Source organism: Saccopteryx leptura, chromosome 2, assembly GCF_036850995.1.
Source record: "Saccopteryx leptura isolate mSacLep1 chromosome 2, mSacLep1_pri_phased_curated, whole genome shotgun sequence".
NCBI lineage: Eukaryota > Metazoa > Chordata > Mammalia > Chiroptera > Emballonuridae > Saccopteryx > Saccopteryx leptura.
This window is the reverse complement of record NC_089504.1, coordinates 182,603,835-182,738,189: the sequence shown is the minus strand read 5'-3', so window position 1 is coordinate 182,738,189 and position 134,355 is coordinate 182,603,835. Positions and strand designations below refer to the sequence as shown.

The window sequence follows — 134,355 nt, the reverse complement described above, 5'->3', positions numbered from 1 at the left end:
GAAGGTGAAGTGATTGTGGAATGTTAGGTGCCTAGGTCAGTTAGGCATTTTTTATTCTTTATGTCATTCTCATAAGGAAAATATTAGTAAATATGAGATGTTTGGGAAGTAACTTGCCCAAAGTCACAAAGCTAATGAGTTGTAGTTCCAGATTTCAACCCTGAAGATTCCCACAAAAAGTCTTCCTTTAATTCTTTAGTGAATAGAATAATTCCTTGTGTAACCATTTATAAAAATGGGCTTGCCTGACCAGGTGGTGGCACAGGGGATAGAGCGTTGGACTGGGAAGCGGAGGACCCAGGTTCAAAACCCTGAGGGTGCCAGCTTGAGCTCTGGCTCATCCATCTTGAGCACAGGGTTGCTGTCTGGAATCATAGACAGTAACCCCATGTCTGGGATCAGCAACCCCATGGTTGCTAGCTTGAGCCTTAAAGGTTGCTGGCTTGAACAAGGGGTCACTCACTCTGCTGTAGTCCCCCCGGTTAAGGCACATATGAGAAAGCAATCAATGAACAACTGAAGAGCCTCAACAAAGAATTGATGCTTCTCATCTCTCTCCCTTCCTGTCTGTCCCTATCTGTCCCTGTCTCTCTCTCTCTCTCTCTTTCTCTCTCTCTCTCTCTCTCTCCCACACACACACACACACACAGAAAATGGGCTTAATACAAAAAAATTTTTTTCTGCCTCCCATCCCCACCTTTCCTTCTGGCTCTTTCCTCCCAACTCAGGGAGGCCCTTCCCCATGACCTCCCGGAAGGCATCTGAGCCTTTGTTGTTTTATTATAGCTTCTTTACTGTTATCTTGTAGTTCCTGAAAAACACTCCTGCCTAAACTTCCAGGACAGTTCACATGGCATCATTCTCTTGTATACCTTTATTATAAAACATCACATTACATTATAATTAACAGCATCTCTCCCCAGATCAAAGCTTCTCAAAATATTGTATAATGTTGGACAGTCTTTATCAGTATCATGTGGGCTGCTTTTTTAAAAGGTGAATCCCTAGACCCCATCTCATCCTCTCTGTGTTGGGACTTCAGAGTATGTTTGTTTGTTTTTGAGAGAGAGAGAGAGAGAGAGAGAGAGAGAGAGAGAGAAAGGCAGGGGGAGAGAGACACAGGAACATGGAGCTGCTCATAAATTTGCCCTGACTGGGGAATTGAACCCTGCAACCTCCACTGACCAGACCTATGCTCAACCAACCAAGAGCTATCTGGCCAAGACTTAATTTTTATTGATTCTTAGAGAGATAGAGAGAAAGGGAGAGGTGGGTGTAAAGCCAGAAGTCATGGCCACTATCACAGCAGCCTGGCCTATGCAGGTTCGCATTGGATTCGGACAGTCGGTAAAGAAACAACGGAGCCAAGAACTGGTGGGCCATTAGCTTTAATTCTAGCTTGCACCCAGCGGGCAAGTAAAAACACACACTGGGCTCCAAAACCCACTCACATTCAGTGCTCACAAAGCTACTGACTTATCCGAGTTTTCTAGAATCAAAGGTTTCTAGCTCACCAGACTTATTCACCTCTGTTCCCCATCTCCTTCCTTCTGTCTGCACAAACTTTGCACTAACTGGCTTCTCACTCAACACTCCGCCATCTTGGCTGCTTCTCCTGGCGTCTTCCATGTGGTCTTTCTCTGCTCTCTGCTCTCTAATACTAATCTCAGGAACCAAGAGCGCAAGCTCCTGTTCTGCCCCTATTTTATGAAATCCAAACCTTTAATCCAATATACAAAATAGGGAAGATTTAATACAAAATCACTTATCAGAGACATGATGGGATTGTACCACCCCACATCAAAAAGGGTGGGAAAGGCTTAATCCCAAAACCAAGCCCCAGGCTACAAGGATTCTGCCCGCCCACAGCCCACAGAGACACAAATTAATATCACCTGAGCAACGGCCTCCACGTGAGCAGCGCCATCTTTAACAAAGTGAGCATAATACATTTTATCCGCCCAACAGTGGGGGTGTAAGGCCAGTGGCAGTCGTTATGGCCAGGCTTATGCAGGTTCCCATTGGATTCGGGCAGACAGCAAAGGAATAATGGAGGCAAAGGATGGTGGGCCATTCCATTTATTAAAATCTCAACAGCGGCCTGGCCAGGTGGTGGTGCAGTGGATAGAGCGTCGGACTGGGATGCGGAGGACCTAGGTTCGAGACCCCATTGTCACCAGCTTGAGCGCAGGCTCATCTGGTTTGAGCAAAGCTCACCAGCTTGGACCCAAGGTTGCTGGCTCGAGCAAGGGGTTACTCAGTCTGCTGAAGGCCCGCGGTCAAGGTACATATGAGAAAGCAACCAATGAACAGCTAAGGTGTCGCAACGAAAAACTGATGATTGATGCTTCTCATCTCTCTCTGTTCCTGTCTGTCTATCCCTATCTATCCCTCTCTCTGACTCTCTCTGTCTCTTTAAAAACAAACAAACAACAAAAGAAAACACCTCAATGGCGGGTAAGAAAACAGGCAGGGCTCTCAAGCCCCTCAGCATTCTGGACACACCCGGACTCATAGACCCCCACCATCCTCAGCAGCGCTCCCAAGACCTTCCGTGTTGTTTTTTTTTTTTTGCATTTTTCTGAAGCTGGAAACGGGGAGACAGTCAGACAGACTCCTGCATGCGCCCGACCGGGATCCACCCGGCACGCCCACCAGGGGGCAATGCTCTGCCCATTTGGGGCGTTTTCTGTCGCGACCAGAGCCACTCTAGCGCCTGGGGCAGAGGCCAAGGAGCCATCCCCAGCGCCGGGGCCATCTTTGCTCCAATGGAGTCTCAGCTGTGGGAGGGGAAGAGAGAGACAGAGAGGAAGGAGAGGGGGAGGGGTGGAGAAGCAGATGGGCGCCTCCCCTGTGTGCCCTGGCCGGGAATCGAACCCGGGGCTTCCGCACGCCAGGCTGACGCTCTACCACTGAGCCAACCAGCCAGGGCCCCGTGCTTTTTTTTTTTCTCTTTTTTTCTGCACTCTCCAGGATAACAGGCTGGGGGAAAAAACCTTGTCCGCAAACATAGCAAACAATCACCCCTCCACTCTGCAGCAGGCAGCCTGCAAGTTGCAATCTGCCACCCTGAGGGCAAGCACCCACAGCCTTTCATAGACTACACACACATGGTGCTGCCCCAATACGAGTGAGCAAACCTAAGAAAAACCATTTGTTTAGCCAACAGGGGAGAAGGGAAGGAAGCTTTTGTTGTTCCACTCAGTTATGCATTTTTTGGTTGCTTCTTATGTGTGCCATTACCGGGGATTCAACCCACAACCTTGTTGTTTCAGGAGGATGCTCTTAACTGACTGAGCTAACTGGCCAGGGCCGAGAGTATGCATTTTTAAGTAGCTCTTTCAAAGTGATTAGTCCCTAAACCACTTTTTTTTTTCCAGAAAGTAGTACAGATTTTTATTGTCAAAACAAGATACGAGCATAACAAAAGACACAAATAAATTAATTGTTCTCATCATTTGAGACTCCAGGGCCCCTCTAGATGGAAAGGTCAGCCAGCCAGCTCACTGCATAGATGGGATACTTCCAAAGCAAGAACAGCAGGAGTCTGAGGGATCAGGACAATGGCTGCACAGTGCCCAGCGGGGAGGTGAGCAGGTGCTCTCAGGTTCCTTTCCTTGTGAGCTGTTTACATAGGTAGGAGGCTCATCTGGGGGAAATGTGTGCATACAAAGCATTTTCTCACCCTTACAACTCAGAAAAGTTTCAGGCCCTGGTGACATTTGTTTCACATGGATGTCCAGACCATAATCTACACACAGTTACCATCACCTCTACTTTAAAGAGCTTAGTTTGGCCCTGGCCGGTTGGCTCAGCGGTAGAGCGTCGGCCTGGCGTGCGGGGGACCCGGGTTCGATTCCCGGCCAGGGCACATAGGAGAAGCGCCCATTTGCTTCTCCACCCCCCCCCCCTTCCTCTCTGTCTCTCTCTTCCCCTCCTGCAGCCAAGGCTCCATTGGAGCAAAGATGGCCCGGGCGCTGGGGATGGCTCCTTGGCCTCTGCCCCAGGTGCTAGAGTGGCTCTGGTCGTGGCAGAGTGACGCCCCGGAGGGGCAGAGCATCACCCCCTGGTGGGCAGAGCTTCGCCCCTGGTGGGCGTGCTGGGTGGATCCCGGTCGGGCGCATGCAGGAGTCTGACTGTCTATCCCCGTTTCCAGCTTCAGAAAAAAAAAAAAAAAGAGCTTAGTTTAACATCCAAAGCAGTAGGGTGAACTTTGTCCCTTAGAAAGTTCTCCGCCAGACTGGAGTTGACTTAATCTCACTGTGAAGTGCAACAAGGATGTGCAGGACTGTTCGCCTACAGGCAGCAGGGATGCCTGGCCCAGCACTGCCTGGGGCCCAAGTGCGAGAGCTCCAGTCTCCACGTGGGAAGAGGGTCCCTGCCCAGATCTCAGACAGATGGTACGTCCCCTCACTGACATGGCTGGGGCACATACTTCTGTACTAAATACCAGAGGGCCAGAGACTAGCCAGTGAGTACCTGGACGGTAGCCACGACTTGTCCCTGCTCACACTGACCGGGGAAAGGAACCCAGAAGCCTGGATTGGGAACAACACAAGCGTTGTCTACCTAGTAAGCAATGATTGAGTTCTCGCCTGGGCTAAAGTAGGAGAAAATGGGCGATGAGGCCCCCACACCTCACCGCTGAGATCATGTAGTCTAAATCAAAGCAGTACACAATGGCTTCTTCCACACAAGGTCCAGCTGTGCACTAATGTTTCTCAAAAACCAATTATGTATGTCTCCAGTTTAACTTCAGTTTAAAAGGTTAAAAAAAAAGGACACCAAACTTGTCCTGTGTCAGAGCCAGGGTCACAGGGATGTGGCTGCAGGACACCTGCTATCCAGTCACTGGGAGGGAGAGCCCTAGAAGCCGGTGGGGGTGAGCACGTTCAAGTCCCGAGGTTTGAGATTATGGGTCCATGGTGGTGGTTTCTTCCCTTCCATCACTGGGATGTCCATCTTGGGCGGCTTGAAGGTGGCTGGGTCGTCAGCCATCCGGGTGGCCTGCACACGGATCAGCTCCATTGGAGAAGGCTTCTGGGCTCCTCTGTGGGGCTGGGTGGCGAAACCGCCCAAATCGGACTTCTGGAGAGATCTTGGTCCAAAGAAGCTCCACCTATCTGCCGAGCTCCTGTCTTTATCCCCACTTCCAGAATCCATGGTACTAAGATGAGGTCCAGGTAAGGATGTGGAAGAGCCAGAGGAGAACCAGCCTCTGGGCTTCTACTTGGAGGAGGAGTGGGGGGTGCTGCTGGGGGTGGACTGGGCCAAGGCCGCCTGCTTCTCTTCTCTCGCCACCTCTGCACTCTGGAGTTTGAGTTTATGGAGGGCTTCTGCCACGCGCAGGTACTTGGTCTCCTCGGTGGTCAGGCCCTTGTGGGGTGTGTAGCCAGCATCCCTCAGCCCTGCCTGTTGCCCAAAATGCTGAATGCTCTCCTCGGTCTGTTTTGTGATTAGAGAATTCATGATGACACGGGTGGCATTAGCCTTCACCACGGGGACCTTGTCCATACTGTCACTGGCTGATGACAGGGTCATGGCAGGGGAGGAAACACTGGCCTCTCCTTCCTCCACCTTGGCGAGGTGCTGATACTTGCGCTCTGGAATCACTGGCTTCCAGGGGACGCTGCCCATGTCTGATGGAGGAGCGGTCATGGGTGCAAGGTCCTCCAGGGCATCATCATAGCTGAATGCCCGGCGGCACATTCCGATGGGCAGGGACATCTTGCCTAGAGGCCCACTAGGCTCAAGAGCAGAATGAAATGATGTGATGATTACGCTGACAGATAGATATTAATGAGGAACATTGTCCAGCTGCTGCAAATTAGCCAAGTTGCTTGGGAAGAGACCATTCATTCCAGAAGGTCTAGTTCGCTGCCGCGGAGCTGGCTGCAGCCCGAGCTCCCACACTAAACAGGCTCCGAGGACCCACGTCTCTACAAGTTGTGGCGTAGTTGGTACCCAATCCATGGTGTGACCCTAAACCACTTTTAAGAAACACTAGGCCCTGGTCGGTTGGCTCAGTGGTAGAGCATTGGCCAGGGGTGCGGATATCCTGGGTTCAATTCCCAATTCAGGGGACACAGGAGAAGCACTCATCTGCTTCTCCATTCCTCCCCCCTCACTTCTCTCACTCTCTTTTCCTCCCCTTCTGCAGCCCTGGTTTGGTTGGAGCAAGTTGGCCCCAGGCGCTGAGGATGGCTCCATGGCCTCTGCCTCGGACTCTACACAATGGCTCCAGTTGCAACAGAACAAGGGCCCCAGATGGGCAGAGCGTCGCCCCCTAGTAGGCTTGCTGAGAGGATCTGGTTCCAGTGCATGCAGTAGTCCGGTGGTAGTCAACCTGGTCCCTACAGCCCACTAGTGGACGTTCCAGCTTTCATGGTGGGCGGTAGTGGAGCAACCAAAGTATAAATAAAAAGATAGATTTAACTATAGTAAGTTGTTTTATAAAGATTTATTCTGCCAAATTTAGCAAAAATCTGACATAAAGTACTTATTAAGTAATTATTATTATATGCTTTAACTTGCTGTAACTCTGCTTTATAAATTTTATAAAGTAAAGTTACTTCCCTACTTTATAAATCACCATTACTGTGGAACCGGTGGGCAGTTAGAAAATTTTACTACTAACAAATACAGAAGTGTGTGGTAGGTATAAAAAGGTTGACTAACCCTGCAGTAGTCTGTCTCTGCCTCCCTTCCTCTCACTAAATGAAAAAGAAAGAAAAAGAAAGAAAGAAACACTAAGGCACTAAGGGGCCTGACCTGTGGTGGCACAGTGGATAAAGCATGGACCTGCAATGCTGAGGTCACTGGTTTGAAACCTTGGGTCAAGGCACATACAAGAAGCAAAGCAACTACGAGTTCATGCTTTCTCTCTCTCTCTCTCTCTCTCTCTCTCTCTCTCTCTTCTCTAAAATCAATAAACAAAATCTTAAAAGAAAGGAAAAAAAAGGAAGAAACTGGAGAGAAGAAACTTCCAGGATGGAAAAAACTGCATTACTCATCTTTGTAAACCAAGCTCTGGAGATTCTAACAGCTATTTAGTGCAATCAGCAAATGACCACACCTAAACTTGGAGGGAAGAGGGCTAACATTGTGGAGCAGTGCTCTGAACATTTCACATACATTGTTTAAATCCTTTCAACCAAGTTAAGAAACTCCAATTCTTTTACAAATTAGGAAACTGAGGCCCACATCCTTCAATTAAATTATAACTATTCTATTTAGTTCCAAAGCTTGTGTTTTTATTCATTGTTCTAAGGTAGTCCATGTCTGAAATAGGAACTTAGGTTTGATTTTATCCCAGATACTAAGGAAAAAGCTTAGATTTTGACTCAGAAACTCAAGAGTCATCATCCTTTTCACAATACTCTCTCTTTGCTTTTCCAGGCAAGACCAAATTCAGAACCTGACCAGTGAAAGATGTCCTGAACATATGCTTATTGCTGGTCCTTAAAAGCAAATGAACATAATCCATCTCATCAAATTCACCTGTGAAAACCTGAACAAATGTGCTTTAGATGAATCACAAAAAAAAAAAACCCAAAAATAAATAAACTTATTTCCAGGCCTCTCAAATCACAAGTAACTCCTAATGACGGTTTAAAAAGCAATATGGACCTGACTGGGTGGTGGTGCAATGGACAGACAGAGCATCGACCTGGGATGTTGAGGTTCAGATTCGAAACCCCAAGGTCAATGGCTTGAACACAGGTTCACCACTTTGAGCGCACAATCACTGGCTTGAGTGTGGGATTATCAATATTATCCAAAGGTCACTGGCTTTACAAGGGGTCACTGGCTCAGCTGGACCTCCCCCATCCCCTTAAGGCACATATGAGAAATAATCAATGAACAGCTAAGGTGACCCAACTATGAGTTGATGCTTCTCACCTTTCTTTTTGGCTCTCTCCTGCCCCTCTCAAAAAAACAAAGAAACAGGAACATGGGCCCTGGTTTCATAGCTCAGATGGTTAGAGCATCCTCCAAATAAGCCAAGGTTGCATGTTCCATCCCTAGTCAGGGCACATACAAGAATCAACCAATAGCCTGACCAGGTGGTGGTGCAGTGGTGGGAGTCTCGACCTGGAATGCTAAAGACCCAGGTTCGAAACCTCAAGCTCACTGGCTTGAGCGCAGGCTCATCAGGCTTGAGTGCAAGGTCACTGAATTGAGTATGGGGTCATAGCCATGACCCCATGGTCACTGACTTGAGCACAAAGGTCACTGGCTTGAGCCCAAGGTTGCTAGCTTGAGCAAGGGGTCACTGGCTCGGCTGGAGTCCCCTGGTCAAGGCACATATGAGAGAGCAATCAATGAACAACTAAAGTGACGCAACTACATGTTGATGCTTCTCACCTCTCTCCCTTCCTGTCTCTTTCTGTCTCTGTTTCTCTCTCTCCCTCTCCCTTAAAAAAAAAATCAACCAATGAATGCATAAATAAGTGGAACAACAAATTGATGTTTTTCACTTTCTCTCTCAAAACAAAAAAAGGCAATGTGAACCATTTGAGAATTGTTTTACTATAAAACCACTCTTTAAAAAAACAAACAGGTCCTGGCCGGTTGGTTCAGTGGTAGAGCCTCGGCCTGGTGTGTGGGAGTCCTGGGTTCAATTCCCGGCCAGGGCACACAGGAGAAGCGCTCATCTGCTTCTCCACCCCTCCCCCTCTCCTTCCTCTCTGTCTCTCTCTTCCCCTCCCACAGCCAAGGCTCCATTGGAGCAAAGTTGGCCCGGGTAATGAGGATGGCTCTGTGGCCTCTGCCTCAGGCGCTAGAATGGCTCTGGTTGAAACAGAGCAACGCCCCAGATGGGCAGAGCATCGCCCCCTGGTGGGCGTGCCGGGTGGATCCCGGTCAGGCGCATGAGGGAGTCTGTCTGACGGCCTCCCCATTTCCAACTTCAGAAAAATACAAAAACAAAAAAATCAAACAAACAAAAAAAACAAACAAGCCTGACCAGGCGGTGGCACAGGGGATAGGGCGTCGGACTGGGATGTGGAGGACCCAGGTTCGAGACCCCGAGGTCACCAGCTTGAGTGCGGCTCATCTGGTTTGAGTAAGGCTCACCAGCTTGGACCCAAGATCGCTGGCTCGAGCAAGGGGTTACTCAGTCTGCTGAAGGCCCACGGTCAAGGCACATAAGAGTAAGCAATCAATGAACAACTAAGGTGTCACAACAAAAAACTGATGATTGATGCTTCTCTCTCCGTTCCCATCTGTCTGTCCCTATCTATCCCTCTCTCTGATTCTTTCTCTGTCTCTGTAAAAAACAAACAAAAAAACAAACACAAATTGCCTGACCTGTGGTGGCACAGTGGATAAAACGTCGACCTAGAATACTGAGGTCGCTGATTTGAAAACCTGGGCTTGCCTGGTCAAGGCACATGTGGGAGTTGATGCTGAGGAGCCACTGCGCCACCTCACCCACATGTGTTGTAGAGTACCAAAAGCTACAGAATTAATATTAATATTTTGGGAGGCTTGAAGAACATTTTATTAATTTGGGTTAAGGTGTGCAGAGAAATTGTGAGAATAGTCTCTGTACTGTGTGATTGGCATGACCAGGATGGCCCTTGGCATTGTATTGTAAATGCAAAGGGGAGGAAAACATGGGTTCCCAGACATTCCACCACGCCTGTGGGGAAAGGGGTGAATGGCTAGCCAGGTGCAGGAAGAGAAAAGCCAAAATAAACCTTTTCTTATAGCAATGAGCCATTTGCGGGCATTTGTCCCCACAGAAACTACCTCTCCTATGTAAATGTGTGTGGTTAACACGTGTGACTCTGGACAGAGAGATGGCAGATAAACACTAGACAATATAGGAATGCCTTTTAATATGTAAAAAGACATCTTTCTATCATTGTGTTGACTTGTACATTTTGTTTTCTCCAAAATGATGTATGGCTTGCAAATTGAACATGGTCCTAACATGCTAAAGGACATATGACTATAACCAATAGTGGTAAGGGGCTCCTAATTACAATTTTTGCTTCTGTACTTCCCACTTACAAAACTATAAAAACTAGGTAGAACAAAGGGCCGGGGCGCTCTCCCTCAGACTTCTGTTGGAGTTGCTGCCGCTTGGCCAAGCTAGACAATAAAGCTTTGATGTGTAATCGACGGACTTTGTTCGTGTCTTCAATGTTTCGGGTCCCTCTGGATTAGGCTTAACAGATGCTTCCTGCTCCTCCCCCTTTCTTTCTCTCTCTCTCTCTCTCTAAAATGAATAAAAAAATATAACGCAAATTATGCCTGGCTAGTATAGTATGTAAGCTTCACATGTAGTAAGTGGTAATGTTCCACCATGGAAGTCAAGGCTCTTAGTGGTCTGATCTACTCTTATTCTGGGTCATCTTCCATTCTGTTCACTGCATTATCTTACCCTTCACTTTATTTGTTGTAGTTTTCCCAAAAGCATGCTTTCTTGGGTCTCCAAAGTTCTGAATCACAGTTCATTCATCTTGTACTCCTTCCAGGCTCCCAAAATCTTACTTTAATTTTTGGTAAGAACAACTTCTATGAAGTCTTCCCTACCTCCCCCAGGTACTGAATACTCTATATACTGTTTATATATATATAATCTCCATTAGAGGTGTCTAAATAGCTGATCTCCAACTAGACAAAGCAACCTGAGGGCCCAGATGATGATTTTCCACTTTATAGCTTCAGGGCCTGGCATATAGTTGACATTCAGTAAATAGTTGTTAAGTGGAAGAGGAAGATATAGTTTCTTAACATCCTAAATAGGTTTCCAGATATTACAATGCTAAGGAATGATTCTCAGCCTTCAGGTGGTTGCCTTTTACAAGTTAAATCATCCTTTCTGAGGTTCTCGGATTTTAGTCAAAAGCCTGAGTCAGTTCCCATGTCCCAGTCCTCACCGTACTTCTACCATCGTGCAGATATTCCTGGTGGACACAAACGTGCCTCGTGCCTAGATGCCTGACAGGCTTCTTCCCGAGCACACCCAACAGCCAATGCAGGTAACCAGCAAGCCAGCCTAGTACATCGCAGTGCATGTGATTCTGGACCAGCTTATGGTCTACCTCAACTCAAGTGAAACCTGTGCACTCTGCAGCCTGCAGAGCATCGACAAAATTGGTAACACTCAGAACGATTCCTACAACACACTGCTGTGCAGCCTGCTGGCCTCAAGCCTGCATGTCAGCCTGGATGGGATCTATATCAACTACTGAGACAAGAATGGGGCAAACGTTAGCTGAAACAGCTCCGCCTTCACCTGAGGGCCATGCTGCCCTGACCCACCTGCACCAGGTCCCACAGCTGGCAGTAATTGCATGCCCATTCCCAGGGATCTCCACCACCTACTCCAGGAAAATAAACAGTTTAGAGACAAAAAAAAAATTAAAAAATATATATGAATTAATTCTTTCTGATGTGTGTGTGTGTGTGAGAGAGAGAGAGAGACAGAGACAGAGACAGAGACAGAGAGAGAGTGAGAGGGATAGATAGGGACAGAGAGACAGGAAGGGAGAGAAATGAAAAGCATCAATTCTTCATTGAGGCTCCTTAGTCTCCTTAGTTGTTCACTCTTAAGTTAAATCTGTATGTAAGTTGGAACAGGTACACTTACCTATTAAATGCGACTTAGATGTTTGTCTTAACATAGTATTTATTTTTACTTTTCTGTTCATAGAAATACTTAATTGTTTTCTCATATGTGCCTTGATGGGGGGGGGGGGGGCTACAGCAGAGTGAGTGACTCCTTGCTCACGCCAGCGACCTTGGGCTCAAGCCAGCGACCTTGGGCTTCAAGCCAGTGACCTTTGGACTCAAGCCAATGACTATGGGGTCATGTCTACAATCCCATGCTCAACCCAGCAACCTTGGGCTCAAGCCCTATGAGTCCACACTCAAGCCAGCAACCTTGGGGTTTCAGATCTGGGTCCTCCACATCCCAGTACGACGCTCTATTTACTGAGCCACTACCTGGTCAGGCTAATTCTTCCTGATTTTGAAAACACTCTCTAGTTTTCATCAATTTCCCACATAACAACTTGGTAACTGGGAAAATCATAATCATATATATTAATGTTTTGGGGTTTTTTTAATTTATAGATTTTTAGAAAGAGAGAAAGACAGAAAGAGAGAAACAGCAATTTGTTGTTCCATTTATTCATGCATTCATTGGTTGACTCTTGCATGTGTCCTGACTCGGGTTGGAACCTGCAACCCAGATATATATATAAAGATGCTCTAACCAACTGAGCTACCAGGCCAGGGTCACATTTTACAATTAAAACAGATAATTTAAAACTTTTTTTTTACACCATCTTTGTAACATTTCCTCTCAGTAAGCTTTCAACCACAGGCAGTCCTGAGGTTACGAACAAGATAGGTTCTAGATTTGTTCTTAAGTTAAATCTGTATGTAAGTTGGAACAGGTACACTTACCTATTAAATGCGACTTAGATGTTTGTCTTTTTTTTTTTTTTTAATTTTTTTATTTATTCATTTTTAGAGAGGAGAGAGAGAGGGAGAGATAGGAGAGAGAGACAGAGAGAAGGGGGGCGGAGCTGGAAGCATCAACTCCCATATGTGCCTTGACCAGGCAAGCCCAGGGTTTCGAACCGGCGACCTCAGCGTTTCCAGGTCGACGCTTTATCCACTGCGCCACCACAGGTCAGGCAGATGTTTGTCTTAACATAGTATTTATTTTTACTTTTCTGTTCATAGAAATACTTAAACATTTTCAAAGCAACAGAACCTATTTCCTTCATAACCTGGGGACTGCCTGTATAACTAAGTACAGGGGGTCCTCAGGTTATGACAATCTCGACATACGTCTCCAGTTTATGATGCTCACTCCCATAAAAACTTACAAAAGTTAAGACATGAGTGTTTTGGCTTATGCTGTTAGTGTTGTACTTACAGATTACGTGGGTGAACTAGTTTGGTTGCACACGGCTGTATACAAGCCAACCACAGGAGTAAAGGTAAGAAATTATTTTTTTTTTTTGACAGAATCAGAGAGGGATAGATAAGGACAGACAGACAGGAAGGGAGAGAGATGAAAAGCATCAACCCCTCATTGCGGCACCCTAGTTGTTCATTGATAGCTTTCTCATACATGCCTTGATGGTGGCTACAGCAGACCGAGTAACCCTTTGCTCGAGCCAGTGACCTAGGGCCCAAGCTGGTGAGCTTTACTCAAACCAGACAAAACTGCGTTCAAGCCAGCGACATCAGGGTCTTGAACCTGGGTCCTCTGCGTCCTAGTCTGACACTCCATCCACTGCGCCACTGCCTGGCCAGGCAAGAATATTTTTTACACTCATTTTTTCTCTTACTACAGTATAGTGTATGTTAGATTTAGGGAGATGTGCTGTGGCTGGCTGCCAGAGTGTAACTATTGAAGGAGCAGGAACAGGGAGTGCTAGCAGGAACAGGGAGTGCTGATAGGGCCCCTGTGAGGCTGAGAACAAAGAAGGTCAGAGACCCTTATCAGAAGTTTATGTTTGAAATTCGCCACTAAGCTGAACCCGGCCCCTGTTGCTATGCTACGTGTGACCTCCCTAGTGAATAGCTAACTGCCACATCTGCTTCTGTATTATGCTTGCTCACTTAGGATATATAAGGACTTAGCTGTAAGCGCCAGGCGCGACTCCCATTTGCAGCTCCTTGTGAGTATGGTGTCTCCGAACATCTTGGGAGTTCGCCCCTGCACAGGTTAAACTGGCCAATAAAGTAACATCTAAACTCCTGAAAGTCTCCGACGTTTGTTCTCGTACCCGGTGGATGCAACATTTTGGGGGCTCGCCCGGGATTCTCCCTTGGCGGAGTTTTGGGTCGGAGACCGGAAGGACAGCTCAAGATGGGTAAGTATTCACTGAGGATCCTCATTTGGTTTGGCTTTTGGGCTCCAGAGCACACAATCCTGAGGTAGTAGGTGGGATGCTGCCGGTAACCTACCCAGGGCTTTCAGAAGCGGGATGCCGCTCTCTGAAATTTGGATATTTGGATTTGTTAACTTTAGGAGTGACCAGTCACATTAGGAATCCTTTTTGCGCCGCGCTGCGCTGCGTTTTGTCTGAGCTTGAATGACTGAGTTGAATGTGAGAGAGATAAGTGTGTTCCTTGTGTTAATAGTGTGTGTTGCCTGTATTCTACCCTTTCTCATTATTCCTGAGTCATCTAGGATGGGACAACAGGAGTCTGTGCCGGGATCCCTGCTCGAGTGCCTGTTGAAGAATTTTTCTGATTTCGAGAAGAGGGCTCATGGGTATGGAAGTCCACAGCCGAGTCCAGGTTTCCTCCGGACCTTGAGCCAGCTGGAATGGCCTGCATTTAATGTAGGACGGCCCACAGAGGGCACTTTTGACCTTCCAACTTTGTTTGCTGTCAGAGCCACAGTCTATAGGGCTCCCCACCCAGACCAATACCTGTATATGGATGTGTGGGTAGATACAGCCATTTTGCCTCCTTCTCTGGGAGGCACAGCCATTTTGCCTCCTCCTCTGGGAGGTGCAGCCATTTTGCCTCCTCCTCCAGGAGGCACCGCCGGCACCAGATGCTGGCCCACGGGCACCTCCTCGCCTCATCTATGTGCCTTTTTCCACTAGTGATTTATATAATTGGAAACATCAGAATCCCCCATTTTCCAAGAAACCTCAGGGACTAATATCTCTCCTTGAGACCATTTTTAGGACCCATCAGCCCACATGGGACGATTGTCAGCAGATTTTACAAACCCTCTTCACTTCTGAAGAAAGGGACAGAATAATGAGGGAAGCTGCTAAGGCCGTATTAGGAGAAGAAAGGGAAACTTGGGAGGGAAGAAGGGAAATAGAAGATGTTCTCCCATCTCAACCTCCTACCTGGGACCCTAATACCACTGGGGGAAGGGACGCGCTCCTCCAGTATCGCCGGGCTCTGTTGAGGGGGCTCAAGGCAGCAGCTAGAAAGCCAACCAACTTTAGCAAGGTAAGTGAGGTCATCCAGGGAAGGGAGGAATCCCTGGCAGCCTTTCTAGAAAGACTCATGGAGGCTTATAGAGTATATACCCCTCTAGACCCAGAAGCGGAAGAAAACAAGAGGCTAATAAATATAGCCTTTGTGACTCAGGCCACTTCAGATATTAGGAAAAAGCTTCAGAAGATAGAGGTATTTAAAGGAGAAAATAGAAGCAAGCTATTAGAGATAGCCCAGAAGGTGTATGTCAATAGGGATGATCCGGAGGTTGGCAGGGCGAAGGAAGTTGCCAAAATTCTGATTGCTGCCCAGAAACCTCCCCCCAAAGGAAAGGGGAGCAGCAAAAGGGCCAGGGATGGCGAATAGCCAAAGATCAATGTGCCTATTGTAAGGAGAAAGGGCACTGGAAGAGAGAGTGTCCAAGGTTGAAGGCCGACAGCCAAGGGCCAAGACAGGGCCCAGAGGTCTTGCTCCAAACCTAGACTGACGGGGCCAGGGCTCCATTCCCATCGGCTCCCAGGAGCCCATGGTCACCTTAACAGTCGAAAGAAAACCAATAGACTTCCTAGTCGACACGGGAGCCACCTACTCAGTCCTAAAGAAACCACAGGGCCAGATGCAGAAGGCAACTACTAAGATAATAGGGGCAACGTGCAAAGCAGAAGCCTACTCATGGGCCACCGCAAGAATTACTGACTTAGGTCGAGGCACCATCACCCACTCTTTCCTAGTCATTCCAGACTGCCCTTACCTACTGTTTGGAAGGGACTTATTGCAGAAACTTCAGGCCACCATAACCTTCCGACGGGAGGAAAGCCCTATGGGGAACAAAGAGGCAGAGGTCAGCATGGAAGTAACTGTCCCACTGTCTGAAGAACACTTACTTGCCACCATCCTAGAAGATAAGGAGGCCGAGGAAGGGGTTCCAGACTCCCTGTGTGCCTGTGTGCCTGAGGTTTGAGCGGAAACCAACCCCCCAGGTTTGGCCGCTCACCAACCGCCTGTCCTGGTGCAACTGCTTAGCACTGCTAGACTGGTTAGGATCAGGCAGTACCCAGTCCCAGACCGAGCTAGACAGGGAATCGCCCGGCACTTGCAACGCCTATTGGAGGCAGGCATCCTCCGAAGGTGCCAATCAGCCTGGAACACCCCGCTGCTTCCTGTCCAGAAACCGGGGAGCCAAGACTATCGTCTGGTCCAGGACTTGTGGGAAGTGAATGCGCAGGTAGATACTATTCATCCCATGGTGCCCAACCTGTATACCTTACTGAGCTCATTGCCCCCAACCCATACCTATTATTCTGTCCTGGATTTGAAGGATGCCTTCTTTTGTATTCCCCTGGTGCCTCAGAGCCAAGAGATCTTTGCCTTTGAATAGAATGACCCAGATAATAGACTGGTGGGGCAGTTCACTTGGACCAGACTACCACAAGGGTTTAAGAATTCCCCCACGATTTTTTTTAACTTATTTTTTTTAATTTTTTTATTTATTTATTCATTTTTAGAGAGGAGAGAGAGGAGAGAGAGGGAGAGAGAGAGAGAGAGAAGGGAGGAGGAGCTGGAAGCATCAACTCCCATATGTGCCTTGACCAGGCAAGCCCAGGGTTTTGAACCGGCAACCTCAGTGTTTCCAGGTTGACGCCTTATCCACTGAGCCACCACAGGTCAGGCTCCCCCACGATTTTTAATGAAGCCCTCAGCAAAGATCTGCAGGCTTTCCGCTCCTCCCATCCGTCGATCGTACTGCTCCAGTATGTGGATGACATCCTCATAGCTGCCAAGGACGAAGGAGAGTATGAGGAAGCTACCTCGGATCTGCTACAAGATCTCAGGCGAATGGGGTATCGAGTCTCCGCCAAGAAGGTCCAGATTGTGACGAAAACTGTATGTTATTTGGGGTATAACTTACAGGGAGGGCAAAGGACATTGTCCAGCCAGCGAATTCAGACGGTCTTGCAGATCCCCGAGCCTACTAACAAGAGATAGGTACGAGAATTCCTGGGTGCAGTAGGATACTGCTGACTGTGGATATTAGGCTTTGCAGAACTAGCTAAACCCCTGCACAAACTAATCAGGGGTAAGGAAGAGCAGTTCACATGGACAGATAAGGAGAAGCAAGCGTTCCAAGCGCTTAAAGAGGCCCTGGTGGCTGCCCCAGCTTTGGCCCTGCCAGATCTGGCCAAACCCTTTCAGCTATTTATAGCAGAAAAGGGAGGAATAGCTCTAGGGGAACTGAGCCAGGAACTTGGGCCGTGGAAGAGGCCTGTCACCTATCTGTCCAAGAAACTTGATCCTGTAACCTCGGGATGGCCAACACGTCTGAGGGCACTTGCTGCCACCTCCATACTAGTCAAGGAGGCTAGTAAATTGACTTTAGGGCAGGACATCAAAGTCATTAGGGAACACTATGTAGAGCAAGTGCTGCGAGCACCTCCTGACAGGTGGCTACCTAATGCATGGCTAACACAGTATCAGGCTCAGCTGCTGAACCTTCCATCTGTTCAGTTCCTCAAAACTGCTGCCCTGAACCCAGCGACCCTGTTGCCAATACCAGACTCCACTTTGGTCCACAGTTGCAAACAAATCCTTGACACAGTGACTGGCTCCCACCCGGACTTAAGGGATCAAGCATACGAGAAGGCAGACCTGACCCTCTTTACAGACAGGAGCAGTTTTATTAAGGATGGACAGCGACATGCAGGGGTAGCGGTGACCACGGAAAATAAGGTCCTGTGGCAGAAAGCACTGCCCGCAGGAACATCTGCACAAAGGGCGGAGCTAATAGAACTAACCCGAGCCTTACAGATAGCAGAGGGAAAAGTTGCCAACATCTACACTGACAGCCGATATGCATTCGCCACTGCCCATGTCCACGGAGCCATATACAAGGAGAGAGGCTTACTGACAACAGGGGGAAAAGACATTAAAAATCGCAATGAAATTCTTGCCCTCCTAAACGCATTTGGCTACCTACCAAAGTTGCCATCATTCACTGCAAAGGACACCAAAGAGGGGACTCACCTATTGTAAAGGGTAACAACCTAGCAGACTCAGCTGCAGGAGAGGCAGCCACTGGGCCACAAGAAAGCCTTCTGCCATTGCTGCCTAAGCCAACACTACCTCCGGATCCTAGATATCCCCCAGAAGAAGAGCAGGAAGGGATGCAGTTGAAAGGGAAGAAAAATCAGCAGGGATAGTTAGAGCTTCCTGACTCCTGGCTCTATTTACCCCAGGGAATAGTAAGAGAAATAGTAGGAGATATTCATACTAGTACAAAACAAGCTAGAACAACTTATCAGGAAGTATTATGTAGGGCCCAACATCAGGGATATTGTCCACTCCATTATCTCGAGGTGCAGCATCTGTGCCAGAGTAAATACGCAGAATAAGAAGCTACCCCCCTTTGTGAGGTATCAGGGGAAAGCTCCGGGAGAACTGTAGGAAATAGATTTCACAGAGATGACCCCTGGGAAGTCAGGTTATAAGTATCTATTAATTAGTATTAGTAGACACCTTCTCAGGATAGGTGGAAGCATTCCCCATGCAAGGAGAGACTGCTTCCACAAGTCTACAAAGTCTTATTAAGGGAAATCATACCTAGATATGGCATTCCCCTAGCCCTAGGATCAGACAATGGACCTGCATTCATATTCAGGATATCTCAAGAATTAGCCACTAAGTTAGGTATTAATTAGAAATTGCATTGCATTTATAGGCCCCAAAGTTCAGGACAGGTAGAAAGAATGAACAGGACTCTGAAGGAAACTATAATTAAGCTGAGAGGGGAGACCGGCGAAAACTAGGTTGAGCTCCTCTCTTTTGCCCTTTTTAGAACCAGATGTACCCCCTATCTCAACAAATAGACCCCTTATGAAATCTTATTTGGGCAACCTGTGCCCCTTGTACCTCGATTGACCAGAGGGGAACTAGAGATTTCTAATCATAATTTCCTCAAGTCCTTGCAGGCCCTGCAACACATCAGAAGCGAGGTGCAGGCCCGCCAGAGATCAGCCCAATCAAATGTGAAACACAGTTCCCGACTACCGGAGCTACCGGAGCCTGGACAGTGGGTATAGATTCTCAACCACAGATGGGGCAACCTTGAGCCGCGGTAGAATAGACCATTCCAGGTGATCCTGAGTACACCCACAGCTATTAAGGTAGCTGAAAAGCCCTACTAGATCCACCTCTCCCACATGAAGCCGGCCCAACCTGACGAAGGATCTCGGAGATGGCAAGTCTAAAATTTAGACCCCTGGAGAGCCTCTAAAGCTCACCTTCTCCTCCACTTAGGACTGATGACTTTTTATTGTTTGCCCAGTAAGGGACTAGAGTTGCAGGAATAGGTTTTAATCAGGACAGCAGATGGCACAGGTATAGCACAGAATAACACCTGGGATAATAACAACCCCATAACTCTCCAACCTGACTTATCAAAGTTCTTTGAAGACAAGTTCTGTGATTCACCAGCAGCTTGGAGACATTCTGATTCAGCCAGGAGCCCTCTCACTGATGATTTGCCTAGCTCATACACCTTAGGTAATGGGTGTGACCCCAATGTGAAAAATAGGTAGATGTAGTAAAGTTAATAGTTCTGTCTCAACCTTATACCATTCTCGCCACTGATGAAGAATCAAGGGTTTGATTTATGCCCAAAAGAGATGGAGAAATGTTAGATTCAGGGAGATGTGCTGTGGCTGGCTGCCAGAGTGTAACTATTGAAGGAGCAGGAACAGGGAGTGCTAGCAGGAACAGGGAGTGCTGATAGGGCCCCTGTGAGGCTGAGAACAAAGAAGGTCAGAGACCCTTATCAGAAGTTTATGTTTGAAATTCGCCACTAAGCTGAACCCGGCCCCTGTTGCTATGCTGCGTGTGACCTCCCTAGCGAATAGCTAACTGCCACATCTGCTTCTGTATTATGCTTGCTCACTTAGGATATATAAGGACCTAGCTGTAAGCGCCAGGCACGACTCCCGTTTGCAGCTCCTGTGAGTACGGTGTCTCCGAACATCTTGGGAGTTCGCCCCTGCGCAGCTTAGACTGGCCAATAAAGTAACACCTAAACTTCTGAAAGTCTCCGACGTTTGTTCTCGTACCCGGTGGATGCAACAGTGTACAGTACAGTATATTTATATCCTTTTCCTTTTTCAGTGGCTAAGTTGTGTTTTTATGTTCTAGATTATGATTTTTAAACTGTGGTAGGATAGGTAAGTGACTGAGGCTAGGGTGTGTTTTGACTTACACCAAAATTCGGGTTATATCACTGTCATAGGAATGGAACTGTGCTGTAACCTGGGTACAGAACAGACTAACATTTCTTTTACCTGTCCTACCTACTCTACGATAAAGGAGCTTAGAAAAGAAAAAGTAAGAGTTCTTGACAAGTCTCAACAGTCTCAACAGATAATGTTCTATACTTTTATTCTGGCTGTGAACGAGAAAATAATCCTAGATTTATAAAGAAAGAAAACAAGCCTATGTTTTTCATGTCTTGCAATCTAAGGTCATTTCCCTGTGCAATGGTGACTGTAGAAAGTGGATGGAGCATCACACACATCCCTAAGTCTTTTTAGAGCCCTGGAAGACAAGAAACTAAAAAAAAAAAAAAAAAAAAAAAAAAAAAAAAAAAAAAAAAAAGGAAAGATAAGAAAAGAATTGTAACAAATCAGGTTTCTTCCAGTTTGGGAAGCTCAGAACCTGTTGAGAAATCCAGGACTGGCTGCAGATATCCTTTATTCTTAATTGAAATGACTCGTCCTGTACCTTTGCTATGCCTTTGTTTCCTTCTCTGAGAAGCACTGTGGCTCATCATTGCCTAGACTGTACCTTGTACTAAGAAGGAAACCAGTTGTGGCTCTGGTGGTCTTTTTTCTCCCCTCTCCCCCTTTCTGGTGGTCTTAAAGGCCCTGGAGGAGGAGGAAAGGCTGAGTAGGGGGAAATGAATTTTTTCTAAGAGTTGGGAGGCATGATCAAGAACACAATTTAGTTACTGTTGCAGCTGAACTCTGGCCTAACCTTCTCAAATATTCTCTTTTCTGAAGAGGGCTGCAAGAAGACAGACCTTACTATGTACCCAGCTGATGGTTTCTGGAGCTTGAAAATCCTTTGGCAAATAAAAGCAGAGGTGATTTGTGGCATGGAGGGTAAGAGGAAGAGAAATTGCTGAGGGACTCTGACTCCCACAGCCCTTCTGCTCAGCATCCCACCCAGCACCCCATCTAGGAGCTGAGAGAGGAACCTGGACCCTAAACTGAGCAACTAGAGCTTTTCTGAACATTTAAATCTGACCCTAGGGACTCCAGCTGGAAACAAAGACATAATCAAAACATTTTATTCACTGCAAATATCCAAACCCCTCAGGCTCCTCGGGGATCCAAAGCTCACCAGACCTGGCAGGAAGGTGGTGTTTAATGCCAATTTACCATTACCAGTCACCCGACCCAACTCAGACCTCTGCACCCCAAGGATATCTGAGATGCAGTAAAAGCTTTTTTTAAAGTTTGTCTTTTCTTTTTTTTTCTTTTCTTTTCTTTTATTTTTTTTACAGAGACAGAGTGAGTCAGAGAGAGGGAGAGACAGGGACAGACAGACAGGAACGGAGAGAGATGAGAAGCATTAATCATCAGTTTTTCATTGCGCGTTGCAACACCTTAGTTGTTCATTGATTGCTTTCTCATATGTGCCTTGTCTGCAAGCCTTCAGCAGACTGAGTAACCCCTTGCTGGAGCCAGTGACCTTGGGTTCAAGCTGGTGGGATTTTGCTCAAACCAGATGAGCCTGCGCTCAAGCTGGCAACCTTGGAGTCTCGAACCTGGGTCCTCTGCATCGCAGTCCGACACTCTATCCATTGCACCGCCGCCTGCTCAGGCTAAGTTAGTCTTTTAATGAAGCGGTTTCTTTTTCTCTTTCCTCTTCTGAGACAAGTTTCCCTGAGTCCCCTCCAGAGTACAGAGTGAGGAGAGTTACACCACCCCGCTTCCCATTTCCAGAAAAGAGAATGACCCCCAACAGGCTCAACAGTTTTGGAAAAAGGATCTGCCGGTCCCCACAGTCCACAGCAGATTGTGGAGAAGGGTAAGAAAGTGAAGGGAGCCAGACAGGGGCTGGCCAGGTTTTCCCCTCTCTGAGAACCCAGGCTATCCTGGAGGCCGGAGGAAGGCTGGGCCGTGGGAGGAGGAAGGTTGGATTCATAAACAAACCCGCCTGGGCCACAAGGTGCCCAGAAAGAAATGGGGTGGGGGTTTGCTGGCCACTCAGACCCAGCCCGAACTGGATAATTGTTGTGGGTAGGGCGGGGCCTCTCCACCCCCAATTTCCGGCTAAGGGTGGACAGTCTGGCCCTCCTCAACCACAAACCCCTCCTTCCTGCTTTGCCCTCCCTTGGAGAAGCCAGCTGAGGAGTATTTGGGGCCAGACACCTGACTTCTCTTCCAGGACTTTTCGCTGTCCCCAGGGTGAATGGGTGGTTCCTGTGAGGGAAAGGCCCTAGAACACCATGTTAATTCCTTAGGGTGACCAAGAAAAGGTGGGAGAGGACAGGAGCTTCACAGGCAGTAGCTCCCAAGAGGGGTTTTCCCACAGCTTCCCTAACGCTGACACCCAACTTAGGGGTAGCCTTTGCCAAGGCCTTCCTTCTTGCTGCTCTCCCCTCCCCCACCGCTGCCGGCGAGCCGAGGAGCCTGCACAAAGATGCCTGAAAGTCTTCCAGGAAGAGCTTGCCTTAGTCTCTCACTAGACTAGTAACTAACACCTGTAGATATTACAGCATCTCTTTCTTACTGATTTAGGAGATAAATTAAGCACTGGAGAAGTGTGCCTCATCAAGGTCTCAAGGCAGAGTTCATGGGACTCCCTGACACCAGATCTACTCCAGCATTTCCCAAAGTGTGAGGCACTTACTGAGGAGCCCTGAGGAGCCACTGCGCCCCCTCACCCGCAGGTGTTGTAGAGTACCAAAAGCTACAGAATTAATATTAATATTTTGGGAGGCTTGAAGAACATTTTATTAATTTGGGTTAAGGTGTGCAGAGAAATTTTGAGAATAGTCTCTGTACTGTATGATTGGCATGACCAGGATGGCCCTTGGCATTGTATTGTAAATGCAAGGGGAGGAAAACATGGATTCCCTGACATTCCACCACACCTGTGGGGAAAGGGGTGAATGGCTAGCCAGGTGCAGGAAGAGAAAAGCCAAAATAAACCTTTTCTTTTTTTTTTTTTTTTTACAGAGACAGAGAGTGAGTCAGAAAGAGGGATAGACAGGGATGGAGAGAGATGAGAAGCATCAATCATTAGTTTTTCATTGCCCGTTGCAACTGTTAGTTGTTCATTGATTGCTTTCTCATATGTGCCTCGACCGCGGGCCTTCAGCAGACCAAGTAACCTCTTGCTGGAGCCAGCGACCTTGGGTTCAAGCTGGTGGGATTTTGCTCAAACCAGATGAACCCGCGCTCAAGCTGGTGACCTCAGGGTCTCGAACCTGGGACCTCTGCATCCCAGTCCGACGCTCTATCCACTGCGCCACCGCCTGGTCAGGCAATATAAACCTTTTCTTATAGTAATGAGCCATTTGCGGGCATTTGTCCCCACGGAAACTACCTCTCCTATGTAAATGCATATAGTTAATGTGTGTGACTCTGGACAAAGAGATGGCGGATAAACATTAGAAAATATAGGAATGTCTCTTTTTTTTTTTTAATTTTTCTGAAGTTGGAAACGGGGAGGCAGTCAGACAAACTCCCGCATGCGCCCGACCGGGATCCACCTGGCATGCCCACCAGGGGGCGATGCTCTGCCTATCCGGGGTGTTGCTCTGTTGCAACCAGAGCCATTCTAGTGCCTGAGGCAGAGGCCATAGAGCCATCCCCAGCGCCCGGGCCAACTTTGCTCCAATGGAGCCTTGACTGCAAGAGGGGAAGAGAGAGACAGAGAGGAAGGAGAGGGGGAGGGGTGGAGAAGCAGATGGGGACTTCTCCTGTGTGCCCTGGCCGGGAATCGAACCCAGGACTCCTGCATGCCAGGCCGATGCTCTACCACTGAGCCAACCAGCCAGGGCCAGGAATGTCTCTTAATATGTAAAGAGACATCTTTCTATCATTGTGTTGACTTGTACATTTTGTTTTCTCCAAATGATGTATGGCTTGCAAATTGAACATGGTCCTATCATGTTAAAGGACATATGACTATAACCAATAGTGGTAAAGGGCACCTAATTGCAATTTTTGCTTCTATACTTCCCGCTTGCAAAACTATAAAAACTAAGTAGAACAAAGGGTCGGCGCGCTCTCCCTCAGATTTCTGTTGGAGTTGCCGCCGCTTGGCCAAGCTAGACAATAAAGCTTTGGTGTGTAATCGATGGATTTTGTTCGTGTCTTCAATGTTTCGAGTCCCTCCGGATTAGGTTTAACATTACCACTAGTGAAATTTGAACATTTCTGTAGGTATTCTTTAAATAAATTTTAGGGGGAAATTGAACTACATGTCAATCCTATCATTTCACAGATATTATTAGGATGAAAAAAAAATTAATACTAAGGAACAAGGAAAACCTGATAATAGTAAAAATTATAAAGGTGGAGTGTGAGTGACGAGTCTGGGAAATACACTGTATCATCCTGGTTTCACCATCCTACATGCAGCTATTTCTAAGGAAGGATGAGGGAGAATGGCAATTCTTCAATGAAGAGGCTAGGGCCCATGATCCACAAGGTTCCTTCTAGTACTGACATTCTAAAGTTTAAGAGCAATCAATGACTATTTTAAGGAATTAACTGGAAGCCAGGGAACAAAAAAACCTGAGCTAGTAGAGTCAGAATTCTGAACCATCCCATCCCAGGCTCAGAGCTGAAGAGGAGGCCTTCCTGCTTTCCGCAGCAGAAACTACAGGACAGGGTGAAGAGGTCCTAGAGTGGTTCCACACCAAGCCCTGAGGAATTTTGCTTGGTTAGCCTTCTCATTCCTGCAATGTACACACAGCAGGGTTGAAGGGAGCCACCAGTGCTTGTGTGGTATCTTTGTCCCAATACCCTCTGCTCAATCCTGCCCAAGGTCTGATCCTTCTCTGAGTGCCTCCTCTCTTACCTCAGTCCACTCTGTGCCTGTACAGGTCAGCAGCCATGAAGGCTGGGGCCCTCAGAACTCAGCTTCTAGCCTGGCCTGTGGTGGTGCAGTGGAAAGAGTGTTGACCTGGAATGCTGAGGTCACTGGTTCGAAGCCCTGGGCTTGCCTGGTCAAGACACATACAACAAGCAAGCAGCGAACAACTGGAGTGAAACAACTTATGAGTTGATACTTCTTGCTACCTACCCCCTCTTCTCATTCTGTAAAATCAATAAATAAAATCTTTTTTTAAAAAAGAAAGAAAAGAACTCAGCTTCCAGTTCCAGAGGCAGGTGGCTGCTAAGGTCCCCTCAGGCTTAGCCTCCTCCAACACCCTCAAAATTACTGAATCAGACCACCAGACATGTGCTTTTATATGGCCCTGATGTAATGCAATATGAAGAACACCTAACAGTCTTTCCAAATGTTAAACCTGAGGCCCTGGCTGGGTGGCTCAGTGAATCAACTGTCTGCCCAGCACAGCAAGGTTCAATCCCTGGTCAGGACACATAACAAGAATCAATTAATGGCCTGACCTGTGGTGATGCAGTGATTAAAGTGTTGACCTGGAACACTGAGGTCACCGGTTTGAAACCCTGGGCTTGCCTGGTAAAGGCACATATGGGAGTTGATGCTTCCTGCTCCTCCCCCCTTCTCTCTTTCTAAAATGAATTTAAAAAAAAATCAACTAATAAAGGCATAAATAAGTGGAACAACAAATCGATATTTCTCTCTCTTCCTTCTGTCTCTCTCTAAAATCAGTAAGTTTAAAAAAAAAAGATATTTTAGGGCCTGACCAGGCGGTGGCGCAGTGGATAGAGCATCGGATTGGGATGCGGAGGACTCAGGTTCGAGACCCCGAGGTCGCCAGCTTGAGCACGGGCTCATCTGGTTTGAGCAAAAAAGCTCACCAGCTTGGATCCAAGGTCGCTGGCTGGAGCAAGGGGTTACTCAGTCTGGTGAAGGCCCATGGTCAAGGCACATATGAGAAAGCAGTCAATGAACAATTAAGGTGTCGCAACGAAAAACTAATGATTGATGCTTCTCATCTCTCTCCGTTCCTGTCTGTCTGTCCCTATCTATCCCTCTCTCTGACTCTCTCTCTGTCACTACAAAAAAATAAAATAAAATAAATTAAATTAAATTAAATGTTTAAAAAAAAAGATATTGTAGGGACACAGGAAATTTTGAATATACAGTGGCTATTAAAGTGTTATCAAGGAATGATTGTTAATTTGGAGGGAATGATAATACTGTGGGATTATATTAAGAACAATTTAAATTTTTATTTTTCAATTACAGTTGACATACAGTATTATATTAGTTTCAGGTATACAGCATAGTAATTAGACATTTATATACCTTATGAAGCGACCAACCCGATAAGTCTAATACCCATTTGACACCATATTTAGTATAGACAAAAAAGGGGCTTCTACCAAAAGTAATCTCCAGGGTGATCTGATCATAAATTCCTACTGCGCAAGTTATGGTGGGTAGTCAGGCCCTAAGCATATAACTTTTTTTGACAGTGACAGAGAGAAAAAGAGAGGGACAGATAGGGACAAACAGGAAGGGAGAGAGATGAGGAGCATCAATTCTTCATTGCAGCACCTTAGTTGTTCATTGATTGCTTTCTCATATGTGCCTTGATGGGGGGTGGGTTTACAGCAGAGTGAGTGACCCCTTGCTCAAGCCAGTGACCTTGGATTCAAGCCGGTGAGCTGTGCTCAAATCAGATGAGCCCTCACTCAAGCCAGTGACCTCAGGGCCTTGAACCTGGGTCCTCTGCATTCCAGTCTGACTCTCTATCTACTGCACCACCGCCTGGTCAGGCTAAGCTTATAATTTTTTAGTAAAAGGCTCATCTTTTTGCCTTAAGCAAGCCCTATTCATTGTTTTTGTACATGTAGGTTAACACATTTTTGTTTTTGTTTGTTTTAAATTTATTTTATTAATTTTTTTCATTCTTTAGAGAATACTTTATTAGTTTCAATACTTTATTAGTAATCAAATGCATATAGATTAAGACCTTACATATTTAATACAGTGTGTTACCCCTGTACAAATGGAAAAAAATTATGTTGAATGTTTCTATACTAATATGGCTGTTAATTTCTGTTCAATGCCAACCCAACATGATACAACTGGGATAGTTTTTCCAAAGTTGATAGCACAGCTAAAGTGTATTATATATATATTTATATAAAAAGACCAATAGCAGTATGTTATGCATCAATAGCAGCAGCAGCTTTTCCAGGTTCTGCGGTCATCTGAACAAAATTACAGGACACATTCAGGTTATTAAATTTTTTTTAACTTTTTTTTTTTTTTTTTTTACAGAGACAGAGAGAGATAGACAGGAACGGAGAGATGAGAAGCATCAATCATTAGTTTTTCGTTGTGTGTTGCAACACCTTAAGTTGTTCATTGATTGCTCTCTCACATGTGCCTTGACTGCAGGCCTTCAGCAGACCAAGTAACCCCTTGAGCCAGCGACCTTGGGTCAAAGCTGGTGAGCTTTGGTCAAACCAGATGAGTCCACGCTCAAGCTGGTGACCTCGGGGTCTCAAACCTGGGTCCTCCGCATCCCAGTCCTACGCTCCATTCACTGCGCCACCGCCTGGTCAGGCTTTTAACATTTTTTTTAAGAGAGAAAGGAAGGGAGAAAGAGAGACAGGAACACTGATCTATTCTTGCATGTGCCCTGACCAGGGACCAAACCAGTAACCTCTGTGCTTTGGGACAATGTCCTAACTCATTGAGCTACCAGGCCAGGGCAAAATTTTAATTTATTGATTGTTTTGTTTCCTTTGGATATATTCCCAGAAGTGGAATTACTGGATCATATGATAGTTCTATTTTTTATTTTTGAGGTATTGTCCATAATGACTGCACCAATTTACATTCCCACCAACAGAGTAAAAGGGTTCCCTTTTCTCCCCATCCTCTCCACATTTGTTATCTCTTGTCTTTTTTATGATATTTGAAGGATTTTTTTTTTTTTTTGTATTTTTCCGAAGCTGGAAATGGGGAGGCAGTCAGACAGACTCCCTCATGTGCCCGACCGGGATCCACCTGGCACGCCCACCAGTGGGCGATGCTCTGCCCATCTTAGGGCATCGCTCTGTTGCGACCAGAGCCACTCTAGTGCCTGAGGTAGAGGCCACAGAGTCATCCTCAGCGCCCGGGGAAACTTTGCTCCAATGGAGCCTCGGCTGCGGGAGGGGAAGAGAGAGACAGAGAAGAAGGAGAGGGGGAGGAGTGGAGAAGCAGATGGGCACTTCTCCTGTGTGCCCTGGCCGGGAATTGAACCCGGGACTCCCGCACACCAGGCCAACGCTCTACTACTAAGCCAAACAGGCAGGGCCTTGAAGGATTTTTAAGTGGGAAAAGGAATCTGGTACATGGAATTTAATTTTTCCCCATCTAGGTGCAAAAAGTCAATAAATTAATTATATCCTTTGGTCCATAGTACACACAATCATTATTTGAAATCATACAAGGCCTTTCTCTAGTTTTTGATTCCCCCCCCTCTTTTTTTTTAGTTAGAGGAGGAGAGGCAGAGAGAGAGAGAGAGAGAGACAGATTTCCGCATGCACCCTGACTGGGATCCAACTGGTAAGCCCACTAGGGGTTGATGCTTTGCCCATCTGGGGCCATTGCTCCACTGCCCAGTAATTGAGCCTTTTTTTCTTTTTTAGCACCTGAGGCCAACTTGCCTGAACCAACCAAGCCATGGTTATGGGAGAGGGAGAGAAAGAGAAAGAGAAAGAGAGAGAGAGAAAGTTGTGGGGTGGAGAAGCAGATGGTTGCTTCTCCTGATCAGGAATTGAACCTGGGTCATTCACATACTCGGCCAATGCTCTACCTCTGAGCCAACCAGCCAGGGCTGGATCTTTCCCCTCTCAATTCCTAAGCCTTTTCCCTCCTCTCTATAAGCACCATCTAATGTATTTATTTGTCCTTGAATATATATGTATCCTTATTTTGTGGGTATGTTTAAATCATGTTATAAGTCTAATTGCTTTACTTTTCCACATAACACTCTTTAAAAATTAAAAAAATTTTTTGCCTGAGCAGGTGCTGGCACAGTGGATAGAGTGTTGGACTGGGATACTAGAACCCAGGTTCAAAACTTTGAGGTTGGTTTTGGCATGGGCACATCCAGCTTGAGCTCAGGTTCACCAGCTTGAGCGCGAGGTCGCTGGCTTGAGCATAGGATCGTGGACATGACCCCATGGTTGCTGGCTTGAAGCCCAAGGTCGCTGGCTTGAACCCAAGGTCGCTGGCTTGAGCAAGGGATCACTTGCTCTGCTATAGCGCCCCCCCCCACTCCGGTCAAGGCACATATGAGAAAGTAATCAATGAACAACTAAGGTGCCACAATGAAGAATTGATGCTTCTCATCTCTCTCCTTTCCTGTCTGTCTGTCCCTATCTGTTTTTCTCTCTGTCTCTGTCACAAAAATAAATAAATAAATACATACATTTTAAAATTTTAAATTTTCCTCTGAGTACAGCTTTCACTATATTTTTGTTTTGTTTTGTTTTTTTGGTTTTTTTGAGAAAGAGAGAGAGAGAGAGAGAGATGAGAAGCTTTAACTCAGGGGTCTCAAACTCGCGGCCTGCAGGCCGCATGCGGCCCGCCGAACAATTTTGTGCGGCCCGCAGACTAATCCACGAAGTTCAAAATATTTTGGATAGCCCTGGCCGGTTGGCTCAGCGGTAGAGCGTCGGCCTAGCGTGCGGAGGACCCGGGTTCGATTCCCGGCCAGGGCACATAGGAGAAGCGCCCATTTGCTTCTCCACCACTCCGCCGTGCTTTCCTCTCTGTCTCTCTCTTCCCCTCCCGCAGCCAAGGCTCCATTGGATCAAAGATGGCCCGGGCGCTGGGGATGGCTCTGTGGCCTCTGCCTCAGGCGCTAGAGTGGCTCTGGTCGCAATATGGCGACGCCCAGGATGGGCAGAGCATCGCCCCCTGGTGGGCGTGCCGGGTGGATCCCGGTCGGGCGCATGCGGGAGTCTATCTGACTGTCTCTCCCCGTTTCCAGCTTCAGAAAAATGAAAAAAAAAAAAAAGAAAAAGAAAAAAAAATATTTTGGATAAAATTAAGTAAGCCTAGGGGCCTACTTGTATTTTTCATTTCTCTAGCATCCTAGCTAGATTTTAGCTTAGTTAACAGCAGTTGTGATGTGAACTACAGTTTCTGGTCGTTTTGTGACACTGAGTAAACTGCATGTACAATTGTGCTTGTTGTACTGATTTTTTTTTTGTTTTCAACTGCAGTGAGAAAAGTGTTGCGTAACAGTTGCCTTTTGTAGACCTAGTGCGGCCCGCCAAACGGCTGTGATCTTGCTCTGCGGCCCACATGCTGAGTTGAGTTTGAGACCCCTGCTTTAACTCATAGTTGAGTCACTTTAGTTGTTCACTGATGGTTTCTCATACATGCCTTAACGAGGGGAGGGGGGCAGATGGGAGGCTTCAGCTGAGCCAGTGACCCCTTGGTCAAGCCAGCAACTTTGGGCTTCAAGCCAGTGATCTTTGGGCTCCAGCGACTATGGGATCATTTCAATGATCCCACACCTAAGTCAGATGAGCCCATCCTCAAGCCTGTGACCTTGGGGTTTCAAACCTGGGATCTTGGCGTCCCAGGTTAATGCTCTATCCACTGTGCCACCAATTTTTTTTTTTTACAGGGACAGAGAGACAGAGTCAGAGAGAGGGATAGACAGGGACAGACAAATAGGAATGGAGAGAGACGAGAAGCACCAATCATCAGTTTTTCATTGTGAGACCTTAGTTGTTCATTGATTGCTTTCTCATATGTGCCTTGACCGCGGGCCTTCAGCAGACTGAATAACCCCTTGCTCGAGCCAGCGACCTTGGGTCCAAGCTGGTGAGCTTTTTGCTCAAGCCAGATGAGCCTGCGCTCAAGCTGGCAACCTCGGGGTCTCAAACCTGGCTCCTCCGCATCCCAGTCCGACGCTCTATCCACTGTGCCACCGCCTGGTCAGGCAATGTGCCACCATTTTTTTTTTAAAAAAGAATGTATTTATTGATTTTAGAGAGAGAGAGAAAGGAAGGTAGGTGGAGCAGGAAGCATCAACTCATAGTAGTTACTTTTCATATAGCAAGCCCAGGGTTTTGAACCGGCAACGTTAGCATTGCACTTCAATGATTTATCCACTGCACCTCCACAGATGAGGCCCACGGTAACACTCTTTTTAAGATTTCTTGGCCCTGGCCGGTTGGCTCAGTGGTAGAGCATCGGCCTGGCGTGCAGGGGTCCCGGGTTCGATTCCCGGCCAGGGCACACAGGAGAGGTGCCCATCTGCTTCTCCACTCCTCCCCCTCTCCTTCCTCTCTGTTTCTCTCTTCCTCTCCCGCAGTCGAGGCTCCATTGGAGCAAGGATGGCCCGGGCATTGGGGATGGCTCCTTGGCCTCTGCCCCAGGCGCTACAGTGGCTCTGGTCGCAACAGAGCGATGCCCTGGAGGGGCAGAGCATCGCCCCCTGGTGGGCTGAGCGTTGCCCCTGGTGGGCGTGCCTAGTGGATCCCGGTCGGGCGCATGCAGGATTCTGTCTGACTGTCTCTCCCCGTTTCCAGCTTCGGAAAAATACAAAAAAAAAAAAGATTTCTTCATGTTGCTATAGATATATCTAGTTCATCACTTCCTTTGAATAGTATTCCCTTGGAGGAGAGTTAGCTTCCTGATAACACAAAGCTATCATAAATATCCTCATACATGTCCCCCTATGGTTCTGTGCAATATTTCCTTGTGGTGATTATTTTATTTTATTTATTTGGTGTGTGAGAGAGAGAGGCAGAAGACAGGGACAGACAGGGACAGGAAGACAGAAAGGGAGAGAAATGAGAAGCATCAATTCTTTGTTACAGCACCTTAGTTGTTCACTGATTGCTTTCTCATATGTGCCTTGACCAGGGGGCTCCAGCCGAGCCAGTGACCTTAGGCTCATGCCAGTGACCCTGGGCTTCAAGCCAGTGACCTTTGGGCTCAAGCCAGTGACCGGTGACCGTGGGGTCATGTTAGTAAGCCCACATGCAAACTGGTAACCTTGGGGTTTCAAACCTGGATCCTCTGTGTTCCAGGCTGACACTCTATCCACTGCACCACCACTGGTTCAGGGTTTGTGGTGATTATTTTAAAATAAAGATCTGCCTATCTCACTGTCCTGGTCCACATTCTTCGATGACTCCCATTTCCTTTTCTTTTCTTCTTTTCTTTTTTTTTCCTTTTCTATATTAACTGAGAGGAGGGGAGACATTAAGACAGACTCCCTCCCGCATGGGCCCTGACTGGATTCACCTGGCAACCCCAGACCCCACCTATGCTTGAATCAGTGAGCTAAATTTAGCAACTGAGGCTGATGTGCTTAGACCAACTGAGCCATCCTCAATGCCCAGGGCTGACACTTTAACTAATTGAGCCACTTGCTGCAGGAAGGGAAGAGGGAAAGAAGCAGGACAGTAGGGGGGTGAGAATCAGGAGAAGGAGGGGTAGAGAAGCAGATGGTGGCTTCTCTTGTGTGCCCTGACTGGGAATTGAACCCTGGACAACCATACACCAGGCTGGGCCCACACTTTCTATACTGAACCAACAGGTCAGGGCTGATTCCCTTTCCTTAGGGTAAAGCACAACTTTTTTAGGATGACAAAGGAGTCAAGTATATAGTTTTAAGTTTCTAAACATCTCTTTCTTTCCTAACAAGACCTAACAATACTTGCGTAGTTGATAAGGCACTTTTAAAGATTGAATGAGTTTCTGCAGTGTTATTGTAGCCAGTATAAAAATGATGTTATTGGCCCTGGCCAGTTGGCTCAGTGGTAGAGCGTCAGCCTGGCATGCAGGAGTCCTGGGTTCGATTCCCGGCCAGGGCACACAGGAGAAGTGCCCATCTGCTTCTCCACCCCTCCCCCTCTCCTTCCTGTCTGTCTCTCTCTTCCCCTCCCACAGCCAAGGCTCCATTGGAGCAAAGTTGGCCTGGGCGCTGAGGATGGCTCTATGGCCTCTGCCTCAGGCGCTAGAATGGCTCTGGATGCAACAGAGTACCGCCCCAGATGGGCAGAGCATTGCCCCCTGGTGGGCATGCTGGGTGGATCCCGGTCGGGCACATGCGGGAGTCTGTCTGACTGCCTCCCCGTTTCCAACTTCAGAAAAATACAAAAAAAAAAAAAGGGGGATATACAGGCCCTGGCCGGTTTGCTCAGTGGTAGAGCGTCGGCCTGGCGTGCAGAAGTCCCGGGTTCAATTCCCGGCCAGGGCACACAGGAGAAGCACCCATCTGCTTCTCCACCACTCCCCCTCTCCTTCCTCTCTGTCTCTCTCTTCCCCTCCCGCAGCCGAGGCTCCATTGGAGCAAAGATGGCCCGGGCGCTGGGGATGAGTGGCTCTGGTCGCAACAGAGCGATGTCCCTGGTGGGCATGCCGGGTGGATCCCGGTCGGGCACATGCGGGAATCTGTCTGACTGTCTCTCCCCGTTTCCAGCTTCAGAAAAATACAAAAAAGAAAAAAAAAAAAGAAAAAAAATGGGATATACAAATTGCCCTCACGCTGGCAAGAAATCATTAATAATAATGGCAATTATATTATTTAATAAAATGTATTGACGGTAAGAAAATTTTGTATTTTGTTTTATTCCAAAAACGGACAGAACTTTCCAGTAGACCATATATAATATGGTCTATTATATATATATAATTTTGCTGGTTTTCTATAGGGGTCATTTGCCTTTGCCTCCATTTTACAAAGAGACTGAGGCTCACAGAGTTCACACAACTAGCAAATGGTGGAGCTTGAGTTCACATCTAGTCTGTCTGACTTCCAAGACAGTGCACTTAAATAACCACTGCTCGAACAGCCTCCCAGTATCATAGCAGCATACATGTTTACCAGGTTCTCTTACACTGCATTTCACACTTCTTATTAAATGCTGTGTTGCACACTTCCAGCACATACCTGGTGCAATGTAGCTTCTCAGGAAATGTCTGTGGAAGAAAGGCAGGTGGGTGGGTCAAGAAATAGACCTTTGCTTGCTAAATTCTGGCCTGGGAGTGAGGATGCTTTTGGATCTTTGACAAATGTCTTGCCCTTTCTGAGCCAAGGCTGGAGCACGGGTTACAATCTGAGACTTTTTCCCACCCCGCCCTAGCCTCAGCGCTGACAGCTCTGCCATTGTCCCCGGCAAAAAACGTGGTGGCGCGCTGCCCCAAGACCCTAGTCGCTGAGCAGTTCACTACTGCCACCTAGTGGTGCTGAGCAGCTTCACTCAACCTTCTTTCTCCAGAGCCGCGGATCTAGGGAAGGTTTTGTCTCAGAGTTTAGCAGCAATTTGCACACTGCTCTTCTCTCCAAAGGTTTGTCTTTCTCTGGAATCCTTCTCCATACGCAGCACACATTGACACATCAGCTGTTCCAATATACCGACCTGAGCTGGCTGGAGTTAAGACTCTTAAAGATTCTTTTATTATTTTTATTATTTATTTATTTATTCATTCATTCATTTTAGAGAAGAGAGACGGAGAGATAGAGAGAGAAAGGGGGGGAGGAGCATGAAGCATCAACTCCCGTATGTGCCTTGACCAGGTAAGCCCAGGGTTTTGAACTGGCGATCTCAGCGTTCCAGGTCGATGCTTGATCCACTCACCACAGGTCAGGCCAACTCTTAAAGATTCTAAACTCTGAAAAGTTTATGGTGCACACCTCCACCATAAGGGCTTCCAGAGGAAAAACTAAAAGTAATATAAGCACAAGTAAAAATGTGTCACAAAAGTCTGATTTCTCTTACAATGACTACTGTAATGCTTTTTTTTTTAAAGATTTTATTTATTTATTTATTTATTATTTTTTCTGAAGCTGGAAACGGGGAGGCAGTCAGACAGACTCCCGCATGCGCCCGACCGGGATCCACCCGGCACGCCCACCATCCAGGCATCGCTCTGTCGCGACCAGAGCCACTCTAGCGCCTGGGGCAGAGGCCATGAAGCCATCCCCAGCGCCCAGGCAAACTTTGCTCCAATGGAGCCTTGGCTGCAGGAGGGGAAGAGAGAGACAGAGAGGAAGGAGAGAGGGAGGGGTGGAGAAGCAGATGGGCGCTTCTCCTGTGTGCCCTGGCCGGGAGTCAAACCCAGGACTTCCGCACGCTAGGCCGACACTCTACCACTGAGCCAATCGGCCAGGGCTGTAAATAAAATATTAAAAAAAAAAAAAACCCATTCTAGAATTCTGAGGTAAATTAAAAAGGGACCTTAGACCTCATGGAAGTCAGTTGTTTTCAATTAGAGGTAACCATATTTGTTGATTTTCAGATGAGGAAACCTATATAATAAGAGGTAAAGTGGGGGTCATCGATGCTTTCAAATATGAACCCTAGTTTTTTTTGTTTGTTTGTTTGTTGTTTTGTTTTTTTTCAGAGACAGAGAGAGAGTCAGAGAGAGGGATAGATAGGGACAGACAGATAGGAATGGAGAGAGATGAGAAGCATCAATCACCAGTTTTTTGTTGTGACGCCTTAGTTGTTCATTGATTGCTTTCTCATATGTACCTTGACCATGGGCCCTCAGCAGACTGAGTAACCCCTTGCTCGAGACAGCAACCTTGGGTTCAAGCTGGTGAGCTTTGCTCAAACCAGATGAGCCCACACTCAAGCTGGCAACCTCGGGTTCTCGAACCTGGGTCCTCCGCATCCCAGACCAACGCTGTATCCACTGTGCCACCACCTGGACAGGCCCTAGTTTTTTAATGTATCTTTTTTCCTTAACTGGGCTGTTAAGATCCCAAAGAGCAAGCACTGAGGGCCTTATGTAACATTTTTTCTATAATATTTTGCCCACAGGGCACTTAATAAATGCCATCGACTACTAGATTGATTAACAGGCTTTTTTTTTTTTTTAGGGAGACAGACAGACAGGGACAGACAGGAAGGGAGAGAGATGAGAAGCATCAACTCATAGTTGTTCATTGATTGCTTTCTCATATGTGCCTTGATGGGGGGGGGGGGGCTCCAGCAGAGTGAGTGACCCCTTGCTCAAGCCTGCGACCTTGGGGTCATGTCTATGATTGCACGCACAAACAGGCATCCCCACACTCAAGCTGGTGGCCGAGTTAAAAGGTGATGCAGCCTGACCTGTGATGGCGCAGTGGATAAAGCGTCAACCTGGAAATGCTGAGGTCGCTGGTTTGAAACCCTGGGCTTGCCTGGTCAAGGCACATATGGGAGTTGATGCTTCCAGCTCCTCCCCCCTTCTCTCTCTGTCTCTCTCTCTCCTCTCTGTCTCTTTCTCTCCCTTTCTCTCTCCTCTCTAAAATGAATAAATAAAATTTAAAAAAAAAATTTTTTTTAAATAAATAAAAGGTGATGCACTCTACCTACTGCGCCACCCCCTGGTCAGGAAATTAATAGGCTTTTATACTGGAGCTAGAGCAAGAAGTTGCAGGCTAAGCAGAAAGATGAAAGATGAAAGACTATGGAGGCAAACCATTAAATAAATGAGAAAAAATGGCCTGAAGCAACTATTTTCCAATGAGCTTGAGAAAGGAAAGGATACAGCCTGGCACGTGGTGGCGCAGTGGATAAAGTGTCGACCTGGAATGCTGAGGTCACTGGTTTGGAACCTCACACTTGCCTGGTCAAGGCACATATGGGAGTTGATGCTTCCTGCTCCCCCCTCTTTAAAATGAGTTTAAAAAAAGAAGAAGAAGATGAGAATATACCTTCTAACTAGGCCACAAGATCCAGGAAAGAACACAATGACTTTGGCCACACAGATTAGCCTTGGTTCTTATGATTATCATATTCCCTTTCCCTTTTATCTCAGATTTTCTAGAACTTTCCAATTTTCAACTTTCCCCTTAAACCTTGAAATGTTCCAGAAAAGAGTGGACTATGTATCTCCATCCTCAGCTTTTCAAAAGCTCTGTATTGTATCCATACCCAAATTTTCACCCTTCCCAGCAAAAGACAAACGTGGGATGTAAGAATTAAGCCCCTGTCCTGAAAAGAACGTGGCCAGAAGAGGCTAAGGCTTAAGAATGGGACTGAGCTGAGAACACAATCCCCATGCTCTTTTTTTCATCCACCCTGGCTGAGATAGAAGGGAACAGGGGGAACAGTGGTGAGGGGTGGAGAGCTGGTTCTGTCACTAATGAGGCCACAGGTCCCCAGGTTCCCAAGCATATTCCTTTCTTTTTCCTTAGTGAGAGAGACAGAGAGAGGGACAGATAGGGACAGACACACAGGAAGGGAGAGAGATGAGAAGCATGAATTCTTCGTTGCAGCACCTTAGTTGTTCATTGATTACTTTCTCATATGTGCCTTGACCAGTGGCTCCAGCAGAGTGAGTGACCCCTTGCTCTAGCCAGTAACTTTGGGCTCAAGCCAGCAATCTTGGGCTTCAAGCCAGTGATCATGGGGACATGTTAATGATTCCATGCTCAAGCCAGCGACCCCACATTCAAGCTGGATGAACCCACACTCAAGCCAGCGACCTTGGGGTTTCGAATCTGGGTCCTCTGCGTCCCAGTCCGACGCTCTATCCATTGTACCACCACCTGGTTACATATTCTTTTTAAATTTATTTTTATTTTTAGCGCGCGCACATGCGCGCGCACACAAGAGAGAGAGAGAGAGAGAGAGAGAGAGAGAGAGAGAAACAGATAGACAGACAGAGATGGAGAGAAATGAGAGGCATCAACTCACAGCTGTGGCACTTTAGTCACTCATATTGTGCCTTGACTGGGGGGTTCCAGCTGGGCCAGTGACCCCTTGCTCAAGTCAGCAACCCTGTGCTCAAGCTGCTGGACCTGTACTGAAGCTGGAGACCTTGGGGTTTCAAACCTGGTTCCTCAGTTTTCCAGCTAGATGCTCTATCCACTGTGCCACCACTGGTCAGGGTAAAGCTGCATATTCTTGCTGGCTTTTTGTCCCATGGCTGTCATGAGTTAGCCCACTGGACACTCTCTAGTGTGTAGCTCAAGTTCCAATCTCTAGGAACTTGGAAGTGACTAGAAAATACTCTGAGGGCCTGACCAGGTGGTGGCGCAGTGGATAGAGCGTCGGACTGGGATGCAGAGGACCCAGGTTTGAGACCCTGAGGTCGCCAGCTTGAGTGCAGGCTCATCTGGTTTGAGCAAAGAGCTCACTAGCTTGGACCCAGGGTCGCTGGCTCGAGCAAGGGGTTACTCGGTCTGCTGAAGGCCCGTGGTCAAGGCACATACGAGAAAGCAATCAATGAACTAAGGTGTTGCCATACGCAACAAACAACTAATGATTGATGCTTCTTTATCCTGGTTGGTTTCTACGATCCTAGAGAGCCATCCAGAGGTGGGATGGGGTGGAAGATGTCGGGCAGGTGCCATTGGCACCTTTAGCTGTCTCTGTCTGTTCCCTCACTCCCTGTTAGCTAAGGTCTCCCTACTGTCCTAGCCCCTGTATTTTTGAATTTCTAAGATTTTCTTAGCTGGTAAGGAAAGCCCAGGACTCAAGGAAACTTTAGAGGGGTAAGGACTGGGTAGAGAGAGAATGTGCATAATCATCAATGTGTTTGTTGAATGTATTTATGTGACTTTTTATGTCTTCTCCTAAGACCTGGCTTCTGTGATTCATGAGTGTCACTATGAATGCCCATTGGTATGTGACTGTGGCATGTAGTGTGTGTTTGTATGTGTCAGGGTAGGGGCTCCCTATAGAAGGCATGTGTTGGGAGGGTCGATTGTGAGAGTCTGGCTCCCTCTCTTCCTCCCCCATCCCTGCTCCCATCTGGCCTTGATCAACCAGTCCCTGGAGAGGGAGCCGCGGTTTCGGATACAGGAAAATGTTCCAGGAAGCGCCACTGTGCTGGGCCCTGCTCCTGCTCCCCCAGCGGAAATTGTTCCAGAAGGGAGGAGGGAAGGGAGTGTCGAGATAGGAAGGAGGGGATGGCTCTTGGCTCCTTTCTCTCCCAGATAAGGCAAGATAAATTGATGGGAAGCTCAGGTCGTCCAGGAACCTGGATTCTGCTACGTAAATCATGTAATGCAAGAAAATTTAGAGCCAAAAAAAGAGGTTTCCATTTCTTATCTGGTTTGCTCTCTATTGAAGTTTAAGGATTGGGATCTGGGTGGCCCTTAGGGGTCCCTTACCTGGCCCTGCTAGCAAATACGCAAGCTGAAGAGCAGAACACCTGGGCCTTGTCTGAAAGTGGTGTGGCTTGGTAGGGGGGGGGGGGCATAAGATTCATTCTCCTCTTCTCCCCACTGAAGGGGCTTTGAAGCTTGGATCCAGAACTGGGAGGACTGCCTAATTGGGATAATGGAGGTTAATGGGGCGCCTGGAGGGGGTGGCCACGCTCCTAGATCAAAGAAGCCAGCTCTTCCCAACCATCACAGCTGGAGGTCACAGCTGGAGTGGGAGGGGCAGGGGCTTCAGGCCAGCCAGCAGGGGGTGCTCTGGGCCCTGAATACCTGTCTTCTCAAGTCTCAGACCCCTTCTTTGGTAGGAAGTACTTTTGCCTAGAGACTGCTTATGGGGTGCGGGGTGGGGGAATGGGAGAGCCCTGAGAGTCAGACTCCTCTCTTTGTGGGAAGAGAGATGAGGAAAAGAAAAGGCACGTGAGGCTGGCAGCCTGGGTTCCACGGGACGTTAGCGCCTCCGGCACTGCAGGGTCCATAGGAGGACGCCTGGGATCCGGGTCTGGAGAAAACCAGGGCTGGGGACGCAGGACACCTATCGTAGGTTCACCTATCGCCCTGTTTGTAAACGACTGGGCGGGGCATCTGGGGGCGCTGGCTAGGCGGAGGGGAAAGGGGCACACTGAGTTCCCCCGCCGCCGCCTACTCCCCCTTCCCCCGGTTGGCGCTCCCTCTCGGGCTCTAATCGGCGCGGCGGCCGCAGCGGGCAGAGTCAGCGCCGCCAGTCTCCGGGACGCGACTCCCAGCAATTGTGGTCGGGACCGCAGATATGCAGCTGCCTCCTGCCCGGGCGCCCGGCCCGGCAGGCCCCGCCCGCGCCCCGCCCCTCTGCCTCCCCGCCGCGTGGGGACACTGAGGCAGGGAAGGGAGGAGAGACCCCCGGCCTCCCTGAACTCAGCCTAGGCTGCAAGAGACGGCCGGAGAGGCCCTTGGCCTCTCACCTCATCCCCAGACCTTGCTTTAAACCTCCACGCTGAAAAAGTTAAGCAGTGCTCGGAGATCCAGAGGGAGAATCCGATTGAGGGTGTGGGGGGGGGGGGGGGGGTAGGGCGGGAGTTGAGTCCCGAAGACTCTCAATAACCATAAGTGGAAAAAGGAAGGATGGTAGCCTAGGCAGACTCTGAACTTAGAAACTTCCTTCCTAGGAGAAGAGGATGAAAGGGGCGGAGAGAGGCAAGGGTAGGTAAAAAGGGGAAAAGGAAATAGTTATGGAGGGATTAGAACAGTGTATGTGTGTGGGGGGGAGGGGCGGTGAGGAGCAAGGGTCCTCCTGGGAGGTTGGAGAGCAAGTACTCATATACACAGCATGGCACTTCACTCGACCAGACCTAGCTGTCAAGGGCCATTCTCAGAACTGAATAGATACCTCTAAAAATAAGGTGATCATTCATCCTCCTTTTTTTTTTTTTTTTTTTTTTTTTTTGATTTTTCTGAAGCTGGAAACAGGGAGAGACAGTCACACAGACTCCCGCATGCGCCCGACCGGGATCCACCCGGCACGCCCAACAGGGGCGAAGCTCTGCCCACCAGGGGGCGATGCTCTGCCCCTCTGGGGCCTCGCTCTGTTGCGACCAGAGCCACTATAGCGCCTGGGGCAGAGGCCAAGGAGCCATCCCCAGCACCCGGGCCATCTTTGCTCCAATGGAGCCTTGGCTGCCGGAGGGGAAGAGAGAGACAGAGAGGAAGGGGGGGGGATGGAGAAGCAAATGGGCGCTTCTCCTGTGTGCCCTGGCCGGGAATCAAACCCGGGTCCCCCGCATGCCAGGCCGACGCTCTACCGCTGAGCCAACCGGCCAGGGCCGAGGATAGTCCTTCTTTTGTAAGTTCCATCCTCCCTCGAAAAGTGTCCTCCTACATGTCCCCCTTTTAAAATTTTTTTTTTAATTAATTTATTTTTTACAGAGACAGAGACTGAGTCAGAGAGAGGGATAGACAGGGACAGGCAGACAGTAACGGAGAGAGATAGAAGCATCAATCATTAGTTTTTCATTGCGCATTGCAACACCTTAGTTGTTCATTGATTGCTTTCTCATATGTGCCTTAACCGCAGGCCTTCACCAGACTGAGTAACCCCTTGCTGGAGCCAGCAACCTTGAGTTCAAGCTGGTGGGCTTTTGCTCAAACCAGATGAGCCCGCGCTCAAGCTGGCGACCTCTGGGTCTCGAACCTGGGTCCTCTGCATCCCAGTCTGACGCTCTATCCACTGCGCCACCACCTCATCAGGTCCCCTTTTTTATATTGGAAGACTAATCTATAAATGTCCATATTCGATCGATGGCAGAGTCGATCCATTGCGTGTGATGTGACGTACTTGTATCTAAATGAGTATTTTTTTCTTAAAATTATTATTAAAAATTAAGCATATAGCCTGACCTGTGGTGGCGCAGTGGATAAAGCGTCGACCTGGAATGCTGAGGTTGCCGGTTCAAAACCCTGGGCTTGCACAGTCAAGGCACATATGGGAGTTGAAGCTTCCTGCTCCCCCTCTTCTGTCTCTCTCTCTCTCTCCTCTAAAATGAATAAATAAATAAAAATAATTTAAAATTTTAAGCATGTAACTATAATTACAATATAAAATATTACAAATGTTTTACTATGCATTTATCATATTATAGTGTATTATTGTTGCAATGAATAAAAGGTTTCTTTTATTTACGATATTGTTTTCTTTAATTTATTTTTGTCCTCCTTTTCATTGTAAAAAAGTTGGTCACCTTACTAAAATGCCTGCATGTCCTGTGTGCCCATGTACACACAAACACACATATGTCAAGGGAAGTCATTCTTTTTTTTTTTAAGATTTTATTTATTCATTTTAGAGAGGAGACAGAGAGAGAGACAGACAGAGAGAGAGGGAGGGAGGATCAGAAAGCATCAACTCCCATATGTGCCTTGACCAGGGAAGCCCAGGATTTCGAACCAGTTCCAGGTCGACGCTTTTACCTACTGCGCCACCACAGGTCAGGCAAGGGAAGTCATTCTTGACTACTCTCTCTCCCCTAACTTCACATCCAATCAGGCCCCAAGTCCTGTCTACACCACCTCTTAAATATCACCCTTCCATTGACTTCTCATACCCTCTGCTGCTACAGGCCACATCTTCTCACTTCTTGCCTGGACTGATGCAACAAACTGGTCTCCTTGCCTTTAATTTTGCCTTCCTCCAAACTGACAATACTAATAGGAACCACTGATGGAATAACTACTAAGTGCCAGACACTGTGGTAAGAGTTCCATATGTATTATTCCTAATCCTTGTAACAACCCTGGGAGGTTGCTGTATTATGTTTCTCCATTCTAAAAAAGAAGAATCTAAAGCATCAAAGGTTAAATAACCCAAACTTGCAGCATAGTAAATGGCTGATTTTCCCAGAACTGCTGGCTCTAAGCCCCAATTTCATTCTCCTCTCTGTAGCCAGGGTCATCTTTCTAAAATACAAATATTCCCATATGTTGCCCTTAGGATCAAGTTTAGATCCCTTGCACAACTGATTAGACGTTTTTCATCAAACTTCACTCTCTGTGCTCCAGTCACACTCAACTTTCAGCATCTTAAAAGCGCCCTTACTCCCTCATACCTCTGGGCCTTTGCAAATTGGGGGAGGCAGGACTTAACATACTCTTACTCTCTTTACCTGGCTAATTCCTTTTCAACCTTCCATTTCTTTACTTAGTCATCCCTTTTTCCAGGAAGCCTTCCTTGATTACCCCAATACAAGTTTAGATTCACTCTTTTGTCTCCAATAACATCCAGTACTTACTATCTCAATACTTCCACTCTTTGTTAGTTTCTGGTTTGTGAGGCAAAGAACTGGCTGTGTCTTGTTCATGGTTGCATGCCTAAACCTAGCCCTGTGTGCATAGCACATAATAGGTGCTTGCTGGGCATTTGATGAATAAAAGAATGTTTTTCAGATCCAGCCTATATAAAAAAACTGTGCTCCCAAGAAGAATCTGAGCAGGTCAGAGAAAATAGGTGTGTGCATGGGCTCATCTGGTTTGAGCAAAGCTCACCAGCTAGGACCCAAGGTCGCTGGCTCGAGCAAGGGGTTACTCGGTCTGCTGAAGGCCTGCGGTCAAGGCACATATGAGAAAGCAATCAATGAACAACTAAGGTGTTGCAATGCGCAATGAAAAACTGATGATTGATGCTTCTCATCTCTCTCCATTCCTGTCTGTCTGTCCCTCTATCCCTCTCTCTGACTCTCTCTCTCTGTCTCTGTAAACAAACAAACAAACAAACAAAACCCCCCATAATTTAAAAAAGAGAAAATAGGTGTGAAGTGGTGGTGGCTAAGATTTTGAAGGACTATTGCCTTTGGTTGTTCAGCCTCATTGGTAAGGATAGGAGCCATGATCACCCATCATCTCAACTTCTCTTTGTTTAAAGACATTAATGTGTTTTATCTTTCAGGTTCAATGCTATCTTTTCGGGCAGGGGCTTTATCAGAGGACTTGGGCCCCCCATGAGTGGCACTGGGGAATGGGTCTTCTGTCATGGAATCTTTTTTTATAAAGAGGCACTTCCTTGAGATGAACAGAGATTTTTTTTGTTTTTGTTTTTGTTTTTTAAATTGATTTTAGGAAGGGGGGAGGAGAAAGAAACATTAAGCTGTTTCTATATGTGCCCTGACCAGGGATTGAACCTGGAACCTTTGCATCTCAGGATGATGCTCTAACCAACTAAGCTATCAGGTCACGGTAGACAACCATATGAAACACCTACCCAGGGCATGTTCCCTCCTTTCAGAATCAAGCCTCCTGCTATCCTTGCTCCTTCTTCCCTCTCCCATAGCACTTCTCTTTATGTTCTCTATGTGTTCTGAGTTCTGATCTACCTCCTATAGAATTGCTCTATTGTCTCAGGGCTCAAATGTCAACTAAGGAAGTGTAGCTCAGAGCAAAGGGGAGTTACCACCAGAGTTATCACCCTGTTCCCCTGGCCATTAAGAGGGAACAGGGAGATCTAGCAGAGAGGGAGAGGGTTGAGGTATGCATGTATGTGTAAATGAGCATAGCATGTGATGAAGTGGGGAGCACCTTTAACAATCTGTCCTATACAGAGGTTACTGGCCTCTTAAAAGCTCCCATTCTTGGCCCTGGCCGGTTGGCTCAGTGGTAGAGCGTCGGCCTGGCGTGCGGGGGACCCGGGTTCGCTTCCCAGCCAGGGCACATAGGAGAAGCGCCCATTTGCTTCTCCACCCCGCCCCCCCCTTCCTCTCTGTCTTTCTCTTCCCCTCCCGCAGCCAAGGCTCCATTGGAGCAAAAGATGGCCCGGGCGCTGGGGATGGCTCCTTGGCCTCTGCCCCAGGCGCTAGAGTGGATCTGGTCGCGGCAGAGTGATGCCCTGGAGGGGCAGAGCATCGACCCTGGTGGGCGTGCCGGGTGGATCCCGGTCGGGCGCATGTGGGAGTCTGTCTGACTGTCTCTCCCCGTTTCCAGCTTCAGAAAAATACAAAAATAAATAAATAAATAAACCCAAAAAAATAAAATAAAATAAAAGCTCCCATTCTTTTCTGTTTTCTCAGATTTGCCTCCCCAAATTGGATGTTTTTCTCCAAGTTCCCTGAGCTTAGGCTGAGAATGGTAGTTCAAGGCATTGGGCAGTGTCCATATTCTGAAGTCATGAGTGGATCTTCCGCCACTCAGGGAGTGAATTTCCTTGGTCCCCAATCTCATGGCTTTTGGAGAATCCTACCAGATTCCCGCCATCTGTAATCCCGCTATCTCTGTTTCCTCCTAGGTCTCTCTCTTCCTTTGCTTTCGGTTTCCCAGTCTCTGGGAACTTTCTTTCTGTCCCTTCTGTGTTCTCTGTCACCAGTGTCTCTACTAGAGACAAGAGCTAGGCCTGGGTGCACAGAAGGGGGGGGGGAAATAATGGCCAGACCAGGGGCCCGGGACATGAACACAACTTTCCAAGCTTCTCTTCCAGGCCCCTGTGGTTGGGGAGCTCCACAGAGGGAAAGATGAGTCAGCGGGCCGCAGAACGGGGGGGGGGGGGGGGGTCTGGCTGGGTGGGGGCAGGAATGCTAGGGTTCCCCAGGGCCAGGGAGTTCGCTGGGACCATCTGGGTCTCTGAACTCTGGTGGATATAAGGGGTAAAATATCCATGAGCCCCTGAAGGTACACTGGAGGTTCCTACACTAGTAGGAGTTGCAGGCAGTAATGGTAGGGCGAGTAGTACCCTCCACATCACCCTTACCCCAAATTTTGTAGGAAGAGGAGTTCCTAAATTCCTTCTAGGAGAGTTCAGGTATCTCTAGAGCTCTAAAATTGTGATGACAGACCTATGTTTATATATGGGACATTTGCTATATTGTAACTGTTGTCTGATGTGGGTCTGTATGAGTCCCTGTTGGGGGTATTCTAGGTGTCTGTTAGTGTCTGCATGTATGTACACTGGTGTGTGCATTCATGTGATTTGGCATTAAAGTAAGTATCTTGGTGTAATCATCATCTGTATAATATGTGTGTGTGTGTGTGTGTGTGTGTGTGTGTGTGTGTGTGTGTGTGTGTGTATGCATCAGTGTGTGTCAACGTGGGCCCCTGTGGAGCATATATATATGTTCATCACTCTGCATGTGCGCAAGTATGTGTCTGAAAGTGTGTCACTCATTAAGTCTGTATTACAGTATGTGTCAATCTTTATTTCATGGGTTCTGTTCACTGTTCATTGGGGATTCACTCTAGGGGAGCCAAACCTTCTATAATAATAACAAAGGAAGGGCTAGGAGTTCCTTTGGACTAGGAATCTCAGAAAAGTACAGCCTAGGAGATGGGCAGAGGGCAGTGGTGTGGAAGGAGGCAGCTTCTTTGAGAAGTAGAGGCTAGAAGTCTCCCACTCTCCTCAGCTTTAACACTCTCTCCATCCCCACTAATCATTCCAAAAAGGTCTAAAGAGAACTGAGGCAGGTTCCAGATTCAACCTCCTCTAAACTAGAAATCCCACCCTGAGGGAGGGTGGGAAAGGAGTGGTCCCTGCGGTTCAGCCCAGTCCTGGGGTTGAAAGATCAGAAAGGCACCATCCCACCCCTTCCTTCAGGGGCGTCCATCTCTGGCAGCTCAGCATCTGGGTGGCCATGGGCGGAGGCTGAAGGGCCCCCAGGGTGGTGGTAGGGGGTGGATAGAAACCAGATGCCTAGGGGGTTTATACTGGAAGGACCAGAGCCGCAGCCTCTACCCGCCCCTGCCACATGGCGCCTCTGCCTAGGCTGCCCCACCCCCCTGGGAGGCTGGGCTGAGGGAGGCCTGGGAGGGTGGAAGCAGGTCGGTGGTCAGGGCTCCCAGTTACTGCTCCCATTCCTCGGGGGCACTGGGAGGGATTTTGGGATCTGGACCCAAGAATACTAGGGCTTCAGCTGGGCTGCAGGACTATCTTTTAAAAGGGTGTGGAAATCAGAATCCAGGGTCCTGAGGGAGGCAGCTTGGGGGCTTCAGGCAACCCCTCTGCCTGCCTTTGGCACAAACCTTTGGGAGTGGACTACAGAGCCCAGGGACTGTTCTATTGGTATAAACACATCAGGGGCCCTGGCTCATGTCTTCCTGGGGACCCTGTTTCTTCTTTCCTTTTCTTTCTCTGGCACTGCTGCCCCTTCCCAGATAGGATTAGGGCTAATGTTCCCAAAATGAAAGTGGAAAAGTTTGGCCCTCGTGGCCCCCATCTTTTCTCTCCAACCCTGCACTTTCTTTCAGCCTTTCCTTATTCCTCTTTTGTCCTTCAGTCTCTTCCTTTCCTCCCCAATCTAGTTTGAACCCCAGAGCCTCTCCCACCTGCCATTTCTTTTCTGGAGTGTAGACTTTTCTTCTCTGTAAAACAATCTGCCTCAGTTTTTTACCTGACCTAACTGGCCTTGGATTTTTCTGCTGCTGGCACAGTAATTTCTCCAAATCTTCCTCATCATCCCAACTTCTGAGTGTGCATGTGTGTGCGGGATGGGGTAGGGGGCAGAAATCCATCTGGCACCTCAGGCTCAGGCGCACCCCCCACCAGGGAGAGACTGCAAGGTCATGGGACACCCCACCACGGGCACTTCCTCTTGGGCAGACGGGTGGGGTGGCCCGTGTAATCATCGGACACAATTATGCTCTATTTTTACTCCATCCCCGCCCCCCCACCTGCCTGGCTGCTTTAACCCTCTGCTCCTCCATGCCTGACCAGGCCTCTGTCCTGTCCTTTCTTGAAGTCACTGTTTTCCTATCTGTGTTCCTCTGGGATAGTTTCTTTTCCTTTTTAGATTTTTCTGCTTTCCTTTTTTTTTTTTTTTTTTTTTTTTTGTATTTTTCTTAAGTTGGAAACGGGGAGGCAGTCAGACAGACTCCCACATATGCCCGACCGTGATCCACCCAGCATGCCCACCAGGGGGTGATGCTCTGCCCATCTGGGGCATTGCTCTGTTGCGACCAGAGCCATTCTAGCGCCTGAGGCCACAGAGCCATCCCCAGCGCGGGGGGGGGGGGGGGGGGTCATCTTTGCTCCAATGGAGCCTCGGCTGCAGGAGGGGAAGAGAGAGACAGAGAGGAAGGAGAGGGGGAGGGGTGGAGAAGCAGATGGGCACTTCTCCTGTGTGCCCTGGCCGGGAATCAAACCCAGGACTCCTGCACGCCAGGCCGATGCTCTACCACTGAGCCAACCGGCCAGGGCTCTGCTCTCTTTTTTTAATCCACATACCTGGTCTTCTTTCTTTTTGTCTCTCTTATATCCTATAGCATCTCTTTGATTCTCTCTGATTGTTTTATTTGCTCTGGTGTCTCAGTCTTTCTGGTTTTTCTGTGTTTTTTTCCTTTGATATTTTCTCCTTTGTCTGCCAGCCATCCTGGTTCCCTACACCTCTCCCCAAAAGTTGGGCCCACAGAGTACCTTGAGGGAAATCAAATCATTGGGCTGGAATCCAGAACTCCTGGGTCCTAGCCTGAACTTTGATACTGCTTGCTGGTTAAGTTTCATTAACCCTCCCTGGACTTCCATCAGCTTCCTCTTCCTCTTCACCTTTTCCTTGGAGAGCTGGAGGAAGAAAAAGTGAGGGGTCTGTGCTGAAGAGGTTGGGGAGTGGGAATCAGGGCTCCATTCCTCTGATGGGCAGGCCTGGGAGGAGGGAAAGGGCCATGTTGGAGAATAACTTGTAAAACAATCCCAACTGTCTAGGCCCCTCCATGAGAGAGATGCTGGTATTATCACTTGACTCCCAGATCTCTCTTCCACAAACTTACCTCAGGACCCAGGTTGCAATTAATAGACTTTATTGGTTTCCCTCTCCCACTTTGTTGACCTTCCTTCTCTTCTTCCTCATTTTGTTGAGAAGTCCTGCCTAAACTCTAACTTCATTTCTTCCTGCTGCAGAGGGAATTGATACATGGTAATAAGAAAGAGAACTAGGAGCTCCCTCCCAGGAAAACATGATCACTCATGAGAACTGTGTATCAAAAGATGCAGATTTGATGTATGGCCAAGAGGGGCCTGGGAACGACAATTAGCAAGGAATAATGGAGGCTGGAGCATATCCTTTTGGAGGTTTAATCTAAAGGGCTAGGCTTGCTCTGACTGGTTGGCTCAGTGGAAGAACATTGGCCCGGCATGTGGAAGTCCTGGGTTTGATTCCCGGTCAGGGCACACAGGAAAAGTTGACCATCTGGCTTGTTCACCCCTCCCCCATCTTATCTCTCTCTCTTTTCCCCTCCTGCAGCCATGGCTTGAATGATTCAAGTAAAGTTGACCCTGGGCACTGAGGATGGTTCCATGGCCTTGCCTCAAGCACTGAAATAGCTCGGTTGCCAAACAATGGAGCAGAGCCCCAGACCCAGATGGGCAGAGCATCGCTTGGTAGGGGGCTTGCCAGGTGGATCCCGGTTGGGGGGGTATGTGGCAGTCTGTATCTGCCCCCACTGTCTCTCTCACTTAAATAAATAAATAAATAAATAAATAAAGGTGATACATGACCCTATGGTCTCTGGCTTGAGCCCAAAGGTCGCTGGCTTGAAGCCCAAGGTTACTGGCTGGAGCTCAAGATTGCTGGCTTGAGCAAGGAGTCCCCTGGTTAAGGCACATATGAGAAAGCAATCAATGAACAACTAAGGAGCCACAGCCATGAGTTGATGCTTATCATCCCTTTCCCTTCCTGTCTGTTCCTGTCTCTCTCTCTCTCTCTTGCTAAAAAAAAAAAATTTCCCAGAATCAGAAGATCCAGGTTCTGCCCCACAGAATGAAGTAGGCCCAGGTGCCACTTCCTAGGAGGCACTGGAAGGAAGAGTGGGGAAGCCCCAAGCCTGTGCCAGGCCCTCCCCTACTCTCCATCCCTTCCTCTAGACCAGGGGTCCCCAAAGTTTTTACACAGGGGGCCAGTTCACTGCCCCTCAGACCGTTGGAGGGCCGGACTATAAAAAAAACTATGAACAAATCCCTATGCACACTGCACATATCTTATTTTAAAGTAAAAAAACAAAACAGGAACAAATACAATATTTAAAATAAAGAACAAGTAAATTTAAATCAACAAACTGACCAGTATTTCAATGGGAACTATGCTCCTCTCACTGACCACCAATGAAAGAGGTGCCCCTTCCAGAAGTGCGGCAGGGGCTGGATAAATGGCCTCAGGGAGTTGCATGTGGCCTGCGGGCCGTAGTTTGGGGACCCCTGCTCTAGACCTTGCTCTGGAACCTACCTCAGTGACTCTAAAAGCCTGGGCAGCAGGAGCCTTCACCCCAGAACATGTTCTTCCTCCTGTCGTTCATAACACACATGTACACACACACATGCACACATGAACATACACACTGCTCTCCTGATCTAGAGGTTGGTGACTGGGGAAAAAGCATCTCTGTGATCAACTCGGGTGTGTATATGGTGAGTGTGCCTCCAGCCATGTCACTGAGCTCATTTGTGTGAGAGATTGTCTGTGTTCATTCATGACAGTGGCTTTGTCTGTGTGGATAGCACTGTGTGTACGTGTGTATGTGTTATTCTGTGTTTGCCCATGAGTGTATATGGCTGTGTGTTCCAGTCTCTCTGTGTGAGTGTCGTCCCCAATCCCCCATCCCCCCCCCTGGATCTCTAATTAGTGGTTTGGGGTTTGTTCCTTTTCCCTCCTGTTCCTTCCCTCAGCGGCAGCAGCGGCAGCCTCAGCAGCAGCCTCAGCAGAAGCAGAAGCAGCAGCCGAGCAGCAGCCAGGACTCTGGAGTCAGTAGGACTGTAGGATCGGAGCCCAAGTGGGAACAGGAGTGGACCTGGCCTGGGAGAGGAGCTGAGCCAGCCCTCCCAGGACCTTCAGGCCACCTCCTGCCTGCACTCCCACTGCCAGACCTCCAGAGAGGAGAGACCCAGGACTCCCAGCCCCAGATCCCCCAGGTATCTGACACTGGGGAGCATTGGGAGGGGTTCCCACAGATACCCATGGGATTGCTGGGGGTGTGGTATGGGACACTTGGGTCCACTGACCTTTCAACCCTCCCCCTCAGCATCCCCCAAGATGCCCTGATAACTTGCCCATATCCTTACCCCCCTCTGCTTCCACCCCTTCCCTGGGAGCCCTGTTTCTCCTCTCCCGCCCAGATCCCTTCTTTGGGAAGCTCAGCAAATGGAGCAGGAAATTTGGACCCTCTGCCTCCCTCTCTCACCCTGCTCATTGGATCCGAAGCCTTCTCCTCTGGGAAAGCTGTAATTAGAGGGTGGATCCCTACAGACAGAGAGCATCCCCCCCCCCCCACCCCCCTAGTCCCTTCTAACTTTAGATCTCTTCTCTCCCATTCTCCCATTCTCCCTCCCTCTCCCTCTTCCTCTTTCTCCGGCTTGGCTTTCTTCATTGCCTGGCTCCTTGGGACCTGTTCCCCAGCCTCAGGATGGCATCCTCTCTGCTTGAGGTAACTGCTCCCTTTCCCCCCCAGGGCACCAGCCACAATCTTAATGGTCCTAATCCCTGGCTGCTCCCACCTCCCAACTCACACAGATAGTTGCTGTGGTGCTTGGCCCTTTCAGGGGGTCCCTCTGATGAGAAAAGAGGAGTAGAGTCAGCGGAGAGAGGAGAAAGGGGCAGGAGAAAAGGAAGGAGCGAACAGGGCCAGGAGTCAGAGAGCAGTTCAGAGAGCAGTCTAAGGAGGTAGAAAGGAGATTAAGTAAGAAGGCAGAACCCCTGAGGTCAACCAAGCACATCAACTCTGAGTACAAAGGGGATGGAGAAAGGAGCTATAGGAAGGGGCAGGGTGGGAAAAGAAGGGTGGGAGATAGATAAACTGGTAACATATAAGGAGAGAGAGAGAAGGTGACAGGACTGGTTGAGTGGGTCTATGCCCACTAGCTACTCTATGGTAGCTACTGGGTACAGTTCTTTGGGGGTCCTGTCTCCTGGAACTCAGCTTGAGAGCAGTGCCTTGTCTGGTTTGTCAGTGGGGAGGGGGCTGGGCCTGGGGTCTGGTGTATAGGAGAGGAGGTGGGCTATAAGTCAAGGGAGAAGGGCAGTCCTGTGCCTGTGGGGGGGCTGACCAGAGGAACTGGGCCCAAGCCTGAGAGGTGAACGAAGGAGGAGGGCCAGGGTCTGAGGCCGCCTGCCCGGCTCACAAATATTTAGCTTTCAACCAAAGACAAACTCAGCTCTATTTTGGGAGTGGGAGGCTCCAGGGCAGACTGGGCCACTTCCCCTGCAGGCTGGGTCCCCAGCATCCCTTGCCTCTGACACTGGAGACAGAAGGAACTAAAGTGCCATGGGGGTCAGGGTTTGGGGTCTTGAGAAATCACTGATTCTAATAAGGCTTCCGAGGAAATCATGGCACAGAGTTAGTTGGAAGGGGGACTCAGCTATTCAGTCCCCCTTCTCCCTGTTTGAATGTCCTGAGTTCTCCCTGCTTCTGGGTCTCTGACTGTTTCTCTGTTACCATCTGTGACCTGCCTTCTGGGTCCTTCCATAGGAATTTGTGGCCAGACAGCCCTCCCTTAAAGTCAACCTCCTTCAGTAGCCTTGAATCTTTCATATTCTAGGGCCCTTCAGAAACCCCCATCTTTGTCCCAGTGCCCTAGCTCAGGTCCCAGGGGTGATGGGCCAAACAGGAAGCCAACTCATTCAGTCTGTAGGAGAGGCGTGCGTGAGACAGAGTGGGAGTTGTACACCTGTGTTCATTGGCCTAAGTGTTAGAATGTAAAGCAGCAACATGTGTGGCTGGCTTGCTGAGAGCACAGGTGTGTGTGTGTGTGTGTGTGTGTGTGTGTGTGTGTGTGTGTGTGTGTGTAAGCCAGGCCATATATGTTGGTCCAAGTGGGAACTGATGTGTGTATAAGGCTGGGAGACTGTTTGTGACTGAGTTTGAGGGAATGGCATGCAAGCCAACGGGGTGCACACCATGTCCCTTTACTGGTCTGTACTCAGTCAGGGGTCCCGGGTGCTCCAATGAGGGCAGACTGCTGTCCCTGTCATCTTTCCACTAGACTCTCTATTGAGCCATTACTGAAACCCTGGTTGGTCTTGAGAGGCTGGAGAACTAAGGTACATGGAAATCCTGGGACCGACCAAGGCAGGGGCAGTGTCAGTGGGCGTAGATGTCACGCCAGAGATGCCAGCGTGGCACTGGTGCTGGGGTAAGTGCTGGCCCAAAAGTCTCCTGGAAAGACATTGGACTGGGATAGTACTTGGAAAGAGGAATGTGTTATGAGAACTGGGCTTCCATGTTCTTCACTCCCCCTGAGCTGGAGATACCCCAACATAAAGACATTCCAGTCCCTTTGTCTCTTTCATCAATTTTTGGACACTTGGGTCCTCAATACTCCTTCCCATCCCCTGCCACCACCACCAGGAAGCCCTCTGTCTGATATGGGTAGGATCTTTGGGAGTGGGAAGAACTTGGGGGTTCAGAGAGGGAAGTAGCTGCTGCTTGATGGGAAACTCACCTGGGCTGAGTGAGATGCAGGAGAACAGGGAGGAAGGCTAAGGGGGCCAGGGCTAGGTGGAGATGGAGAATTGGAAATTGGGAGAACTAAACAAGTTGAGAGGAGGCTGAAAAAGTGGAGAACTGGAAACTGGGACTCTAGGTGCTCAGACCTATGGCCAGTCAGCCCTCAGATGTGATGAGTGACCTCCAGAGGGAGGTCAGTAGGTTACTATGAACACCTGAAAAGAGGGGCTCCCTTCCCCAGCTGCACGTCTGGGCGAGAGAGCTGGGACAGCTCCTCATGTTGTTGCTTCCTCAGAGGCTCCCCCTTCTGTACTTTAAGTCCGCTTTTTGTTGTTTTTAAGGGCTAATGGGTGGAGGTAGGAGTAAAAACAGTTGGGATGTGGGACTCCTGAGTTCTAGAAAGGTAATGCATCTCCAGGTATGAGGGCTCATATTTAGAACCCGTCACCAGGACCTTCTCCTCAGTTCTCAGGAGAGTGCAAGCAACAAGGGAAGGAAACTGAGGCTGTGGTGAAATTTTGCTAGGGGCCCAGCTCGTGGCTTCCAGAAGAGTCTGAATGGGCTTTGTGTCTGGTCGGGTTTCCCCTGCCTTTAGAGGCCCCGGGGGCCTTCGCTCCCCAGGGCTGGGGTCTCCTGTTAGCCTGGGGCTGCTTGCCTTCTTTCACCCCTCCTTCCTCCCCACAGCTGGGTGGGGTCCCTGGGCTTGGCTGAGGCCCCTGTGGCCACAGTGTGAGGGCCGGGCGGGGGACGGCGTCGGCGTTGGCGTTTTTAAAAATAAACCGACCGCAGGGAAACCAACGGAGCCGGGCCGGGCTCCGCAGAGGGGGAGGGGGTGGTCATGGGGAGAAGGCGGGAGAAGCGGCCTGGTCTGAGGGTTTTCTGGGGCTCAGCCTGTAGTGCTTTTCTTAGGTAGGAAATCGGCCTTCTTCCTCCTCCTCCTCCCACTTTTCTCTTCCTCCTTTCTTTTCTATTTTGTTTTCCTTTGCCTTCCTAGCCGTGTCTCTTTCCCATCATCTCTCTTTGTTTATACTGGTTCCCTCTTGCTTCCTCCTTGTTGTCTTTTCACCTTTCTGCTCTTTTGGGTCGCTCTCGGGTTCTGTCTCCTAATGCCGATTTCCCCTTCTGTTGCCCTTCCCCCACCTTTGGGGGCTCTGATATCAGTTCCTCACCCTGTGCTGGGTGCTTTGCTCCAGTGTTTTCTGAGTCTCTCTTTCTGCCCTTCATTCTCCATGTTTCTTTCTCTCCCTTTCTGCTGGGATTTGGCTTCTACCCCAGCAGCTAACCAGCCTCAGCCCACCCTCTGCTTTGGGGATCAGAGGCTCCAGGGGAACCCTGGCTGGGAAGGACCTGGGCTTTGGCCATGTTTGAGGAAGCTTTTGGTGCTTCAGGTTTGGGAGTCTATGTCCATGTGGTCAACAAGACCTCAGAGAAAGGTCATCAAGGGAGCATCAGGTTTGCACTTGGGGAGCAGTGCAGGAGTGGTCACTGCACATGCCCTTCACTGCAACCTTAAGAACCCAGACCTACCTCAAGGGTTGATGTCACACACACACAGGTCTGGGAACCCTGGGTTCTTGGGTTCTTTTTCAGCTTTACCTGGAAGGCATCAGGTACCTTGGCTTTTGAGGATCCCAGTCAGGGAACTGTCTAGGGTTAGCTTCAGAGGACATCTTCTTTGGTGGGAATCTCAGCAATGGACACCGGTCTATGCCCCCAGGGATTCTGGAGGGCAACTCCTCCTAGGATGTCCTGAGGCTGACCCTGAGAGGGGTACCAGAGGTCCTGAGGGAGCTGTGGCCTGGTAGCAGCAGCAGCAGGATGGGCATTAAGGGCAAATAACCCCCATGCCCTGCATCTACCTTTACTTATTGTGCTGGAAGGGTGAAGAGAGACCAGATATGTGGGCTATATTTTAGGGGACACTGAGACACAGAGACGTGTGGCTGTGAGCCAGTATCATAGCCACCCCAATTCTCTGGTGAGGCATAAGGACTTCAGGCTCTTCCAGCTCTCCAAAAGGGGTACCAGCTGGCTCCACAAAGCAGGAGGTGCTCACTGCGTGCTTGAAAAACATTCTTGCCTCAGCCACAGTCTTTTGGCGGCAGCCCTGTTCTCTCTCACTGTCCCAGTGTCTCAGCCATCACTTCCTCTTGCTCCCCAGGCCCAGAGTCCTTGCCAAGAGATTCCTTACCAGGGACATGAGGACAAGGCCTTGGGGAGACTGGGCCACTGCCTTAGGAGATAAAGCAAAGACAGGAAGTAAAATATGGGGTAACACTGGGAAAATCTGGGATGAGGGTAACTACAGTCCCCTTATATTTTTCCTCCTTCCCATGATGCTCTTTTTTTTTTTTTTCTAACCCTAACCCTAACCCCATGATGCTCTTTGAGCCTCATTTTTCTTCTCCAAGTCCTTGACCATGGTCTCTGCTCTGAACCACTCCCAGGGGTCAGTATCCCTAATTCTTACCTCACACAGGTGCTGCCTCTATCCCCAGCTCTTCTGGGTGCTATTTAAGAGGCACCTCCTGTTTCTCTGAAGTCCTTGCACATCCCCAGCTCCATCACAGTGAACTTTGCTTCTTGCCTCCTCTGTTGGATGTTAGGCTGCAGTCTTGAGCCTATGCTCTTCTTCCAAATGCCATCTGAGTTCTGTCCTGGGACTCAGTCCTCACTGGCCCCTCCTCTTACCTCCAATTCCCCATCATCTTCAATTCTTCCCTCGCCCCTCCGTTCTCTTCTCCATGTGTCTAGGTCGAAGTCCTAGAGTTTACCCTTCTATCTGCATTTTCCTCTTCCCTTCTAAGTCGTGCTTCCATCTCTCCCCAGGAGGAAACTCACTATGGCTCCAGTCCCCTGGCCATGCTGACAGCGGCGTGCAGCAAATTTGGTGGCTCCAGCCCTCTGCGGGACTCAACAACACTGGGCAAAGCAGGCACAAAGAAGCCATACTCTGTGGGCAGTGAACTTCCAGCCCCAAAAACCATGGGGGATGCCTACCCAGCCCCCTTTTCAAGCACCAATGGGCTCCTCTCACCTGCAGGCAGTCCTCCAGCACCCACCTCAGGCTATGCCAATGACTACCCTCCCTTTTCTCACTCATTCCCTGGGCCCACAGGCACCCAAGATCCTGGGCTACTAGTGCCCAAGGGGCACACTTCTTCTGACTGCTTGCCCAGTGTCTACACCTCTCTGGACATGGCACACCCCTATGGCTCCTGGTACAAGGCAGGCATTCATGCAGGCATCTCACCAGGTCCAGGCAATGCTCCTACACCTTGGTGGGACATGCACCCTGGGGGCAACTGGCTAGGTGGTGGGCAGGGCCAGGGTGATGGGCTGCAAGGGACACTACCCACAGGCCCTGCTCAGCCTCCACTGAACCCCCAGCTACCTGCCTACCCAGCCGACTTTGCTCCCCTTAACCCAGCCCCCTACCCCGCTCCTCACCTCCTGCAACCAGGGCCTCAGCACGTCTTACCCCAAGATGTCTATAAATCCAAGGCAGTGGGCAACAGTGGGCAGCTGGAGGCGAGTGGTGGAGTCAAACCCCCTCGTGGTGCAGGCACAGGGGGCAGTGGTGGATATGGGGGCAGTGGAGCAGGTCGCTCCTCCTGTGACTGCCCTAACTGCCAGGAGATAGAGCGCCTGGGAGCAGCAGCAGCTGGGCTGCGGAAGAAGCCTATCCACAGCTGCCACATCCCCGGCTGCGGCAAGGTGTATGGCAAGGCCTCACACCTGAAGGCCCACTTGCGCTGGCACACGGGTGAGAGGCCCTTCGTCTGCAACTGGCTCTTCTGTGGCAAGAGGTTCACCCGTTCGGATGAGCTGGAGCGCCACGTGCGCACTCACACCCGGGAGAAGAAGTTCACTTGCCTGCTCTGCTCCAAGCGCTTTACCCGGAGTGATCACCTGAGCAAACACCAACGCACCCATGGGGAGCCAGGCCCAGGCCCCCCACCCAGTGGCCCCAAGGAGTTGGGGGAGGGCCGCAGTGCCGGGGAAGAGGAAGCCAGTCAGACACCCCGACCTTCAGCCTCTCCGGCACCCCCAGAAAAAGCCCCTGAAGGCAGCCCTGAGCAGAGCAACCTGCTGGAGATCTGAGTTGGGTGGAAGATCTCCAGTCCCAGGCTGCTTGCCAGCCTCTCCTGGCTCAGTGGACCACTGCTTGGCCCTCACTCCCTTTGACCCATGCACGCTGCCCTTTGGGGTGCTTTCCATCTCTCCCCTGGCCATTCTGGGCCTGGGTATCTCCCTGCATGCCCTCTCAGCTCACCTCTTCCTCTTGCTATGAGCCTGTTTCATAAACTTTCACCTTAGGTCCTCACCTCATGCCTGGTTTCTGTACTCTGGCTTCCTAAACTCTTCCCTTGCCCCTGCTCAGAGCTTCTCTCTCCTCTGCTTTTACCACACCAACTCACTTTCCTTCCATTAGGGCTCTCAACACTTTATTTCTCTATCTTATGAACTCCTTGACAGCCATCCTTTCTGCTTCCCCACACTTATTTACCACTATCCCTTAGCTTCCAGGTTCCAGTCTTCCCAAGTTCTTATTCCACTGCTATCCATGCTCCAGAGTAGTCTTCCTTTTTGCAAACACAATGATGATGATGATGATAATTTATTGCCCCCTGGTGGCCTCTTCATTAGGGACCAGAATTGGGGTGATTGGGGTTAGTGACCTGGCAGGGAGAAGAGTGCCGAGATGGGGGGCAGACCAGTGGGGATCTGATCCCCAAGACGGGGTGGCCCCCAGGGTCAGGGAGGCTGCCCTCAGGCCTATATATTTAACCCCTATGTTCCAAGGGAAATGATTAGTAATAATAAGTCTATTTATCTAAGTTATGATGACAGGTCAGGTAGAGTGAGCTGGGGAAGGGGAGGAGGTCCATTTCTGCTATGGAAATTCTAGCCAAATGCATCTCTCTATAGAAGTGTTAGTGGAGACCTTGTTAATAGAATTTATATCATCAGGGTCTCAGTTAATGGGGTTTCTCTTTTAATGGAATCTCTATTAGGGTTGGTTAGCTAGATCTCTGTTAAAGAGTTGATGGGGTATTTCTCAATTAGGGGATCCCTAATATTCCCACTCCCATCCAGAAGCTGTGAAATCTCAAGTCCTACGGAGGGGGGACTGGAATGTACCCCAGCTCTCTCAAACCTAGAACAGGTTCTTCCACTGCCCTCCCCTGATACCATGACCCCATCAGGCTAATCCCTTGTTGCCATGGTTATAGAAAATTTGCAGCTGCCATTTTAGGCAGGCTCTTTGGGGAAGCCCACCTAGCAGGAGGAGGACATTGGTTTGAAGGTGCCTCTCCTGAAGAATAGGTGGGGGAAGGCTTTCTCTTGGGTCAGATTCAAATAAATCTAGTATTTATAGAGTGCCTACTCTGTGCAATGCACTGTGAGCAAGGCTGGTGCCTAGAAGCCACGAGAAAGAAGAATTTGTAGAGCTAGGAGGACATAGATCCCTAAGGTGATTTGGGTGTGTACATAGGCCCCCAACCTGGGACTTCCGGTGTCCCCATCTCCACCTCCAGTGACTTTTAAAGCCGCTTCGTGCCTTTGAATGCCTTTCCTGTGACTTTGGATCCTCCCTTTCTATCTCCTGCTCCCTCAAGGCCCTGAGGTAAAGGGCTAAAGTCGCTGGAGCTTGGGGAGAGGGTAATATAATGGGAGAGAAGGGATCATGCCCTCATGGAGTCTAATTTTTTTTTTTAATTTAATAAATAAAAGTCTGATTTTAAACTTTGTCCTGGTGAGAAAAGGGGAAGAGGAAGGGTGAAGAGTGAGCCATACGATTTTTCTTTGGTAAATTGGGGAGCCCCCATGGCCGTTCTATGGTGCTGGTTTGCATATTATGCCCGCGGTAGAAGACTGTCTGCCAGACCTTCTGGGCAGTTCAGTTTTTGACCGCGTAGAGCACTTTGCAGAGTTGGAAAGACTGAGAGGTTTCTTCCCCTGCTCTTTCTCGGACTCTATACCAACGGATCCTGGCAGGCCAGGGCAGAGACCAGGAGCTAACGCCGGTCCCACGGGCTCTGCGCGGACTTCTGTGCAGCCCCGGACCAGCCGCAGGGCAGCTCCCCGCGGTCCCTCCGGGCCTGGCATGTAACCCTCCCCTTGTCCCGGCCGCAATCAGTCGTGCCCGCCACGGAGTTAGCGGAGGAACAAAAGCCACTCTGTGGTAGCCATCCCCCAGCCACAATAGGGCTTTGTGCAGCCTTCATTCCCTACGTCTCCCACGCTGGGCTAAAGGGGGCGCCCCGGCAGCATCCCCCGGCCTGGGCCCGACTACAGGCGGCGGCTCAGATTAGGGTCGCTCCCGCGGGCTCAGGAACCGTGTCGCCGCGCCAGAGGTGGGGGGCAGGGGGCGGCGGGGCCGAGGCAGAGAGCCAGGTGATCTCAGGGTGCTAGCCCCCTCCCCAGTCGGCCGCCCTCACGCCCTCTGCCAGGTGCGAAATCTCCTGCCCTCCGGCGGGGCCCGACTTCAAAGGCACTTTGAAGAAATCTGCATTCCGAGGACTTCTTCAGTGGGCTGGGGGCAGTGGTTGGAGGCAGACTGGGGGGAGGGGGTTGGGGCATCTGAGGGCGGGGGGAAGGCTGGAAGCTGGTTTGCGAGACCCGGAATGGACCCCGTATTCCCACCCCTGCCCCTCTCAGCGGGCTCCTCCGGACCCCCCAGGGCCTGGCCCTCTTGCCTCCGGGTCTTCATCTGTCCGGTGCCAGCTCCCGCCGGCCGCAGCCCCGCGGTCCTCCCCTCCCTAGCCCCTCGGCCCCTTTGATCTTCCCTAGACTCCGCTTGGGGTTTTGCTGGTTTCTGGGAGATAAAAACCGCCTCAAATAGCGGCGGCGCGCCGCCAGGACAAACAGGGTCGGGCGGGACATGTGCGCCTGGTTACCAGCCCTGGCCCGGGCGCCCGGGAAGGGGCGGGCCGAGCTCCAGGCACCCAGGCTCCAGCGATGCCTTTCAAAGTGGGGGGGCCATATTAGAAGTCTCGGGCAGTAGCCCCGATACTGCCTCGGTTTCCCGCCCAGATGGTTGGGGATGGTGGAGACCTCCTGCTATGCGCTCCCAACCCCCAGGACGGTGGGTCACAGTCGCTGTGTCGTCGGGGCCGCCGCACCCCCTGGTGAAGTTAGCGGGGAGTGCGCTAGACCTTAATTTACACAGCCTCCCCAGAATTTGCAAGTTGTGAAAACCATCCAAGGAACGTTAAATAAGCAGTATGGGGAAGGCGATGGGTGGAATGTTAATACACATAGCATAGCCCTCCTCTCCAGTTCTCACTACGGGTTAAGAGGCAGACACCTACCTGATAATTATAACACAACCTGTTGGTGAAAATCTGGCTTCATCAAAGGGAGGTGGAAGTTGCAGGCCCATGCTATAGTGATTTCTTGGAGGTATCTTTGGGTTGGACCGTATGACGACTGAGACAAAACAACAAAAAAAATCTTGGTGGCCTGAGCTGTGGTGGCGCAGTGGATAAAGTGTTAACCTGGAATGCTGAGGTCACCAGTTTGAAAGCCTGGGCTTGCCGGATCAAGACACATACAAGAAGCGGCTGCTAGGTGATGATGCTTCCTGCCCTGCATCTCTCATTTCTCTAAAATCAATAAATAAAATATATATTTTTAAAAACTGTGTGGCTCTGGCTGGTTGTTTCAGTGGATAGAATGTTCAGCCGGGCAATGGACAGAATGTCAGCCCAGCGTGTGGATGTCCTGGGTTCAATTCCTGGTCTGGGCACACATGAAAAGTGATCAGCTGCTTCTCTTTCCCTCTCTCTCCCCCTTCTCTCTCTTTTTTCCCTTCTCACAGCCAGCAGCTCGACTGGTTTGAGCGCTGGCCTTAGGCACTGAGGATAGTTTTCTTGATCCGAGCATTGGTCCAAGACGGGTTGCCAGGTGAATCCCAGTAGAGGCACATGCAGGGGTCTGTCTACCAGTATCTCCCCTCCTCTCATTAAAAAATAAAAATAAAAAAGATTGTGGCCCTAGCCAGATAGTTCGGTTGGTTGGAACTTCTTCCAGAAACACAGAGGTAGCCGGTGTGATCCCTGGTCAGGGCACATACAGAAACAGATGTTCCTGTCTCTCTCCTTTCCGCTCTCTAAAATTAATAAAATAAACCTTATTTTAAAAATTGTGGTGGGTTCTCAGCACTCACCCCTGATTTGTCAGCATTACAGATTCCCTCTACCTTCAAACCTGTCCTGCTTCCCCTTCTGAAGGACAGCTTTTCTAGGCAGTTTCCCCAAAAGGTCCCATTATACTCTTTAAGCCTTCTGTGACTGGCCAGGTGACAATAAACAAATCTAGCAAATTAAAGTTGTGGGCTATTGAAAGTGTGGTCTGTGAAGTATCATTTGGGAGCTTTTTGGAAATTCGGATTCAGAGGTTCATCCAAAATCTGCACTTTAGTAAGATCCTCAGATGAGTCCTATAGCCCTTAACATTCTACAGTCCTTGTTTTCTAACCAGGGAATAACTCTTTTGGAGAGTAACTTTTCAGGTAGGAAAGAGCGCAGACACAGAATCTAAAAATGATAAACTAGAATGCTTCTTAGGTTCTTCCACAAGACTGGCAGCTCTTGGGAGTGGGGACTATGCCTTAAACATTTCTCTGTCTCCAGAGCGGGGTCCTTGGAATTTGCTCATTAACATTTGCTAAATGAAGAACCAATGCCCAAGGTCACCTAGTTCATGACAGTTATGGCTAATGATCTCTGATATCTATTTGGCACTTTATAACTTGTTTTATTATTATTATTATTATTATTATTATTATTATTTTGTATTTTTCTGAAGCTGGAAAAGGGGAGGCAGTCAGACAGACTCCCGCATGCGCCCGACCGGGATCCACCCGGCACGCCCACCAGGGGGCGACGTTCTGCCCATCTGGGGCGTCGCTCTGTTGCGACCAGAGCCACTCTAGCGCCTGAGGCAGAGGCCACGGAGCCATCCCCAGCGCCCGGGCCATCTTTGCTCCAATGGAGCCTTGGCTGCGGGAGGGGAAGAGAGAGACAGAGAGGAAGGAGAGGGGGAGGGGTGGAGAAGCAGATGGGCGCTTCTCCTGTGTGCCCTGGCCAGGAATCAAACCCGGGACTTCTGCACACCAGGCCGACGCTCTACCACTGAGCAAACCGGCCAGGGCCTTGTTTTATTATTTTTAAGGATTTCATTTATTGATTTTAGAGAGAGGAGAGAAAGGGTGGCGAAGAATTAGGAAGCATCAACTTGTAGTTGCTTCTCATATGTGCCCTGACTGGGCAAGCCCAGGGTTTAGAACCAGCGGTCTCAGCATTCCAGGCGGACACTTTATCCACTGCACCACCACAAGTCAGGTATAATTTGTTAAATGGCTTCATTTCCATTATTCTGAATGAGAAACCACGTGAAATAATTTGAATACTCTGCAAGTGAAGAAGCTGAGGTTCAAACAATTCAAGGATTTTCCTAAAGCCACACAGCCCTAAGCAGAGGAGCCCCCATTCTGCATTAGACTCCAGTTCTAGTTCCATCTTATGGAGTTAAGATAGAGAAGATAGAGTAAGATCAGTTTCACTTTTATTCTTTTTTTTTTTTTTTTTTTTTAAATAAATTTTTATTAATGGTAATGGGATGACATTAATAAATCAGGGTACATATATTCAAAGAAAACATGTCTAGGTTACCTTGTCATTAAATTATGTTGCATACCCCTCGCCCAAAGTCAGATTGTCCTTCGCCACCCTCTATCTAGTTCTCTGTGCCCCTCCCCCTCCCCCTAACTCTCCCCCTGTCCTCCCTTCCCCCACCCCTGGTAACCACCACACACTTGTCCATGTCTCTTAGTCTCATTTTTATGTTCCACCAATGTATGGAATCATGTAGTTCTTGTTTTTTTCTGATTTACTTATTTCACTCCTTATAATGTTATCAAGATCCCACCATTTTGCTGTAAATGATCTGATGTCATCATTTCTTATGGCTGAGTAGTATTCCATAGTGTATATGTGCCACATCTTCTTTATCCAGTCTTCTATTGAAGGGCTTTTTGGTTGTTTCCATGTCTTGGCCACTGTGAATAGTGCTTTCAAAAGTGGTTGGAAGGTTGGAATCTCTTGTAATTTGATGACATCAGGATCATTGCTGACGTTCCGTGAGGCCTGGGAGCCTTGAGCTACCACCACAATATCATCCATCTTGGCTCTATGCTTAGCTGGAGAAGGAGTCATCGCTCTTGCGCCGCAGGCCTGCTCCTTCCGGAACGCGGATTGGTGGCGCGGGCTGCGCTTGGCCGTAAGTTCCCCACTTTTATTCTGAAGTCAGAATTCCTGCTTTTGGTATTTTTAGATAAAATTTCTCTGTGACTCACTCTCTTCATAACATAATAGTACCTACCTCATGGGGTTGTCGTAGAAATTATAAAACGCTTATAAGTGCTCAGGATATCTTTTTTACCCCCCAACTGTTCTCCCTTTTCCTTCCAGTACACCTACCACTGGGGGCCGGAGTTTCGGGCAAGCGCAACACTCTTATTCTCAAGGTCTTTTCTGATTGTTCTTCTCCTGGAGGCTTTTCAGCCAGCTGCCAGGGTGACACGGTCTGTTTTCCTTGGGCGATCCACAGTCCTGGGAGGGTTTAATTAGGTACTTCCCTAAACGTGGCTTATTTTGGGCTTTCCAAGCGCTAAGACTGTGCTGGGGAATTCGGAACTGGGAAAAACAGCAGCCCCACAGGAGAAAAACAAAATCTTCCCGGCCTACTTGGAGGGGGTTGTCCCTGCGGACCTGTCCCCGCCGTTCCCCCTCCAGCCGCCAGGCGGCGCGTGAGGAAGTCCTGGGAGTCTGTCCTCGGACTGCGAAGGCGTCCTTCTTCACAGTTATACTCTTCACTTCCGTTGAGCTTTTTCGCAAGGCTTGTTTGTCCCAGGAGGCTACCCGTACTCATCCCAATCCAGCCCGGGAACTAAAACGGCTGATTCCGGACATCTTCGGGAGCGGCAAGATGTGCTCCTTGGGGTTGTTCCCTCCGCTTCCGCCTAGGGGTCAAATCACCCTATACGAGTACAATAACGAGCTGGTGACAGGCAATAGCTATGAGAATCTGCCTTCTGACTTCCGGGGCCAGGTGGCTAGGGCGAGAAGGGAGGGGGCAAAGTCAGAGAAAACCGGAGACCCGAGGCAGCGTGGCAGGGGCGGGGTCGCGGTCCCCACGTGGCGGACTGGAAACCGCCTGCCCTGGCGAAGAATAGAAGGGCAGGAATGTATTTTAGGGCTGGGATTTGAAGATGAGGGATGGTGAGGAGCTGTGGAGCAGACTTAGAGGGAGTGAAGGGAATGTGAGGGCAAATCTACGGAATAGGAGGGCGGAGAAGTACTGAGAAGATGGGGACAGTATCTGGGAGAACTGAAAAAACACAACCTGGAACGTGCCCCCCACCCCGTGGGAAGGAAATAGAAGAAAAACTGACGTTCATTGAACATTTGCTCTGTAAGAAGGAGGTTCAGAGTCCTGTATTTACGAATATTATAAGGCTTTATTTAATAAGCACAGAAACTGAAACATTTTTGTAGTTTTATAGATAAGGGAGCTAAGGCCTATTCTCCGGTTTTCTCAAGTGTTATATTTGTGGAAATGGGAAACAGGTCTCTCGAGCCTCTTACCCTTAGTCTAGCCATGGGCTGGAAATGGCAGGACGTTCAGCAGTTTTGTGGAAGAGACTGACTCATTATCATACCTCTCACTTCTGGGCTATAGTGGGTCAATCTTCCTGTCCTAAACCTGTCTAAGGATCCACTGAAGGCCCCTGGAAGACTGGACCATGGCACAAGAACTGCTTTCATCCATCATCGGGAGCAAGTGTGGAAGAGATGCATCAATATTTGGTGAGACATGGCAAAGGGTCTCCTGGGTCACTGTCTACAGATTCTGGAAAAATTGAGGTCATCACCCCTCTGCCTCAGGCTGCTAGGCTATCTGTAGCTCAGAGCTGCATATCATATCATTAAAATGATCAGTCCTTATTGTTGAACTCGTGGCTGTGCAACAGTATTTCCATTTCATCTCTGATGACTTGCCTTGCTTTCCAGTTTGATTATGTGAACCTGTTCCCTACCCATACCTCATGTTATTACCACTTTCTGAGGCTTCACGTGAAGCTCTGCAAGGTTAGGGATAAGATTGCAGTGAATAACCTTGTACGTAGGTCATTCATTTTGCATATGTAAGGGTGGAGCCATACTGTCTGGATTCAGTTCCTGCCTGTGTCACTTTGTAAAATTTTATTTTATTTTACTTTTTAAATTATTTATTAATTTTACAGAGAGAAGAGAGGGTGAAGGGAATGAGAAGTATCAACTCATAGTTGCTTTGCTTTAGTTTTTCATTGATTGCTTGTCATATGTGCCTTGACCAGGCAAGCCCGGGGTTTTGAACTGGTGACTTCAGCTTTCCAGGTCAACATTCTATCCACTGCACCACCACAGGCCAGCGATGGATTCAGTTTCTGGCTGTGCCACTTTTTTTATTTTTTTAATTGAGAGGAAGGGAGGTGTCCAGACAGACTCCTGTATGCACCCTACCAAGATCCACCCGGCAAGACCATCCGGGGTGTTGCTCTGGCTGGAACAGCTGAGCCACCACTTTTACTGCCTGAGGCAGAGGCCACGCAGCCTTCCTCAGCACCTGGGGCTAAGTCGCTGGAACCAATTAAGCTATGGCTGTGGGAGGAGAAGATAGAGAGGGGAGCAAGAGGGGTAGAGAAGCAGATGGTTGCCTCTCCTGTGTACCCTGACTGGGAACCTGTGACATCCACATGCCAGGCCGACCCTCTACCACTGAGCCAACAGGCCAGGCCTTTGTGCCACTTTTTTTTAGCTTGTAACCTTGGACAAATCTCTCTGTTCCTCAATTTCTTCATCTGTAACGTGGAACCTATCTTACAAGTTGGTAGTGATGATTAATTCAGTTAGTAGATGTAAAACACTTGAGAACAGTGCCCAGCCCATATTAACCCCCTCAAGAGTTAGCTCTTATTATCATTGTGATGTGTCGAGTGAGTCCCTACAGATGAAGTAGCTAGGGTCAAAGGGTATGTTCATTTGTAATTTCATGGGTGTTGTCAATTAGCGCTCTATTGAAATTGTGCATATTTACAGACCTATCAGCAGTGTACAAGAGTGTGTTTCCCAGCACATGTGTTATCAAACTTCAATATTTGGTATTAGAGTATCGTTTAATATGCATGACTCTTTGTGTGAGTGAAGTTAAAACATCAGTTCATTGTCTGAAAGCCATTCAGTCCTGGGCCTTTTCTCACTTTCTGCCTCTCCAGTTGCTGCTTCTCTTTATGATGTCCCTTAAATGTTGGCGGCCTGGGGCTTTGTCCAGTTTGCTCAGTGGATAGAGAGAGCCTGGTGTGGGGACGTCCTGGGTTTGATCCCCAGTCAAGGCACACAAGAGAAGCAACCATCTGCTTCTCCATCCCTCTCCTCTCTCTCTTCCCCTTTGGCAGCCAGTGGCTGGATGGGTTCGAGTGTTGGCCCTGGGCACTGAGCATCATTGGTCTGAGCATCGGTCTCAGGAAGTGCTGAGGATAGCTTGGCTGATTCAAGCATTTGGCCACAGACAGGTTCCCCAGTGTATCCTGGTTGGGGCACATGAGGAGGGAGTCTGTCTCACAATGTCCCCTCCTCTAACTTAAAAAAAAAAAAAAAAATTAGTGTCCTGGGCCAGACTTGCTATTGATGCTCTTACTCCCTCTAATCTGCAGCCAGACTGATCTTTTAAAAATAATAATGTGCGGCCCTGGCCAGTTGGCTCAGTGGTAGAGCGTCGGCCTGGCGTGCGGAAGTCCCGGGTTCAATTCCCAGCCAGGGCACACAGGAGAAGCGCCCATCTGCTTCTCCACCCTTCCCCCTCTCCTTCCTCTCTGTCTCTCTCTTCTCCTCCCGCAGCTGAGACTCCATTGGAGCAAAGATGGCCCGGGCACTGAGGATGGCTCCTTGGTCTCTGCCCCAGGCACTAGAGTGGCTCTGGTCGCGACAGAGCGACGCCCCAGATGGGCAGAGCATCGCCCCCTGGTGGGCGTGCCAGATGGATCCCGGTCAGGTTCATGCGGGAGTCTGTCTGACTGCCTCCCCATTTCCAGCTTCAGAAAAATACAAAAAAAAAAAAAAAAGATAATGTGATTAGTTTATTCTTCTGCTTAAAGCTCTTACTCCCTCTAATCTGCAGCCAGACTGATCTTTTAAAAATAATAATGTGATTAGTTTATTCTTCTACTTAATATCCTTCCATGGCTGTCTTAGGGCAAGTCTTGACTCCTTGACCTGACCTGCTTCTAAAGCCCTGAGAGACATCTGAGTTGGTTGCCTCATTGGTGAAATAAGCAGAGTGCCCATTTTAGTATGATAATTAAATGAAAGAACAATATAAGTGAATGGCACATAGTTGCCACTCAATAAATGTGAATTCTCTTTTTTTAGATTTTATTTATTGATATTTTTAGAGAGAGGGGAGGAGGAGCAGGAAGCATCAACTCATAGTAGTTGCTTCTTGTATGTGCCTTGACTGGGCAAGCTTGGGGTTTCAAACTGGCGAGTTCAGTGTTCCAGGTCAACGCTTTATCCACTGTACCACCACAGGTCAAGCTGAATTCTCTTATTTGTAATGCATGTTTATTGAGTGAATAAATGAAATTTGCACAAGGTATACTAAAGAGATCAGAGTAATCTGACTAAGCTTCCTCTCCTCATCAGGCGTGATGTGGGCCTATTTGGGGTGCTAAATGAAATTGCAAACTCTGAGGAGGAGGGTAAGTATTATTCTCTTCAGCCCTTTCTAGTTTTGCTATTGGCATCTCCCTTCCATATTCTCCTTAACTTATCCTGGTACTTGTTGGCCCAACCCATTTCCCTTTAGCCTGTTTGTCCTAGCCCAGTTGTCTGCACTGCTGCCATTTCTACTTCTCCCCTCTAACTATGCTGCAAACCCCAGAGTGAGCGGCCAGAAGCACTTATATGGAAGGACCTTGGGAATGCTCCCTCACGTAAGAGGGTGCCCAGTTAGAGCTCTGTGAATGGTTTAACCAGAGCTGCTTTCTCAACTCCACAGTGTTTGAGTGGGTGAAGACTGTGTCCAGCTGGGCCCTGGCACTCTGTCAGTGGGCATCCTCCCTCCATGGGTCCCTGTTCCCACATGTGTCTGTAAGTTTGGCTTCCTGGCCCTCTCTACTCCCACCCTCTCTCCACTTCCCATCCCTTAAGAGCAGGGTGGGGTTGGAAGCCTGCAGAGGGTGGGAGTGGTCCAGTGGGAACATTGAGAAGTTAAGCTCCCTTTGTCCCAGTACATCCTCTATCCAATTTGATTTTACAGCTCAGGAGTGAAGATCTGATTGCTGAATTCACCCAAGTCATAAATTGGTGAGTGTACAAGCTCTGGGGCTTTTGGGGAGAGGGAAGTCAATGCACAGATTCCTCTCTCCCCTTTCCTGACTGTTACCCACATTGTCACTCCTTCTACTATTCAAAAGGAATAAAAGAGAGCCTGACCTGTGGTGGCGCAGTGATAGAGCGTCGACCTCGAACGCTGAGGTCGCTGGTTTGAAACCCTAGACTTGCCTGGTCAAGGCACATATGGAAGTGGATGCTTCCTGCTCCTCCCTCCCTTCTCTCTTTCTCTTTCTCTCTCCCCCACACTAAAATGAATAAATAAAATCTTAAAGAAAAAAGGAGTAAAAGAAAAAGTGAGGCTTGGCCAGTGGCGCAGTGGATAGAGCACTGTCCTGGAGCACTGAGGTCACTGGTTTGATCCAAGATCACCAGCTCTATTCTGAGGGTGCTGGCTCAACTCCAAGGTCAGTGCTTCAAGCCCTGGTCAGGGCACATATGAGAAGCAATCAATGGGTGCATAACTAAGTGGAACAATGAGTTGAAGCTTCTCTCTCTTTCTCTCTCCTGCCTCCCTTTCCTCTCTTTCAAAATCAATGGGGAGAAAAAGAAAAAGTGAAAAATAATAATGTCCTCATGTGAAAAGGAGTCTGAGCTCCTGGGCCTGGGGCAAGAGTAGGTGTAGGTTTAGACTCTTCATGCTCATTCCTGTCCCAGGTCCAGCTGCTGCTTGAGGATGTTTGCATGGCACCCCCACACCAACAAGTTTGCAGTGGCCCTCCTAGATGACTCAATTCGTGTGTATAATGTTAACAGGTATGTGGGGGGCCTTCTGGGCAGGCTCTGCCTCTTCATCTCTAAAGATGAGTCTTCATTTCCCTCTCTAGCCTTGGTCCCAGTGGAGTCCTGCAGTTCCTGGGCCTGGTCCACAGGGCTCCTCCCAGACCTAGATGTGTCCTCTGTCCAGATATAACTTTTTTCTTATCCTTCTTCCCACAGTACCCCCAGGCCTTGGATAATCAGGTGAATTTGCCTCTCACCTGTCTTCAGGTCCCCTAAGCCTTAGTGTCCATGTTTGACTAAATCCCCTACTCTTTCACTTCAGCACTATAGTTCCCTCTCTGAAACACCGGCTACAGCGAAATGTGGCAGCTCTGGCGTGGAAGCCCCTCAGTGCCTCTGTCTTGGCTGTGGCCTGTCAGAGCTGCATTCTCATCTGGACCCTGGATCCCACTTCCTTGTCTACCAGGTGAGTCCCACTCTATCTAACCTTAGCCTGAGGGTGTGGTCCTGCTAAGGGGACTGAGGACGTCGAGAAAGAGAAGTTCTTTGTCCTCAGAGCAATTCCCATGGCGGAAGTAGCTCTAAGGTCAAGGTGGAGGTTTTGAGAGTACTTTAATCTAGAGAAAGGGGCAGAAGTAGGGGATCTGGAATTGTGGGAAGTATATCTATGAATTATGGAGTGGAAGGAAAGGCTGTCTCTTTTATTGGACTGTCAGAGGTTTAAAGTAAGGTGGAAAAAATTAATATGGATATAAATTGAAACCAGTGAACTTGGAAAAAAACACCTAGGAGAACTAACTGAATATAAAACCAGAAACTGTTCCTTTAAATTATGAATAAAGAAAAGAAACCTTTGGCCAACCTTACTGAGGTAAAAGAAAACCAAAATACACTATTTTTAGAATGGGAATGGAGAGATAATCACAGATATGGAAGAAAATAGTTATTAGAGAATATTATATACAAGTTTAGATTAAAATCTGAAGTTTAGACTATAAAGGAAACATTCGCTTCTCTAGCAAAATACAAATTATCAAAGTGGATTTTTGAAGAAATTGAAAGGGATGAGCTCTGCCACTAAGGAAGATGCCGGCTGAGATGGCTTTATGAGGGTGTCATCTAATTGTCAAAGAAAAATAATCTCCATTGTATTTGAACTAACCCAGATTATAGAAAAATTTGGAAATCCTCCTAATTAATATTTTTCTTTTAATAAACTTTATTTTGGCATAATTTTTGATTTTTAGAAAAGTTGCAAAAGAGTTTTGGCATATTCTTCACCCAGTTTCCCTATTATTATTATTATTATTATTACAGAGAGAGAGGGACAGACAGACAAGGGTTTGAGATGAGAACCATCAAATTTTTATTTTTTTTTTGAAGTGAGAAGCAGGGAGGAAGAGAGACTCCCGCATGCGCCCGACAAGGATCCACCTGGCATGCCCACTAGGGAGCAATGCTCTGTCCATCTGGGGCATTGCTCCGTTGCAGCTGAAGCCATTCTAGCACCTGAGGTGGAGGCCATGGAGCCATCCTCAGCGCCCGGGCTAACTTTGCTCCAATGGAGTCTTGGCTGTGGGAGGGGAAGAGAGAGATAGAAAGAAGAAGGAGAGGGGGAGGGGTGGAGAAGCAGATGGGTGCTTCTCCTGTGTGCCCTGACTGGGAATCGAACCTGGGACATCCATATGCTGGGCTGATGCTCTACCACTGAGCTAACCAGCCAGGACCAATCCTCAATATTTTTTTAATGGTGTTCATCTTCTCTTTATATAGATTTTAGAGAGAGAGAAATGTCTTATTTGTTTTTACACTTATGTATTCATTGGTTAATTCTTGTATGTGCTCTGACCAGAGATTTAACCTGCAACTTTGGCATATCAGGATGACACTCTAACTAACTGAGCTATCTGGCCAGGGCCCTGTTTCTCTATTTTTATTGTATTACCATGTTACAGTTGTTAAAACTAACGAACTGATGTTCCTATGTTATTAACTAAACTCCAGACTTTGTTTAGAGTTCACCATTTTTTCCATTAATGCCCAGTCCCAGGATACCTTATGTAACCCAAAAACCTAAACCTAACAATAGTACAAGAAAGAAAATATATTGCCTGACTGGTTGTAGTGTGGTAGATAGAGCATTGATGTGGGACACTGAGGTTGCCAGCTTGAACATGGGATAATTCACATGACCCTATGGTCACTGGCTTGAGCCTAAGGTCACTGGCTTGAGCAAGGGGTCAGCTGAGGTCCCCTGGTCAGGGAACATATGAAAAGCAATCAGTCAACAACTGAAGTGCCACTACTACAAATTGATGCTTCTCATCTCTCTCCCTTCCTGTCTCTATCTCTCTCTGCCTCTCTCTTGCTAAAAAAAAAAAAAAAAAAGACCAAGAAAATATTTATGCATAGATTAAAAAACCCTAAATAAAATATTAGCAAATAGAGTCCAAAAGCATATTTTTAGAAATCTTAACCAGGTAGGATATTCCAAAAATTAGATTGCTGTTCATCATTACAAAATCTGTTCACATGATTTATTACATCAGCAAACTAATGGAAAATATACTTATATCAATAAATGTCCTTCTGAAAAAGCAGACATTCCAGTTACAAAGAGACAACCTAAAACATAAGTATATTTACTTAAAATTAGTAGCTACCATATTAAGTTGAAATACAAAATACTAAAGGTATTTCCAATAATGTCAAGGTATTGGCACCATTATTAATCAACATTTTTTTTAATGTTTTCTTTTTTTTTAAATTAATTAATTTATTCATTTTAGAGAGGAGAGGGAGAGAGAGAGAGAGAGAGAGAGAGAGAGAGAGAGAAGAGACAGAGAGAGAGAAGGGGGGGAGGAGCAGGAAGCATCAACTCCCATATGTGCCTTGACCAGGCAAGCCCAGGGTTTCGAACCGGCGACCTCAGCACTTCCAGGTCGACGCTTTATCCCACTGCGCCACCACAGGTCAGGCTAATCAACATTTTTTAAGGAGGTTCTAGTGTATACAGTAAGACAAGTAAAAGAAATATGGTAAAGTCTTGAAAAAGAAAATTATTCTTACTTGAAGGTAAGATTTTTTTTAAGATATGATTTTATATCTAGATGAAATGAGATTCAACTAAAACTATTTGATCTAATTAGAAATTTTTTTATTGGAGCCCTGGCTGGTTGGCTTCATGGCTAGAGTGTTGGCCTGGCATATGAATGTCCTGAATTTGATTCCTGGTCAGGGCACACAAAGAGAAGTGACCATCTGCTTCTTTCTCCCTCCCTCTCCTCCTTCCATAGCGAGCGGCTTGATTGGTTTGAGTGTTGGTCCAGACTCGGGATACTTCGGTTGGTTCTAGCATTAGCCTCAGGTGCTAAAAATAGCTTGGTTTGAGCATTGGCCCAAGATGAGGGTTGCTAGGTAGTTCCTGGTCATGGCATATGCTGGAGTCTACCTCACTATCTTCCTTCCTCTCACTTAAAAAAAAAAATTTTATTGATTGATTTTAGAGAGAGGAGCAAGAGGTGGGGGAGGAGTGGGAAGTATCAACTTGTTGTTAAACGAGCTCGGGATTTCAAACCAGTGACCTCCTCATTCCAGGTCGACTCTTTATCCATTGCACCACCACAGGCTGATGTAACAAGAAATTTAAATGTACTCAGATGACTGGATCCAAGACACTTCCTTTATACCAGTAAAAACTGGTTGAGAAATTGAAAGGGAAAAAATATTCTATTTATAATAGATACAACAGTTACTAAATTACTAGGAATAAATTGTTAAATTTATTTAATGAATTAGATATTTGAAGAAAGTTGTTTTTTTTGTTTTTTAATTTTTGACACAGAGAGAGAGGGACAGATAGGGACACATAGACAGGAAAGGAGAGAGATGAGAAGCATCAACTCTTAACTGCGGCACCTTAGTTGTTCATTGACTGCTTTCCCATATGTGCCTTGACTAGGGGTTACAGCAGAGCAAGTGACCCCTTGCTCAAGTCAGCGACCCTGGGCTCAAGCTGGTGAGCCTTGCTCAAACCAGATGAGCCCACACTCAAGTCGGCAACCTTGGGGTTTCAAACCTGGGTCTTCCATGTCCCATGCCAGTGCTCTATCCACTGCACCACCACCTGGGAAGGCTGTTTTGTTTTCATTAATTTTTTTTTTAAGTGAGAGAAGGGGAATCAGACAGACTCCCGCATGTGCCTCAGCTGGAATCCACCGAGCCACCCCCCTAAGGGCGATGCTCTGCCCTTCTAGGTCGCTGCTCCATTGCTTGGCAATGGAACTATTTTTAGCGCCTGAGGCAGAGGTCACCAGAGCCATCCTCAGGGCCAAATCACTTGAACTATTGAGCTATGGCTGGAGGGAGGGAGGGTGGGGGGAGGGAGGAGAAACAGATGGTTGCTACTCTGGTGTACCCTGACTGGAAATTGAACTTGGGACATCTACACGCCAGGCACTGTGCTACCACTGAGCCAACCAGCCTGGGCAGAAAGTTATTAAAGAATATTAAACAAGCCTGACCTGTGGTGGTGCAGTGGATAAAGTGTTGGCCAGGAACACTGAGGTCACCAGTTCGAAACCCTGGGCTTCCCTGGTAAAGGCTCATATGGGAGTTGATGCTTAATGCTCCTCCCCCTTCTTTTTCTCAAGTGAATAAAAGAAAAATAATATTAAACAATAGATGAATAAATGGAGATAAGCTATATCCCTGAATAGGAAAATTTTGTCTGCCTAGATACAAATACCAAGAAGACAAAGATAATAAATGTAAAAATAAATAAAAGGACTAGAAGAGAACATAAAGATATCAAATTATCCTGACCAGGCGGTTGCACATTGGATACAATGTCATCCTGGGACACTGAGGACCCAGGTTCAAGACCCTGAGGTCCCTGGTTTGAGCGTGGGCTCACCAGCTTGAGCGTAGGATTATGAATATGACCCCATGGTTGCTGGCTTGAGCCCAAAGGTCGCTGGCTTGAGCCCAAGGTCGCTGGCTTGAGCCCAAAGGTCTCTGGCTTGAAGCCCTAGGTCACTCGCTTGAGCAAGGGGTCACTCGCTCTGCTGGAGCCCTGTCCCCTGGTCAGGGCACATATGAGAAAGCAATGAATGAACAACTAAAGCAGCGGTTCTTTTTTTTTTTTTTTTTTTTTTTTTTTTTCATTTTTCTGAAGCTGGAAACGGGGAGAGACAGTCAGACAGACTCCCACATGCGCCCGGCCGGGATCCACCCGGCACGCCCACCATGGGGCGATGCTCTGCCCATCCTGGGCGTCGCCATGTTGCGACCAGAGCCACTCTAGCGCCTGAGGCAGAGGCCACAGAGCCATCCCCAGCGCCCGGGCCATCTTTGCTGCAATGGAGCCCTGGCTGCAGGAGGGGAAGAGAGAGACAGAGAGGAAAGCGCGGCGGAGGGGTGGAGAAGCAAATGGGCGCTTCTCCTGTGTGCCCTGGCCGGGAATCGACCCCGGGTTCTCCGCACGCTAGGCCGACGCTCTACCGCTGAGCCAACCGGCCAGGGCTAAAGCAGCGGTTCTTAACCTGTGGGTCGCGACCCCAGCGGGGGTCGAACGACCAAAACACAGGGGTCACCTAAAGCCATCGGAAAATACATATTTATTATACAATACATTTTTAAATAAAATATGTATTTCCGATGGCTTTAGGCGACCCCTGTGTTTTGGCCGTTCGACCCCCGCTGAGGTCGTGACCCACAGGTTGAGAACCACTGAACTAAAGTGACACAACTACGAGTTGGTGCTTCTCATCTCTCTCCCTTCCTGTCTATCCCTCTCTCTCTCTCTCTCACTAAAAGAAAAAAAATTGAAAAGACTATTGAGAAGAGACTTGCCTTACCAGGTATTACAGTATTTTATGAAACTACAGTAATAGAAAGTTATTGGTGTAAGAATAGACATACAGCCTGACCAGGTGGTGGCGCAGTGGATAGAGCGTCAGACTGGGATGTGGAAGACCCAGGTTCAAGACCCCGAGGTTGCCAGCTTGAGCGTGGGCTCATCTGGTTTGAGCAAGGCTCACCAGCTTGAGCCCAAGGTTGCTGGCTTGAGCAAGGGGTCACTTAGTCTGCTGTAGCCCCCAACTCAAGAGGAATCAATCAATATGAGAAATCAATCAATGAACAACTAAGGAGCTGCAACGAAAAATTGATGTTTCTTGTCTCTCTCCCTTCCTGTCTGTCTGTCCCTCTCTCTGACTCTCTGTCACGAAAAAAAAGAATAGACATACAGATCAATGTAACAGTAACATTCAAACAGATTTAAGAATGTATGGAAATTTAATATATGATAAATTTGGCTTTTTACTGCAAAAAAATTTAGATTTTCTTAAGTGAGAGGCGAGGAGGCAGAGACAGAGTCCCACATGTGCCCCCACTTCCCTCATCCACCTGGGAAGACCCCCCACACACAGGGCAATTGCTCTGCCCATCTGGGGCTGCTGCTCCGTTGCTCAGCAACCAAGCCATTTCAGCACCTGAGGCAAGGCCGTAGAGCCATCCTTAGCGCCCAGGGCCAACTTGCTCGAACCATTCAAGGCATGGCTGTGGGAGAAGAGAGAGAGAAAAGAGGGAGGGGTGGAGAAGCAGATGATCGCTTCTGCTGTGTGCCCTGACTGGGAATTGAACCTGGGACTTTCACATGCCAGGCCAACACTCTACCACTGAGCCAACCGGCCAGGGCAATTTTTTTTTTTTTTTTTTTTAGTGGTGTTGGGATAATTGTCTATCCATTTAGAAAATAATAGTCCTTGCTAAAATAATAGTCCCTTTGTTTACAAATAAATTCCAAACTGACAAAAGAATAAATGTAAAAATAAGTAGCACTAAAAGAAAATATAGAACAGTTTTTGCCCATTCAGGATGATAGTATTATTAAAACTAAGATGTTTAATAATATCTACTATATACTAGCAAGAATAGGAAAACAGGTACTTTTGTACACAGTTGATGAGTGTACTGTGGTACGAACTTTTCAGAAAATAATTTGTTGGCATATATATATATATTTTTTTTTACAGAGGCAGAGAGAGGGACAGACAGACAGGAACGGAGAGAGATGAGAAGCATCTATCATTAGTTTCTCGTTGCACGTTGCGACTTCTTAATTGTTCATTGATTGTTTTCTCATATGTGCCCTGAGCGCGGGCCTTCAGCAGACCGAGTAACCCCTTTCTGGAGCCATCGACCTTGGGTCCAAGCCGGTGAGCTCTTTGCTCAAACCAGATGAGCCCGCGCTCAAGCTGGCGACCTTGGGGTCTCGAACCCAGATCCTTCCGCATCCCAGTTCGACGCTCTATCCACTGTGCCACCGCCTGGTCAGGCTGTTGGCATGTTTTTTAAAAATATGCAAGCCTTTCTTTTACCCCCAATTCCATGTTGTACTATTCTACACAAATAAATAATGACATGTAAGGAGAAAGGGGATATTCTTTTTTTTTTTTATAGTGACAGAGAAAGGGATAGATAGGGACAGACAGACAGGAACAGGAACGGAGAGAGATGAGAAGCATCAATCATTAGTTTTTTTGTTGCGACACCTTAGTTTTTCATTGATTGCTTTCTCATATGTGCCTTGACCGTGGGGCTGCAGCAGACTGAGTAACCCCTTGCTTGAGCCAGCGACCCTGGGTCCGAGCTGGTGAGCTTTGCTCAAACCAGATGAGCCCGCACTCAAGCTGGTGACCTTGAGGTCTCGAACCTGGGTCCTCCACCTCCCAGTCCGACGCTCTATCCACTGCGCCACCTCCCGGTCAGGCAAGGGGATATTCTTGCAGCATTTTTTTAGCAAGAGAGAAGGACAGATATGGACAGACAGGAAGGGAGAGAGATGAGAAGTATCAACTCATAGTTGAGGCACCTTAGTTGTTCATTGTTTGCTTTCTCATATGTGCCTTGATTGGGGGGCTCCAGCAGAGCCAGTGACCTTGGGCTCAAGCAAGTGACCATGAGGTCATGTCTATGATCCCATACTCAAGCAGGTGACCCCGCACTCAAACCTGTAATTCCGTGCTCAAGCTGGTGAGTCTATACTCAAGCTGGAGATGTCGGGCCTTCGAACCTGGGTCCTCAGTGTCCCAGGCCAATATTCTATCCACTATGCCACTACCTGGTCAGGCTTCACCCATTTTCCTCTATGGACCTACTGGTGGTGACATTACACTTTCTTTTTTAAATTTTTGATTTTTGATTTTAGCGAGAGAGGAAGGGGAAGAGAGAGAAAAACAGGAAATCAATCTGTCCGGTATGTGCCCTGACTGGGGATTGAACTGGCAACCTCTGTGCTTTGGGACAACTCACTAATCAGTCAAGCTATACCACCAGAGCTCTTTATTTTTCCTTTAACTTCCATGATCTTACTCATTTTCTCCAACCTGGATTTGAGCCCCAAGAGGCCTCAAATTTGGAAATTTAATAGGAGGAGGCAATTATTAGGGCTTTCTTCTTGTCAGTTTTTAATTTTTTAATTTTTTTAAGTTTATTCTAACTCTTGGTATTTTAAGATAATTTTTCCTTTACTTTTTTTTTTTTTTTTTTTTTTAGCTAGAGAAAGAGAGGGACAGACAAGAAGAGAAAGAGATGACAAGCATCAATTCTTTGTTGTGGCACCTTAGTTCATTGACTGCTTTCTCATATGTGCTTTGATTGGAGGAATGACCCCTTGCTCAAGCCAGCAACCTTGGATGCAAGTCAGTGACCTTGGGCTTCAACCAGCAACCTTTGGACTTAAGCCAGTGACCATGGGGTTACATCTAGGATCCCATGCTCAAGCTGGTGACCCTGTGCTCAAGCTGGTGAGCCCGTGCTCAGTCAAGCCAGTGACTTTGGGGTTTCGAACCTGGGTCCTCAGCAGTCCAGGCCAGCGCTCTTTATCTACTGCGCCACCACCTGGTCAGGCATTCCTTCTTTTTTTTAATTATTTTTATTTATCTGTTCATTTTAGAGAAGAGAGACAGAGAGAGAGAGAGAGAGAGAGGTGGGGGAGGAGCAGGAAGCGTCAACTCTCATAAGTGCCTTGACTGGGCAAGCCCAGGATTTTGAACCGGCGACCTCAGCATTTCAGTTTGACGCTTGATCCACTGCGCCACCACAGGTCAGGCTGGTCAGGCATTCTTGTCATTTTCTCTTTTTTTTTTTCCAGAGACAGAGAGAGAGAGTCAGAGGGATAGATAGGGACAGATAGACAGGAACGAAGAGATGAGAAGCATCAATCATTAGTTTTTCGTGCGCGTTGCAACACCTTAGTTGTTCATTGATTGCTTTCTCATGTGTGCCTTGACCACGGGCCTTCAGCAGACCAAGTAACCCCTTGCTCGAGCCAGCAATGTTGGGCTCAAGCTGGTGAGCTTTTGCTCAAACCAGATGAGCCCGTGCTCAAACTGGCGACCTCGGGGTCTCGAGCCTGGGTCTTCCGCATCCCAGTCCGATGCTCTATCCACTGCGCCACCGCCTGGTCAGGTCATTCTTGTCATTTTCTGACTCCATACCCTGTTTCCCCTTGGCAGACCCTCTTCTGGCTGTGCCCAAGTACTCTCTCACCCTGGGCATACACCTGTCACCAGCTTGGCCTGGGCCCCCAGTGGGGGGCGGCTACTCTCAGCCTCACCTGTAGATGCTGCTATCCTGGTGAGTTGGTCCCCACCCCTCAGATTGAGGAAAGCACATTCTTTGCCTGGTAGTAGAAAATATCCTGCATGAAAGGAGAGGGATAATTGTCCATTTAGTCTTAAACTTACCCAGGGAAGGAGCTGCATCATCCAGACTCTTGGACTTAAAATTCTGCCTGCTATAATTGTAAATATAAAACATTCCTTCTGTTTTATTTTTTATTTTATTTATTTATTTATTTTGGTGACAGAGTCAGAGGGACAGATAGGGACAGACCAACAGGAAGGGAGAGAGATGAGAAGCATCAGTTCTTCATTGTGGCACTTTAGTTGTTCATTGTTTTCTCATATGTGCCTTGACCGGGGGCTACAGCAGACCAAGTAACCCCTTGCATGAGCCAGCGACCTTGGGCTCAACCTGGTGAGCTTTGCTTAAACAAGATGAGCCCGTGCTCAAGCCGGCAACCTCGGGGTCTCAAACGTGGGTCTTCCGTGTCCCAGTCTGATGCTCTATCCACTGCACCACTGCCTGATCAGGCTATTTTTTATTTTTTGAGAGAGAGAGAGGCAGGAAGAGAGAAAGGAGGGGAGAGAGAAGCCTCAGCTTGTAGTTGTGTCACTTTAATTAGTCATTGATTGCTTCTCATATGTGCCTTGACCAGGGGGCTCAAGCTGAGTCAGTGACCCCTTGCTTAAGCCAGTGACTTTTGGGCTCAAGCCGCAACCTTACGATCACATTGATGATCCTGGGCTCAAGCCGTAACCCTGCACTCAAGCTGATGAGCCCAGACTGAGGCTGGTGACCTTGGGGTTTCAAACCTGGGACCTCAGCATACCAGGTCAACACTATCCATTGTACCACTACCAGTCAGGCTATTTCCTCCTGTTTTTTTTTTCTTTTTCTTTTGTATTTTTCCTAAGCCAGAAACGGGGAGGCAGTCAGACAGACTCCCACATGTGCCCAACCGGGATCCACCTGGCACGCCCACCAGGGGGCAATGCTCTGCCCATCCGGGGCGTCGCTCTGTCGCCTGGGGCAGAGGCCAAGGAGCCATCCTCAGCACCCGGGCCAACTTTGCTCCAATGGAGCCTTGGCTGCGGGAGGGGAAGAGAGAGACAGAGAGGAAGGAGAGGGGAGGGGTGGAGAAGCAGATGGGCGCTTCTCCTGTGTGCCCTGGCCAGGAATCGAACCTGGGACTACTGCACGCCAGGCCGACACTCTACCACTGAGCCAACCGACCAGGGCCTATTTCCTCTTGTTTTAATGGCCCATTTCCTGCTTCCTCCCCTTTTGGTTCTTAAAGAAGGGAGCCTCCTTCTGTGAGATGATAGGGGTGCTTGAGTTTCCTCAGTCTCACTCTCTTGATCCCACTCTCCTAGGTATGGGATATCTCAACAGAGACCTGTGTTCCCCTTCCCTGGTTTCGGGGAGGTGGTGTTACCAACCTGCTCTGGTCCCCAGATGGCAGCAAAGTCCTGGCTGCCACTCCTTCAGCTGTCTTTCGGTGAGTGGGAGGTGGACAGCAGGAGGAAAAAAATGACCTGGAGAAAGGCACTTAGCTCCTGGAACTTGCAGCAAGGAGGACCTTCTGTCCCTATTCCTATTCTTTGACCTGACCTGGGACTGACAAAGGGAGGGAAGTTTAAGTTCTGAAACCCATAGGTCCTAAACTGTTCATCTGTTTCTTTCTGGCCCAGAGTCTGGGAGGCCCAGATGTGGACTTGTGAGAGGTGGCCTACACTGTCAGGGCGATGTCAGGTCAGATTCACAGAAGCTGGGGAGGAGGTAGACACCTGGTCCCCTGAGCTTGTCTCCCTACCTCCTCTACCCTCTACTTCTTTTCCTCCTGCATTCTCCAGTAGACCACCCTTCCCCTGCCATTTGCTTCCTGTTCCAGACTGGCTGCTGGAGCCCCGATGGGAACCGGCTGCTGTTCACTGTGTTGGGGGAACCACTGATTTACTCTCTCTTGTTCCCAGAACGTTGTGGTGAGTTCGGGGTACTTCAGGATGAAGACCCTCTGAGGGAGACAGGAGCCCTCTGGGATAGATAGTATTACCATGAAGGATGAAGGGAAGTAAAGCAGTGTGGGAGACCTGGGATGTTGATGCCTGTGATTGAGAAGGCAGAGGACAAGGCAGAGGCCTGTTTCCTATACTGAAGAGCCTCTGCCCTTATCTACAGGTGAAGGGAAGGGGCGTGTTGGAGGTGCAAAATCAGCAACAATTGTGGCAGATCTGTCTGAGACAACAGTACAGACTCCAGATGGAGAGGAAAGGTGAGCTGACAGTGAGACAGTGAAAGGTGCGAGGGACCATGCTGAGCCCTCCCAACCGACTGTTCTGACCCATAGACTCGGGGGAGAGGCTCACTCCATGGTCTGGGATCCTAGTGGGGAACGTCTGGCTGTGCTCATGAAAGGTAAGAGGTGGAGGTGGGGAGGAAGGACTTTGCTTAGGCCTAGTTATTTTGGCATTGTGTCCATGCCCTGGCTGCAGTTCTTCTATGCTCCTGTCCTGAAATTCTGCTTCCAGAGTTCCTGCCTGTCCCCACATCCATTTCTTACAGGAAATCCAAGGGTCCAGGATGGTAAGCCAGTCATCCTCCTTTTTCGCACTCGAAACAGTCCCGTGTTTGAGCTACTTCCTTGGTAAGTGCTAGGCAGGCCATTAGGTCTGGGCTCCTCACCAGCCTTTCCTCACTAAACCCACATCTTGCCTCCTCTAGTTGCCTGCTTACCTTTTCTTCTTTCCCTAGTGGCATTATCCAGGGGGAGCCAGGAGCCCAGGCCCAGCTTATCACTTTCCACCCCTCCTTCAACAAAGGGGCTCTGCTCAGTGTGGTGAGTAGGCCAGGGTTCTGGGCTTTTCGGGAGTGGGGTAGAGGAGCCAAGGGCCTCAGCTCCTGTGTGGCTCTGCCATATGGCTTTCTTTGAGCCCAGTCTCTGATAAGACTTTCCTCCTCCCCCTGCAGTGCTGGTCTACAGGCCGAATCGCCCACATTCCTATGTACTTTGTCAATGCCCAGTTTCCACATTTTAGCCTAGTGCTTGGCCGAACACAAGAACCCCCAGGTAGGGGTGGAGGTTCTATTCATGATTTGCCTCTCTTTACTGAGACATCCTCATCATCTGCTCCGTGGAACCATCTCCCAGGGCCGCCTGCTCAGCCATATTCCCTTCACTCCCATTTCTAGTAATAAAAATTTTCTTCTGTGTTTTCCACTCAATTATGAGACTCTTTTCAAGGGAACTGCATTGAGATACAGTGAAGAAAAAAGCATGGACTTTGTGTTAAAATCTTAGTTCTGTCTTTTTGGCCATTTCTTGTGAATTTGGTTAAATTATTTAACCTTAGGATCTGGGTGCTTTCTAAATGACTAGGAAAGCAAAGCTGAGAAAATACGGTTTAGTATGGCACAGCCAATATTTCACTTTTCTTAAGTTTTAGCAAGTTCCCAGAATGGTGCAGGGCAGTAATATAGCAAGGACTTAGTCAGCATGAGATAAAACAAATTTTATTGGATGAGGGAATTTATGGGAGGCATAGGTGCTGGGCGCTGGGCCAGGGTGGCACGGGCCATGCTTAAGGCACCCTCTCGGGTGCAGTGCCCACCAATGAAACCGCTGGCATGGACAAAGACACAATCAGGAATTCCACTGATCCGGTCCAGAGCCTCATCCCGAAGACCCCGCCATGACTCTGGCAGGGGTAGCCTACAAGTGAACAGAAAGAAGTTGGTGGGAGCAAATGGAGGCCTTGAGGAAGTGAAAGATGGGGAGCAGAGCAGAGGCCAAGGTTAGTACCCTCCTTTGCTAGGGCTGCAACAGGCTTAAAAGTCTGCAGGTGGTCCCCAAGGGCCTCACCTGCTCTGGAATGAATGGAGCTCCTTGGGCACACACTGTACCCGCCACTGTCCAGCCTGGTCAGTGTAGATAACAAAAGTGATGGTCACTGGGGGTGATAGCCCAGATTCCAGGTGATAGAGGTGCTCTTTCCAGGGGCATCCACCTTTTGCCAGTTCTATTATCTCCCCACTTGGGTCCACCTAAAAGGGAAGTGTGGCATGGCTGGAATGTTCAGGGTAGAAGCAGGAGTCCCTGTTGACCAGCAAGAGCCTGCCAGAATTCGCTAATTTTTAAACCCCAATGTCTCCTCCCAAGCGTTTACCTGGAATCGCTGGGCCAGGGCCTCTTCCACCAAAGCCCGGGCTGGCAACCAGCTGTGCTGGTAGAAGTCTAATCTCTGCAGAAACTCCTCTTGAACCAGATCCACTGCACGCTTAAACCCAGCCTGGGAAATATGTGGGAATCAGAACCACAGTGCTGGTCTGAACTTTTTTTTTAAAAATATTTTATTTTATTGATTTATAGAGAAGAGAGAGGGGAGAGAGAGAGAGAAGAGGGAGGCGCAGGAAGCATCAACTCCCATATGTGCCTTGACCAGGCAAGCCCAAGGTTTCGAACCGGCAACCTCAGTGTTCCAGGTCAACGCTTTATCCCACTGCGCCACCACAGGTCAGGCTGGTCTGAACTTTTGACTTTGCTAGGGTTTGGATAGGTTAACCTCCAGTCAGCAAACTATAGCTCTTTGGCCCCTTGAATGTGGCTCTTCCACAAAATACCATGTGCGGGCGCTACCTCGATAAGGAATGTACCTACCTATATAGTTTAAGCTTAAAAAATTTGGCTCTCAAAAGAAATTTCAGTCGTTTTACTGTTTTTTGTTTTCTTTTGTTTTTTTCTGTATTTTTTCTGAAGTTGGAAACAGGGAGGCAGTCAGACAGACTCCCGCCTGCGCCCAACTGAGATCCACCTGGCATGCCCACCAGGGGGCGATGCTCTGCCCATCTGGGGCGTCGCTCTGTTACAACCACAGCCACTCTAGCGCCTGAGGCAGAGGCCATGGAGCCATCCTCAGCGCCCGGGCCAACTTTGCTCCAGTGGAGCCTTGGCTAAGGAAGGGGAAGAGAGAGACAGAGAGGAAGGAGAGGGGGAGGGGTGGAGAAGCAGATGGGTGCTTCTCCTGTGTGCTCTGGCCGGGAATTGAACCCGGGACTCTTGCATGCCAGGCCGATGCTCCACCACTGAGCCAACCGGCCAGGGCCTGTTATACTGTTGATATCTGGCTCTGTTGACTAATGAGTTTGCTAACCCCTGGTTAACCAATCTCATTTCCTCCCTCAAGGTCTTATATGCCTCAATCGATTCCCCTTAGGGCCCTTACCTCAGTGTCTTGGTTGGGCTGGTTCCAGGTGGGATTCAGTCGGGCAACCCGGGCACTCAGTGTAGTGGTCAGCGCATATCGAGGCTCTCCCTCCCACTGCGAGATCCCATTGTCCACTGCATCCACTTCCTCCACGAAGTTCTCGTACATCTAAGGCAACCTCAGGAGAAATGCACTTCAAGTTTACAGGTTTCAAAGTTATGTGCATATATATTTTTATTTAACCTTCTCAGTGGCCCTGTGAGGATCTCAACAACTGGATGAGGAAAGAGGGAATTGGGGTTTCCAGCAGCTTCCTTAAGGTCAGAGAGCTAACTAATAGTACTGGGGCTGGAATTCAGATCATCTGATTTCTAACGTACTGCCTTTTTTTTTTTTTTTTTTTAAGCTAGAGGGGAAGAGAGAGGAGAAGCATCAGTTCTTCATTGCAGCACCTTAGTTGTTCATTTATTGCTTTCTCATATGTGCCTTGACCAGGGGGCTTCAGCCAAGCCAGTGACCCCTTGCTTAAGCCAGCGACCTTTGGGCTCAAGCCAGCGATCATGGGGCCATGTCTGTGGTCCCACGCTCATGCCAGATGAGCCCATGCTCAAGCCAGCAACCTTGGGGTTTTGTTTTTTGTTTTTTAAGTGAGAGGTGGAGAGATAGTGAAACAGTGCCCTGACTAGGATCCAACCAGCAAGAACTGTCTGGGGATAATGTTCAAATCAACTGAGTTTTTTTGTTGTTGTTGTTTTTAGCACCTGAGGCTGAAGCACTTAAACCAGCGGAGCTATCCTCAATACCTGGGGTCTATGCTAAAACCAATCAAGCCACTGGCTGTGGGAAGTGAATAGGAGGAGAAGGGGGGGTGGAAAGGGGAGAGAAGTAGATGGTCACTTACCTTCTGTTCCCTGACCAGGAATCAAACCCAGGATATCCATACACTGGGCTGATGCTCTATCCACTGAGCCAACTGGCTAGGGCCTGGTGCCCATTGTACTACCACACAAAGCCTCAGCTGAGGCCAGCATGTGTAGGGAGGGGGCTGCTGAATTCTGATCAAAGGTCTGGGGTTCCATGAGGAGCTTTGTGGAAGTGGACCCCTAGGCTGAAGGAAGGTAAATGTCCAGGGAGGCTGAGCTGGCTACTTAGTAACCCATTTAATGAGGTCCAGGAGGGTCGGGCCAAGCACATGAGTCAGGTGGGAGAGGATGGGTGCTGGACTAGACATCAAGAACTGGGTGCGGCCTGAGCAGGTGGTGGCGCAGTGAAAAGAGCATCTCACTGGGATGCGGAGGACCCAGGTTCGAGACCCGGAGGTCGCCAGCCTGAGCATGGGCTCATCTGGTTTGAGCAAAGCTCACCAGCTTGGACCCAAGGTCGCTGGCTCAAGCAATGGGTTACTCAGTCTGCTGAAGGCCTGCAGTCAAGGCACATATGAGAACAATCAATGAACAACTAAGGTGTCGCAATGAAAAACTGATAATTGATGCTTCTCATCTCTCCATTCCTATCTGTCTGTCCCTACATATCCCTCTCTCTGTCTCTGTAAAAGAAAAAAAAAGGCTGGGTGTGGTCCCCAAGAAATCTATGCTGTCCCATATGGCATTGGCAGCTGCTGCATCTCCTGATCCTAAAGAAATAGTAGGATCGGGCCCTGGCTGATTGGCTCAGTGGTGGAGCGTCGGCCTGGCGTGCGGAAGTCCCAGGTTCGATTCCTGGCCGGGGCACACGGGAGAGGCGCCCATCTGCTTCTCTACCCCTCCCCCTCTCCTTCCTCTCTGTCTCTCTCTTCCCCTCCCGCAGCGAGGCTCCATTGGAGCAAAGATGGCCCAGGCGCTGGGGATGGCTCCTTGGCCTCTGCCCCAGGCGCTGGAGTGGCTCTGGTCTAGGCAGAGCGGCCCCCCAGAGGGGCGGAGCATCGCCCCCTGGTGGGCGTAGGGGTGTGCTGGGTGGATCCCGGTCGGGCGCCTGCGGGAGTCTGTCTGACTGTCTCTCCCCGTTTCCGGCTTCAGAAAAGTGTGGAGAAAAAAAAGGAAAAAAAAAGAAATAGTAGGATCGAAATAATATGAGATGTCAGTGTTTAATGCTAAATACCCTACACAAAATAGCCTACATATTAACACATCTGTGGTATGTAGAAAAAGTGCTATTTTCAGGGAAAGCCAAAAAAGAGGCTTGTCTATGCCCAGCACCTCTTGGTGAGGACCCCAACAGGATAATCAGTTAAAATTTGGGTGTAGTTAAATTGCTTAGAAACCCCTCAGCAGTAGAAGGGAAAACTAACCCAAGCAGTCTACAGCTTTAGTACTCCAAAGTCTCCGATTTAACCACTCATTTCTTATGTCATTATTATTTCTTTTAGTGAGATAGGGACAGACTGGAAGGGAGAGAGATGAGAAGCATCAATTCAACCTGACCTGTGGTGGCACTGTGGATAAAGCATTGATCTGGAATGCTGAGGTTGCCAGTTTGAAACCCTGGGCTTGCCTGGTCAAGGCATGTAAGGGAGTTGATGCTTCCTGCTCCTACTGCCTTCTCTCTCTCTCTTCTCTAAAACGAATAAATAAAGTCTTTTTAAAAAGAGAAGCATCGCCTGACCAGGCTGTGGCACAGTGGATAGAGCATTGGACTGGGATGCCGAGGACCCAGGTTCGAGACCCTGAGGTTGCCAGCTTGAGTGCGGGCTCATCTGGCTTGAGCAAAATAAAAAATGCTCACCAGCGTGGACCCAGGGTCGCTGGCTCGAGCAAGGGGTTACTTGGTCTGCTGAAGGCCCATGGTCAAGGCACATACGAGAAAGCAATCAATGAACAACTGAGGTGTCGCAATGAAAAACTGATGATTGATGCTTCTCATCTCCGTTCCTGTCTGTCTGTCCCTGTCTATCCCTCTCTCTGACTCTCTCTGTCCCTGTAAAGAAAAGAAAAAAAAAAAAGGCATCAATTCTTCCTTGCGGCACCTTACTTGTTCATTGGTTGCTTTCTCATAGGTGCATTGACCAGGGGCCTCCAGCCAAGCCAGTGACCCCTTGTTCAAGCCAGCAACCATGAGGTCATGTTTATGATCTCACACTTAAGCCAGTGACTCCGCACTCAAGTTGGATGAGCCCACACTCAAGCAGGTGACCTTGGGGCTTCAAATCTGGGTCCTCTGCGTCTCAGTGCGCCACTGCCTGGTCAGGCTTTCTTTAGGTCTTTTATTTATTCATTTATTTATTTATTGACTGACTGACAGAGAAAGAGGGAGTCAGAGAGAGTGACAGATAAGGACAAACAGGAAGGGAGAGAGATGAGAAGCATCAATTCTTCGTTGGGCTTCAAGCCAGTGACTATGGAGTCATGTCTATGATCCCACACTCAAGCCGGATGAGGCCGCACTCAAGCCGGTGACCTCGGCGTTTCAAACCTGGGTCCTCCGCATCCCAGTGTGCCACTGCCTGGACAGGCTCTTTATATCTTTCAGATCATACTATTGCTATGTCATAGGGGCCTGACCTGTGGTGGCGCAGTGGATAAAGTGTTGCCCTGGAATGCTGAGGTTGCCAGTTCAAAACCCTGGGCTTGCCAGGTCAAGGCACATATGGGAGTTGATGCTTCTTGATTCTCTCCCCACCCTTCTCTCTCTCTCCTCCCCGCTTTTCTAAAATGAATAAAATAAAAAATTTTAAATTAATGCTATGTCACAGAGGCAGATGACAGTTAAGCTGAGACAGAGAGGTGAACAGTCTATCTGCATTAAACAGCTGACTGAGCTTAACCTGTGATGGCACAGAGCGTTGGCCTGGAACGCTGAGGTCACCAGTTTGAAACCCTGGGCTTGCCCAAAGCACACAGAACCAACAAGCAATGATCAACTAAAGCAAAACAACTATGAGTGGATACTTCTCATTCCTCCCCACCCCTCCTCTCTGTAAAATCAATAAATAAATTCTTAAAAAAAAAAAAAGGTTGCCAAGGTGGTGGCACAGTGGAGAGAGCCTCAGACTGGGACAGAGAGGACCCAGGTTTGAAACTCCGAGGTCGCCAGCTTGAGCACGGACTCATCTGGTTTGAGCACAGGCTTAACAGCTTGAACCCAAGGTCACTGGCTTGAGCAAGGGGTCACTCGGTCTACTGTAGCCCCCTGGTCAAGGCATATATGAGAAATCAATTAACTAAGGTGCCACAATGAAGAATTAATGCTTCTCATCTCTTCCTTCCTGTCCCTATCTGTATCTGTCACAAAACAAAAAACCAACAGCCTGATCAGGCAGTAGCGCAGTGGATAGAACGTGGGACTGGGACGCAGAGGACTCAGGTTCAAAACCCTGAGGTCGCCAGCTTGAGCGCAGGATCATAAGCATGATCCCAAGGTTTCTGGCTTGAGCAAGGGGTTGCTGAAGCCCCCGGGTCAAGGCATGTATGAGAAGCAAGTCAATGAACAAAGTGCCACAGCAACAAGTTGATGCTTCTCATCTCTCTCCCTTCCTGTCTTGTCTTTCTCTCTGGAAAAACAAAACAAAAAGCAGCTGAATATGAAGTTTGACTTGTAAACTACACAAGAGTGCAGTCCAGTTGGTGTCTTCACAATCACTGATCCCAGATGCACACTGGGGCCACTAGCCCTGTTCCTTCCCCAACAGCAGGAATCTGCTGAACTGCTTTCAGGGGACACTGGTGGAACATGAAATATTTTCAAAATCAGACCCTTCCCAACTTGTGTGCCTCTGGTGAATTACAGTGGTGCCTAATATACGCTCCTCTCTCCCTCAGGACAGCCAAGACCTTTAAGCCATATACTTTTTTTTTTTTAATTCAGTGAGAGAGGGGAGGCAGAGACGGGAGAGACAGACTCCTGCATAAGCCTGACTGGGATCCACCTTGCAAGTCCACTAGGGGGTGATGCTCTGCCCAGCTCTTAGTGCCTGAGGCAGAGGCCATGGAGCCATCCTCAGGGCCCAGGGCCAACCCGTTCCAATCGAGCCATGGCTGCAGGAGAGAAAGAGAGAGAAGCAAGAAGGGGAGAAGTGAAGCTTCTCCTGTGTGCCCTAACTGGGAATCGAACCCAGAACATCATAGACATTCAAACATAAGCAGCCTCCTCTATACCAAGTAGTTGAACAATTATTTTTTTATGTGTGTCAAGTCAAGAAAAAGACTGGGAAACACTGATTTACAGTTTTCAAAGCCCATCCCCATATGTGACCTTATCTACTTCTCACCACCACCCCCAGCATGGAGATAGACTACCCTTCCCCTTGTGAGATGAGCCTGACTGAGGGAGACAGTACTGGGCTAGGTATTGGCCAGGAACCCTGATCTGAGGTCCAGGCCTAAGTACTATGTGAGTGCCACTCCCAGCTGACGTGGCAGAATTGCATATGTGGGGCATCTGTTTTCGGGTCCCCACCTTGTCATAGAGGGTGCCCACCATGCTGTCATCTTCACTAGTGCCCAGCAACTGGGCCAGCAGCTTGTGCCCGAAGTGCAGATAGATGAGTCCCGCACTGCTCAGCTTGGTCTGCCATGGCTTCCCAGGGGACAAGGAGCTCATGGTCTCTGTAAAAGACCTGAGGAACACAGGGAGGTGAGGATGGGGCAGAGTTGCCTAAGTTAACCCACATGTGGGGGTAGGGAGGCTAGGGAATACCGCAGGAGCTGGAAGGAGATAGCCCAGCCAGAGAGGCTTTGTCTTTTTCTTCGATGGCACCAAGACATCAACTTGGAGTCTTCATGCATGTATTTGACAATGCTTACCATGTGCCAGACTTTGTGTTTCATCATTGGGGGTTAAAAAAAAAAAAAAGGACCGTGACTTGTCTTCAAGTTTATCTGCTAGAAGCAGTAGACAACCAACCAAGAGAATGCTCTAGCTAGGTTATAAACAAGGAAGGAGGTGGAAGGGAAGGGTTCAGGAGGAGAGCCTTAGGTCATACCTGAAAGATGAATTACTAGGTGTTCCTCAGACAAAAGGTGAAGGAGAAACAGTATTCCTGGTAGAGGAAACAACATGTACAATGGCCAAGAGACAGGTCTCTTCATGGAATTGTAAGAAAGGCAGCTTGGGTGTGAGAGGTGAGTGACAAAAAAAAGTGGAAGGGTAAGCAGTGACCAGATCGTGGCAGGCTTTCTGTGTCATACTTTCGAATTTAGACTTTGATTTGTATGTAATGGGAACCACTGAGAGACTTTAAGTAGGCAAGTGCATATTAGAAAGAGCATTGGACAGCCAGCATAGAGAGTAGCTGCAAGGTGCTTACCTGCAGTGGCCCAATAAAGTAAGGATGGCAGGAATTTGATAGCATTGGGATAGAGAATAGGGAAAAGGTATGACAGTTGTTAGGGAAAAAGAAACCATAGCTTTAATTTGTAAATACTAATAAGAATTACCTAGGGAGCTTATTTTTTGTTTTAATGATTATTATTAAATACTGAATAGGTTGGTCCTGGCTGGTTTGCTCAGTGGATAGAGCATAGGCCCAGCATGCAGACATTCCCAGGTTCAATCCCTGGTCATGTGGTCAGGGTACACATGAGAAGCACCAAGCGACTATCTGCTTCTCTTCCCCTCCCTCTCCCGCTATCTCTCTCTTCCCCTCTTGCAGCCAGTAGCTCAATGGGTTCGAGCCTCAGCCCTGGGCACGAAGAATAGCTCGCTTGGTCCGAGCATTGACCTCAGGTGCTAGCATTGGCACCAGATGGGTTGCTGGGTGGATCTTGGCCAGGGTGCATGCAGGATATATCTCCCCTCTTTTCACTTAAAAAATTTTATTTTTTTGAGTAGGTCTTGCTCAGTCTGTTAGAGCATCATCCAGAAACACCAAGGTTGCAAGTTTGATTCTCAATCAGGGCACATATGGAAAGTGCCCAGTGAATACACAACTAAGTGGAACAAGTGAATGCTTCCCTCCCTCTCTCTTTCTGTCCCCTGTCTCTGTCTCTCTAAAATCAATCAATTAAAATATATATTGAGTAAATACAGTTTTATAATATATACATAAGGTATAAAGATTAATAACAATACCCCTTCCATAAGGTTTAAAAAGAAGCAAAACTACATAAACTGTGATAGAAACAGACATATGTACTAAACTGTACACAAGGGTATGAGAGGGAGAAAAATACCTAAAAGACTTAAAACATCTTCATAACCTCTCAGAGATAATCACGTTAAACTGTGATGTAGGCCCTGGCTGGTTGGCTCAGCGGTAGAGCATTGGCCTGGTATGGAAATCCCAGGTTCGATTCCTGGTCAGGGCACACAGGAGAAGTGCCCATCTGCTTCTCTACCCTTCCCCCTCTCCTTCCTCTCTGTCTCTCTTCTTCTCCCGCAGCCAAGGCTTCATTGGAGCAAAGTTGGCCAGAGCACTGAGGATGGCTCCATGGCCTCCACCTCAGGCGCTAGACTGGCTCTTGCTGAAGTGGAGCAAGGCCCCAGATGGGCAGAGCATCACCCCCTTGTGGGCGTACCGAGTGGATCCCGATCGGGCGCATGTGGGAGTCAGTCTGACTGCCTCCCTGCTTTTAACTTTGGAAAAATACAAAAACAAACAAAAAACTGTGTGATGTATACAATGGGGGATTTTTAAAATTTATTTTCAAGATGAGAAAAGCCTAAGCAGAGTTTTATGCGTTGGCAAGGTGAAGTAGAAACACTGGTGGGAAATTCATAAGATTAAAAGGGGGCAAACAGAAGGGAACAGTGTTTGCTCACTGGAAGGAGAGAGCTGAGGATGTTTAGTGAGGAACAGGATGTGCATGTAGGAAAAGCTCAATTTCCTTTGAAAAGAAGTAGTGTCACTCTTCGAAGGCGTTTGATGAGGTAGGCGCTTCAGGATAGGGGAAAAGGATTGGAATGGCGCTGTGGATAATGAGCTACCCTTGGAAAAGACAGATTTCCCAAGGTAAGAATGTAATGAAATACAAGACCACACCGGAGGACCCGGGTTCGATTCCCGGCCAGGGCACACAGGAGAAGCGCCCAGTTGCTTCTCCACCCCTCCGCCGCGCTTTCCTCTCTGTCTCTCTCTTCCCCTCCCGCAGCCGAGGCTCCATTGGAGCAAAGATGGCCCGGGCGCTGGGGATGGCTCTGTGGCCTCTGCCTCAGGCGCTAGAGTGGCTCTGGTCGCAACATGGCGACGCCCAGGATGGGCAGAGCATCGCCCCCTGGTGGGCATGCCGGGTGGGGTGGATCCCGGTCGGGCGCATGCGGGAGTCTGTCTCTCCCTGTTACCAGCTTCAGAAAAATGGAAAAAAAAAAAAAGAAATACAAGACCATACACATATGAACAGTCACTAACTGCCACAATCATGTGGGCCCAACAGTATGAAGTGGGGCAGCAAAGGGCACATGAACAGATTAATCTTAGCTGAGGTATTGTAGTATTTCCCCATATATAAGACACTCCCATGTATAAGATGCACCTTAATTCTGGACCCGAAATTTTAAGGAAAAAAAATGTATTACATAAAATTACTGAACTCAAGTTTTATTCATCATAAAAATCATACAACTTATCACTGTCAAAACTCCCATCCATCAGCTTATCCTCATGTGCCTGATGACAAATCACTGTCTTCAACAATGAGTGCAAAAACAAGCGCAAAAAAGCAGGAAACGCAAGTAAAAAAAACTACAACCATTGTATGAGACGCACCCAGTTTTTAGACCCCAAATTTTTCAGGGAAGAGGTGCATCTTATACATGGGGAAATACAGTAATTGGGGTGATAACAGTGCTGGTGGGAGAAAAGTCTGACTGAGCTACAGGAGGTGAACTGGAAGGGGGCTGCTTGAGGACTAACTAGGAGCCAAGTGAGGCCTGGGCTGATAAGAGGGCTCAGGGAAGTCCAAGGCCAGGTAGATGGGTGTAGGGAAGGTGGAAAGGTAAAAGGATGGAAGGCTATAGTCCCACAGGATTCGAGTTTGCTTTCAAGGATGAGGCAGTCCAGTCCCTTTGCTGACACAGACCAATGCAGTGGATGGCTGAATTGGAGTATTGAGTTAAGTTGAACTGAAGAAAAAATACCTAGGAACCCACCTCTGGTGATGGTCATATCGGTGTCTCTGAGGGTCGTATTCTCCACCCACGTCTACCACGATGTCGCAAGAAGCAAGTTTTTTAGGATCCCGGGTCCGCACAATCTCTGCATCCTGCAGTGGGACATAAAGAGGTGAGAGGGCCGTCAGCAGTCGCGCAGGTAGGGAGTTAAAGTGGGTTTCCAGCCTGACCAGGCGGTGGTGCAGTGCATGGAGCTTTGGACTGGGATGCGGAGGACCCAGGTTCGAGACCCCGAGGTCACCAGCTTGAGCGCGGGCTCATCTGGTTTGAGCAAAAAAGCTCACCAGCTTGGACCCAAGGTCGCTGGCTTGAGCAAGTGGTTACTTGGTCTGCTGTGGCCCCACGATCAAGGCACATATGAGAAAGCAATCAATGAACAACTAAGATGTCGCAACAACAAACTGATGATTGATGCTTCTCATTTCTCTCCGTTCCTATCTGTCCCTATCTATCCCTCTCTCTGACTCTCTCTCTCTGTCTCTGAAGAAAGAAAAAAAAAAAAGGTTTCCAGGGAAGCCGGGGCAGGTAGGAAGGGTGCCCGGGCCGTTCAAGGATAAACTGGGACTCGGTTAGGGAAGTTGGCTGGCCCCAGGTGGACCTTACCCGGTACTCTGGAAGGAGGCGTAGCAATGCGCACGCCAGAGCCTCATCGCAGTGGAAAGTGCCGTTGTGCGTCCCGATTCGGGGAGGTACCATGAGGCTGCTGCGGGGTCGTTTGGAGGGCTGGACGGACTCCACTCTGAGCATGCGGTCCCGGCCACATAGGGATGGTGGCAGCAACAGCCGAGGTTAGAGACTGCACAGGAAGCGAAGGCCCCTGTAGCTTCTGTGCGAAGGCGGGGACGCCAACCCGGAAAAGGAAGTGCCTTTGCAGCCTCATTTCCGCTTGTCGGCCTTACCCACGGATACGGGCACCGTAGGGCGAGCACGTTCCGCAGCAAAGGCCTTCTACCCTCTGTCCAGGGGTGCGGATGGAGCCTTGAAGATAAGCATTGCATCAGGCTCTGGGGAGAAGCACAGCTTCTCGACCACCCACTCCCATCTCTTACTTAATGCAAGAAAGGACCAACATTCTGCCCAGCTGGAACATTTATTGGCATTAAACACAAATCCCTTCTCTTCACCACAAAGTCCCAGGCCCCTGAAGTAGGGTCCCTCTGCACAATTTCTGGAACAAGTTCTCAGGCCTTGGTAGCCTGAGTTGCCCCCAAGGCTGTGAGTTGCTGAATCTTCTGGCTCATCATCTCCATGACAGCTGTGGGGGGGGGGGGGGGGGGGGGGAGGAAAAAGTCAGTCCAGGTCAGGAGCTAAAAGGAAGTACCCAGAGTTAAGGAAAAGTACCAAGGAAGTTTAAGGACAGGTAGACAACCAACTATAGCTAATAAAACTTGTAACAGTGATCCACTGTGGGATACAACACACTAACACAAATTTAGAATCTATAATGTGGCAGTAAATATGGCAACCACTGGGACATAAAAATGAACAATAATTAGAGTCAGTAATAACCAAAAATTATAACGTGGAAAAGATTTTTGCCCAACAGGAGTCACAATCTTGACCATGTCACAGACTCTCCTGGGGCATTTATTTATTTATTTATTTATTTATTTATTTATTTATTTATTTATTTATTTATTTTAGCCCTGCCAGAACAAGGCTTCAAAAAATTAGTTCGAAACCCAAAATTGTTTCTCTCCACGGAAATCCTTAGTAAAAGGCGAAAGATTTATACGATCTGAAGAGAAACATTTTTTAAAAAACCACTGAACCCTGGAATCTGCCCACCACTCTTACCACTACCCAGGTTGATTTAGTTAGTTTGGAGTGGCCCAGGCTTTCTTTTCAAACTCCTTTGGTGATTCTAATGTGCAGCGAGGGTTGCAATTGCTAGTACTTAGTTAGGACTATATTTCTTTCCTATGTGTTCATTTACATCTTTCCCCCCATTCCATCCCCATTAAAAACAGATATGATTTAAAACAAAAAAACAAAAAAAAAAAAACAAAACAGAGATGATGTCCTTCTAAATTTTCCAATCATGCAACCTAGGAATCTACAAACTGTGGGTGTGCAATGCACAGAATCTAGAGAATAATACATCAAGACACAAAAAAGAAAGACATGGTTTTAATCCTGCAAAGATGGGACACCCTCATGGTTCACATTACAGCCCAGGTTCTTTTTTTTTTAAAGATTTTATTTATTTTAGAAAAAGGAAGGAGAGAGAGAGAAAGGTGGGGGAGGAGCAGGAAGCATCAACTCGTAGTAGTTGCTTGTCATATGTGCCTTGCTTGAACAGGCAAGCCTGGGGTTTCGAACCGGCGACCAAAGCATTCCAAGTCAACGCTTTACCCACTGTGCCACCACAAGTCAGGCAGCCATCCAGGTTCTTTATCATGGAGGTAGAAATGGTGAATAGGTGTCCCAGACCAAGCTTACCCTGTTTCATGGCATGCTTCTCCTGCAGGGCTGGCTGGATTTTCTCCATCTGCTTGGTGAGGAAGTCTATTTTTCTCTTGAAGAAGTCCTTGGCATCCTCAGCTGTCTACAAAGGTCAGAGGTGAATGAGGGGCTAAGAAGAGACCCCATACTGCCCCTAAGTCTTCCTCTAAACTTCCTTTTCTTGCTCAGAGGGGCATCTACAATGATTCCTTCCACTTACCTTCTCTACATAGTAGCCAGTTCCGACATTGATGAGCACGTGTTCCACATCATGTAGCTTCCCAGGTACATACATCTGAAATCAAGGATTAAGGGAAAACTAGCCCAGCATGAGTCATGATTCCTTGTCAGCCAGCCTGCTTGGACTCGTAAGACCCTCTTTTTTAAATAGCTGTAAGGCAGAGGGACTGAATAATCTGGAGGCTGTAAAATTATACCGTACACTCCAAATGTGGAGAGACAGAGAAGTTGGTTCCTTATGGAAAATGTGACAGACATATACTGAAACACTCTCTTGACCTGATCCCATCTCCCAGTCTCTAAGCAGTTAACCCCTCCAGAAAAACTAACCACAATATTTTCCTACTGCTGTAGAGTAGTAAAAGTTAAAAGCCAGCCTCACTTCCCTGCAACACCCCCAACCATGAACTAGCTAATTCCTGATGAATTTAATGTTCGTTTTTCAGCCAGTCCCTACTATATTTCTATTTCTGTGTTCCTCTTTTGAGCCTGTCAGTTCTCAGACTACAGTTCACAGGAGCCCTACTATCATATTTGATCATTCAAGTAAAACACTCAACAGGTAGGCACAATCCAGGTTCCTTAGTGACAACAGTTTAAGACTAAGAATCACAAGCTGAATTTGAGAATCAATAAACAAGAGACAACCCCCTTGTTTCTATATCATATTCTATTATTTATAAGTTATTAGTAAAAGTGTAAACCACTAGTTGTATCTCTATATAAGATCATATTCTTAAAAAAGGGAGATAATCACACCTCAATTATACATACTCTTTGGTGCTCACAAGGCAATAGCTAGATGTTGGCCCCAACACAGATAGGAGATCTAGGCAGTGTGTATAGTAAGAGTTCTCATGAGTGCACTTTGGAGTCATCAAAACTACCCCATCCTTTTTGTGGGGGAGGGGGAGAGGGAGGGAGAAAAGGAGAGGGCTGGATTGTTCCTGTGGAAAGGATACAGAACTGGTCAGTGGAACAAGTAATTCTTTCCCTGTGAAAGCAATTAAGACAAACATCTGGGGAAGGTTAGCCCCGCCAACGTTAAGACTTTAAAGAGAGTTCCAACATGGAACAGCGCAGACAGTAGGAAAAAAACGGAAACGGGCAAAACAGTGTCCTGTGTATTTCAATTCTACATAGGCAGCATGCAAAAGGCTCACAAAGCGGTACACACAATACGTAATGGGTTGTTTTCTCGTCTCAGGTAAGGAAGACTGGTTTAAGAGATGAGACGAGAAGCCGGTTCGCTACATCCCCCAGGCTGCCTTCGCGCGCCTACCCCATACCCTCATTGCTCTTGTTCATCACGTTCAGACAGTCCTTGGCTTCCACGTACTTGGTTTGAACCACCTTGAGCTGGGCAATGGACGTGGACAAGAACTCCACTTCCTACAGAGTTCAGAAAGATAGTCAGTGTAGGGCTGGAGGGAGAGGGGGGCACCTTTGGAGAAGGGGCAGAGGTTTCACAGCAGAAGGGGAGCCTCCCAAAGGGGGCAGGAGTGAGGTGAGGCGGGAAAGGAGTCTCTAGGGCCCGTCCCCACCTGGTCCAGCTGGTTCTTAAGCATTTCCAGTTGCGGCAGATTCAGCTCGGTGACGTTAACCGACTGCGCCATGTTTGGAAGGACGACTAAGAAAAAACGGAAGGCAGTTGGGCAAGCTACACTCTAGCCGTCCTCTGTGCATCTCTATGGCTGCGCCAGAGGGCCTCGCTGCATCAGGCATCTCTATGATCTTGCTAGGCAAGTCCGATACTCACCTTTAGAAAAAAACCTAGTGGCTTCATGCTTTTCATAAAACATTCGATGTCTAGCCCTGGCCAGTAGTGCACTTGGTTAGAGCATGGTTTCCATACGCCAAGGTTGCAGGTTTCATTCCCCATTAGGGCACATATAAAAATCAACCAATGAATGTGTAAATAAGTGGAACAACAAATGGACGTTTGGCTCTCTCTCTTTTCTTATTTTTTCTCTTTAGTCAGTCAATAAATTAAAATCCCAGTGATGGTGCAGCCTAGAGCATCTACTTGGAATGCTGAGGTTGCTGGTTCAAAACCCTGGGCTTGCCAGGTCAAGGCACATACCACAAACAAGCAAGCAATTAACAACGAAAGTGAAGCAACTGGCCCTGGCTGGTTGGCTCAGTGGTAGAGCGTCGGCCTGGCGTGCGGGGGACCCAGGTTCGATTCCCGGCCAGGGCACATAGGAGAAGCACTCATTTGCTTCTCCACCCCCCCCCCTCCTTCCTCTCTGTCTCTCTCTTCCCCTCCCGCAGCCCAGCCGAGGCTCCATTGGAGCAAAGATGGCCCGGGCGCTAGGGATGGCTCCTTGGCCGCTGCCCCAGGCGCTAGAGTGGCTCTGGTCGCGCAGAGCGACGCCCCGGAGGGGCAGAGCATCGCCCCCTGGTGGGCGTGCCGGGTGGATCCCGGGCGGGCGCATGCGGGAGTCTGTCTGACTGTCTCTCCCGGTTTCCAGCTTCAGAAGAAAAAAAAAAAAGAAAGAAAGAAAGAAAGTGAAGCAACCTACCCCTCCCCCAGCCTCTTCTCTCTGTACAATCAATAAATAAAACATTAAACTTAAAAAAAAAAAAAAAATCCCAGGCCCTGGCCTAACTTGTGGGGGCACAGTGGATAGAGCATTGATAGAGCATTGACCTGGAATACTGAGATCACCAGTTTGAATCCCTGGGCTTCCCTGGTCAAGTCTGGGTTCGATTCCCGGCCAGGGCACACAGGAGAGGCACCCATCTGCTTCTCCACCCCTCCCCCTCTCCTTCCTCTCTGTCTCTCTCTTCCCCTCCCGCAGCTGAGGCTCCATTGGAGCAAAAGATGGCCCGGGCGCTGGGGATGGCTCCTTAGCCTCTGCCCCAGGCGCTAGAGTGGCTCTGGTCTCGATGGGGCGACGCCCTGGATGGGCAGAGCATCCCCCCGGTGGGCGTGCCGGATGGATCCCGGTCGGGAGTCTGTCTGACTGCCTCCCGGTTTCCAGCTTCAGAAAAATACAAAAAAAAAAAGCAAACAAACAAAAACAGAAACCAAGGTTACAGATTAGATCCTTGGTCAGGGCACATACAGGAAGCGACCACTGAGAGCACAACTAAGTATAACAACAAATGAATGCCTCTCCTCTTTTCCCTTCCTCTCTGTCTCTCTAAAATCAATCAATTAAAAAAACAACAACAGCAACCCAAGTCTAGTGTAGTAAAGTTGTAACAGGACTCTTGCCTTCAAGGAACTTAAAAATCTTAAAAGTATTCAGATCATAACTGTAACTTTACTAACTTTACTAAGTAATGTATGATACTCCATGTAGGTGGTATAAAACTAGTGGAGGATAGGCAAGGAAGCCTGTTAAATTCTCTAATCAGGGGAAGTAGCATCACAAAAGTGGTGCTTTGGACAGATGAAGCAGGTAAGAGTGGTGGTGGAAAGGACAGTAAGGAGGCACGTTATAAATCAACAAGTACAGCACAAGGTTTATTAGTCAATACCTTATATCATGTGGTAGATGTGAGGGATACATGCACATGTAAGATATGTGCTGCCGATGGCTCTGGCTGGTTTGCTCAGTGGATAGTGTCGGCCCGGCTTGCGGACATCCTGGGTTCAATCCCTGGTCAGGGCACACATGAGAAGTGACCATCTGCTTATCTTTCCCTCCCTCTCCCACTTTACTCTCTCTTCCCATCTTGCAGCCAAAGGTTTGAGCATCAGCCTCAGGCATTGAAGATAGCTCAGTACTGGAACATCGGCCCCAGATGGGGGTTACCAGGTGGATCCCAGTTGGGGCACATATGGGAGTCTGTCTCATTATCTCCCCTCTTCTCAGTAAAAAAAAAAGGGGGGGAGGTGCTTCAGAGGAAATTAACAATCTAATTTGGGAGAGAAAAACCAAACATAAGCAGCAGACCACAGAATCTGCTGCCAAAATGCACTGACAAGTGTAACAGTTGTATGTGGGGAGAAAACAGCAGCCTTTAGCATTTACTTATGAGGGGAACAGGGGAACTGAGGCATTAAAGCTGGTGTCACTTTCAGGATACCTAAAAGGCAGGAAGACAGGACAGACGTGATGGTATCTGGTCAAGGCACTCTCTTTTTTTTTTTTTTTTTAATTTTTAAAATTTTATTTATTCATTTTAGCTAGCGAGGAGAGAGAGAGAGGAGAGAGAGACAGAGAGAGAGAAGGGGGGGAGGAGCTGGAAGCATCAACTCCCATATGTGCCTGGTCAAGGCACTCTCAATGGGTCGATCTCTACACTCCTTAACAACTTTGTCCCTACTTACAGCATCTTTTCTGTGTATGTGACAGAGACAGTGAGAGGGACAGATAGACAGGAAGGAAGAGATGACAAGCATCAAGTCTTTGTTGCAACACCTCAGTTGTTCATTGAGTGCTTTCTCATATGTACCTTGACCAGGGAGGGGGCTACAGCAGAGCCAGGACCCCTTGCTCAAATCAGCAACCCTGGGCTTCAAGCTGGCGACCTTGGGGTTTTAAACCTGGGTCCTCCGCTCTATCCACTGTGCCACTGCCTGGTAAGGTCCCCACTTAGAGCATCTTAATGTCCCTCTCTTTCAGCTTGGTATGCTGAGGCCAAGCCATGTCCAGCTTTATCATATGGTTTTGCCTTTCATGCCAATGTTCTCAGACTTAAAGTCCTGTAAGCTGTTCTGTTTACAGTAGAACCACATAGTGAGAGGGCAAAGTCTCATCTTCAAACGTTTTCATTTACTTATTTATATACTTTTTTTTTCCAAGTGAGAGGAGGGGAGATAGACAGAATCCCACATGCACCCTGATTGGGATCCACCAGGCAACCCCCATCTGGGGCCAATGCCCTGCCTATTTTGGGCCATGCTCGCAATCGAGCTATTTTTAGTGCCTGAGGCAGAAGCTCTAGAGACATCCTTAGCAACCAGGGCTGATGCACTTGAATCAATCAAGCCATGGCTGTGAGAGAGGAAGAGAGAGATGGAGAGAGAAGGGGGAGCAGGAGGGGAAAAGAAGCAGATGATCACTTCTCCTGTGCCCTGACCAGGAATCAAATGTAGGACATCCACATGCTGGGCTGACACTCTACCACTGAGCCAACCGGCCACGACATGTCTTCAAATGTTTTCAGATGAGCTACACCAAACAGGGTTTAGGTAAATCTTTATTATATTAAGGTTAAGTTAAAAGGAAATGTTTCATATAAAACACCGGGGTAAATCACTTAAAAATATTTATCCGGAAGGTTAAATCTAAGTATGGGAGGTAGAACAGTCACATGGCTTCTATCAATAATAGGACAGCTCCAAGGGGTTTAGTGCAGGTAGACAGGCAAGCCATAGGCTACAGGTGCAGCCCCAATAAGATACTTGAGTCGGGGGGCCTGTCGGGCCTGGTTGACATGGTAGAGAAGGGGGGCTCCTGGGCCTGCTCCAAACCAGCCCTGCAGCAGCGCCTCTGTGTAGCGGTCAATGTCACGGTCAGTCACATCCCACAGGTTACCCAGAAACAGGGGACTGGAAAAAAAGGAAGAAATATAAAGGACTCTAAAACAAAGTACATAGGAAAATACAATTTGTGGTGGTGGTAAATGAATAGAGAGGACTGAGTCAATGAGGAAGTCCCTTGGCCCATAGTTCCAGGAGGAGAGAAGAAGGCTTAATGGACCCAGAGAATGAGGATGGGAGGAAGGTGGGGCACAAAAGGATGGATTTAGACTTCAGACCTAGGAAAAAACCTGGTGTTGGGACGTAGAATGGATCTTGCCCCTCATGACTCACCAGCCAGCCATTATATACTTGAGCACGATGCCAGTGCCCTCCAGGTTTCCATGCACAGCCAGGGCTGCACTGCTACAGCCAAATAGCAGTGCCACTGCCCGGCAGCTCAGCCGCAGGACAGCCTGCCCATCAAGGAAGCGGGCACCAGCCCCATGCCCTGCATAGCTAAAGCAGAAGAAAGTGTGAGGAGTTTGACCTAGCTGTACTAGGCCTCTGCTATGTTACCAGAGGTGTCCTGTCAGCTAGGGGCTTTAAAGCCCCAAAGCAATACCATCCTCTGGGACTGCTCCTCTCAACCGCCGTGCCCTAAGCACTCACATATATAAGTCATGCTCTGTCAGGGCCTCCTGCACCTGTTCCGTGCTTGGCACCTCCCCAATCACCCCTTTCCAGCCAGATTCACTGCAGGGAAAAGGTAGGAGTAAGAATAGGGTTCAAGTGGCAATTCGGGCAGAGGGAATACTTGGGAGAAGAAGGTGAGCTGCAACATCTAATTCTGGAGAAAGGGACATGTTGCCCCTATATGTTGTTGCTACCTTCCCCACTCCATTTCTTACTTTTATCCTCCTGACCTGCTAAAAATGGCTCGAAATTGCTCCTCTGTGCTTGACAGGTTATTGTGAGGGTTCAGAACATAGAAGGTACTGCGCGGATCCACCCCTCGGCTCAGCACTGATGAGGTCCCAGACTGAGGAGGAGACATTGGTGAAGATCAGAATTCTGGTCTGGCCCCAGCAAACTCCAAGCCCCAGTCCATGACTGATTAATCCCTAAGACCCTCTTGTATCTTCCCAATTGCCACTAATCATCCCCAGTACGTGCTCCTGAACCTACCTCTTTGATGATGGCATAGCTGAGTAGGAAGTGGAAGGAGGGCAGCCGAGTGACAGGCAGTGCCCGGAGGCTGGGCATGCTCTCCCAGGGCAGCTTCTGCAGGTCCTGGGCAAAAAGCATTCAGAGGTAATGGATGATCCCTAGCCACAGATATGCAGGAGTAGGAAGATATGTTGGGGTGAATTGGTGCCCACTGCCCGCAAGAAATAGCCTCTCTGGCCCTTAGCTCCTTACCTTGTCTAGCACTAAGACAAGGTGCCCACTGCTTGGCATTGTCTGCCCCTGTAGACGTCCTACTGCCTCACTGAGGAGTTCCTGAGCACGTTCTGGCTGGGCAGGGCATAGCCCATAGGCCAGGGCCTGAATGTCCTGAGGGGTGAGGATACTGGCACCACTGAGCATGACCTGTATAGTAACAGTGGTTAGTGACACAGCTTCCATCTCCACTCACAGTGGCAGGTGTGGGAAGAAATTAAGTCTATCTTCTTCCCCTTCCCTGATTTCTCAACTCACTTTCAGCAGAGTGGGGTCAGGATATTTCCACCCACATTCCTGCAGCAAATCTTGTAGACGGGAGGCCTCCTGGGCAGGGCCGGGACCCTCACTGAATGGCAGCAACAGCCCCCTCCAACAGCCCAACACATGATTTTCTAGGGATGAGATGAGAACCTGAATGCGGAAGAACAGAACCTTCAGTCAGAGATGAAGCTAAGTTTCTTCCCCACAGGCACTGACATTTTGGAGGTGAGGAAATGGGTTTTCCAATGTGTGTATTTGTCTTACATCTTTTTACCAGTCACAATAGGCAAGAAGCTAAAACATTTTTCATTTGCGGAGACTCTGAGGGAATATAGGTAAGATCATCTGTTACATACCACTGTTTTGATAACTATGAACAGGTGGGCAATGAAAGCTAAAGCTGGAAAACCGATACTTGGGCTTAAGTCCTTTTTCTCTGAAAGGACTTTGAACATTCAACTACAATAACCTCTTCAAAGTTTTGGGCTCTTGTTTAAAGTCCTTCCCAAGTGATAATAAATTTTTTACTTAGGCCCGCCTGACCAGGTGGTGGCACAGTGGATAAAGCATCGGACTGGGATGCAGAGGACCCAGGTTCAAGACCCCAAGGTCGCCAGCTTGAGCGTGGGCTCATCTGGTTTGAGCAAAGCTCACCAGCTTGAACCTAAGGTCGCTGGCTCGAGCAAGAGGTTACTCGGTCTGCTGAAGGCCCGCAGTCAAGGCACATATGAGAAAGCAATCAATGAACAACTAAGGTGTCGCAATGAAAAACTGATGATTGATGCTTCTCATCTCTCTCCGTTCCTGACTGTCTATCCCTCTCTTTGACTCTCTCTGTCCCTGTAAAAAAAAAAAAAAAGAAAAAGAAAAAAGAAAAAGAATTGATGTTTCTCATCTCTCTTCATTCCTGTCTGTCCCTATCTGTCCCACTCTCTGACTCTCTTTGTGTCTCCCACACAAAAAAATTAAAAATAAAAATAAATTTTTTACTTAGGCCCATAATTCCAGAAAGGACTTGAAGTAGCTTAGTACTGACCTGGTATCCCTGAGAGAAGACACTGGCACACCCAGGTCATGCCCAGGACAGGCCTGATCCCACCCCACCTTGCGGGCACACACCTCCATCTTGTGGTCCAGTTCTAGCCGCCCTGTCCACCATTCTCGCTTGTCAGTACAACTGCTGTTCTCTTTCTGTTCCTTCTGGATGGCATCAAACTCTTTCAGAGCCGAGCTCAGAGGAAGCTTTGGGAAATGGGGTCGTGAGATTTTCTTCTGCTTGTCCACATGATCACCATCTCTCTTCCCCTTGCCACAGAATGTGAGCAGTTTGACCAGAAGCCTACCCCAGCCCAACTTTGCTCCCTGGCCCAGGGAACATACCTTGTTCTGGGCAGTGGGGATCTGCACAGTGACCGGGGGATTATCTTTTTCCAGCCGGGTCAGCAGGAGGGTGTCATCCACAGTTCCAGGTTGGAGAGTGGCCAGAGCCAATACACACACAGTCACCCCTGACACACAGAACATTCCCAGAATCATTTCAGCTGTTACAAGGAATCCCTTCCATGTCATCTGCATTCAAGGCTTATTTATCACTCAAGACAACTCTAAGAAGTCCTTTCTGGTTACTGAAGTTCAAGGTGTTCTCACTTGCCCTAACAGCTCCCTCAGGAGACAGACTTGTACTTCTTCATGTCCCTCACAGAAATGAAAAAAGTGCCGGCACAGGCGGCACTCAATGTTAATGGCCTAACCAGGAGTGGCACAGTGGATAGAGCGTCGGACTGGGATGCGGAGGATCCAGGTTAGAGACCCCGAGGTCCCCAGCTTAAGCGTGGGCTCATCTGGTTTGGGCAAAGCTCACCAGCTTGGACCCAAGGTCGCTGGCTCGAGCAAAGGGTTGCTTGGTCTGCTGAGGCCCACGGTCAGTACACATACGAGAAAGCAATCAATGAACAACTAAGGTGTCACAATGAGAAATGATTATTGATGCTTCTCATCTCTCTCCATTCCTGTCTGTCTGTCCCTATCTATCCCTCTATCTGACTCTCTCTGTATCTCTAAAAAATAAAATTAAAAAAAAAATTAAAAAGAAAACAATGTTAATGTGTTTCATATTAAGGTAAGAAGCCTGTGGACACCTGTACATGAATAAACACTGAATTAGCTGGTAACTCAAAGTTGAGATAAAAAAAAATAATGATTTCCAAATTTAGGATATGTGTGCTTGGTAAGAGTAACAAAAGGACTAATCAGTGAAAGGTATGACATGTTGTTCCATAAGGACCATAAAACTATGTGAGCTAACTAATGCTTTAAACACCGTCACCCAGCTCTTCAGTCAGATGATGAAGAAAATGACGAGAGCCCGTCACAGCCTGCCACCGTACCACTGGGGATCAGAGTCAAGCGTTCCTGGAAACCCTTCTTCTCAGGGTGGGGGAAATGGCCAGACCCCGACGTCCTGAAGGAAAAGATGTGCTGGATGCGGGCCAGGGGGACATCTCTAGGCCTTTCCTGGAGGCTCAACCCCTGCAGCTGATCTGCTATTTCGAGTGATCTTTGGTGCTTCTGGGCCTTGCTGCAAGCAATGCAACTAGGGGTGAGTTCTCCATCCTTCAAAGTCTGGACCATTCCTCTAGTCTGCCCCAATACAAGCCTTAGAGATGGTGGACATTTACCTGAGCTGCCTGTGGATGTGGGTGAGCAGTTGGTGGCGACAGGTGATGGAGACAGACTCAGTGACAAGGCAGGCAGTGACATAGGGATCCTGGTGGCCCAGGCACAAGGCTAGCAAGCGGCAGAGGTGAGCATAGAGCCCACTAGGAGGGCAGTGACTGACCCCACGGAAAGCAACGCTTAGTGAGTCACAGATGGAATCCAGAGTAGAGACACCTAGAGGAAGATCAAGAGACTTGATACATGAGTCCCCTACTTCTAGCTGCCAAAAAGGGGTCCCTATCTTATTTCCCACTTGTAAAGTAGTAGCTACCATTTATGAAGAGCACTGTGTCAAGTAGGGTGCTACATAACTTCCATGCATCAACTAGCCCCGTCCTCCCCAAACCTACTTTACAGTTAAGTCAAAAGACGCCAATAGCCCAGTTGGTTAGAGCATTGCCCTGATATGCTAAGGCTATGGGTTGGATCCATAAATAAGTGGAACAACAAATTGTTGTTTCTCTCTCTAAAAGTCAATCAATCAAGAAAATAAAAAGAACAGTTAATTTTGCAAAAAAAAAAAAAAAGAAAGAAAAAAGGTTCAAAGAGGTTGAGTGACTTGTACATAGGTAGTAGGGAGCTAGATTTCGAATCCAGGTTCAAAGGCTATTGGATCCCGGTGGAGATCCAAAGCCAGAACCAAGGGCATACTGAAAAAGCATTGGGATCAAGTGACCTAGAGGCTCAGCCCTCTCCAAGTGACCAGACCTCACCAATGGCTACAGGGGACAGGGGGTGTTGGAGCCGAGGACTGAGATCCATGTTTCTCTTCTTGTCTGGGCGTGGGACAGGAAGCTTGTCTTTGCTGGAATCCCGTCTCAGCACCTCACATTCTCCTATGGCTGTGTCAGGTCCTGGAGCCGCTGCCTTCCCATCTGGGGAGAAAACAGGACTTTTCTTTTTTTTTTTTTTTAATTCATTTTTTTTTAGAGAGGAGAGAGAGGGAGAGAGAGGAGAGAGAGACAGAGAGAGAGAAGGGGGGAGGAGCTGGAAGCATCAACTCCCATATGTGCCTTGACCAGGCAAGCCCGGGGTTTTGAACCGGCGACCTCAGCATTTCCAGGTCGACGCTTTATCCACTGTGCCACCACAGGTCAGGCCAAAACAGGACTTTTCTATGGAGCTTCTTACTCCTGCCATCCCCTTTGTTTTCCCTTCTGGGATTCAGTCCAGAGCCAACAAAAGAACTGTCTTTGGCACCAGTTATTTCTTGTGTTTTGGTCCCAGGGCAGCTTCCCCAAAACATAGGTACCTCTACCTCCCACCCTTGCCATCATACCCGAGGTTGAGTCTTCCCCATCAGAGCCCCTGAGGATCTCAAAGCTCATTTCCATCTGGTCTTTGGTCAGTTCCTCAGGGATGGTCCTCATAACCTCGGGGCCCAGCTTCTCACCATATCCTGATGCCACCTTCTTGACCCTCCGGCTCCTGCCACTGAGGCCAGAGTACCCAAGGGCACTTCCTGGGGCAGCCACCACATCAGTCTTCAAGCTCTGGCCCTTCCTAGCCTGGCCACAGCCTCGGCCCCGGGAAGCAGTGCCCCGCCTCTTGGGCCCCTCTGCAAGCTGTGCCTCCAGTGGGTCTTCCAAGTCACTGTCATCACTGAAGTTCACCTGGGAATGGTGGGAAAGGGAGGACCAAGGGGCTTTCAGGGACATCATCTGACAGCAGGTGGCGCTGTGGAGGCACCAACACAGAGGCCATTGGGGAAGATTTAAGAATTACCCTCCCACATATAGTGCCACACTCAATAGCAGTATCTCCTGGGTATGAGAGGAGGAAGAGGAGGGGGGGACTAGAAGGAGGAAGGATGAAAGAGAAGGAATCCTACAGTTAAGGAAAGTGCCTTCTATCTAAAATAAAGGTAGATTTGAAACTAGTTCTTCCTGTGGAAGGAAGATACAAAGATCCTGCAGATAATAGAGCTAAAGGTCCCACCCAGCAGGTCCTGAGATGCTATGACATAGACACCTGCTCTGCAGAACTCTTCTCCAGGACCATCCCCACGCAACACCAACACCAGTACCAGCTAGCCACAGTCCCATCTCACCTTCAGGCGCGTCTGGACCCTCTGTGGTACCTTGGGGGCCTTGGGAACTTCAGATTTGCACTTTGTAGGAGAGACTTCCTCGAACACGGTGAAAGGGACATGAGGGCCAGCCTGCCTAAGCCGGCCAGGGGGCTTAGGTGTACAGGGTAGTCCTCCACCTTCCAGACCTTTCAAAGAATTATTACGGAGGCACAGGGTAGCAGAGACCACCCGTTGGCGTCCTTGTCTAGAATGTTTTTCACTCCGAACCTTAGAGGGCTCTGTGCCTGGGGGCATCTTTATTGATGGTGGCTGCCAGCCCCAGGAGCTCACAAAAAGTTGGGTAGTGCAGCAGCTGAAGCCAGCCAGCTTTGTAAGGGCCTGAATCAAGAGCAGGCTGGCCCGCCAAGTCTCAAGGTGGGGTATCCGTGCTGCCACAAACTTCAGCCCTGACTCTAGGACCTTCCCCAGGCTGTCCGATGGCCAGCTCAGCCCCTCCTGTGCCAGCTGTGTGTATGCCTGAGCCAAGATCTCATCAAAGAGGCTTGGGATAGGGTAGGGGTATACTTTGTGATTTAGGGAAGTTTTAAGAGCTTGGACAAGGCGCTCAGTGGCTGCAGGGCAACCCTTTAGCACAACTTGCAGGAGATTCTGACCCTGGGCCTGATAGCCCTTGGCCAGTCTCACCCCGGCTGTGATCAACACCCAGCGTAGACAGACTGCTGAGAGGACAGGGCTGGCACAAAGCGAGCAGTCACAGGTGGGTAAATGGGTCAGGAAGCCAGGGCTGGGCTGGGGCTTTGTTTTTAGGATTGGGGAGGAGTTAGTAGAAGGGGCTATGAGACCAGGTTCCTTGGCCACAGTGGCTACCAGCTCCAGGACAGGGCCTCTTAGGAATAGCTCCTCCTCGGGGAGCTCTGGAGGACGGGGGACCCAGGCCTGCTGCTTCCCCTTCTGCAACTGAACCTTCTTCACAGAGTCTGGGTGCTGGGTTAGTCCACAAAACTCTGAGAAGAGAGCACAACAAAAATTACAGAACTAGGAAAATTTATGCCAAGTGCTTCTTGAGTTGTCCTAGGTCCCAACTTCCTAATATATGTGTTAATTACTTATTCATTACTCACATATAACTGTACTAACATACTAAATATTATTATGGCTTTTTTTTTTACAAAATCCCTAATGTTTTCTTTCCTTCCAATAATGGACCAACACAGCCCACAAAGCCCACATTATTTGCAGCTCAGAAGACTGCATAGATCAGGAAAGCAGGCCAGCACCAGGAGGCCCAATTCTTAAACCCGGCTTCTGACTCTGACTAGCCCCATGATTCTGGCTGAAATTTCTCAACTTCCTCATTTTACAAATAGAAAAAAACAACAACAAAAAAACAAAACAAAACAAAACTATGTTCCCACTTGATTTTCCAGAGTATTGTGTGGGTCAAATGAAATACTAGAGGTAAAAGTAGTGAATAAGCCAAAAGCATCATAAGTACAATTTTATTAGCTTAAGCCTCCTGAGGACACTACATGTGTGCTGTCCAATACAATAGCCACTAGCCACATGTGGCTATTTTCTTAAATATATATATACATATGTGTGTCTGTATATATATTTTGTGTGTGTGTGACAGAGACCGAGAGACAGAAAGAGGGACAGATAGGGACAGACAGGAAGGGAGAGAGATGAGAAGCATCAAGTTCTTCGTTGCAGCACCTTAGCTGTTAATTGATTGCTTTCTCTATGTGTATTGACCAGGGGGCTACAGCAGAGCGAGTGATCCCTTGCTCGAGCCAGAGAACTTGGGCTTCAAGCTGGCGACCTTCTGGCTCAAGCCAGAGACCATGCCCCATGCTCAAGTCAGCAACCCTGTGCTCAAGCTAGTGAGCTCACGCTCAAGCCGGTGACCTTAGGGTTTCAAACCTGGGTCCCAGTCCAACGCTCTATTCACTGTGTCACCACCTGGTCGGACAAAATATATTTTTAATTTATTAATTTTAGAGAGAGAAGGAAAGAGAGAGACAGGAACATCGATCCATTCCTGTATGTATCCTGACCGGGAATTGAACCGGCAACCCCTGTGCTTTGAGACAATGCTCTAGCCAACTGAGCCATCCACCCAAGGCAACCACATGTGGCTACTGAACATATGAAAGGTAGTGACTGAGGAACTGAATTTTAAATTTTATTTAAATTTATGACATTGCTGGATAGTTCAGTCAGAGCATCATCCCAACACATCAAGATTGCAGGTTTGAGCCCCAGTCAGAGCACACATGAAGAGCAACCAATGAATGCATGAATAAGTGGGACAACAAATCGATGTTTCTTTCTTCCTGTCTCTCTCAAAGCAGTAAGTAAAAAAAAAAAAAAGATAATTAATTTATTTAAAGAGCGAACATGTATTGGCCAGCACTGAAAACTACAACCTGGTAGGGTTAGTCCTGAACAGGCTAACCAAAGGAGGGACACCAATGGTCTGACTGAAGTAAAGGGAGCTTTGCCCTGGGACCAGAAGTCTGATTTAGAAGGAAATCAAACCCAACCCTGACATATCAAGATGTGTTGTATAGTGTATGTGTCACTCTTACCATTGCCCATGGACATGGGGGAAAGGCTGCTCACCTGTGCAAGACTCAAGCAAGAAGAGAACCTGCCGCAGGTCTGACTGACAGAGGTCAATGTCATTACGTGCCAGCTCCAGCTCCCCCTTTAGGACCAGGAATAGGGCACACCTTGTTGGGAGAGGAGATAACAACCAATTAGTGGAATCCTTTGTTATCCTGGAATCTTTTTGCCCCTTTCCCAGGCAAAAACATCAGTCTCTTCCAGGCTCCGCCTCCCTGGGGAAAGACCTCTATACTGTTCTCTTAAATCAACTCATCCTTACCCATGAGGAAAGGATTTCCCAAACTGCATTCCTCAAAAAAAGGATCCTATGGGCAATGAGATTTAGGGAAACAGTGGATACTATATCTATTTGGAGATTTTGTGTGTGTGTGTGTGGCAGAGAGTCAGAGAGAGGGTCAGATAGGGACAGACAGACAGGAAGGGAGAGAGATGAGAAACATCAATTCTTCCTTGAGGTTTCTTAGTTGTTCATTGATGGTTTTCTCATATGTGCCTTGACTGTGGCGCTACAGCAGACCAAGTGACCCCTTGCTCAAGCCAGTGACCTTGGGCTCAAGCTGGTGAGCCATGCTCAAACCCAATGAACCTGCGCTCAAGCTGGCGACCTCGGGGTCTCGAACCTGGGTCCTCCATGTCCCAGTCCAACACTCTATCCACTGTGCCACCACCTGGTCAGGCTACCATTTGGAGATTTATAGTGTGTATTAACCTATTGGAGTACATGAGAAGTCCTAAGGAAATAAAAAAGTCAAACCTTGATTAACTCAGCATTTTCATATTTAGCCATGGAATATATTCTTCCACCAACCTTTCCAAACATAACATGTTATTAATCTGTGGGATCGTTTGAAAACTCATATTAAAGGGTGCAGGCACTTGCGTTCGAGAATTGGCATCCTTGTGGTCTCTATACTCACTGGTGTGATATCTGTAATTTTGTTGTAAGTTTCAGGGCCTCCAAGCAAAAGGCCTTGGCATCACTCACACTACCCAGGCGGCCCAGGCGGGAGACCAGCTTCTCAGAGCAGCTTAGCACCTCTGTAAGCACCTGCCATTTTAGTACCAGATTTTCACCTGTAGCAAAGGACAGAGACAAGACCATGATCACTCAGTCATAGACTGGATCCTCTGGAGACAAAAATGCCAGTCCCATCATCTAGCCTGTTCATTTCCATAGGGCTTTGCTCTCCTCCTCAGACTTACCACAGTCCAGAAACGGTGTCTCCAAGGCTACTTTTTGAACTGAGAGCACATCGCTGCCCATGAGCAGGAGGACGATGCTTCGGAGAAGCTTATGGGAGTCAATGAGTGCTATCTCAGGTGTCTGCCAGCCTGTACAGGTGAGGGAGGAGGGATCAAGAAGGGAGATGATGTGGTCTGAACTTCCACGACCTCCAACTACTAAGATAGCAAATGCAAAGCATGCTGCTACACATCTCCTTATGCACCTAAGGCAGATAGAGCTAATCAATCACAGAATGCCCTGAGACCCCATCGGGTCTCAAAACCTTGTTAGTATAGCATTCCAGGAAGTCACTAGGCAATAGATTAGTCAGTAGGAGAACTGAAACTCATTTGCTATCCCAGGCCTACTCTGTACAGCTTCTAGGTAGGCTCATCCACACAGTTGGATAACAGAGAGTACAAGAGCTGAGAAGAGATGGCAGCCCAGAAACCATACACATCAACCAAGGAGGGCCATTCACCCTATTCTTTCACCTTGAGCACAGAGCTGCTCCCACAGGGAAGCTGAGAAGCTGTCTGATGAGAGGCTAAGGTAGACTGCAACCAGCTGCAGAGCCTGGGCACGCAGCAAGTACCAAGCCTTGGATGACCTCTGGAGGGCAGGGTCCTGAAGCACAGACAGCAATAGAGATGTGCCCTCTGTCACCTGGAAGAGGAAGGGGCACCGGAGGAGAGCAGTGAGGTCAGATCAGCAATTCAGAGCTTGAGATACCCCTGGAGATGATCTGGGCCAATCTCCTGCTTTTAAGAATGATAAAGCTGTAAAAAACAACTAGAACATGAGAGGATATAAGGCTTGGAAAAAGTCACACAGCTAGTTTATTGGAAAACAGCTCTTTTGGATCCCACTGGATTTCAGTCTAGGGCTCTAGTGTTATACCAGTTTCAATTCAGGAAGACCTTCCCCCTTGCCCCTAAGGAAACTGGAAAAAATGAAAAGGAAAATATTTCTATTACAGGAACAATTTATTAGAACAATTAATCAAAGCAGGGAAATAGCATTGCTTCTTAGGGTCAGGAATATTCTTAGATCCAGGGAAATCTCAGAAGCCAGACAAATATCTAGAAAATCCTAAAATCCTTCCAATATCCAGGACCTTTGGATATAAGAAAGTAAGAAGGCCCTGGCCAGTTAGCTCAGGCAATTAAGAGCATCTTTCTGAAACAACAAGATTGCGGGTTCTATCCCTGGTCAGGGCACACACAGGAAGCAACCAAGGAAGGCACGACTGAGTGGAACAACAGATGAATGCTTCCCTCCCCCCTCTACTTTCTCTCCCTTCCTCTATCTCTAAAAATTAATAAAAATTAAACCCTGGCTGGCTAGCTTGACTGGTTGTAACATTGCCCTGGAGTGTGGAGGTTGCCAGTTTGATGTTCCTGTCTCTCTCTCTCTCTCTCCTTGCCTCTTTCACTCAGCATAAAAAAAGGGGTGGGGGAATACCTTGTGGTAGGCATAGTAAAGCTGACTTCTCAATAGGTCACAGGTCAAGGAAAGGAGCATGTACGTGTCAGTGGTATGATCCAGAAGCTTCAGACTTGATTCTGCCTCTTCCAGGTGTAACTAAAGAAGCAACCAGGGGTATGTGAGCATGCTAGTAAGGAGGCAGTCACAGCCTTCAGACTAAAGTGGATGAAAGCATTCCCAAGAAAAATGCCAAACACGTCTGATTAAGTATTATTTCAAATATTATAATCTATATAGGAGTCATTCACTCACTCACTAAAATGTTTATCAAATACCTTTGGGTTAAACACTATGCTAGAAAGACAAAGCGAATAAGGAATAAGCAGGACCTTCCAACCAATAGCTTGCCATGCAGTAGCCACATGGACAATCCAGTGTAATAATGATACAATGCCATTAGTGCTAGAGACTCATGGTAAGTGGCTGATTCTGTCCTTGAAGAAGAGGATATGTAAAATGCTTTATGAAGGAAGATTTGAGCCAGCCCTTGAAAAGAAAGTACAGGTTGGCCTGGCCAGTTGGATCAGTGGCAAAGCATCAGCCCAGTGTGTGGATGTCCTGGGTTCGATTCCCAGTCAGGGCACACAGGAGAAGCGCCTATCTGCTTCTCCCTCTCTCTCTTTCTCTCCCCGCCCCTCCTACAGCCATGGCTGGATCGGAGCAAGTTGGCCCCAGCACTGAAGATGGCTCCAAGGCCTCCACCTCAGGCACTAAGAGCTCGGTTGCTGAGCAATGGAGCAACGTCCCAGATGGGCAGAGCATCGCCCGCTAGTGGACTTGCCAGGTGGATCTCGGTCGGGGTGCATGTGGAAGTCTGTCTCTGCCTTCCCTCCTCACACTGAATATATAAATATGTATACATATAAAAAGTACAGGTTTACTGGCCTGACCTGTGGTGGCGCAGTGGATAAAGCATCGACCTGGAAATACTGAGGTCGCTGGTTCGAAACCCTGGGCTTGCCTGGTCAAGGCACATATGGGAGTTGATTCTTCCAGCTCCTCCCCCCTTCTCTCTCTCTGTCTCTCTCTCTCCTCTCTAAAAATGAATTTTAAAAAAAAGTACAGGTTTACTGAATGAAAAAAAGGGGGGAGGTGACTGACCAGGTGGTGGCGCAGTGGATAGAGCGTCAGACTGGGATGCAGAGGACCCAGGTTCGAGACCCTGAGCTTGCCATCTTGAGCACAGGCTCATCTGGTTTGAGCAAAAGCCCACCAGCTTGAACCCAAGGTCGCTGGCTCGAGCAAGGGGTTACTCGGTCTGCTGAAGGCCCGCAGTCAAGGCACATGTAAGAGAGCAATCAATGAACAACTAAGGTGTTGCAACGTGCAATGAAAAACTAATGATTGATGTGTCTCATCTCTCTCCGTTCCTGTCTGTCTGTCCCTGTCTATCCCTCTCTCTGACTCACTGTCTCTGTAAAAAAAATAAATAAATAAAAATTTAAAAAAAGAAATAAAGGGGGGAGGTGAGGGTGCATTTAGGGTGGAGAAACTAATACAACCAAAGACAGTGAGGAATGTACAGTGTAACTGGACAGATTGGAATAAGGTTCATGGTAAAGCATGGCAAGAAAATATGTAAACCAGAATACAGAAGGTGTCAATATAAAGTGAAGGGTCAGGTAATGGAAAAGCCAATAAAATCTTTCAAGCAGAAAAGAAATTAATATCAGATCTGTGCCTAAAAAGACCATGCTAATAGTAGTCAAAGTGGAAAAGGGGGAGGCCCTGGCCATGTGGCTCAGTGGATAGAGCATCATCCTGGCCCACAGAAATTGCAGGTTCAATTCCTGGTCAGGACACATATGAGAAACAACCAATAAGTACACTACTAAGTGGAACTAAGTGGAACAACAAGTTGACACTTCCTTCTCTCTCAGATCATTAGAAAATTTAAAAAAAGAAAAAAAGTGGAAGGGAGAAACTGGAGGCAAGGAGACATGGTGTAAGTCCTAAGTGAGTGAAGAAGGATCAACCAGGGCAATATAAATGAATCAGAAATACGGGATCAGCATCATATACCTGATGCAGACTCTGTCAAGACTTAATGAACAATTGGTTTTTGCAGTGAGAAGGAAAAAGATGCCTGCCTCCTAACCATTCTAAACTTTATGAGCCTCCAGTCAAATGTGACAGTAGAAGGGAGAGAAGCTGCCCCTTCAAATTTATTGGTTTTTAGAGAGAGAGAGCAAGAGAGAGAGAGAAGGAGGGGAGGAGAGAGAGGGTGAGAAGAATCAACTCATAGGTGCTTCACTTTAGTTGTTAACTGCTTTCCATATGTGCCTTGACTGGGCAAGACCAGGGCTTCAAACCAGGGACCTCAGCATTCCAGTTCAATGCTCCACTGAGCCAACACAGGTTAGGCAAAGCTGCCCCTTCAGTATCCTATGTTCTCAGAGAAAAGATGGGTTACTACAGCCATGTCCCCCCTGCAGCCACCCCAGGCTAGACAGGTAGGGCACTTACCTGGGCATAGCTGGGACAGCCAAGAGTCAGAAGGAGCCGGGTGACATGGCAGGAGGAACCAGCTGCCTTTGCATGGTCCTCCAGTCTCTGGGAGACGATCCGTATAAGCAGGAGGACATCCAGAGCCTGCACGGGCTGGTTGGCCAGGAGCAACAAGTTCACTCAGCTCTTACTTAAGCCTCCCTCTGCTCCCCAGCCCTCTGGGACCTTGGTCTGTGATCTCAGAGAGATGTGGGTACCCACAGAGCAACCATAAGCCATTCTCAGGAAGCCTGAGATGAGAGCAGTGAGGGAGCCTACAAACCACACTACTCCCTTCTCTATGAAAACCCAGATGCCAGTTATCAATAGCCACTGAGTGCTTCCTATGTGCCAGGTACCTTACCAAGACAGTTACATGCATCAGCTCATTTTATTTCATAGCAATTCTCACCCCAATTTAACAGATAAGAAACTAAGACTCACATAGGTTAAATTGGTTATCTAAGGTCACATAATAGGTATATGGTAGAGCCAAGACTCAAATCGAGGGCTGAGGCAGCTTCCCAGGTTTCTTGTGTTAGAAATACAGCCTAATGACACACAGTAACAAAGACCCTTTAGGCGCAATGTTCTTTTCCAGAGATTCCTAATGTTCAGCTCAGGTCTCTAATGTGGGGTCCAGGGAAGAGCTTCAGGGAGCCTGTGAACCCTTCTGACCTTACATGTAGAAATATAGAACTACGTCTACAGGCATTTATGTATTTTTCTGAATACATAGGTCTCAAATTATCTAATAATTAATATAATAATTATAATGGCTTATATTTGAGTATTCTATTTATGTGCAACATTTTCTATACGTTGTCTCATTAAATGCTAACAATGCTATAAGGTGGTTATTAATATTATCTTCATTTTAGAGATAAGAAAACTTGGCCTCAGAAGGTTAAATAATGTACCTAAGGCCATGTACTAATAAATTATAAAGCTTGAGCCTGACCTCTGGTGGCTCAGTGGATAAAACATTGACCTGGAACGCTGAGGTTGCTGGTTCAAATCCCTGGGCTTGCCTGGTCAAGGCACATACAGGAAGCAACTACTATAAGTTGATGCTCCTGTTCTCTCTCTCCCCCCACCCCCTTTAAAAAATTAATAAAATAAAATAAAAATTAAAAAAAAAAAAAAAGCTTGAATTTAAACTCAGAGAGGCTGGTGATAGAGCCCACACTGGGTCACTTGGCTTCTCGGCAAGTACACAGGACAAAGAAGGTGAAGACACTGGGTTTCTGGTCTGCGCCAATGTCCTGCCCTGTTACCTTTGCCACCAGCTGATAGAGGGCTGCTAGAATCTGCAGTGAGGCTGCTGTCTGCTGGAGACTCCGCACAGAGGGGGCCTGCCCCTTCGTAAGCACCTCTTTCCACAGGACGAGGGCTTGGTCCAGGCACTTGGATTGAACTATATAAGTCAGAAGAAAGGGACCAGCCATTTTCTCAGCATAGGCCATCTGGCGAGACTAACACCCTCTGCCCTTTGTATCTACCCACTTCCCAGCCCATAGGACCAGCTTCTCCCACACCTGGGGTCCCCATTTGGCTCTTAGGAAGCCATAGTGGAGACTATCCCACTACACTATGTCCATGGCCCTCACCAGCATCTGCAGCCAGATTGAAGGCAATGTTACTGTACAGGAAACGATCTTCCTGGAGTTTATCTTCATAGTTCAGGTCATTGATTTCAAATTCTTCCAGGTTACTCGGGGCTTGGGCTCTCTGATCCCGCTCGATAACCTGGATGAGAAATCAGGGTAAAAAACAGGGCTAGTGCCAGCTTACTGGAGGTCTGGAGAAAACAATTCCTCTACCTAGTGCCCCACAACAACCACACATACTTCCTGCATTTTAGCCTCCAGGGTACAGATGTAGAACCACAGCAGGGCCTGTGCTTTATCATCCAGGAGCTGATCTTTGGCCTGGGCATCAGGCCTCACAGTCTCCAGAAGCTGCAGGGCTTCTCGGATAGCATCCAGCGCAGAGCTGTAGGGAGAGAATACACTTAACTGGAGTCTTCTGCAGGACAGCTGGCCTCACCCTTTAAATGAGCTCCCATAGCCACCAATGGAAAGCAGCGCTCAGGGAGGTGGAATGGGAAACACGTTCCACAAAGGGTCAGAGGACCCAAGGCAAAAGCAAGAGTGGGCTCCCCTCTTTCCTCCTTACCAGTCGGTCTGCTGGGAAAAGTCATGGTAGCAGAGCACCTGAGCCAATTCTACTAGGTAGATGGCTCGGGCCCAAGCCCCAGCTGGTGTCTCCTCGGGGCTCAGCTCCAGCAGGTCACAGATGACGTTGAACCGTTCTTGCCCTGTGTCAGCCCGCACCGCCTTATAGGCCTGCAGCTCCTCCCTGAGCAGGAAGGACAGGGTCTCTGGGTCCCAGCTGCTCAGGCTGTCTCGAAGAGTCCTGAAAGAGGGTGGGCTAAGCACCTGGGGAGCTCATGAAGCATAGAGCCTCTGCCCCATACCAAGGAGTCCCAGTTTTGGCTTGCTGAGAGCTTAGTAAGTTTCTAGTCATGAATGCAAGAACACTATCAGTCACTACTGTTTCTCCAGTACCAAGCACAGTGGCTGGGACACAGTAAGCATTCAATAAATAATGATGGAGGAATCAGTGCCTTTTTCAGACATAAGGATGAACATGCCTGACCAGGCAGTGGCACAGTGGATAGAGCGTCGAACAGAGACGCAGAGGACCCACATTTACAACCCTGAAGTCGCTAGCTTGAGTGCGGGCTCACCAGCTTGAGTGTGGGATGGCTGGCTTAAGTGTGAGATCATAGACATGGCCCTATGGTTGCTGGCTTGAGCCCAAAGGTCACTGGCTTGAGCCCAAGGTTGCTGGCTTGAGCAAGAGGTCACTGACTCTGCTGTAGCCCCCCTGCCCCATCAGGGCACATATGAAAAAGCAATCAATGAACTAAGGAGCCACAACAAAGAAATGATGCTTCTCATCTCTCTCCGTTCCTGTCTGTCTGTTCTTCTCTGTCACCAAAAAAACCCCACCAAAAAACAAAAGGGATGAACATGACCATGAGTATAAAAGCCAGCCCTAGCCATAGGGTAAACACGGTTGTCTTACCTCCTGCCAACTCACCTCAATTGTAGCTCCTTGTCTCCAGCTCTGGCTGCATCCATCTTAACCCGGACCCAGAAAGTGACTGGTTCAGCCATGTTTTTGGGGCCACAGGGTTGCAGGGCTACCAGCCACAAAGTCACCATCTTGCATCCATGGGCCTGTTTACCCAGTTTCTTTAGACTTTCTACATGCAGCCGGAAGCACCTATGCAACTAACCAGAGAAGGAACAGATCAAACTGGAAAGGGGACCCAATGAGTCTGTACAGTGGGAGAGGACATGCATCCACAGTTACATGCACCACCCGGTGGCGGTGGTGGGGAGTCCTCTGACCAACACCCCTGCCCCAAGGCAGGATACATCTAACAACTAAATACCCTGGGTGGGCCTGACCTGTGGTGGCATAGTGGATAAAGTGTCGACTTGGAAATGCTGAGGTCGCCGGTTCGAAACCCTGGGCTTGCCTGGTCAAGGCACATATGGGAGTTGATGCTTCCAGCTCCTCCCCCCCTTCTCTCTCTCTGTCTTTCTCTCTCCTCTCTAAAAATGAATAAATTAAAAAAAAAAAACTTTAAATACCCTGGGTGCTCTCACCCTGAGGCTTCAATCTATCCCACCCACATATTCATTGTCTACACCCCTGAAAACCTACACCTCCTCTGTAATCCTCTCAACAAATCACTTGAGTCAGAAATGCAAGATCATCCTTGTCTCCTTCTTCTCCCTCCCCCACAGCCAGTCATTTACTAGGTTAATCCTTGACTTTATTTTTTTGTGACAGACAGACAGAGGGACAGATTGAAACAGACAGACAGGAACGAAGAGAGATGAGAAGCATCAATTCTTCGTTGCAGCACCTTAGTTGTTCATTGATTGTTTTCTCATGTGCCTTGATGGGGGGGGGGGGGGCTACAGCAGACAGAATGATCCCTTGCTCGAGCCAGCAACTTTTGGCTCAAGCTGGTGAGTGAGCCTTGCTCAAACCAGATGAGCCTGTGCTCAAGCTGGCAACCTCAGGGTTTTGAACCTGGGTGCTCTGCATCCCAGTCCGACGCTCTATCCACTGTGCCACCGCCTGGTCAGGCTCATCCTTGACTTCTTGTACCCATCAGTTCTTTCTATCCCTTGGGAAGCTGCTTCAGTTCAGATACCCACTCTTTCCTGCCTAGGCTGCTAGGGCAGGCTGGGTGTCCGGAGTTGTCCTTGCACTCTATTTATTCATCACAGTAATGCCAGAGAAATTCAAGATGCCAATATGCTATCACGCCTCCACTTAAATCCATTAGAGGCTTAACAACCACCCTCATGATTAAACCCAAGGCTCTCTATGACCCAACTTGCCTGCCAATCCAGCCAACCCCTTGTTTCATGGGTATTCTTGCTTTAAGACAGGGGTTCTCACCCCGATTGTCCAAAGGACCACTTCGGAAAACACTTTAAATATCCAGATGCCTGGGCTCCAGCGCCACAGATTCTGATACAATTGGATGTAATTAGCTTAAGGCAGGCATTAGAATTTTCTTTTGAAGTTCACTTAGGTGATTCTAATCTGCAGCAAAGTTGAGAACCACTGGCTTGGGACAAAGCTAAATATAAAAAATGAACCTGGCCTGACCTGTGGTGGCGCAGTGGATAAAGCGTTGACCTGGAATGCTGAGGTCGCCAGTTCAAAACCCTGGGCTTGCCGGGTCAAGGCACATATGGGAGTTGATGCTTCCTGCTCCTCCCTCCCCCTTCTCTCTCTCTCTTTCTCTCTCTCTCTCTCCTCTCTAAAAATTAATAAAGAAAACAAACAAACAAACAAACAAACAAAACAAAAAAAAAGAAAACCCTGGGCAAAAAAAAAAAATGAACCTGACCAGGCGGTGGTGCAGTGGATAGAGCGTTGGACTGGGATGCCGAGGACCCAGATTCGAGACCCCGAGGTCGCCAGCTTGAGTGTGGGCTCATCTGGTTTGAGCAAAACTCACCAGCTTGGACCCAAGGTCGCTGGCTTGAGCAAGGGGTCACTCGGTCTGCTGAAGGCCCACGGTCAAGGCACATATGAGAAAGCAATCAATGAGCAACTAAGGTGTCGCAACGAAAAACTGATGATTGATGCTTCTCATCTCTCTCAGTTCCTGTCTGTCTGTCCCCCTCTCTGACTCTCTCTCTCAAAAATTAAGTAAATGACAGTACAGGTTAAGGTCTGGGAAATACTGCCCCAGGTACTGGTACCAACATGTAGCTCTTAACACCCCACTCCAAGGCAGGGTCTTGGCCAGTCCCTTTCATGCTATTCAAGCCCCTTCCTTCCCCCAACATAACCTCCCTTCCTGTCCTCATACCTTCTCAGGAGGCACCTCAGGATAGGTGCCTGGCTTCGCCAAGCCCAGGTGCTGACAGAAGGGCTCAGAAATGGCACAGGCTTCGGCATAGAGCTTGTGACTATAGAAACTGTAGGCCAAGTTACTGGTATAAGAGGCTGTAGGAGACAGAAAGGACAGTTGACTACAGGAATGTTCCCACTGACCTTTCCTGTTGAGGAAGCAATAGAAAAAAGCTTAACCTGTGGTCAGCTCAGCAGCTTCCAGATCAGACAGGAATCCCTATTGCTAGAGAATATGAAAAGGGCAGCACTCCCTTCCTGCTCCAAGTCAGCCCATGCCCTCTGTTCTCATTTTACAAAAGCAGAGTCCTCATTCCCACACAGGGCTAATCTCTCCTCACATGCCAATCTGTTTATCTCACTCCAAAGGTCAGCATTTGGGGAAAACTTTGGCCTATCCCTTTCCTCCTTCTTCCCCCCTCATTCTACTGAAGCCAGTTTGCCTCCCTGCTATTTCTTGCACACACCAGACCCTCTTCTATCAAAAAGCCTTGGCACTTGCTATTTCCTTTGCCAGGGATGTTCTTTCCCAGGTGCCACATGGCCAACTTTCTCACATCCTCCAAGTTTTGCTCATGTTACTCTCTCAATGAGGCTTATCCTGACTGCCCTGTTTTTTTTTTTTATTATTTACTTTAATTTTTTAGATAGAGGAAGGGAAACACCGATTTGTTGTTCCACTTATTTATGCATGCCTTGGTTGATTCTTGTGTATGCCCTGACCAGGGATGGAACCTGAAACTTTAGTATATCAGGATGATGTTCTAACCAACTGAGCTACCCAGCCAAGACCTGACCATCCTGTTTTTCTTTTCTTTTTCTTTTTTTTTTTTTTTTTTGTAACAGACTCAGAGAGAGATAGAGAGAGGGACAGATAGGGACAGACAAGCAGGAAAGGAGATGAGAAGCATCAAGTCTTTGTTGTGGCATCTTAGTTGTTCATTGATTGCTTTCTCATATGTGCCTTGACCCGGGGGGCTACAGCAGAGCGAGTGACCCCTTGCTCAGGCCAGCAACCTATGGGCTCAAGCCAGCGATCATGGAGTCATGTCTATGATCCCATGCTCAAGCCAGTGACTCCGCACTCAAGCTGATGAGCCCGTGCTCAAGCTGGTGAGACCTCGGAGTTTCAAACCTGGGTTCTCGCATCCCAGTCCGACACTGCGCCACTGCCTAGTCAGGCCTGACCATCCTGTTTTAAATGTAACTTGCCAAAAAAAAAAGAAAATTTTACTTTCCCTCTTCATCCACCTAAAGTCCTAACTCCCTTATTCTGCTCTATTTCTTTACCCCATACTTCTGATTACTTTCTAACATGTTGATAATTCAATTATTCTGTTTATTATCTTTCTCTCCCAACCAGGATGTGGTCCATGGGGGCAAGAACCTTTTTTTGTCTACTGACATATCCAAGCACTCAAAACAGTGCTTAGCACAGAGTAGTTTCTCAATGAATATTTGCTGAATTAATAAAATTTATTTAGGCCTGACCTGTAGTGGCGCAGTGGATAAAGTGTCGACCTAGAAATGCTGAGGTCGCCGGTTCGAAACCCTGGGCTTGCCTGGTCAAGGCACATATGGGAGTTGATGCTTCCAGCTCCTCCCCCCTTCTCTTTCTCTTTCTCTGTCTCTCCTCTCTCTCTCTCTCTCTCCCTCTCCTCTCTAAAATGAATAAATAAAAAATTAAAAAAAAAAATTTATTTAAATTTTAGTTCATGCAACTTCTTGACTACCAATGCAGACGAATGGGAGAAAAAGTCTGTCTTCAATACTCTGTGGGAAGAATTTCATACTCATTTTATGAATACTGATGATACAGCCATCTCTATGGTGAGATTCAACCACTGAAAATATGACTACAGGTTCTACAGAATCTTCTAATGACTGAACTCATGAGGTGTATATGATTTAAACTAAAGAGCCATGCCTTTTGTAAAATGAGGGTGAAATTCATTATAAAAAATACAAAAATAGCCCTGGCTGGTTGGCTCAGTAGTAGAGTGTCGGCCTGGCGTGCGGGAGTCCCGGGTTCAATTCCCGGCCAGGGCACACAGGAGAAGCGCCCACCTGCTTCTCCACCCCTCCCCCTTTCCTTCCTCTCTGTCTCTCTCTTCCCCTCCTGAGGCCAAGGCTCCATTGAAGCAAAGTTTGCCCGGGTGCTGAGGATGGCTCTGTGGCCTCTGCCTCAGGTGCTAGAATGGCTCTGATTGCGGCAGAGCAACGCCCCAGATGGGCAGAGTAGCCCCCTGGTGGGCATGCCGGGTGGATCCCGGTCGGGCGCATGCGGGAGTCTGACTGCTTCCCTGTTTCCAACTTCAGAAAAATACAAAAAAAATAAAAATAAAAATACAAAAATAGTCAAAACTAATCTGTACCAATGGGGCAGTGTTTGCTGTTGGAGGTAGTGACAAGAAAGAGGCACAAGATGTTTTCCTGAGTTTAAGTCATCCTTTGCTATTTGACCTAGATGTTGGTTACAAAGTATATTCACCTTGTAAAAAAAAGAAAAAATCCATTCATTAGCCTTGGCTTGGTAGCTTGGTTGGAGAATGGTCCCCATACACCAAGGTTACAGGTTCCATCCCTGGTCAGGGTACATATAAGAATCAAGAATCAGCCTGACCAGGTGGTGGAGCAGTGGATAGAGCGTCGGACTGGGATGCAGAGGACCCAGGTTCGAGACCCCGAGGTCGCCAGCTTGAGTGCAGGCTCATCTGGTTTGAGCAAGGCTCACCAGCTTGAGCCCAAGGTCACTGCCTTGAGCAAGGGGTCACTCGGTCTGCTGTAGATCCCCGGTATAGGCACATATGAGAAAGCAATCAATGAACAACTAAGGAACCGCAACGAAGAATTGATGTTTCTCATCTCTCTCCCTTCCTGTCTATTCCTCTCTCTGTCTCTGCCACCAAAAAAAAAAAAAAAGTGTGGGAAGAAGTATTTATGCATTTTAGTTTAAAAAAACAGTATACCTTGGGAAGGACATGTAAGAAATTGATCAGATTAGTTGCCTCTGCAAAGGAAGACTTGGGTAACGAGAATTAGGAGTGGGAGAGAAGCTTTTTACTATACGCCCTTTGGTGCAATTTGAATTTTGGACCATGTGAATATTTCACCTGGTTTTAAAAAATTAAGTTGTAAATGTTCTTTACAATTTAAATATATAAAAAGGTTATAAAGTTGCAGATCAGGTACAAACGTTTTCATGAAATAAATACAAAATCAGATTTCAAAGTCAATGTGAAAAAATTAGTGTCTGCTAGTATAAGTCTCATCATTTATCTTCTGCTCTTAAATATAGAGTAACTGATACTTATAAATATCTTTTTTACTCCCTCTTTAAATCATAATGAGCCCCTATGATTCAGAACCATCCAGCAAGTGCTATTTGCCTGCCTAATGAGTGACGACCCTCCCAAGAACCCTGTGTCTGGGCCCAAGGACACTAACCAGCCATCCCCACGTAGTCAGTCAGCTCTCGGCCTGACAGGCCCTGTAAGGCCTCCAGCATCCAGAACACAGTAGATTTGCAACTTTCCACTAGCTGGGCCAGGTCAGCCAAATCAACTACCTGAAGGGAGAAGAAGGGCTTAAGGATGAGAGGAAACATAATAGGTACAAGGTGACATCCACCCACCCCATACCCAAAGCCAAGCCACCCCAAAGCTCTACTGACAGCAGTAGAGCAACGCCAGACCCTAGGACTTGTACAGGATTTTTAATTCCCAGACGGTACCTGACAGCCTTGGGCAAAGTCATAAATCACCACAATATAGAGGTGAAGTCCCTGAAATTGCATCTGAACCAAAGACTGCTGCTGCTTGGCGGAACCCACACACACCTGAGGAAGGAAAGGCAAGGTTGGTTTGAGGGGCAGAGATAGAGCGTGAGCTCTGAGCCAAAGACTGGTCCAGAACCCCGGAGAGCAGACACAACCCAGGAGTAGACAGAAGGACATCAGAGGGACTACTGCCCTCTCAGGATAAGACTGCATAGTCCAGAAAGCAGCTTACCAAAATGAGCCAAAGTCTTCCAGATCTTACCAAAGACCCTAGCCTAATAGTGAGTCTACAGAACCACATTCCCACCCAGTTTCTAGTCCTTAACTCACACCATCCTGTAGCTGCCGAATGAGGGAGCAGTACCCGCCAAGAAAAGCAAAGAGGCTCAGAATAGTATCAGGTCCATAGCGCATCTTGGAGCATCGTTCCAGGCCTGAGAGGAAGAACAGGCAGCTGTCATACAATGCCCGCAGTGGGGGTGACGGTGTCTCCATAATGCTGTTCAGGATAGCTGATGCCTTGATCAGAAGCTTGGCAACTCTCTGGGGTCCTCCCTCCCGGACCTGCAGCAGTTTTACCCCCAGCTGGCACAGCTGGAGGATGGGAGCCAGGCTGGTGTTACTTAGGTAATCTTGGGCCTTTTCCACCGCGCTGGTGGCCTTGGCATGGAGATGGCTCCAGCAGAGGCGACGGCAGTGTTCCAGGGTGAGTTCCAAGAGACATAGGGCCCTCTGAGGAGAAAGAGGACCAGAAGAGACCCCTTCCTCACCCACCAAGGTTCTAATCACATGTCTGGAAAGCAAATCATCTAGAAAATCAGCATCTGCCTCACTCAAACCATGCCCACTGGCATCAAATAGCTGATGGGCAGCTACCATTCGACAGGCTGTTGGAGAAGCAAAGTGAGGGACCTCACAAGGGGTACTTTCATCCTCTAACAGTACTAGAAAGCTCAAGGCCTTCAGCCGAGCTGAGTACGCAGCTCGCCGCTCTGGAAGGCCTTCTGCCCCTTTCCAAAGAAGAGAAAAGCTGCCACGAGCCACAGCCTCATAGTCCTGGGGAGCAGCTTGGCGAGAACACTGCATCAGACAGGCATGGAGGAGCTGAGCAAGTCGGAGTGTGGCTTCTGGGATTCCCTGTGCAGCAACATTCCGCAGAAAAATGAAGAGAATTCGTTCCAGGTAGAGGGGTGGGCACTGGGGATTGGACACCAAGTAGCCATTGCAAGCCAGCTCTGCCAGCTCCAGTAGACTCTCCAGGTGCCTATAGCAAGCCAATTTGGCAGTCAACTGCTGGTTGCAAGCCCTCAGGATAGCATCACAAGTTTGTCTCCTCTCCGCATCAAATCTGCAGCTGGGAGCACCAGCTGGAAGTTTGGACAGGAACTCCTATGAGAGGAAAATGTGAATGGGACAAAGGGAAAGAGATAAGGAAAGGAACTAGAAATGGGGATGTTATTAATATGTCTCTTTGAATAAAACAAAAAGCAAAAGAGTTCAGTTTGGAAAGCCAAGTGTATCCAGACAGACAGAACCCCCACCTTCAAGTCAGGCAACAACTCTTCAGCCTCCTTCCGGCTGCTGAGCAGAGTCCCAAAGTTGACTCCTTTGAAAGTCCTCATGGCACCGGAGGGCTAGGAGAAAGAAGAGGGATTAGAAAAGACAAAGAAGATTCGTAGCGGAGTCCAACGAAGAGCTGGAGAAGGGCTTGAAGACCGCGGAAGAAGGGGGCAAAGGATCTCGTCATAAATCTTAACGGAAAAAAGCCCAGGCCAGGACGCCAGGATCCCGTTATAAACCGACATTCTCCCTTTTCCTTCTTTTGGATCGATCCCTGGCCTCACTACGCATCCCACCGCCCCACCGCCCCACCCCGGAGCCCTGCACAGAGCTTTCAACACCTTCCAGGGCGTCCCGAGATCTCTTGACCCTCCCTGACAGAGCCGCCCTCACCTCTCCCTCAAGTCAGTGTTGGGGACCCCCCCCTGCCTGGGTGCGTACACACGCTCACGAGTTCCTCTCGGCCTTACGGTTCCCGAGGTCCCCCACGTTTTCAAATCTACCCGCCAGACCAAGTACAGTACACCGCAAGGATTCAAAACGTAATCTTCGTTTCCGCGCCAGCCCCTCCTTTCAAATATCTCCAGCAACCAATCAGCGAAAGCTGCGTAACTCCGGCAGGCCGCGTGGCGCAGTGGAAGTTGTAGTTTATCAGCGGTACTGCATCGTCACGTGATGCGGACCAGCTGGGTCCTGTTGCTCTGGGCGTTAGCTTCTTGGGGGCATGGGTTTTCCCACTTCTTCCAGTAAGGGTTGAGTTCCTCGGTTACTCGTTCCTTTGTCGCTATCAGGAAGGCCAGGCCCTTTGCCTCCTTCTCACGTGTATCTTCAGAGGTCAGAAAGAATTTAAATTTCAAAAGAAGAGAAATAGGCTGAACAAAAAGAGCTGCCTTGGAGACTCAGGCGGTTTGGGTATAGCCTTTCACGGAAGTCTTTAAAAATAGAATTTCTAGGGGCACTGACATGAGTACTCTGGATACTTCCAGCTTTCTCGGCTGCCTTCTAGCCTTGCTCCTTCCATCAATTGGATTGTATGAGGTAGACAGGATCTAGTGCTCCCTGATGGGGGATGGTGTGTAGGGGGGTAGGTAGAATGGGAGTTGTGAATGTGGGAAGAACTGGGACAACTCTTTACCGGAATAGTTCTTAAGTTCATAGTTTTTTTTCTTTCCGTGTGTGTGTGTGTGTGTGTGTGTGTGTGTTGTGTGTGTGTGTGACAGAGACAGAGTCAGAGAGAGGGATAGATAGGGATAGACATACAGGAAGGGAGAGAGATGAGAATCATCAATTCTTTGTTGCAGCACATTAGTTGTTCATTGATTGTTTTCTCATGTGTCTTGACTGGGGGGCTACAGATAACCTAGGGTCCCCTTGCTCAAGCCAGCGACCATGGGGTCATGTTTATGACCCCACACTCAAGCCAGCGACTCCACACTCAAAGTGGTGAGAGCTTGTGCTCAAGCCAGATGAGTCTGTGCTCAAGCCGGTGACCTCGGGGTTTCAAACCTGGGTCCTCTGCGTCCCAGTCTGATGCTCTATCCACTGCGCCACCGCCCAGTCAGGCCGGGCTAAGATTTTATTTGTTGATTTTACAGAGAGATGAGAGGGAATGAGAAGTATCAACTTATGGTTGCTTCACTTTAGTTGTGTGTTGATTGCTTGGCATATGTGCATTGACCCAGCAAGGCCAGGGCTTGGAAACTGTGACCTCTGCATTCTAGGTGGATGCTTTATCCACTGCTCCATCACAGGTCAGGCTTCATAGATTTTAATTATATGTTTGGTAAGTGCTAACTACTTCTCCAAACATATAGATTTAACTGGCTCTGCTTTTCTTTCTTTCCTTCACCAAAGAATTCAAAATTCTAGTTTTGGCATTTAGCTTTTTCCTGATGAATTCTGTTGAATGACTCATCCTTCTCTATCAAAGTTTTTCTTCATCACCATGAACACCTTATTAGGAGTTGATAATCTAGTTGGAAAAACTAAACAAACAAACAAGAACTACTAGTTCTCCAAAGATTCTCAGCATTGGAATGGTAATATTAACGCAGGTGCTAACTGTGTTATAGAAATTACACATACATCTCTGCACTTTGTGACGACACTCAAACCAACCAAGCCATTCAACCAGGGCCACACACATATCTCTTGTATGGCAAGGGACCCAGTAGAGAATTCATAAGTGATCAATGAATATGTCAATTCTCTCAGTGCTCACTTCCTCTTGTTTACACCTTAGCAATCAGTGCTGATTGATATGTTGTATAGCAGGTGTTTTTTAGAACTTTTTCCCTACATACTATATTTGATTCTAAACGCCTTAAGGACAGAGAAATTATCCTTTTTTATTTCTCTTCTACTTACAAGTAGAAAGTTCTCCAAGTATCAAGAGATCAATAAATGCTGACCAGTTTGAATTTGAGTCACATAATTCAATCCTTCACCTGAATCCCAAGTTTATAAAGAGACAGCACAAGATTGTGGAAAAAACGTTCAACTTGAGTCTGGACAGAGCCAGGTTCTAGTTCCATCTCAATTTTTACTAATCCATGAAATGGGAATAGTAACATAAAGCCTCACTACCTCCTCAGGGTTTTGCCAGTCTCAAATAGAATACCCTTTAAATGCTTTCCAAGAGGCCCTAGCAATGCTTTGCAGCCATTAAAAAAGCATGTCTTGCCTGACCAGGCTGTGGCACAGGGAACAGAGTTGGCCTGGGATGCAGAGGACCCAGGTTCAAAGTCCCGAGGTCCCTGGCTTGAGTGCAGGCTTACCAGCTTGAGCATGGAGTCACTGGGTAGAGGGTGGGATCATAGACATGACTCCATGGTCACTGGCTTGAGCCCAAAGGTCGCTGGCTTAAATCTCAAGGTCACTGGCTTGAGCAAGGGGTCACTCATTCTGCTGAAGCCCCTCAGTCAAGGCACATATGAGAAAGCAATCAATGAACAACTAAGGAGCTGCAACAAAGAATTGATGCTTCTCACCTGACCAGGCGGTGGCGCAGTGGGTAGAGCATCGGACTGGGACACAGAGGACCGAGGTTAGAAACCCTGATGGCGCCAGCTTGAGCGTGGACTCATCTGGTTTGAGCAAGCCTCAACGGCTTGAGCCCAAGATTGCTGGCTTGAAAGGGGTCACTCATTCTACTGTAGCCCCCCAGTCGAGGCATATATGAGAAAGCAATCAATGAACAACTAAGGTGCCTCAATGAAAAGTTGATGCTTCTCATCTCTCTCCCTTCCTGCCTGTCAGTCCATATCTGTCCCCCTCTCTGTCTCTGAAACAAAAATTTAAAAAAGTATGTCTTATATGTACTGAGATATAGAGATGTCAGAGATACATGAATAATTGTTATAGTCTGTGGGTTTTGTTTTAAAGAGAAAAACAAGATATACTATTATGTAAAAAGACAACTATGGAACAGCATGAATGATATAATTCAATTTTTTTTTTTTTTACATACAGAGACAGAGAGAGAGTCAGAGTGAGGGATAGACAGGGACAGACAGACAGGAACGGAGAGATGAGAAGCATCAATCATTAGTTTTTCGTTGCGCATTGTGACACCTTTAGTTGTTCATTGATTGCTTTCTCATATGTGCCTTGACCGTGGGCCTTCAGCAGACCGAATAACCCCTTGCTCGAGCCAGCGACCAAGCTGGTGAGCTTTTTGCTCAAGCCAGATGAGCCCGCGCTCAAACTGGCAACCTTGGGGTCTCGAACCTGGGTCTTCAGCATCCCAGTCTGACGCTCTATCCACTGCGCCACCGCCTGATCAGGCTAATTCAATTTTTATTAAAAAAAAAAAACACAACACAAATATTGGCCTGACCTGTGGTGGTGCAGTGGGAAAAGCATCAACCTGAAACACTGAGGTCACTGGTTTAAAACTCTGGGTTTGCCTGGTCAAGGCACATATGGGAGTTGATTCTTCCTGCTCCTCCCCACTTCTCCCTTACTCTCTTTTCTCTAAAATGAATAAATAAAGTCCTAAATTCATTTTAAAAAAGGAAAAAAAACTAATATTAAACCATACCATTTAACAATGGTATGAAGAATGGGATTAAAGGAGACTGTTAGTTTTTACATTTTCTATTTCTGTATGAATTTATATTTGTAATATAGTTATGTAAATATAAATATATATATTTAAATGTAATATTATATGAACAGATTTACATTCAAATATTGTTGTTAAATATGTATTTCTGTGCCCGACCAGGCAGTGGTGCAGTGGATGGAGCGTCGACTTGGAAACACTGAGGTCACCGGTTTGAAACCCTGGGCTTGCCTGGTCAAGGTGCATGTGGGAGTTGATGCTTCCTGCTCCTCCCCCCTTCTCTCTCTCTCTCTCCTCTCTAAAATGAATAAATAAAAAAAAATGTATTTCTGTATTTGCATTTGACAGTTTTACTGTGACATTTGGCTAAAAATAATAAATTTATTGTAAAAAAAAACAAACAAACTTAAAGCAAATGTAAAGTAGTTTTATAACATTAGATCTAATCCCAGGCATGACAAACTTGTTTTATAATTGTTTTGTGGTTCTGTAAAGAAGTGGTGGCAAAAAAATAATAAGAGGGACAAGGAGAACCACAGGATTGGGGCTAGGGGAAGAGAGATGGATAATGGAACCTAGACCCAGCCAAAGGGCCATGGCCATTATTGGGGAAACACCCTCCCCTTCCTGAGCAAGGGCTGAATTTCCAGGAAGAGGTCATCCTCCAAATTTCAGAACGCATTATAGGCCTTTTGTCCCAATCCTCCTGCCTCTTGTCCATTGGCTCCTGGTTACTTGTGATGTTTCTTCTCTCCTCAAGATCACTTAAAACCTCCAAATCAAATAATCATGTGTCCAGCTGGATGAAAAGTCAGAAAATCAGGAGCCTCTTAGTGAGAGATGGTGGTGTGTATCAAGTCTGACACCAAAACGACCTTCCCACTTGAAGAGGAAATGAGTTCAAGTGGAACATACTAACATTCTATTCAGCTGTTCACATATCCCAAAGTAGAAGGCCTTTCAGATAGCTGGATACTTCTATCTGGGCCAGGATCAAGGATAAACACTGCTGGGAGACACCTAACCACTGGGATGCACTGGAAAGTTCTACACCTCATTTTATAGCCCCATCCACTCATCCTCACACCCAAATCCAGATGGGCTTAGCTGGATTGAAAAAGTTTAAAAAGCCCTGGCTGGATAGCTCGGTTGGTTAGAACATTGTCCAAAAGTGCTGAGGTTGCCTGACCTGTAGTGGCGCAGTGGGATAAAGCGTCAACCTGGAACACTGAGGTTGCTGGTTCGAAACCTTGGGCTTGCCTGGTCAAGGCACATATGGGAGTTGATGCTTCCTGCTCCTCCCCCTTCTCTCTCTCTCTCTCTCTCTCTCTCTCTCTCCCCTCTCTCTAAAAATCAATAAATAAAATATTAAAAAAAAAAAAAGAAAAGAAAAAAAAAGTGCAGAGGTTGCCAGTTCAATCCCTGGTCAGGGTAACACAAGAACAGATCCATATTTCTGTCTCTCTCTCTCTCTCCCCCTTCCTCTCTCTGTAAAATAAATTTAGAAAAAGGTAAAAAGTAAAATATAAACGCAAACACTTATGTAGTGCTTATACCGTGGGCTAAGTACTATTCTAAGAACTTAAATAGAGTGATACATTTGCCTGACCAGGCGGTGGCGCAGTAGATAGACCATCGGACTGAGATGCGGGAGACCCAGTTTCGAGACCCCGAGGTCACCGGCTTGAGCCTGGGCTCATCTGATGTGAGCAAAAAGCTCACCAGCTTGGACCCAAGGTCTCTGACTTGAGCAAGGGGTTACTCAGTCAGCTGAAGGCCCAAGGTCAAGGCACATATGAGAAAGCAATCAATGAACAACTAAGGTGTCGCAACAAAAAATGAATGATTGATGCTTCTCATCTCTCTCCGTTCCTGTCTGTCTGTCCCTATCTATCCCTCTCTCTCACTCTGTCTCTGTAAAAAAAAAAAAAAAGAATGGATTGGTGTTCCTGTCTCTCTCTCTCTCTTCCTCTCTGGTTAAAATCACTAAATAAAAATAATTTTAAAAATATAGTGATACATTTAATTTCAAGAGCGCTATGGGGCAGAAATGACAGTATCACCCCCATTTTACAGATGAGGAAACTGAGGCTCAAATTTTAACCCAGGTAATCTGGCTCTGGCTCCATGCTATTAACTAGTTCCTGATGCTGCCTCTTAGCAGCATTTTGCAGGCAGTGTGCACCTGCTGAACCAATCCCTCAATTGACCCATATGGGCAGAGACACAAAAGTGGACCAGATGGCCAAGGCTAAATACTCCCACTCTTGCCCTTCTCTAGGGACAGGGCTTAGGCTAAGTAAGCAGAGCTAAAGGGGGAAAGGCTGTGAGCAGGCCCAGGGAACACAGGTAGTACATGTCATAGAAGGGGCAGTGCACAGGCAGCAAAAGATAAGGTTTAGCTTTGGCTTTGCCATTCACTTGCTACATAGCCTTGCTTTGAGGGGATTTTCTTATTGGCTAAAAAAAGGTCACCAGCACCTAGTAAATACAATGCCTGGCATATAGCAGTGCTCAATAAAAATATATTTAGGTTGAATGGACAGTCTCTAAGATGCTTTCAAGCTCTTAACACACTGTGAGTCTGACAGGAAAGAACCCTCTCCATTCCATGTCACCAGCCCCTTTGAAGAAAGCTCAGCAGGGACAAAGTTAAGGGAACCATATTAGTCAGTCTCCTCTACCCTCCATTTTTCTTATCACTTGGGAATGTGGGCCCCTCTTCATATCTATATCAGTAAATAATTGCTGTTATCCAAAATAACAAGTTAGCTAGGCTCTACATTCTAGTCTAATAGCTGCCAAAAGGGCAGCTCTTGAAAAGGTAGGTGTTGCCCTAGCCGGATGGCTCGGTTGGTTCGAGTGCTGTCCCGGTACACAGAGGTTGTGGGTTTGGTCCCTGGTTAGGGCACACACAGGTACAGATTGATGTTTCTGTCTCTAAAATCAATCAATTAACAACTCAATCAATCAAAAGCAAGAAAATCCATGTGTAAGCTAGCCCATCTCTTCTTCAGACATTTACTTCAGCACAGACATGGGCAAAGCACCCACTTGTGTGTATATACAGGGATACAAAGGCAAGACACAATTTCCTCTTATCCTCAAAGAAATCATAGTATGGTAAAGAGAGACAGAAAGTGTACAAATAACTATAAAATATATCTAGGTACAGCTCAACGTGGCAGATAGAGGATATAAAGTTATTACAACAGATTCTGTCTTGACCTCAAGACAGGAGAGGGAAATGTATCTGTTTTTCTGTACTTAACCTCATCTTCTATTCCCTGTAGCCTGGGTCAGGAACACGTGTTCTTACTGCTGAGTAGAGACCTAAGCCCACCACCTATTCTTCCCTTTCAGCCTCACCCTGGAGAAGCCCATTCATGCTATTGTACATTCCTACAGCACCAGCTGATGTTATCTTTCCACACAGGTTGGGACTTGCAGGTCTAGGAACATCTTGCATCTTCCTGTCTGGAAAGTAGTTTAGAACCCAGGGAAACATTAATCAGTTTCTCTCTAAAACAGATGGGTCCCCTATGCCCCTCTCAAGCACATTCCAGAACACACCCTTGAGCCTACCCTCCCTGCCTCTCCACCCTTCTTAAAGTTGGCTCTGCTTTACCTGAGAAGCCCAGGTGTTGGTAGAAGGAGTAAAAGCAGATACCATCAGAAGTGAAGCAGGGAGGGGCCCAGAGAACTGGTGTTCCCACTGGCAGTTTCCTCCCCTGATGGCTCCCTCACCCTCAGTCTGGGTGGAGAAGAGTCAGGTACAGACAAGATGTTCCAGTCCCTCAGTCATTCACTGCTCTCTCCCCTTGGGAGCCCTTCACTTTGGTTTCATACAAGGATACAGGACCTGGTGGGCTCATGTGATCCTGGCAGAGGCAGAAGGCAGGTAGCATGCATGTGCTAAGCTGCAAGCTTCTTACTATAGGAAAGCTCTGAATTTGCCCTAA

The 134,355-nt window shown here is 48.0% G+C and overlaps 5 protein-coding genes, 1 non-coding gene and 2 pseudogenes across 12 annotated transcripts; 3 read left to right on the top strand and 5 right to left on the bottom strand.

Moving 5' to 3' along the window:
* Positions 1-4,323: 4,323 nt before the first annotated feature.
* LOC136393233 (putative monooxygenase p33MONOX pseudogene) lies at positions 4,324-5,935 on the bottom strand (annotated as a pseudogene).
* A 4,355-nt stretch (positions 5,936-10,290) lies between these two features.
* Positions 10,291-11,255, top strand: LOC136391731 (macrophage migration inhibitory factor pseudogene; annotated as a pseudogene).
* Positions 11,256-50,488: 39,233 nt separating this feature from the next.
* On the top strand, positions 50,489-58,795 carry SP7 (Sp7 transcription factor). Of its 2 annotated transcripts, XM_066365850.1 has the most exons (3): positions 50,490-50,570; positions 51,055-51,082; positions 55,931-58,795. In XM_066365850.1, the coding sequence occupies exons 2-3, from the start codon at positions 51,062-51,064 to the stop codon at positions 57,203-57,205; spliced, it is 1,296 nt and encodes a 431-aa protein (XP_066221947.1). In that variant the 5' UTR covers positions 50,490-50,570; positions 51,055-51,061; the 3' UTR covers positions 57,206-58,795. The 2 variants fall into 2 exon arrangements, with proteins under 2 accessions (XP_066221948.1, XP_066221947.1); XM_066365851.1 differs by lacking the exon at positions 51,055-51,082 and having other exon boundaries at positions 50,489-50,570.
* Positions 58,796-64,011: 5,216 nt separating this feature from the next.
* AAAS (aladin WD repeat nucleoporin) lies at positions 64,012-82,119 on the top strand. 2 transcript variants are annotated; one of them, XM_066369572.1, is made up of 16 exons: positions 64,012-64,222; positions 64,853-64,980; positions 67,855-67,910; positions 68,210-68,301; positions 68,471-68,517; positions 69,202-69,300; positions 69,590-69,733; positions 78,789-78,909; positions 80,271-80,395; positions 80,589-80,649; positions 80,789-80,879; positions 81,076-81,169; positions 81,245-81,312; positions 81,460-81,541; positions 81,649-81,733; positions 81,865-82,119. In XM_066369572.1, exons 1-16 carry the CDS (start codon positions 64,100-64,102, stop codon positions 82,084-82,086), a joined length of 1,638 nt encoding a protein of 545 aa, XP_066225669.1. In that variant the 5' UTR covers positions 64,012-64,099; the 3' UTR covers positions 82,087-82,119. The 2 variants fall into 2 exon arrangements, with proteins under 2 accessions (XP_066225669.1, XP_066225670.1); XM_066369573.1 differs by lacking the exon at positions 64,012-64,222 and adding an exon at positions 64,261-64,392.
* A 266-nt stretch (positions 82,120-82,385) lies between these two features.
* Positions 82,386-94,062, bottom strand: MYG1 (MYG1 exonuclease). The gene is made up of 7 exons (XM_066369641.1): positions 93,744-94,062; positions 93,120-93,232; positions 89,490-89,649; positions 84,117-84,266; positions 83,061-83,183; positions 82,757-82,938; positions 82,386-82,606 (listed from the first exon to the last, which is right to left on the bottom strand). Exons 1-7 carry the CDS (start codon positions 93,885-93,887, stop codon positions 82,408-82,410), a joined length of 1,071 nt encoding a protein of 356 aa, XP_066225738.1. The 5' UTR covers positions 93,888-94,062; the 3' UTR covers positions 82,386-82,407.
* Positions 94,063-94,211: 149 nt separating this feature from the next.
* Positions 94,212-97,479, bottom strand: PFDN5 (prefoldin subunit 5). Its single transcript, XM_066369648.1, has 6 exons — positions 97,370-97,479; positions 97,115-97,217; positions 96,788-96,819; positions 95,806-95,880; positions 95,583-95,688; positions 94,212-94,395 (listed from the first exon to the last, which is right to left on the bottom strand). The coding sequence occupies exons 1-6, from the start codon at positions 97,439-97,441 to the stop codon at positions 94,322-94,324; spliced, it is 462 nt and encodes a 153-aa protein (XP_066225745.1). The 5' UTR covers positions 97,442-97,479; the 3' UTR covers positions 94,212-94,321.
* On the bottom strand, positions 94,783-94,896 carry LOC136396397 (U5 spliceosomal RNA). The gene has a single exon (XR_010749685.1). It is a non-coding gene; the product is annotated as a U5 spliceosomal RNA (small nuclear RNA).
* Positions 97,480-100,964: 3,485 nt separating the features above from the next.
* ESPL1 (extra spindle pole bodies like 1, separase) lies at positions 100,965-126,854 on the bottom strand. Of its 5 annotated transcripts, none has more exons than XM_066369610.1 (31): positions 126,769-126,854; positions 126,309-126,401; positions 125,098-126,156; positions 124,723-124,827; positions 124,437-124,557; positions 120,949-121,085; positions 118,641-118,834; positions 117,711-117,950; positions 117,383-117,527; positions 117,143-117,281; positions 116,810-116,949; positions 115,512-115,646; positions 113,022-113,141; positions 112,052-112,223; positions 111,536-111,664; positions 111,250-111,406; positions 110,327-110,436; positions 107,720-108,705; positions 106,949-107,282; positions 106,383-106,544; positions 105,630-105,843; positions 105,339-105,529; positions 104,332-104,459; positions 104,071-104,193; positions 102,946-103,101; positions 102,667-102,837; positions 102,433-102,537; positions 102,171-102,286; positions 101,917-102,000; positions 101,599-101,763; positions 100,965-101,334 (listed from the first exon to the last, which is right to left on the bottom strand). In XM_066369610.1, exons 2-31 carry the CDS (start codon positions 126,387-126,389, stop codon positions 101,133-101,135), a joined length of 6,321 nt encoding a protein of 2,106 aa, XP_066225707.1. In that variant the 5' UTR covers positions 126,390-126,401; positions 126,769-126,854; the 3' UTR covers positions 100,965-101,132. The 5 variants fall into 5 exon arrangements, with proteins under 5 accessions (XP_066225707.1, XP_066225706.1, XP_066225708.1 ...); XM_066369609.1 differs by having other exon boundaries at positions 126,721-126,837; XM_066369611.1 differs by having other exon boundaries at positions 107,063-107,282; positions 126,721-126,837.
* Between the last annotated feature and the right edge of the window lie 7,501 nt (positions 126,855-134,355).

Bases quoted from the DNA above. Each gene is read 5' to 3' on its own strand.
- SP7 (XM_066365850.1), top strand. From the start codon at position 51,062: ATGGCATCCTCTCTGCTTGAG. The intron at 51,083-55,930 runs GTAACTGCTCCC...ATCTCTCCCCAG, and splicing joins TGGCATCCTCTCTGCTTGAG to GAGGAAACTCACTATGGCTC.
- MYG1 (XM_066369641.1), bottom strand. From the start codon at position 93,887: ATGCTCAGAGTGGAGTCCGTCCAGCCCTCCAAACGACCCCGCAGCAGC. The intron at 93,233-93,743 runs GTAAGGTCCACC...GTCCCACTGCAG, and splicing joins GCCTCCTTCCAGAGTACCGG to GATGCAGAGATTGTGCGGAC. The intron at 82,939-83,060 runs GTAAACGCTTGG...CTTCCCTTTTAG, and splicing joins CCCTGGCCCAGCGATTCCAG to GTGGACCCAAGTGGGGAGAT.
- PFDN5 (XM_066369648.1), bottom strand. From the start codon at position 97,441: ATGGCGCAGTCGGTTAACGTCACCGAGCTGAATCTGCCGCAACTGGAA. The intron at 97,218-97,369 runs GTGGGGACGGGC...TGAACTCTGTAG, and splicing joins TTAAGAACCAGCTGGACCAG to GAAGTGGAGTTCTTGTCCAC. The intron at 95,881-96,787 runs GTATCCTTTCCA...CCTTGATTTCAG, and splicing joins TTGTTCCACTGACCAGTTCT to ATGTATGTACCTGGGAAGCT.
- AAAS (XM_066369572.1), top strand. From the start codon at position 64,100: ATGTGCTCCTTGGGGTTGTTCCCTCCGCTTCCGCCTAGGGGTCAAATC. The intron at 78,910-80,270 runs GTGAGTTGGTCC...CCACTCTCCTAG, and splicing joins CTGTAGATGCTGCTATCCTG to GTATGGGATATCTCAACAGA. The intron at 81,313-81,459 runs GTAAGAGGTGGA...CATTTCTTACAG, and splicing joins TCTGGCTGTGCTCATGAAAG to GAAATCCAAGGGTCCAGGAT.
- ESPL1 (XM_066369610.1), bottom strand. From the start codon at position 126,389: ATGAGGACTTTCAAAGGAGTCAACTTTGGGACTCTGCTCAGCAGCCGG. The intron at 117,528-117,710 runs GTAAGGAGGAAA...CTCTCCCTACAG, and splicing joins TTTTCCCAGCAGACCGACTG to CTCTGCGCTGGATGCTATCC. The intron at 107,283-107,719 runs GTGAGATGGGAC...CACCATTCCCAG, and splicing joins GGGTCCAGACGCGCCTGAAG to GTGAACTTCAGTGATGACAG.